This window comes from Rattus rattus, chromosome 14 (genome assembly GCF_011064425.1).
Source record: "Rattus rattus isolate New Zealand chromosome 14, Rrattus_CSIRO_v1, whole genome shotgun sequence".
NCBI classification, from domain to species: domain Eukaryota; kingdom Metazoa; phylum Chordata; class Mammalia; order Rodentia; family Muridae; genus Rattus; species Rattus rattus.
In genome coordinates, this window is record NC_046167.1 from 1,676,706 (window position 1) to 1,820,884 (window position 144,179).

Below are 144,179 nucleotides of genomic sequence, written 5' to 3' on the forward strand. Positions count from 1 at the left end.
GTTGTCTAAAACACTGACATCATGAAATTTGCAGGCAAATGGATAGAACTAGAAAAAAAAATCATTCCGAGTGAGGTAACCCAGACCCAGAACAAGCATTGTATGTACTCACTTATAAGTGGATATTAGTTGTAAAGTAAAAGACAGTCATTCTGCAGTCTACAGACAGAGAGAGTCTAAGTAATAAGGGTTGCTTAAGAGGGAACTCAAAGATTTCAGGGAAAGGGAAATAGATTTCAAAGGTGGGTTGGGGGGGGTCAGAAGCAGGTGGGACCAAATGGGGGAGTGAGGGAAGGAGAAGATAGTGGGAGAAAAGTCTGGAATTGGGGGTATTTCAGTGTTCAGGTGGAAACCTAGTCAATGGAAAACCTCTATGGAATCTACGAGAGTAATGGGGGACTTAGGACCCTAACTGTACATCTTCTGTAACCAGGCAAGGCCTCAAGTGGGTGTTGGGACACCAACACAGACCCCAAACCTTTGACCTGCAGATTGTTCTTGTCTGCAAAGAATGCTGGGACAGGAGCCCAGCAGAATCATCATCAAAGAGACCGGAGAGACTGATGGGAGCAGATGCAGAATCCCTCAGATATTAAGTGGAATCATGCAGAGGAAGGGGAGGAGGGATTGGAGGAACCAGATGAGTACAGGAACGCGCCCAGATGACGTCCCCCAGAATCAACTGACTGGGACTCATGGGAACTTGTGGAGATCAGGGAGCCTGTAGGGGTCTAGCCTAGGTCCTCTGCATATATATTATGGCTGAGTAACTTGGTGTTCTTATGGGAATCCTAAAAGTGAGAACAGGGCTGTCCCTGACTCTTTTGCTTACTTGCGAGATCCTTTTCCCCCTACTGGGTTGCTTTGTTCAGCCTTGAAGTGATGGTGTGTGCCTAGTCTTATTGTAGCTTGTTATGCTCAGTTTGTCCCTAGGAGGCCTGCTCTTCTGGGAGGGGAGGAGGGAATGGATCTGGGGGAGGGGGAGGGATGCTGGGTATGGGTTGGTGGTAGGTGGTGGTGGTGGGGGGGATGGTGGTGGGGAGTGAGGTTTGGGGGATGAAGGGGAAAAGGGGTTAGGATATAATAAATGAGAGAAGAAAAATTAATAAAAAATGTGAGACAAAATAGGACTTTACTTTTTCTACTTCTTTACAGAATATATACTAGAAAAATCTTATTTTACCATATGTTATAACAAAATTCAAGGTTTTAGGACCATTTATTAAAATGATTTCCCCCAAAGGTCATAATTCTAGAAAAGTATGATACTGTAGGACATGTGGGACCATGCTACCAGACAGGCATAAGATTTGGGAAGGTTGGTTGAGCTGGAACCCCAGGAATCTCAGGGATTCGATGGCAGGTGTGGAGCCATTACCTATCTGTCTCTTTCCCTGCTCTAGAACAGAGAGACACCCCACCGAGAGGACCACCTCAGTCCTTCTCCGTGCTAATGAGGCATCTAGATAGCCTTGATCCTTCAATGAGCTTCTCTTCCTAGGTATTTCTTACCCCAAAAGGTATGTAATCCCTGACTCAACCCAAATAAAGTGTACACATTCACATACACTTTATTCATCAAATAAAACAGTTCTCTGGGATGATTCTTGCTGGAAATGCAGCAAATCAGGATTCACTGGGCTGGTGGGTAGTGAGCGATGAGGTAGCCAGTAAGTTGTTAAGGCACATTGTTGGTTTTTGTTTTTGTTTTTGTTTTTTGTTTGTTTGTTTGTTTGTTTGTTTTTTAGGTTATTTCATTAGGTTCTATATCTACTACCCTTCCAACTCCTATTCCACCCCAATCCCTTCCAACCCCAAAACACTAGGTCGGTAAGAAGGAAGGTTAGAGGGGAAAGGTGGTGCAGACCTCTTTAGACTACTTGCTGACTAGGGACATTGGGTTCCTTGGGGCAAGTCCAATCTACCTTGACAGGATATCTCCAACCAGCAACCCAGCAAAAGAACAAAACAGCAGTCTAGCAATAACAAACGCAGTAGAGGCCTGATGGGGGGGGCCCTCTCACACTTATACCCGTTCCAGACGCAAGCTATCAGCAGAAATCATCCCCTGTTAGACCACAAGGAATCATAGTTATTGGCTGTGGACAAACTGAAGCAGCTCCCTACCCCACACCTGGCATTAAAACAAAAACATATTCGCATAATGGAATTGGGTCTTTAAAGAAACCAAAATTCTCATTACAGTACATTGTAGAAAGGAAACAAGGTCTTGGTAAGTTCAAGATGTAGCATCTGAACTAGAGAAAATAAGAACCTCTAAGTAGTCTGATTATTGGATTTTATTATTATTTTTTGTCACTCCCCTATAAGGCCATGTTTGTTCTGGGGGCTGTGTTTGTGTTGTGTTGCCAACATGCTTGTGTTGGCAATGCTGGCTGGGATTGTGTTCTAGGACCAGCAGCAAAGTTTAAAAGGGTTGGTGTAAGAATTAAACTAGGGAGTGTGTGCACAGTGCTTCTGCCAGGTATTGCAATAGTTATTACACCAGGCTGTGGCTTGTCGGGTTAGCCTATTCCTTCCTTCTTCAAAGTCCAGTAGGCTAAGAAGCAAAGTAATTCAAGCCATGGCTATTGGAAAGAAAAGGACCAGGCATGGTGTCACAAATGCCTGACCTTTTAAAATTGAATTTCACATATGTTTTATTTATTGAATTAATTTTCATCATTATCCATTATTGCTACTGTTCTAAATAATAATACATATCTAATCAATATTATAATAGTCTCAATTTTGATAAAATAACTCCAGGTATAAAAGTGCTATCAAAGTTTTAAAAACTAAGACCAAATCAACATAACTTTCCTTTTTCTGCTTTAGTTTGGGATATGTGCAGATCAGCTTAGGGATGGGAGAGTCCACCTTAGAATTTATGTAAACAGGTACCACATGTTCTCTCATATAATAGCTTTTCTTTATACATCACCTTGAACCCTCTTACAGATAAATATTTTTCGAAGATAGGGTGAAAGCAAGAGCTTGATCTGGGTATAATATGGCAATGTCTTTATATTCTAAATGATAGTTGATGTAGCTTTAGTTACAAATGAAATCTTACACATTTCTGCATTCCACTTATGTTCTTTGTTATGTGCACATGTGTGGGGAGTGTGCCCGTGGCAGTCAGAGGACAACTAGGGAGAGCTGTTTCTCTCCTTCCGTGTGGGACGTGGCATCAAACTCCCACTGTTGGTTTGGCAGCAAGAGGCTTTACTTGCATCCGACCCATCTCTTTGGTTCACAAATGGAAATCTTTAAACTTGTATTTCCTGTAGAAATGGTGATGGCATGGCAGAGCTGCGCTCCCTTCCTCCGTGTGAGAATGCCTGTGCGGTCAGGCCCTCATGCACCACCTTGAGATTCTGGCAAGCAGGGCTTCAAGATAATCTCACTGATTTCAGGGAAAAATCACCCAGAAATGGACCAGTATATTGAGAGGCAAATCTCTGATAACATGTTAGGGATATAAATATTTATAAACAAGTAGTTTAATGGTAAATACACACGATAGGGAAACAGAATTTTTCTCTAGTCTCATGGAAAGGTTTTGATGTTCATAATCTTTTCTCTTCCATTTAACCCTGAGAGAGAGAGAGAGAGAGAGAGAGAGAGAGAGAGAGAGAGAGAGAGAGAGAGAGAGAGAGAGAGAGATAAGAACTTACTTGGCTTTGACTCTCCCATGAATTCTATTTCTTTCACTTCTTTAATTGGACATGAGGAATGTCCATCATAAAAGTATACCTGAGTCTTTCATACTTTGTTTTAGGTTGAATAATTTTACTCTTCCCATTTTTCTTACATGTACTTATTTATGTTTCTTTAATCATCTTTTGATCTTCCATGCCCAGAGAAGTCAGGAGAGGGCATTAGGTCTCCTGGTGCTAGAGTTAGAAGTGGTTATGAGCCACCTGATGAGGATGCTGGGAACTGAACTTGGGTCCTCTGGAAGGGCAGGCAGCAAGGTGGCTTAACTGCTTAGCCATCTCTCCAAGCACGTCACTCACCCTTTTGAATTATTCCTATATTCTTAGAAGTTACACTATACAGTATTAGAATCCTACTGTTTATACTGCTGAAAACCTGACAATTTTCTAATTTAAAAAAGTAGCATTTTTTTTTTTCAGCTGTAGCCTCTGGTAAGGCAGGGCCTACTACTTCAAAACCACATGGTTTTGCCTGTGGTAAGGTTTCTGTAATTCACTCTTCTGATGAGAAGGAAAAGTTAATTTGTCTTTGTGTATTCCAAGAAATGCTTCCCAGGTATGGTGGCGCATACCTAGATTATCAGCGCTCAGGAGGCCGAGGCACTAACGTTGTAAGGTAAAGGGTCGCCTGGGTTCCACAGCTGAGATCCTGTCTCAAAAAAAACCCTCAACAACAACATGAAGTCCTGTAGATGATCTTCTCAACATTCTTACAAATTCTTTAGGACTTTGTTTTAAGCTCGAAGAAGAGAAGGATTTCTCTTCTAGTGTTTAAAATGAATAGAATTGTAATCGAAAATATGACCAACTCATCTGTATTGTTACACGGAGGGGTACATATTATGCTCAGAACTTACTAGAGCTACTCAAAAGTCTTAAATTATAAAAACATGATGTGATAAATAGAGTAGAGAAGTTAATTCATTCTGCAAGGTTTTCCGTCATAATGGCCTTATAACAGTTCCTTCAGACATTTTCCTATGACATACAGATTTGCCAGGCACTACCCCCAGATTCCCCAAAACACAACTGAAAGAAGGGTAAGGCTTTCCACACTGCTATGACAAGCAGACATATCCAGCACCCTTCCAACACCTCGAAACAATGAGCGAGGGCGGGGTCCCCACAGTGCTGGCATCCCACAGCTAGTGACTACTCTGGGGCTGCAGGTGTGTGCTTTACCTTTGGTCTTGTTCTAACAACATATGCTTTCTTTTTATCTTTTTATCCTTTGAAAATTGTATACATGCATACATCATAAACAGATCCTCCCTCCAACCGCCCTGCCTTCCCAACATACACCTCCCTTGTTTTAAAATGACCCACTGCATCCAGTTAGTAATGTCTGTTTGTACACAGGTGTTGGGTCATCCACATGGGCAGCCTGGCAGAGGTCATCAACCCTTAAGGAAAAGTGACTCTGTCTCCTTCAACAACTATTAACTTCAACTGCCATTAACTCCTTTGCTAGGGTTGAAGCATCCGGAGCCCCTCTTCCTTCCTTGTTGGGAATTTTAAAATAGAATATCTTCCACTTATTCTTTGATAATTTCATATGTTCAAAAAGCACATCTTAATCATATACTCCCCAACTCTTTCTTTGTGCTTCTCCAGGGCACCCCAACACGAGCCCTTCCAGGCCCTTTCTGTCTTTTTTTTTCCTTCTGGTAAGTGTTCACTGAATCCAGTTAATGCTTCCCTTTGGAATGTTAATGATCTTGACTTGAACACATGCTGGTACCTATAGCTGCAGTGAGTTTGTGGGAACATTGATCACCACGAGTGCCCAAGACAGTAGTTCACGGCACTCCCTCACATCCTCTAACTCTTACAGTCTTTCCAAATTACTTGACAAAATTAGGCTGGGTGTAGTGGTGCATGCCTTTAATCCCAGCACTTGGGAGGCAGAGGCAGATGGATCTCTGTGAGTTTGAGGCCAGCCTGGTCTACAAAGCAAGTCCAGGAAAATCAACCTAAGGGAAGAAAAATTAACTTTAGCTCATGGTTTCCAAGGTATCAGCTCTCATGGAAGGGATGATATGGCAGAACAGAGCAGGCAGAGCCTCCAGGAAGCAGGAGGAAGGATTCACGGAAAAGTTACTTCCAAGGGCCTACCTCCAGTAACCTACTTCTTTTATTTTCTTTTATTGGATATTTTTAAATTTACATTTTAAATGTTATTCTCTTTCCTACATTCTGGGACAGAAACCCCCTATCCTATTCCTCCTCCCCTTCTTCTGTAAGAGTGTTCTCTTTCTCACCCTCCCTTCCTGCCACCCCCCCCAATTCCCCTACACTGGGGGGGGGGTCCTTGGCAGAACCAAGGGCTCCTCCTTCCATTGGTGCCCAAGAAGGCCATCTTCTGCTACATATGCAGCTGGAGCCATGGGTCAGTCCATGTATAGTCTTTGGGTAGTGGTTTAGTTCCTATGAGCTCTGGTTGGTTGGCATTGTTGTTCTTATGGAGTTGCAAGACCTTTCAGCTCTTTCAATACTTTCTCTAATTCCTCCAACAGGGATCCCATTCTCAGTTCAATGGTTTGCTGCTAACATTCACCTCTGTATTTGACATGCCTCTCAAGAGAGATCTATATTCAGCTCTTGTCTTAGCTTCATCAGTCTTATCTAGTTTTGGAGGCTGTATATATATGGGCCACATGTGGGGCAGGCTCTGAATGGCCATTCCTTCAGTCTGTGCTCCAAACTTTGCCTCCATATCCCCTCCTATGAATATATTTGTTCCTCCTTTTAAGAAGGAGTGAAGCATCCACACTTTGGTCATCCTTCTTCTTGAGCTTCTTGTGGTCTGTGGATTGTATCTTGGGTAATTCAACCTTTTGGGCTAATATCCACTTATCAGTGAGTACACACCATGTGTGTTTTTCTGTGGTTGGGTTACCTCACTCAGGATATTATTTTCTAGTTCAATCCATTTGCCTATGAATTTCATGAAGTCATTGTTTTGGATAGCTAAGTAGTACTCTATTGTGTAGATGTACCACATTTTCTATATCTATTCCAGGTTCTTTCCAGCTTCTGGCTATTATAAATAAGGCTGCTATGTATGAACACAGTGAAGCGTGTGTCTTTGTTGTATGTTGGAGCATCTTTTGGGTATATGCCCAGGAGAGATATAGCTGGGTCCTCAGGTAGTACAATGTCCAACTTTCTGAGGAATGCAAGACTGATTTCCAGAGTGGTTGTACCAGTTTGCAATCCCACCAACAATGGAGGAGTGTTCCTCTTTCTCCACATCCTTGCCAGCATCTGTTGTCACCTGAGTTTTTTTTTTATCTTGGCCATTCTGACTGGTGTGAGGCGGAATCTTAGAGTTGTTTTGATTTGTATTTCCTTGATGACTAAGGATGTTGAGCATTTCTTTAGGTACTTCTCAGTCTTTTGATATTCTTCAGCTGAGAATTCTTTGTTTAGCTCCGTACCCCATTTTTTAATAGAGTTATTTGGCTCTCTGGAGTTTAACTTCTTGAGTTCTTTGTATATTTTGGATATTAGCCCTCTATCAGATTTAGGGTTGGTAAAGATCTTTTTCCAATCTGTTGGTTGCTGCTTTGTTCTAATGACAGTGTCCTTTGTCTTACAGAAGCTTTGCAGTTTTATGAGGTCCCATTTGTTGATTCTTGATCTTAGAGCATAAGCCATAGGTATTTTGTTCAGAATATTTTCCCCATTGCCTATGTGATTGAGACTCTTACCTACTTTTTCTTCTATTAGTTTGAGTGTATCTGGTTTGATGTGGAGGTCCTTGATCCACTTGGACTTGAGCTTTGTACAGGGTGATAAGAATGGATCCATCTGCATTCTTCTACATGCTGACCTCCAGTTGAACCAGTAGCATTTGTTGAAAATGCTATCTTTTTTCCCCCTCATTGGATAGTTTTAGCTCCTTTGTCAAAGACCAGGTGACCATAGGTGTGTGTGTTCATTTCTGGGCCTTCAATTCTATTTCACTGATTTACTTACCTGTCTCTGTACCAGTACCATACAATTTTTTTTTCTTTCTTTCTTTCGGAGCTGGGACCGAACCCAGGGCCTTGCGCTTGCTAGGCAAGCGCTCTACCACTGAGCTAAATCCCCAACCCCCAGTTTTTTTTTTTTTTTTAAATCACTATTGCTTTGCAATACTGCCTGAGGTCAGGGACGGTGATTCTGCCAGAAGTTCTTTTATTGTTGAAGATAGTTTTCTCTATCCTGGATTTTTGGTTATTCCAAATGAATTTGCAAATTGTTCTTTCTAACTCTATGAAGAATTGAGTTAGAATTTTGATGGGGACTGCATTGAATCTCTAGATTGCTTTTGGCAAAATTACTGTTTTAATCCTGCCAATCCATGAGCATGGGAGATCTTTCCATCTTCTGAGACCTTCAATTTCTTCAGAGACTTGAAGTTCTTGTCATATATATTTTTCACTTGCTTTCACAGAGGTATTTTATGTTATTTGTGACTATTGTGAAAGGTGTCGTTTCCCTGACTTCTTTCTCAGCCTGTTTATCCTTTGAATAGAAGAAGGCTACTGATTTGTATGATTTAATTTTATACCCAGTCACTTTGCTGAAGTTGTTTATCAAGCTTAGTAGTTATTTGGTGGGACTTTGGGGGTCATGTAAGTATTCTATCATATCATCTGCAAATAGTGATATTTTGACTTCTTCCTTTCCAATTTGTATCCCTTTGACCTCCTATCATTGTCTGATTGCTCTGGCTAGGACTTCGAGTACTATATTGAATAAATAGGGAGAGAGGGGGCAGCCTTGTCTAGTCCCTGATTTTAGTGGGATTGCTTCAAGTTTCTCTCCATTTAGTTTAATGTCAGCTACTGGTTTGCTGTATACTGCTTTTACTATGTTTAGATATGGGCCTGCTTTTAAAATTCTTTCTTTGTTTTGTGCACTTGGTGTTTTGACTATTATATGATGGGTGGAATTCCTTTTCTGGTCCAATCTATTTGGAGTTCTGTGGGATTCTTGTATGTTTATGGGCATCTCTTTCTTTAGGTTAAGGAAATTTTCTTCTATAATTTTGTTGAAGATATTTACTGGCCCTTTAAGTTGTGAGTCTTTACTCTCTTCTATACCTATTATCCTTTTGTATATGTTTTGGGATAGAAGATTTTTGCATTTTACATTATCTTTGATGGTTGTGTTGATGTTTTCTATGGTATCTTCGGCCCCTGTGATTCTCTCTTCTATCTCTTGTGTTCCATTGATGATGCTTGCATATATGACCCTTGATCTCTTCCCTAGATTTTCTATGTCCAGGGTTGTCTCTTTTTCTGCTTTCTTTATTGTTTTGATTTCCATTTTTAAATCCTTGGTGGTTTTGTTCAATTCCTTCACCCGTTTGGCTGTGTTTTCCTGTAATTCTTTAAGGGATTTTTGTGTTTTCTCTTTAAGGGCTTCTACTTGTTTACTTGTGTTGTCCTGTATTTCTTTAAGGGAGTTATTTATGTCCTTCCTAAAGTACTCCATCATCATCATCATCATCATCATCATCATCATCATCATCATAAAATGTGATTTTAAATCTAAATCTTGCTTTTCTAGTGTGTTTGGGTATCCAGTATTTGCTTTGGTGGGAGAACTGGGCTCTGATGATGCCAAGTAGTCTTGGTTTCTGTTGCTTAGGTTCCTTTGCTTGCCTCTCACCATCAGGTTATCTCTGGTGTTAGCTTGTCTTGCTGTCTCTGACAGTGTCTTGACCTTCCTGTAGACCTGAGTGTCAGCACACCTCTAGATCTGTTTTCTTTCAGCTGGATCTGGGGACAGAGAGCTGTTCCTGGGTTTTTGTGACCTGAAGCCTCCAGGCGGGTTGCTTGGCTAGAAGAGTTGGTCTTACCTCAGCTCTCAGGTGCGTAGGAGCTCCTGGCAACTGGCTTACAGCTCTCAGTGCGGGCAGAAACCCAAAGGGTCCTGCCTCTTACTACTCCTAGGTCCCTGTACCCAGAGGGCATAGATGGCACAGATGGCACTAGGCGATTTCCTCTTGGGTCAGGAATGTGGGCAGAAAATAGTTGTTTCCTCTGATTTTCAGGAGTGTCTGCACTTCTGAAGGTCCAGCCCTCTCCCCTACAGGATTTGGGGGCAGGGAGCTATGGGACTGGTTCAGTTCAGTTCAGGGCGCAGGCAGAAACCAGCAGGTTCCTCCTGCTGACTGCTCCTATATTCCTGTATCGAGAGGCATTATGCAGTTTCCTCTTAGGGCCAGGAATGTGAGGAGAAGTGGGCAGATGTGGCAGTCTCCCCTGAGGTCTCAGGATTGCTCTCACTTCTGGAAGTACAGCTCTCTCCAGTAACCTACTTCTTACAACTACCTAGATCCCGTCTCCTCAGGTTTCCAGAACCTACCAAAAATAACCACACAAGCTGGGGACCATATATTTAAAACATGAATCTGCGAGAACATTTCTTATTTAGACCATGACAGAGATCATACTTTCTTCTTAGTAACTGATGCACTAAACATGGTATATATTAAGTTTTAGAAGATTTGTCCTAAAGAAGGAATATATAGCAATCACTATCCAAGGTACATGTGAACTGCATATAAAAAATGACCAAATATAAAGCCATAAAATTTCTTAATACATTTCAGTGGCTCAATTATTGAATTTGATAATGTTAATATCATAGCATCCATAATATCTACAATGAAATCAAATAATGGAACTTGTAGCAGAGGCTTAAATGTGTATTTCTACCTTTGAAGACTTTCTGTAAAGTTCTTATTTTAGGGGCTGAACAGATAAATGTTTAGTAGTTAAGAGCAGTAGCTATTCTTGCAAAAAGATTTGGTTCCCAGCACTCACATTGCGTGGCTCATGATTGTCACAGTTGCCTGTATGTCTGGCTCGTGGGGGTCCAATACCCTCTTCTGACTTCTATGAGTACCCACATGTGCACTCATATAAGGTGGGGGTGGTGGTGGAAGGCGATAAAAAACGAAAACAATTGTTTCAGATTTTATCATGTGTCAGATTAAACCATGTGTCTTACAAACTTTCAAATGCTGTTTTTGTTTTTTTGCCTCTTTTTTTTTTTTTTGGACACAAGGTCTCTATGCAGACTTGACTCTTGACTGTCCTAGAACTCACTGTGTAGAGCAGGCAGGCCTAGAACTGAAAGAGATCCATCTGCTTCTGCCTCCCAAGGGCTGGGAATAAAGACATTCACCACTGTACCTGGCTCAGATGCTGTCTTCTAATTTGCAGCTGGCCTAGTATACAGGTATTGGGGCTGATGCCATCATTTTACAAGATTACAGATTTTATAAGTCAAAATGTGTACCATTGTTCCAAACCTTTCCTTTAAAACTTTTACACACCCCAAACATTTCTCTCAATGTCATTGAACAAAGAATACATTTAGCTTTAACTGTCAGGGTGTGTCTAGATAACCCCATTCAGGTCTAGGGAATGCCTAGACCTGAGACAACTTCTGAGTCAGATAAAGATTCTGCATCACTGAGTAGAAATTGCAGCATTGACTGCCTGGTGGTGCTTATGCCTATAAAAGGCAAATGTCTGCTTGATGTTCACAGAAAGCATCCTAGGTTTTTAGAATTCTGATCTTGAGACTTCAACATTAAACTTACACTCACACAAGAAGTCAAAATAGAGAAGGACAGAGAAGAGGTGAAGAGACCTAGTGTACCACTCTTGTTTGTCTAATCTAACCATCTCAATATGTTTTTCAGTGGTTTTCCAACAATGCATTTAGTTGCAGTAGTGATTTTGTTAGTATAAAGTCAGAACCTTAATTCACAGAATGGGCTGGATCATTTCCTGATTGCCTTCATTCTCAAGACTGCATGGCTGTCAAGCAGGAACCTGTACTTCCTTCTGTAGCTTTGACTATGAATCTCTACCTCAGTTTGTATGTAGGTGACCAGAATTCTAGGTTATACAAATACTCCTGATCTGCTATCATGGTAGTCGTTTTATTTATTACTCTGTTTTTATTTTGAGACAAGGTCTTGCTACACAGCCAAGACTGGCTTTCCAACTTGATTACAAGCATGCACTACCCCACCAGGTTCTGGGTGCTTATTCTGTTCTACATTTGCAAATCCAGATTACAGTCCTTATAAAAGATTATTCGATTTGAGCTCTTTGTAATAGCTTCATTAATCTATATCAGATTTAAGCAATGTGAACCTCCGTGTGGCCATGTTCATCATCGCCTACCAAGTTCTAAGTCTCTGAACCAATCTCTAATAAAACTATGCCACCAGGCCTGTCTGCATTGTTCCAGGGATCGGCATAACAGCCAGGATCAGAAAATTATGATTTTACTATACTGTTATAAAATCATAAAACTGAAACATGAATCATCTAATGTATATGGGGTGAGATTTGAAGTAAAGTGTTTACCTTTAATTTTAAGTTCTTGCTCAAGAACATTTGAGATCACCTTTGTTGAGGTACCCCCTCTTTCTTCATTCTTTTTTTTTTTTTTTTTTTTCGAGCTGGGGACCTAACTCAGGGCCTTGCGCTTTGCATAGGCAAGCGCTCTACCACTGAGCTAAATCCCCAACCCCTCTTTCTTCATTCTTTGCTTTTCTAATTTTAATTACTAAATGTTAGTTTTAGAACTGAATTTGTTTAAAATATTAATTTAGAGCTTACTTCTTTCCAAATATTGAAAACTAAGATTAATTTTCTTTAGTTTAAAAAACCAATACATGGTTTTTTATCTCTTATCTACTTTGAGGGAACTAAAGATTTTAAAGGAAAAAATATATAATTAAGAACAAAAGCAGAATTATAAGCCAACTTTACAGTTCTACAAGGCCACCAAAGAGCCAATTAGAGAAGGCAGAGTTGGCTCACTGAGCACAGAATATGTTGGGCCTTAAACTTCTGCAGTTCATTTTTTTTTTTCTCTGCCGTTCATTTTTGAGGGACATGGTCAAGCTGTAGGATGCACATGAGTCTGTCTTTCCCAGTTGCTTCTTCTGAAGGATATTTGTACCACTGTGTCTAGAGATTCACAAAACAAAGTGCACAGTTATGTATAGTTTTGTCTATCCATTTTAAAAAGCAAAGACTGGTCCAGTGTGATGGCCAGTAGGTAAGCCAGTATGAGGACCCAAGCCTCAGATCCACATACAGGAGGAGCGAGTGGACTCTCTCTATAAAATATCCACACATACATTCACACAGATACATCACATACAAATACTAATGTGGTGTGTGTGTGTGTGTGTGTGTGTGTGTGTGTGTGTGTGTGTGTGTGTGTGTGTGTGTGTGTGTGTGTGCCTGGCCATGGTTCAAACTTAAAAAAACAAAACCCAAAAAAGGGAAAAGTAGGGTAGGTGTTTATAGCTCAGTGTTGCACACTTGCCTAGGTAGGCACTCATGGGTTCATCTCCAGCCCTTCAGAACTAACCAACCAACCAACCAACTGACCAACCAACCAGCCAACCAAACAACCAGCCAGCCAACCAACCAACCAACCAACCAACCAACCAACCAACCAACCAACCAACCAGTCAACCAACCAACCAACCAACCAACCAACCAACCAACCAACCAACCAACCAACCAGCCAACCAACCAGCCAACCAACCAACCAACCAACCAACCAACCAACCAACCAACCAACCAACCAACCAACCAACCAACCAACCAGCCAGCCAACCAACCAACCAACCAACCAACCAACCAACCAACCAACCAACCAACCAACCAACCAACCAACCAACCAACAACCAACCAACCAACCAACCAACCAACCAACCAACCAACCAACCAACCAACCAACACCCAACCAACCAACCAACCAACCAACCAACCAACAACCAACCAACCCAACCAACAACCAACCAACCACAACCAACCAACCAGCCAACCAAACAACCAGCCAGCCAACCAACCAAGCAACCCACCCACACATAAAAGCAGTATTAGGGCTAGAGATAGAATCAACCAAGAAGTATAAAAGAAATGGAACATCTGCTTTCTTTCTTTTTCCTTTTCCCTGTTTTGCTATATCTGTAGGTTACAGACACCAAGAAGGAAATAGAACAAGACTTAAGGAGGCATAGGAATTTGAAACTTTTGAGAGTCAAATATAAAGTAGTGTTGACACCATACAAAATTTAAACACTATTTCTACAAATACCATTTTCAGACAAACTTTAATTTTAAAAATTTGTGCCTTCTGAGCACACAGAAACATATTCAGAATATCATTTCAGTTAACTTGTACTGCAAGATAAAAATCCATCCAGGTGAAAACATACAGGATGTGCATGTGTGTGTGCTTGGATGTATACAGTTAGAAACTCCAAATACAGCTAGTCTAATGGCTATGAACACAGTATGCACAACAGTGAAGAGTTTTTACATTATTTCTAGTGGCAAAAAATTTTACTAAAATGAACAAGATGCATGACAGCAGAGTACCAAAATATGGATCTAGCTAGAGAGCGTCCCAGATGCTGACATGTCTCTAGGGTACGTTGCCTCTTTTCTTTTGCAATGCTTTCATGAGGTCTGACATAAAATCTTGCTCCGTGTTCCTTGGGGCACCAGGGAGTCCTTGGTTCTCTTGCCTCTTGGGGGGCACTGGGAGCTTTTTGGCGGGCAATGGAGATGACTTGGTTATCTCCTGGGAGAGACAGGGTGGGGGTGGCGGCGGGGGTGGCAATGAAGAGTCTTCAATAGTTGCAGGCGGTGGGGGTGGTGGCACGAAATCCGGTGGCTCATCGAGGTAGGCTGGGGGTGGGGGTGGCGGGAGTAGCATGCTGTTGTCGTCCTCCTGGGGCGGCGGCGGTGGTGGTGGTGGCAGGAAGTTCTCGGGCTGGGCGGTGAAGGTGCAGCTGCCAGGGCCCTTGGCCTTGGGTGGCAAGGCAGGGCTGCCACAGGTGTCCGAAGATCGTCTTACTGGAGGGGGTGGTGGAAGCAGGCTGCTCTTAGGGCGGTGGTTCTCCCTGCTTGCTCCTGGGGAGTGGTTAGCCAAGCCTTGCTTTTCATCCTTCAACAAAGTGACAACAGAGCTCTTACAGTTCTTGACAGTAAATCCATCATGTGGCGTTCATTGTTACTGATGGGATTGCCCCATTCCCTCCTATCTGGGTCTAAGGGTGCTCATGAGCTGACCTTTCTCCAGGCACAGGAATGATTCCAAATGACGGTCACATCGTTAGATGTGAGCACTAAGACAGCACTTTCTGTAACTGGGCATTTAAACCACATTTACTCTAGTAAGTGTTTACTGTCTTTAGGTCAAGCACAGACCTTCCCTAGCAAGTCTTACACAGAAGTTAAATATTTCTCTAAAGTATTAACAACTCCTCACTCAGCTCAAACTGGAAGCCTGTTGATTCTCTAAGACTCCCTACTCCTGACCTAAGGCAAGCTATCAGTGTCCTGGGCATATGCAGGAACACAATTTTAGGTGTGTGTGGTGGGTGTCTATGTGTGTGTGTGTGTGTGTGGTATGGTATGTGGTGTGTCTATGTGTGTGTGTGTGTGTCTGTGTGCGTGTGTGTGCGTGTGTGTCTGTGTACTATGCCTCTGTGCCACACCTTTGGTGGCATAGAGATAATTAAGGGGCATCTCCGAGAGTTCACCAAAATATTGTAGCTTAAAATCTGGCCAAGAACTTGGCTACAGAGCTCACAGACTCTAGGGGTGAATGCACTATTATTTTTGCTAAATGAACATAGTATTAAATTGTCTTCTAAACATATCTCTATATCTTTAGGTTAGTGCAGCTCAGTTCTCACCAGAGAAAAGTCTTTGCGCAGTGGACAGCAGTTACTACAGAGACTCGCACTGGTCCAGGTGCAGAGAACAAGTGGCAGTGGAGTGCTCAGTCATACGTGGGCCATCTATGTCACACACCCTGCCCCCAAGGCTCAGTTCCCTGGAGCATGAAGGGGCAGAAAGACTATAAGAACCAGAGGTTGGGGAAGATGAGGGGGAAGTCCTGGACCTGACAGGCTAGGACCCACAGCTGGTCAACATTCCAGCACAGCTGGGAAAGCCAAGGAGCTCTCACCCCTAGCTGAGGATCTACTGACAGCCCATGACTACCGGGGAGGGAGAGTAAGTTTTCCTTAGGGAGGTGGTCCTTGGCAGGTTGACTGTGACCCAGTGATTGGCCCTACACCCATAAGTAGATAGGCAACATTGGACACATTGGGTAATAAGAAAACAGAGAACAGGAGCTGGGAGGGAAGAGTGTGTGGGAGTGAGGGGTATTTGAGAGGAGCTGGAATTGGGGAATGGGGGGATAAATGCACTTGAGATAAATTGTGAATGCTCAAAGAATATTATGCTAAAAAAACCCTCTTTGCTTATATATCCTGCTTGGTTGGGATGAAGGATGTGCAAGTGAAGAAGCTAAGAGAAACAGTCCTGTCTGGGTGACAGGTAACTGTTTTACAAATCCAGCCACAAAGGATCTCTTCCTGGGGCAGAGCATGTTTAATCTTTCCCTTGATTGTGGATGAAATTTCTATGCAATATTGTTCTCCGAACGAAGGTTCAGGTTCCCAGACTGTGCACTTCAAAGGAGGAGTTAATCATAAGCTTTGCCCTTGTACCTTAGACGGTTTCAGAAGGGAGTGGCAGGGAGCAGGACACCTGGAGAAAAACCGCACGTGTGTGTGTGTGTGTGTGTGTGTGTGTATGTGTGTGTGTGTATGTGTGCGCGCGCGCGAGCTTCTGTGTTATGAAAGTCAGGTATACACTGAACATGATCTGCTTCGTGTTATAGTGAGATAAGCCCTAGAGTCAGAACACTTGACCTGGCTTAAGTCTCTGTAGACTCTAAAATCTACAGCATTCTATAGAGGACTTCACGGCAGCGATAGCAATGGTGTATTTTAGTAACAGTGTATTTATATAAATACAGTGTTCCTAGCAATTTCAGGCAGCTGAATTGAATGTCTATGTTTGGGTGAAAACCATTATCATTTTAATTTATAATTTATCAGCTTGTTTTATTTTTTCTTTGCTTAACAGCCTGAACTACTGAATATTAAATTTAGATTTTTTTCTAACAAAGTACTTTTCAATGAGTTTCAATTTTGTTTCATTTATTTACTTAGCATGCAAAGCTAATAAAACTTGTGATATATTTCTTAAACTTTTTGGATCAGGCAGCTTGGGTATTGGCAGTCACAAAAAATTATTTCTATCCTGGGGTTCTTTTAATCTTTTGGCTTTAAAAAATACTTCTTTTGGACTAATGTTACAGAAATAATAAAAATATAACAGAAAGAACACTGCATGGTGAGACTCTCAGGCTTGGATAGATTAGAGAAACAGGTTTTAAAAATCTGAAATGGCTTTTAAAAACAAAGATTTCAGTAAACACCAATATGCACTTTTACCGCTGAAGGGGTGGATGAAGAAAATTATTGAAGCTGTGCACATGGACGTTATACGTGGGTGATAGGATAGGACCACGATTAGTCCAAGATGTTCTGAACCACAAGAAACAGTGGAAATTAAAGAGTCAGCTGAATTGGATTAATAACTAAATTACAATCAACTACAGGTTTTATGTGAATTTAAATTAATCTTCATTAGTCTCTTTTATAGAAAAAGTTATGGAGGATATTATATTATATTACAGTCTTCCTCCCTCCTCCCTCCCTCCCTCTCCTCCATCTTCCCTCCCTCCCTCCCTCTCCTTCCTGTCTATGCTGGCCATGGAGCCCAGGGCCTCATTCCCTCACGAACACCAGGCACATGCTGTTTAACTAATCTTCACCCCTGGATCTTGGTTATTTTCTTAAATGTGCTTTCTTTTCTGTCACCCTGAGCATGCATTCAAGTCACTAACTGGAAAGTATTGAATGCACATTTTATAAGTGGACCCCTTTTAGGAGTCTCTGATCTGTTTTGGGAATCACTTGGCACTGGAATAACTGACTAATTCATCAACTGCTCTAATTCATTAAAACAGAACAAAACTGAAAGTCTCAAGGGCTGACTAAGAGAATATGATGAAAAGCCTTCTGTCATAATAAACGCAGCTAACAAACACTTAGGATATCACAAAGCAGTCATCGACAGCTGATTTTAACTTTCACTTCTGGCCTAGGAAGCTTTTTGTTAAAATATGAAGCCATTTCCTAAATGAAGTTATAGTAGTGGTTTCCTAGTTGTTAGAATTGGGTTTTTAAAAGAGAAGGTACCAGGACCTGCTCACATCCAGAGGGTAGGCTTTTAGGTGCTAGCTTGACAAGCTTTGAGTGGATCTGTGATTTACCTTAGTTGTTTCAGTTTGTGTCAGGGTCTCTCGGAGAGGAGGACCAGGAGAAGGCGCGGCCTGGGGCATTGGACCATTGGGCTGGCTGGTGCCTGTTTTAAGTCCTGAGGGAGCTAAAGAGAGCAGAGAAAGAAAAGACAATTTTAGTGTTCTCAAAGGAGAATCTGAGAATACGAAGCATTGCGAAAGGAAACACAAGTATTTCACAAAGCCGCATGAGAAATCTGTGTCTCTGTGGTTAAGAAAGGGCTTTGCAGAGGGATCAAGGACACCACGAAGAATCCAGAGGGTCAACTAACCTGGGCCCATGGGGGCTCAGGAAGACTGAAACCACCAACCAGAGAGCATCCCTGGGACAGACCTAGGCCCACTGATCAAAAGCCTTGGAAAATAAGTGGCTTTCATCAAACACGTGCAATTGTTTTTCTTTGTTGTTTGTACTGAACAGTACAGTCTAACAGCCATGTGCTTGTTGGAGCACTTAAGGGCTTCCTAGAATTGGTTACAGATACTAAAGGACAGCTCTCTGTGTGGAGCAGAAAGCATTAGGCAGGCACCCAATCTTAGTGGCTGCTCTTCTTAAAAATACAAACAAGTCAAGGTTGTATTACCTTAGGATGCCATGCCTGGTACTGGGCAAGAGACTCTACCCATCACGTCACTGTGGGAAAATAGTAGGGCACGACCCCATATATTCTCTGAGTGTCCTGCTAGGTAGGCACTAAGGTGCCTTGCGTTATACAATATTTGTATTTTTGATGAGACACATCTCCTTGTAGCCCACCCTAAAGTCATGACCAACACTTTATTTACGGGTTTATTGTAAACCTCAGCACACCACCATCACATGGGATGGTTTGGTGGAGAAGGAGCACCTAATATCTACCAGGCAAGGCTTTATAGAAGGCTTCAAGTTTGGGGTGAGTGTGCAAGCGTCTAATTGGAAAGTCACTGTGGACTTTAACATAACTGGCTGGTGCTTCGAGTCAGATCATGAACTTAATTTCTGCTCCCCTCTGCATTGGAGGTTGTTAGGCAGGGGGCGGGCTTGTAACCTGGGGGTGCAGGTTTGTTGTGGGAATAACCTGGAGATGCTGGTCTTGTTGGGGGTGTAACCTAGAGACTGGAGCTAGGCTCGGGTTTTGTGGGTGTGTGAATGTGCATGTCTTCTCTGCTTTTACCTGCAGCAGGCTGAGCTGGTGTACTGGCAGTCCCCAGGTTCGTCCACCGAGAGGCGAGTCCAGCTCTTGCCACAGCCCGCTGATAGTTATCATAGAGAGTCTTCCCGTACTAAGGAGGGAACACAGGGGAAAGAAAGGAATCCATTTATTTTAAGTTTTGCACTCAACTGCAAAAGCCATATCAAAAGAGAAAAAGGTGCCATTATTCTCCATGTATTTTGGGGGTTTATTTCATTGATTGCTCTTTCAAATGTTAAAAAGTTCTCTAGATTTTCAAAATTAGTGAATTCTCCCACCTACACACCAGAGGTCAGGGCTAGCCACCAAATTCCAATCACAAGATTCTGACCATGTAACCGTTTAATCGAATTAATTTGCTTCTTTCCCTTTCTATGGTAGGATCAAACTCAGGACCCCACACCTGCTAGGCAAGCGCTTCCCCACGAAGGCACACACACCTTTGGCCCAGTCTTGAGTTTCTTAATTGCATACTGTGTTTGTTTGAAAGTCAACTCTGACTCTCACGTCACTGGACAGGTGTGTGCTTGTGTAGTAGTAAGTTTATGACTCCACTTACTGAGGGGGAGAAAGGAACCAAGAACAAACAGATAACATCTGCACCCAGGAATGGTGAAATGCTGGCCCTAGGAAACAGGCTTGTTGGCTGACCTAAGGACACAGGAAGCTGAGCGCACACTCACCTTGGCAATCCTTATTCCCATAACCCACTGGCTGAGAGTTCTTGCATCATCACAGCAAAGATACTTGATGTACTGGGACTCCTTCTGAATTTGAGGATGCTACAGAGAAGCAGTTTTGAAGGCAATTAATAGATGCAGTTTATTAAGTGGAAAAAAACTTAAAGTAAAACGTTAACAATGTGTATGATTTCCTGAGATGGTGGTAAATATACCTGGTAGCAGGTTTAGGATCAGGAACAGGCAGAGGTGTCGTTCTGAAGCCCAGGCTGGCTTTGAACTCATGATCCTTCCACCTCAGTGTTCTTGGTAGCCAAGAATACAGGTTACCATACCCAGGTTTTTTTTTTTTTTTTTTAAGAACTGTTTTAAGAACTGTTAAACTGTCAGCACCACAGCACAAGCCTGCAACTTTGGCTACCAAAAAGACTGAGAAAAGAGGATCACCAGGTTGAGATCTACTTGAGAATCTTAAAGCGACCCTGTCTCAAAAGTAAAAGGCACTAAAAGGGCTGAGGGTATAGTTAAGTGGCCACACTTGCCTTGCATCTGTGAGGCCCTGGGTTCATCCCCTAGCAGTATTAAGAAAAAGGCCAAACTTGGAACAGATTTATGAAGCCTGTTATATGCTCTAACCCAAGCACTTCTAATATGCTGGTAATAATTGTATTTCCCCCTTTTAAATGCTGAAGCCCTTTATATCTGTTAGGTTTCTGTCCCTCATTGGAAATCAGGTTGCTTCTCTATTATACAAAGGGGATTACCTAATATGCATTTTATGTTACAAAGCCAGTGCTAATAAAATTAGAGTTTTATTTATGCCAAAATTTAGTCCAGGTGTCATTTCTTTCACCAAGAATACAGAGTTTTGCAACGATCTCTCTTTCCTAATGATGGTTTCACATCCACACGGGCACATACTCTGCAGGGGAGGATGTCATTTGAAGAGCTTCCATCTGTCGATAAGTGGCCATGAACAATGTTGTACAGGGGTTATGTAGGCCCCCAGGAGTTCTCAAGAGAACAGTGATGTGGCAGACAGAAAGGAGAGATTGCAACTCCGTTTCTCGTTTCTTGAGTCTCCTGTACTTGTAGCTTTTGTTTCTGTTTGGCTCTGACATACTGAGCTCTCTATTGATGGGAACTTTGCCTGTCTTTTTTTTCTTTTTTCTTTTTGGAAGACCCGGGGAGCATAACATGCCTGTCGTGTAATAGAACTGCAGTCTGGGTGTCAAAATAATTGTTTAAATAAAGAAATAAGCAAGGCATTTACTCTTGCATCAGAAATGTCGAAGCTATTGGGCCAGAGGCTGGTAACCAAACCTAAGATCTGAAATATGTGTGATGTCAATTTTCATGGGTCATTGTAACTTCCATTACATTTTATTGTATATAAAAAGTAGCAACTAAAACGTGTGTGTGCGTGTGTGTGTGTGTGTGTGTGTGTGTGTGTGTGTGTGTTTCCGTAGAGCAGCTTGCTAGTCTTGCTAGCATGAGCATAAATTAGTGCTACTACACAACCAGGAGATCTGGGACCATCTACTTCAGGCTTCCACAGGCAGAAAATGAGTGAAGCAGCGATCCCTCTCTATGGCGCTGCATAGACCTTTCCACTTGCATTCGGCAAACTCACTGACCTTCAGGAAAGTAGGTTATCATCAAAGGAGATCTGAGCATTTGAACTGCGCCTTTAATATGCTGGGATACGAAGAAAAGCATGTGGACTGTTTCTCTGCAAGCTTTGTGCCTGACTTGCCACCCCCACCCTCTGCAAGATACACAGACTGCAAGGACTTTAGATATTCCAAAATTTATTATTTCTGCTTTTAAAAACGATAAAAATTGATGTTTGGAGAGCTCCCTGTATGTTTCTTGACACACTAGAATTTCTGAGTTTATATTGAGCCACCGAAGACAAGCACCATATTTTTAAGGTATTACAGGAATAAAACAACAGAAAATGTAAAGAATTCCTGTGTGTGGTCTTTCCTGGCACCTGAGAAAAGCTGACTCTTTTAATTGGATTGCTTCCTTTACTGACTCCAAATTTGCATCAACTTGGCCTGGAAGTCAGTTCGTATGATCGTCCCTATCAGATTCCTCTTCCCTGCCAACTCCAACCAGTACTCAGACTGTTGCTGTAGTTCTCCAGTTCGGCCAGGAGATGGCGGCATACACTTTTGGATGGCTGCAGCACACTGTGTTCTAGTGTTCAAAGCTTCCTCAGAAATTCTCAGTGATCAGTAATGCAATCAGTAATTGCTCCAATAATCACGTTCTAAAGAGGACCTTGACGTCGGGAACATCAATCAAATCAAGTAGAGTGGTCCAATAGCAAAAAGGATTTGTTGCATTCATTAACCTAAAGGTCAGATTGTTAAAATGTGAATCAGGCACTTGGTGGCTAGAATGCGACATTCTGTGGATGCCTGTGCCATTCTCAACAAAGAAATCTGCAAAACCAAATTGAAGAGCTTGTCATTCAGTATCACAACCACAGATGCCTGGGTTACAACAGAATTTGTGTTGTGACTAACATGCGATCAGGACATTGGTCAGCAATTAACACTTAAATTCTTCTTAAGAAAGCACAGGGCGAGTGAGAGGGATGGCTGGACAATGAATAGGCCTTGCTGCACAGTTGTGAAGACCACCAGTGTTTGGATCCCAGCACCCCCAAAACAAGCTGGGCATTCCTGCTCCAAGTAGGGTGGAGACAGGGTGATAGCTGGGGTTTACTGGCTTCCAGGCTAACTGAGAATTAAGGTTCAAGTTTAGAAACAGACCCTGTCTCAGTGCAATAGGCATAGTCTTAGAAGAAGGTGTCAGATGCCCTATTCTGACATCCGTCTGATGTTTTTGCCGTATCAGATCAGAACATGAGCAATGGGTACAGATGCACAAAATCCAGAAGGAGGCAGGGTGCTGTCTGGCTATCCTCCTCTGACCTCAGTAGGGAGGGACCTCAAGACCTTTACCCTTATGGGTCTTGTTCTGGAGTGTTTTCCCTTCGGTTACAATTCCCTTCTCACTTCATTTATGTCTTTTACCAAATGTCACCCTCCCACCCCCACCCCTAGCTGAGAGGATCCTGGCCTGGCTCTGCTTTGATTCGCAGCTGTATTTGTCACCTGTCGTCCCATCACAAGCTTTTCTTCACTGCCAGTCCCTCACACTGACCATAAACTCCAAAACCAGGGATCAAAGTACATTTGGTTTACTCCTGTTTTCTCGGCACCTGGAATGTGCTCAGAACACAGCTGTCATTCAGTAAGTGCTGAACGGATGAGCACGTGAATGCATTTAGCCCTCTCCCTTTGCAGCCACAGTACTGGGCTTCATCGTACGAGCACGGGATCTCTCAACAGCAGCAATGTCAGTCCTGGGGGCCTGGTCCTGGGGGTGTGGGTCGTTCTGTGCATTAGTCATATCTAACGGCTCTGGCTTCTGTTAGATGCCAGTAGGTAGTGCCTGGTTCCTGTCCCAAGTTATGAATATCAGAATGTCTCTAGGCATAACCAAATGTCTCCCAGGAACCAAAAGGCTCTGGATGAGAACCTTTGGAGAAGTGTCATGCTAACTAGGCTGGTATGGTGTTCATTTATTGTTAAAACTATTGATAAATTACTAGAAGTGGGTACACACTAATGGAAAGACTAGCATGTCTAAATGAAAGCCACATAATATTGAGTCCTTAACAAAGCCAGGAACTCCAGGCGATTATTTGATTACAATAAGCAATGCTAATTGTGGATGAAGACACATTGTTGAATATTTGACTTGGCTGAATTATTAAAACTAAGAACAAATGCAAACGAACTTACCTTAGTCTTAAGTCCAGTGCTCTGTAGGTCAAAAGACACACTATAGTTCAAGTGTAGTTATAAAAATAACTCACCTGCTGATCTGACTGGTCTGAGAGTCTAACTTTAAGATGTCTAAGCTGCCTCAAATCTCTGCTAACACACATTTCCTGCAGACAGTATGCACCTTTAAACGTCTCACAACCTAAACCTGCCTGTTGATCCAGCACTTGGAAGGTGAAAGGAAATGGATTAGGGGAACCAGGAGAGCTTCAGCTGCACAACCAGCTTGAGGCCAGCCGGACATACATGAGACTTTAAAAAAAAAAAAAGGTTTACAACCTGGGTAATTTCTTAAAAGTCTTTTCTGTATTATTTTTCTAGAAAACATCGGCAAGATCATGATTTCAAAAACACAGTGGAATAAAAATATAAGTGAAGAGTTGAAAACCAGTCTATTTTATTAGTGGAATTTTAAATTAGTTTGACCAAGAGATGAAACCTTTATTTCCAGAATTCATGAATTTAAATAAATTTATGTAAGTTAAATAAATTTAGACAGATTTAAAATTTTAGGATCAGATGAAAGCTTTGGGGGACGTAAGTTGATAGAGATCACGGTACTTTGTTATTTTGGGTTAAAACTCCACATTTTATAATATCATATTAAAATTTATGAAATAACAGTTAACATTGGTTCTTAAGTGCAACTAACAATTGAAATGGCTTAGAAGTCTAAGTCGGCAAGTCATGACATACCTTTAAAACAAAGCAGTGGTCAGTGGGCGCTTTGTATTTCATTTTGCACTGAATCCCATAGTAAATGTTAACATTTTCGAACTGTATGAAACACGCCAGGTCTCGGGATGTCTAAAAGACAGGGAAACACATAATCTCTCTGAGATGGCCATTGCTAATTTCCCCAGGTAGTTCTTGATGCTGCAACGGAGGTACTTTTAGTAGGTAGAATACTGAATTTCTAGATAATTTATGCAAACACCTGAACACAGTTTTCTCTAAGTTAAGCCCACTCGAAGATAACAGTCAGTGCTGGTCCTGCGATGGAATGACAGGTGACATGGTTGGTTGTCGTAGTTTCTGTTGTGGACTCATGGTTGGTTGTGCCAGCATCTGGTGTGAATTCTAGGGGTCAGAACCAACCGATCATGCACTGTTGCTACTGATGCAATCACAACAGGCTGACCATTGTTGGAAACTTCCCTGTGATTTTTGCTATTTGAAGTCAGTAGCAGAGACTCTGATTGAGCATTAAAAAAATAAAAAGCGAGTCCCCTCAGGATGAAGAAAGAAAGGTAAATGCGATTCTCAGTCAATTAGCACCGGCTCCATGCTCTTTAATGCTTTCTCCTTTGCCTGTTAGAGTTGCCATGGAAACAGAGACCTCTCCTCTGTGAGTAAAATGTGCTGTGAAAATGGCAACCTCTAATCTACATATTTGGTTTCACTTTGACTATACATTTGTTCCACTCCCTGGGTTGTCTTTTCTTGCATGTTTTAGAGTCCCTTCTTAGTTACTGAATAAAGAATACAGGTTAGGAATATTACACATATTATATAGGATACTGTTTATGTATGGCAGGGCATATATGTAGTATGTACTATTTTTAATGTTTTAATTACAAAACATGGTTAAAATCATAACCTACACATTTTCTTTTATCGGCTCCTCCCTCCTCCTGTTTTTTATTCTCCCTTAGAGGTACCACAGGTAAAATAGACTGATAGAGTCCTACGTGTGTTAGAGGATAGGTTTTCACTCATCCTATTTATCTATTAATATCTGTCTACCTATCTGTCTATCTATCATCTTCTATTTATCTATAGGTTTAGGTATAGATAGACCCTCTTACTCATATATTACACATGTGCACACACATACTTGTATACATATTATACATATATATATACACATATATATACACACATGTATATATATATACACATATATAACTACACGCATATTTATGTATATAATTGTTTTCTCAATGGGGATGGAACACAAGCTGTTGTGCATGCCAGGGCTGTCCTCTACTCAAGGATCAATATAAAGATTGTAAGAGCCAGAGGTAGCAGATGACTAAACAGTGTTTTCTGGACTCAGCAGGGCAATTGCACATATGATTCACAGAAGTTGTGACCGCATGCACAAGATTGACACATATGCTCAGGTCAGACAAAATCCCAGCGTGGGATGGGGATGGGCATGAGGCTACTGAGGGAGGAGGAGTCAGTTTTCTCTAAGGGTATGACTACTGGTAGGTCAGTCATGCTCCAGAGGACTGCCAGGCACTCAAGAAGATCTGGACAACAGAAATTGGACTCAATGAGTTAAGACAAACAAACAAAAAGACAGAAAGTTGGGTAGGTAGGGAAGGGAGGTAGATATAAGTGGAGAGAAAAGATATAAGTGTGATCAAATACATTGTATGAAATTCTCAAATAATTAATACATTTAAATCAAGAATGAGATTTCACTCCAAACACTGTTTCCTGACTGGTTCCCAGTCCTTGTGAGAACACAGTTACTGATTTCCCCAGGACACGTAAGTGGAAATCTGATACTTGATGTCTGTCCAGAATCCCACTAAGTAGAACTGTTGAATAATTGTACTTACTGTTGCCATTATAAAAACATTGTGTATGCGAGTAAATACTTCTGTGGATAGAGCACCAAAGGGGTAACTTTCGGAAAGGGCTTCATCTGCTTCCCTTTACATTGCGAATGACTTGTTAAATATTCTCAACGTGACTGTACCATTTTACAGTCCAGCTCTTCATCCCCAAGAATGGGTTTTTTTTTTACCCTCTCCCTCCAACATTGTCAATATTTCTGATTACATCAATCTGTTAACATATTTACTGTTAAGGTGGAACAGTTTCTCTAAGCTAATTTTTATATTTTTCCTGGCTATTCTCATTGAATAATCTTTGCCATTTGTCTGTGCACATATTATCTTTTTTGATTTGTTGATTTGTTGAAGTCTTTACATATGATGGATATTTATACTTGATAATATATGTTGCAAATGTCTGACTATGTAGCTAGTCCTTAAAGTCTTGTTTGGTATTGTCATCCATGAGGAATTCAAAACAACCTTATGTAGTCAAAGCTTTCTCCTTTATGATTTTGAGTTTTATTCTTGATTAACAAATATCTTTTTACCCCAGAATTATGAAAATATCAACTCAAATTTTCTTTTTATAGTAGTTTTCTAAAGACATTTTAATTAATCTAGGATTTGATTTCATTCATGTGCTGAAGTGAAAAACTCTAAAAATGGGTGTACAATTATTTCAAAACTATTTATTATTTTGAACTCTACATTGTTTTTCTACTTTTATAGAATCCTAGCTCTAAATTCCCAACATTAATTGGCTCTTTGTTGATCTGTTCATTTATAACTGCTTTCCTTTCATTGAAATCTAATGTTTAACCTCTGAGAGATGCAATTTTAGATCGCTGTTTTTCACAGTTTTAGGGAGTCTATTTGGAGACAGCATTTCTTTCTGATTAATTTTGCAATCAATCTTTGAATTTAAAGTAAAAAGAACTCAACCAGAATTTTCATAGATTTATAGAACTACTTTTTTGTAAACATTGTCTGTTTTATGTAATACACGTCTTGAACGTTTGTGTTTATTCCATACATTTGTTTATTCTACATGTGTTACTCCTGCTCTGCAAAGAATCTTGAATTATGTTTTATTTGCATTTTGCTTGTATAAAGCAAGATAATTTCTTACTTGGCCAGTTTGTTTGATCACAATCATTTTCCAGGCAAGCATCCTCCAGTGTGGAAACAAGCATGCCAGCTGTGAACCGTGTGGGTTTGTGTCTTTTCCCAATGACTGTACTTCTGACTTTCCCTCCTGACCTCCATCTTAATGTTTGTGGCAACAATTGTTCAACCTTAAGGTGAGCTCAGGCTGTTTCACATAGTGACCTGTTTGTTCCAAGCTTTCTTATATGTCTTATATCCAACTGCTTAGGACATCTCTGTTGTCAAATAAAACAAACCATTTGCTTGACAATGTTGCGTGTCCAGTGTTGGACTGGAGTAAGTGTGGCAGAGGTAGGAAGTACCAGGTCTAAGATTCACACCAGAGTAAAAAGGCAAAGTTGGACAATATGTGCCTTGCAACAAGAATGACCTCCAATGACCTCCAATGACACAGAGACTGGGGAGTGTGTGGGGTGTGCTGCCTCACTGGTGACTTCATTTGTTTGGGAATGTAGGATAAGACTAGAGGAAATCTGCAATCCACAAGCATGTCACTTGGTGAAGCCCTATGTTTTGCATGCTATCGACAGAGGTAAACGTCTCATGAGAACGAGACACAAAATTCCCTTTTTATAGGTGAACAAAAACAGACTGTCCCAACTCTGTAGGAGATGCCTCAGTAGGGTTAATGATCTGAACCAGGGTGAAAATTAGATTTAGAACAGCAATTTACTTTATACTTGTAGATTCTTGTCAATGATCACAGCTTGACAAGCAAAACATAAATTGACATCTAAAATACTCATAAATTAAAGAATAATGAATTAAGTATGCCTCTGAAAACAATTTGACTGCTCAGAATATACAATTTAAATCCAATGAAGGCCTTAAGACTTCTAACACAAGAACAGTGTCAGGCTGGAGAGATGGCTCAGTGGTTAAGAGCAGTGATTGCCCTTCCAGAGGTCCTGAGTTCAATTCCCAGCAACCACACGGTGGCTCACAGCCATCTGTAACGGGATCTGACGCCCTCTTCTGGTGTGTCTAAAGATAGGGGCAGTGTACTCACATACATAAAATAAATAAATCTTAAAAAAAAAAGACTTCTAACGTGACTGAGACTTTAGATAAAATAAGTTCAATCATAATGATTATAGGACAAGGGGATTAATATGAGGAAAAGAGTTTTCAGACTAGAGTAGGTCAGGCTTGGTAGGAAGTATCTTTATCTGCTGAGCCATCTTGATGGCCCATGAATTTATTTTCATATTTGAGAAAGCTATAGAAAACTCAGGTGTAATGCAATGGTTTTGTATTGTAGTACATATATTTGTATAGACTTTGTAGTAGCACAAGTCCCATGTTACCAAGATGGCTGATCATGGGAGCTAAAGCTAAGCTTACGGCCCTCTGATGCATTTCCATGTCTCACCCTCATGAGATGTTTCCGCACACAGGTGCCATTTTGATTTTTCACTTTGTTATGTTTCTTTGTGATTGTGGTAGAATGACCCCTAAGGGCCATATGCTAAGGCATGTGGCACTGCTAGGAAATGGCAGAAACATCAGAAGATGGGGCTGCTGGGGTGTTTCCAGGAGGAGTTGTGGGACTCTGGCTTCTCTCTTTTGCTTCTGGTCCCAACGTAATGCCTTCCTCTGCTATGCTTCCTCCTATGAGGAGTTGTCTTGCCACAGACTCAAATCAGTAGGCTGATCTCCAAAATTGAGCCAAAATAAATTTGTCTTCAAAACATTTAATTTGATTTTTGAGATTTATAATTACCTCATTTCCTCATTCCCAAGGCTTTCTATATACCCATCCTTCCTCTTTCTCATATTTATAGCCTCTTTTTCACTAATTGTGACTACACATATATTTCTAAATACATTATTATAGGTTTTCAGGGTTGACCATTTGCTTTGGATAACCAGTTGGTATGCTCTTCCCTGGAGAAGACTATCTCCCTATCAGCATTGCTAGTTGCTTGTAAGTTCTCTGTATAGGGGCGAAGCCTCAGGGGCTTTCCCATGTCCACATCAGCTCATCCCTTGTCCTGTTCAGCTCCTGTGCTGGTGAGACTTTACAGATGTAGCGTTTGATATTGCTAGGAGGCAACCTCACAGCAAACTCCCCATTCCTCTGGCTCTCACAGTCTTTCTACCCCATCTTCTGCAATAACCTGAGACTTAGCTGTGGGGCAGACCTGTGACTTAAACAAATATTGATTGTCTCAGATATGTTGTTGTAGGGCAAACCGACAGACAGACAGACCTTTGTCTTTCCTTTGGGTACATAATAGATTCCAGAAGCTCTCAGAAGGAAGTAGCGCCGTTTCCAGGACTTCTTCCCGTCTTCTTTCAAATAAAGAGCTCCTTCGAGTTCCGGCACTATGATGGATGTGCCACAGAAACTTTCCTGAAAGCAGAATCCAGAGGCGTGAAACACACATTCTGTTCACATTTTAAGACTGGTCCCAGGTTTAGTCAGTTCTGTTGGACAGATTGAACACGTGCTTTCCATGTTGTCTGTCAGTGGGGAGGACAGAAGGACAGAGTAGCAAAGGTTTAGGATGCTGGGCTCTATGCTGACGCTTCTTGCAACTGAGCTATGTACCCGTGGGTCTCTGAACCTCAGTTTCTGTTTTTGTAAAAATGGAGTAATAGTTTGATTTTGGCTGTGAGTATAATCTTACATTATAAAAGTAAGTATCCACTAAAGTCTTTTAATAACGTTACAAATTGGAACATGAAAATTTCTTTCCATATTCATAAGGTGACCACTAGCCTGGCATGGGTGGCTCCTGCTCATCATTTAAGCACTTGAGGAGGCTGAAGCAGGACAATTGCCACAAGGATGAGGCCAGATCGGGTTAGTAAGTTCCAGGCAAGAGTGGTATATAGAATGAAACCCTATCCCCAAACCAAAACCAAAACCAAAATCAACCACAACCCCCCAAAAGCAAAACAAAACAGAGAATTAATATTTTATCACCATTAAATAGTAAGATTATTATATAATTCTACCCATAAAATAAATAACTATTGTATTATATCGAGTTTTCAAACACAAGAAAGGCCATTACTAATACTATAATACACAGGGGAAAGCACATTTTCTGGGTATAGATGTTCAAATCTTGCATAGAAATTGATAATTCTCAATAATTTTTTAAAAGCAGTGGGATAAATTTCATATTATTCTTATCTTTTTTTTGCTTGGATACTCAAAGTTATTTCCTTTTAATATTATAATTATCAGTATAGTTTCATAAATGCAAAATAATTTAATTTTGCATCCTCCAAAGTAAACCTCTGTGCAGGAGAGCTGGAGAACAGGTCTGTTCACATTTCTCCCAGTGACTCTCCAGTTCAGGTAGCTGTTGGCTTGTCATCTATTAAGTATTTGGATTTTTGGCCCAAAGCTGACAGCAGAACGATGCTTTTGTATTTTCGTTCACATTCAGCTGTACACATTTTTGAAATAGGATTCCAAGGGCTATTCATGCAACTGTATCAATCCACACAAAGCAGTTATTCTCTTATAGACAACTAATTTTTAATTATCAGTTAAAGTAAATGACTGTGGCAGGAAAATATTTATTTTCTATGACAGTCAGTCTCTGTCATCACCAGACATGTCAGAATTCTTCCTATCCTTGCTTTTGGGAACAGTGATGTTTCATCAGTTTATACTAGGGCAATGGTTCTCAACCTTCCTAATGTGTGGCACTTTAATACAGGTCCTCATGTCGGGGTGACCACCAACCATAAAATTATTTTTGTTGCTACTTCATAACTGTAATTTTGCTATTTTTGTGATTTTTAAAGTACTATGCAGGATGTAGTTTCATTATTACAAATTGAACATAGTTAAAGCATAGTGTTTAATCACAAAACAACATGTAATTATACATTATGAAATATCTAGCATTAGCTTTAATATCACGAAAGATGATACATTGCATAGTTCAGTCAATACAGTTCATTAAAGTTTCCTGTACTTTACCAGGTTCTTGTATGTGGGCAGATCCACCTAGTGATGGAAAACCATCAGAAATGTTTTCTAATGGTCTTAGGTGGCCCCTGTGAAAGCGTTGTTCAACCCCCAGGTTGAGAACCACTGTTCTAGAGTCTAGTGGGTAGAGTGGAAGGGATGTCTCATTTTCATTGTTGGGCCTCTGTTGATATGCATTACAGTTCAGAACTAGACCAGGACCTTGGGGGTGGCAGCAAGGTTCTAGAACCTGCTCCAGTTTTGGCCTAGGGATTCTAGATCATGGCAAGGAAAATAAACACAGTAGGAGGTAAGCCCACTGGGGAATAGAATATGGCACTGTTTAGAGTCAATAAACTGACTCCATAGGTGCTGTGTTCCTCACCAGATCTGAACTTCTGAGAGAAAAGTCTATCAATTCAAGACAGATCAACACTACATTGGGAGTTAATAATGCCAACTTGCCTGGGACTCTAAGATCCCATGTGTGACCTGAGACCTGCTAGAGAGCTGTGATTTTATCCCAGTTGCCTTAATAGCTTCCAACAATAGGAACTTGTGGAGTGTACCCCAGTGGTGACCATCAAAGGTGCTGGGCATTCATCTCTCTGAATCTGTGTGATGATCCCATATGATTTGCTACTGAGGCTCACAGAAGTGTGTTCTAGCCATTAGCACATGAACAACTCACAGAGTCACATCCTAAGTCATGTCTCTATCTCAAGACTCCACACTTCTATTTGGGCTGCTAGAAGAGCTACACCAAAGAAAAAGACTTGGAAATCCTTACATCTGATTCCATAGAGTCCTTCTGAGATGAAACATACATGACACAATGAATGTTATGAAGTAGAACATATATGTCACTGTGAGTGTCATGAAGTGGAACATACATATCACTGTGAGTGTCATAAAGTAAAACATACATGTCACAGCCATGTGTCATGAAGTGGAACATACCTGTCACAGAAAGTGTCATAAAGTGGAACATACATGTCACTGTGAGAGTCATGAAGCAGAACATACATATCACTGTGAGTGTCATAAAGTAAAACATACATGTCACAGCCATGTGTCATGAAGTGGAACATACCTGTCACAGAAAGTGTCATGAAGTAGCACATACATGTCACAGCAAGTGTCATAAAGTAGAACATACATGTCACTGTGAGAGTCATGAAGCAGAACATACATATCACTGTGAGTGTCATAAAGTAAAACATACATGTCACATCCAAGTGTCATGAAGTGGAACATATCTATCACAGAAAGTGTCATGAAGTGGAACATACATGCCACTGTGAGTGTCTTGAACTGGAATATACATGTCTCAGTGAGTGTCATGAGGTGGAACATACATGTCACTGAGAGTGTCATGAAGTACAATAAATGTCACAGCAAGTGTCATAAAGTGGAACATATATGTCACTGTGAATGTCATGAAATAGAATATACATGTCACAGTGAGTGTCATGAAGTAGAACATATATGTCATAGCAATCTTCCTGAAGTGAAACATACATGTCACAGTGAGTGTTGTAAAGTAGAACGTACACGTCATATTGAGCTTTATGAAGTAGAACATACATGTCACAGTGTCATGAAATAGAATATACATGTCACAGTGAGTGTCATGAAGTAGAACATACATGTCATGCAACCTTTATGAAGTGAAACATACATGTCACAGTGAGTTTCATGAAGTAGAACATACATCTTATATTGAGCTTCATGAGTGGAACATACATGTCACAGTAAGTGTCATGAAATAGAACATACATGTCAGAATGAGTCATGAAGTGGAACATCCATGTCATATTGAGTTTCATGAAGTGGGACATACATGTCATATTGAGTTTCATGAGGATTCATGTCTTTTTAGTGAAAGAATACTACTAATTCAATTTCTTAAAAGTGAACTATTTTGTCTAAAGTCATACTTTATTATAACTGACTCAAAAAAACCCATTGAACTGTCTATATTGTTATCATTTGATAACAACTAGCATCTGCAAGTTAAAATTTTATAGTTTATTTCAGAAGTTTCCATTATTGTGTGAGCAAATAATTTAATAGTTCCAGCAAATGTTCTTTGTGGATTTTTTTGCATTGTGCAAAGTGAAGCTTACCTCAAGTAAGTATTCTTTGTTTTTAGCATTCATTTTCTCATTGCTTTCCTTTTCTTTTTTCCCCTTATTATCCAGGTAGAAATTCTAGATAAAACATTAAGAAATCAGATCAGCAAGTATTCATTACTACACTGGATACGCAAGGAACTTGAGATTTTGTTGGAGGGTGTTCCCATGTAAGAATAAAAAAAGAACTATTGTTACTCTGTTAAACAAGCAATAGGAATGATTGCTGCACCACCCAGGCTCAAGCAGGATCTTAACAGAAAATATGTGTGACACCATTTAATTGTTAAATTCCATAGGCCAAGAACCTCAGTGTTGAGCACTGAAAGCTAGGGGCTTATGTGGGAGGAAAGTCAAGAGTGTACCTATAAGGTCTGGAAAACCACCTACTGTTGATCTCAGTATTCCACTGCCTAGCCTAGTGGAACGAGAGCAGTCTGGCTGCTGGTATTCCAAATGATATATACACATATCCAAAATTTAAAGGCTAACATTCACATATGACAGAAAACATCAAGTGTTTGCCTAGACAGACCATAACACACTACAGAAATACTTCTTGCTCATTCATGTTCATGGCAGCTCTATTCATAATAGCCAATAATTGGAAACAGTTTAGAAGTGCATCATCTGATGAAGGGATAATAATACATGGTACATTTGCACAATGAACTACTATTCAGCTGTTAAAAAGTATAATTTCCAGGGAAATGAATGGAACTGAAAATAGTCATCCTAAGTGAGGTAACCCAGAACCAGAAAGACAAACAATTTATGTTTTCTGTCATATATGAATGTTAGCCTTTGAACTTTGGATATGTGTATATATTGGTCAGAATACCAACAGAGGTTAGAGAACTAGTAAGAAACCATGGAGTAGAGGGACTCTTTCAAGAAAGGGGAAATAGAAACAGTATTATAGAAAAATGGTGTGTATGTGTTGGGGGGAGGGGGGTGGAGAGATGGCTCAGAGGTTAAGAGCACTGGACTGCTCTTCCAAAGGTCCTGAGTTCAATTCCCAGCAACCACATGGTGGCTTCACGCAACCATCTGTAATGGGGATCCAAAGCTCTCTTCTGGTGTGTCTGAAGACAGCAACAGGTGTAGACAGTGTATTCACATACATAAAATAAATAAATAAATCTTTTTAAAAAAGAAAAAGAAAAATGGAGTGGAGGATGTGAGGATAGGCTGGAGGAGGAATATAAGGAGGATAACTAACATTAAGTCCTTTTGAAAAAAAACATGCACACATACTATTGTAGAAGCTTACTAAAATATATATGTATATAAAATGAGCTTAAATGGAGTTACTCTATACTGGGGGAGGCAACGATACCCCTAACCAGACCAAATAAAACATCCAGTACCCAGAATGAGTTATATCTTTTTGAGTCATTGGCCAAAGGCATCCCGTAAACTCCCTACAATTATGGATGGTTGCTAATGACATTTTTTTACCCTCTAGAATCTAATAGTAAAGTCTATTATAGATGAAGACATCCTATATTTGAGTCATAGAACATGGAGAAATCTATCTCAACTGAAAGTTTTGTCCCTACTAATTAGAATTCACAGTGCAGGAAGGCCTTAGACATACAATTGGAAGATGTTAGACACATCACTGGGAGAGAAAAGTGACCATCAATCCATCTCAACCATGAATGCTGTGAGCAATAGTAATTATCTGACTGGCAAGATATGTCCAACAGTGGCATGAACGTTATGGGAGCAACCAACCACTTTTGCTTGGACTTAAGGCCTGCTTCACAAGATGAAACCCATACCTGATACTGCCAATAAGGCCAAGAACTTGAGGTGAGACATGCATTAGGCCTCTATGGGAAAAACTACTACTATTATTTTGCGGAATGGACATGAAAATAAAGTGACTTATCACTATACCCAGAGATCAATGTAGCACTCAAACCTCATCAGAGAATCGTCTTCTTGCAGTAGATGATAACACAGTGATGCACAAACTGGTCAACGTGAGAATAAGAAACTTTGGAATGTTCATTTCTAAAAGGGATGTCTATATTCTGTCTTTACCTCCTTTAAAGACTCAAGGATCTATGTGGCAGAGAGGATAGAAAGATTGTAAGAGCCAGAGGTGGTGGATAACTTCAAGGAAACAGCGTTTTCCAGACACAGCAGGACAGATACACACATGAGCTCACAGACATTGTGTCAGCATACACAAGCATGCACAAGCTCAAGGCAGACAAAATCTCAGCATGGAAGAGGGAAAAGGATTGCAGGAAAAGTCAATTTTCTTCAGTAGAGTGACAGCTGGTTTGTCAACCACCCTCCAAGAATAGTCAGTCAACACAACTGGACATTTTTTTTTTTTTTGTGAGAGAAAGTAGTGGGTAGTGGGAAAAGAGAGGACATGAAGTTGGGTGGGTAGAGAGTTGAGGTAAGAGCGGGAAGGAGTTGGGAAAAGGGTGAATGAATATTGTTTATCAATACTATATGTATGATATACACATGAAATATGTATGAAACTATCAAAAAACCAAAACATTTTTAAAAGGCTACCAAAGAGAAATAGACACTGCCTCACTGCAAGCAAAAACATCTCATGGCTCTCATGGGTACTGTTGGGAGTCAAGCCAATCTGAGGCTTCCTCAGAGGCCTGATGAAAGAATAAAGGGAAGCCAGCTCAGCATTCCTGTACAGGGACAGACATGGCAAGGTCCAGTCAAGAGGTAAAGGTTCCTGGCAAACAAGGTTTTCCCCAGGAGGGACTAAAGCTATCCGTTTCAAGGCTACTGTGAGGTAGATCTGTGATGCACTTGATCCCAAGTGCACCTTCTGTTCCTTTTGTGCAACACTCATTGCTTCATTAGTCTTTGTATCATCTTATGACATCTTCCCACAAACTGTGTGCTGTTTTCCCCCTTACAAGCTGTAGATAAGTTGCTGTACTTCTTAATAAGTTTGCTTGGCATGAAACTGAAACATAGCTTGTGCAAGACCTCCTGACCCAGAACTTTCCTATCTTTCTTTATCTTCCGATTCCCTGGATACTCCTATCAATAATCTATCACTGAAGAAGTACTTGTTGACTGAGGTCAGTGTACAATAGTCAAATTCATACACCAGGACTCCCATTGTGAATGGCTATCAGAACATTTTTGTTCGACAACTCTTATTTAAGCAAAACTGGCTTGTAGTGAAGTCAATACAATCATTTTCAAAAATAATAATTCCAGGTCACCGCTTTCCATTTTAAAAGACATTATTGGTTGTAACTAGTAAACTTCAACGTTTCACAAAGTTAAGACCTCAAGAACTATTGGAGATTATTAGGTCTTCTATTTGGTTTAAACACTGGTAAAATTATTGTCATTGTCAGAACAGAGCAAGATTTATCTCAGAAACCTGGAAGTAGCCAACTAGTTAAACCATGTTCAAAGAACGCATCAAGAGTTTATGCTCTTGTTTTTTTTTAAATATATATATAAACCATTTTCTTGGCTCCAACTTTGCTATAACCTGCTCTGTAGGGGATGCTGCTAGTGGAACAGGACAAATAACTTTCGGTCTAGAGTGGTCTGACTTTAAGATCATAAGCAAGATCCGCCGACACCAGATTTGTTACAATGTTGTCTTTAGCACTTCACTGGTTATTACTTGCTAAGCCCCTTCATTGCAGGACAGGGATTTTAATAGCACCCTCTTTCATGGAACTGCCTGTTGAAGGATCTAGGAGATACTAGTATCTCATAACAGATGCAATACCTTTACAAAGCTAAGGATGATTAACGGTGGGGAAGCCTGAGCCACTCTTAGTTAGCCACGTCTAAGGTTTTGATATATGTGGGAAGCCTCTTCAAGGATATACCCACATCAATTTCTGCATTGTTCACCTCTGTTTCTAAATCTGATCCAGTAGATAATGGATAGCTTCTTTTACAATTGCTTTCCCACCCCTTAAAAGAGAAGGCACCCTGCACACCTACAAAAACCCTACTTCTCTGGGTTTGCAAAGTTCACAGGCCCCAACAAAGGATTCACTTGAAACACAGGCATGAGAAAGTGGAAGACTAGTAACAAGTCCCCTTGAAAGTCAAGTGCTTTCTAATGCTTTGCTTCCCTCACAATGGAACACACTAATTATCTTGTCAGTGATAAAAAGAACCATCACTGAACCATTGGTGACTTTTAGCAGACAACCTGGAAGGAGTTCAAAGGCCTGAATGGTGTTTTTCTATTCCCATCCACTTATTAACTGGAACCTGTTTTCTCAATGCTTTTCATTTGTAAGAAGTAGTTAATAACTGTCCTGGTTAGTTTTTCGTTAGTTTGACACAAGCTAAGGTTATCTGGGAAGAGGATCTTCAATTGAGAACATGTCTCCATCAGATAGATTGCCTGTCAGCAAGTCTGGAGGGCATTTTCTGGATAATGACTGATGTGGTAGGGCCCAGCCCACCGTGGGGAGTGCCACCCCTTGGCAGGTGGTTCCTGGTGGTATAAGAAAGCAAACTGAGGGGTTGGGGATTTAGCTCAGTGGTAGAGCTTGCCTAGCAAACCCTGGGTTGGTCCCCCAGCTCCGAAAAAAAAGCAAAAAAAAAAAAAAAAAAAAGAAACTGAGCAAACCATAAAGAGCAAGTCAGTAAGCACCAGTTCTCCATGATCTCTGCTTCAGTGCCTGCCTCCAGGTTCTCAACTTGAGTTCCTGCCCTGACTTCCTTCAGTGGTAGACTATGGTCAGATAAGACCTTTCCTACCATTTCCCCCATTTTCAAATGTCGTGATCGGTTATCATTTCCCAGTCAAGACAAGACATCTTTTTAGAATTCTCCCCACTCCCCAATTAAGCATCTTTTGTCCTACAAATTTGCAGATTCTGGTTTCTCTCCACAAACCTAAATCTTACTGTGGCTAACTTTATTGGAAAGGCGTGCTATGCTTTGGTTGAGCTCAAACCACCCCCTTTCATATGTCACATTAACAGTGTACCTAATGGATTTCCTGCTGCAGTGGACAGGGACAGCAGCAATGGTATCATTACAAATTGAGGAGTGGAATGTAACCTCGATCAGAGAACACACTGAAGTAACAAAGTCAGCACTGGATTCCAGATCCAGCCATGTGAAGTCACTATTCTGGCCCTTGGTGGGTGCCCAGGAGTTACACCTGCGTGCACACCATAGTTCGGTAGAATCCTTCCTGGCTGTTGTTCCTAGGAATTGAGCTCAAATCTTCCCTTTATTTTAAAGTCTAATCTCAGATAAGCAATTGATAATAGATTCCATCAAATATTGAAGATTTCAGCTTTGGGATTCTAATGATCCACTTTTATAGTTTTGTATAGTTTAATAATTTTTCAGAACTGATATGCACTGTTTTTTATTAAGTTTTAAATCCACTCTCTCTCTCTCTCTCTCTCTCTCTCTCTCTCTCTCTCTCTCTGTGTGTGTGTGTGTGTGTGTGTGTGTGCACAGGTCACACCGTGCAGTTCTGTGATATTAGCGGGGGCGGGTGGGGGGAGAATCAGGAGTCAGTCCTCCCCTGCCACTTTGTGGAAAGCAGGGATCAAATCACATTGTCAGGCTATGCATGCCCACTGTGTTTCTTGCTAGTCTTCTCTTCCATTCCCTCCCCTCCCCTTCCCTTCCTTCCCCTATTCTTCCCTTCTCTCCCCTTCCCTTCCCTCCCCTCCTCTCCTCTTCCTTCCCTCCCCTCCCTTTCCTTCCCTCTTCTTCCCTCCTCCCCTTTCCCCTTCTCTCCTTCTTCTTCCTTCCTTCCCTCCCCCTGTAATTAAAATGTTCCACATATTAATGGGCTCTCCTCCCTTTCCCTCCCTTCATTGTCTTTTGTTATTTCCCCATTCCACTGCCACCCCACTGTCCCTATCTTCCTCTTCTTCTTTCCTCCCACAAGTTGTTTTTCCTTCTGTTTCCATGTCACCTGTATTATATGATGGTTAGTCTTCGTTGTTAAAACTAGACTCAGAAAGAAAGTGAATGGAGTGCCAGTTTTCATCTTTCTCTGCTTCCTAGATATAGACATTAAAAAAAACCCAGGTTATAAAAATAGCTGCAATCTTAAGTTATTTCCTGTCTTCCAAGCCTGGACCCTGGAGTACTTCTGTACTGAAAACAGCAAAAGTAGAGGTTCAAAGTAACCATTTGTTGTGACTTTAACCAAGCAAGTGAAAGATCGTATGACAAGAACTTCAAGTCTCTGAAGAAAGAAATTGAGGAAGATCTCAGAAGATGGAAAGAACTTTCATGGATTAGGATTATTCAAAGATGGCCATTTGCACAAGTAATAATCCCACTGTCCCTATCTTCCTCTTGTTCTTTATAGAGATAGAAAAAGCAATTGTTTTCATTTGGAATAACAAAAACCCAGGATAGTGAGAACTATACCTAAAAGAAGTTATAAATGACCATCCCTGACTTTAAGTATTACAGAGCAATGTTAAAACTATGACTCAGAGACAGGCAGATATATCAATGGAACAGAGTTGAAGACCCAGAAATTTCCCACACCTTGGTCATTTGATCTTTGACATATAGACCAAAACCACCCAATGGATGGATAAAAAATGTGGTACATCTACACAATGGAATATTCCTCAGCTTCAAAAACAATGACCTTATGAAATTCGTAGGCAAATGGTTGGAACTGGAAAATATCATCCTGAGTGAGCTAACCCAATCACAGAAAGACATACATGGTATGCACTCATTGATAAGTGGCTATTAGTCCAAATGCTTGAATTACCCTAGATGCCTAGAACAAATGAAACTCAAGATGGATGATCAAAATGTGAGGGAAGATCTCTCCTTCTTTAAAGGGAAAAGAATACCCTTGGCATGGAGGCAAAGATTAAAACAGAGGCAGAAGGAACCATTTTGGCCCATACATACAGCCACCCATTAATCAAGATGGATCAAGCAAAAGAAGTGCAGGCAATGACAGGAACCCATCAAAATTCTCTGAGAGACACAGCCAGAATACAGCAAAACAGAGGCAATTCCACAAACTGAGAACATTTGTAATGAAGGAATCAAAAAGGACCCAAGGGTTGAGTGAGACCCCATATGTACAACAATGCAATAACCAGAGCTTCCAGGGAAAGCCACTCCCTAAAGACTATACATGGACTGACCCTGGACTCTGACCTCATAGGCAGCAATGAATATCCTAGTAAGAGCACCAGTGTATGGGAAGCCCTGGGTCCTGCTAAGACCCCAGGAACTAGACTGTTGGGGGAACAATGGGGGGAGGGTTGGGAGGGGAACACCCAGAAAAGGAACTCACACAACCTAAAGGGAATAACACTTGCTCTTTAAGAAAATTCAAGTTAAAAAAAAACAACAACATCCAATGGAAGAAAAATAGCATTTTCAACAAATGGTGCTGGTTCAACTGGAGGTCAGCATGTAGAAGAATGCAAATTGATTCATTCTTATCACCATGTACAAAGCTTAAGTCCAAGTGGATCAAGGACCTCCACATCAAACCAGATACACTCAAACTAATAGAAGAAAAAGTGGGGAAGAGTGTCGAACACATGGGCACTGGAGAAAATTTCCTGAACAAAACACCAATGGCTTATGCTATAAGATCAGGAATTGACAAATGGGACCTCAGAAAACTGCAAAGCTTCTGTAAGGCAAAATACACTGTCATTAGCACAAAACAGAAACCAATAGATTGGGAAAAGATCTTTACCAATCTTACATCTGATCGATGGCTAATATCTAAAATATACAAAGAACTCAAGAAGTTAGCCTCCAGAGAGCCAAATAACCCTATTAAAAATGGGGTACAGAGCTAAACAAAACATTCTCAGCTGAGGATTATCAAATGCTCAAAAAGCACCTAAAGAAATGTTCAACATCCTTAGTCATCAGGGAAATGCAAATCAAAACAACCCTGAGATTCCACCTCACACCAGTGAGAATGGCTAAGATAAAAAACTCAGGTAACAGCAGATGCTGGCAAGGATGTGGAGAAAGAGGAACACTCCTCCATTATTGGTGGGATTGAAAACTGGGACAACCACTCTGGAAATCAGTCTGGAGGTTCCTCAAAGAATTGGACATAGTACTACCTGAGGACCCAGCTATACCTCTCCTGGACATATACCCAAAACATGTTCCAACATATAACAAAGATACATACTCCACCATGTTCATAGCAGCCTTATTTATAATATTCAGAAGCTGGAAAGAACCCAGATGCCCTTCAACAGAGGAATGGATTAAAAAAATGTGGTACATCTACACAATGGAGTACTACTCAGCTATCAAAAACAATGACTTCATGACATTCCTAGGCAAATGGAATGAACTAGAAAATATCATTCTGAATGAGGTAACTCAATCACAGAAAAATACACTTGGTATTCACTCATTGATGAGTGGATATTAGCCTAAAAGCTCCAATTACCCAAGATGCAATCCACAGACTACAGGAAGCTCAAGAAGAAGGATGACCAAAATGCGGATGCTCCCACTCCTTCTTAAAAGGAGAAAAAATATCCACAGGAGAGGATATGGAATCATAGTTTAGAGCAGTGACTCAAGGAAAGGCCACTCAGAGCCTGCCTCACCTGTGGCCCATATATGTACAGGCACCAGAACTAGATAAGATTGATGAAGCTAAAAATTGTGTGCTGAAAGGGACCGGATATAGATCTCTCCTGAGAGACACATCCAGAGCACATCCAATACAGAGGTCAATGCTAGCAGCAAACCACTGAACTGGGAATAGGACCCCCTTGGGGAGAATTAGAGGAAGGATTGAAAGAGTTGAAGGAGCTTGCAATCTCATAAAGCAACAATGCCAACCAACAAGAGCTTCCAGGGACTAAACCACTACTGAAAGACTATACATGGACTGACCCAGGGCTCCAACTGCATATGTAGCAGAGAATAGCCTTGTTGGGGCACCAGTGGAAGGGGAAGCCCTCAGTCCTGCCAAGGTTGGACCCCAGTGCAGGGGAATATGGGGGGCAGTAAGGGGGATATATGGGGGGAGTACCCTTATTGGGGAGTGGGAGGGGAGGGGATGGAGGAAACAGGGAAGGGGAATAACATTTGAAATGTAAGTAAAGAAATATATCTAATAGAAAATTAAAAAAAAGAAAAATGGAGCAGAAAATTACATAACAGGAAACATGGGTGTGGAAAAAAATGATACAATGATAAAGGGAAGGACAAGCTAAAGAAAATTCAGATAATTCTTCATCAGGATTTGCCATAGCTAAATAGAAACACAATCTATGTCCGTGTAATTTCATTCATAGATATATGTGCAAGAGAAATGTTCACATTTGTTCAGCTGAAAACATACACGAGAAGTTCCTATCATCACTACCACTTAACTGCCAAGCTAGAAACAAACCACATGGCTGCCAACCATGGATTCATATATTTTTGTTTAGTTTTCAAAGGGAGAATGGGAAACGGATGCTATAGTCACCTATGTGAATGAAAGTTAAGTGGGAATGAAATCCAAACATAAATGTGAATTAGAACATGATGCTGTTTCACGCAGAGAGTCCAAAGTAAGGGAAAATGAAGGCAGGAAATATCTGAATACAGATTGCCACTATACTGGGAAGTAAAGACTGGGAAAAGACACCAAGAGCCCCATTTATGCATCCTGGAGACGTCAGTTGATGGGAAGTATTCACTTTGTAAAGTCCGTAGACTGGACTGCTTGCTAGGGTTTGACTGTATGCTTGGCATGCTAGTGCTTCATCAGACACCACAGCAGGCTGTACGCCTCCTTCCTCCTCCTAACAGTGGGCACGCGGCACAGTCCCTGCACAGGATTCTCATGGAGTCAGTATAAAAGGTGTTTTGTGAAGGTGTTTGGCAAAACGATGGCCCTGAATACAGTGTACATGGTTGTTATATAGACATCACATCTTCAGTCTCTTTTGTAGTTCAGTGTCAGCACAGCTCATTTATGGCTAATGGTGTCGAACAGAAAGAAGCATTCCCTTGGCCCTTACCTCTTTCCCTCAGATTACATGAGCTTTTAGGAAATGGCTACCCAGGAAGAGCTGTTAGAAAAAAGCTGCCTCGGACATGGAGATAGAAGTCAAATGTTGAGGATGGCAGAGACATTCTACTAAATCTGTCGACCATGTCATGAAAGCTCCATCTTATCCTCCTTACCACAATGGATGGAAACCCATCTCTCCTGTAAGTGGTTATAGCCTGGTATTTGGCCACAGCAATAGCAAAACGCACAAAGGGAAAGAACATTTTCCTGTAAGCGGCCTGCCTCCAGCTCTCCAAATTGTGCTCCCACTGATTCGAGTCAGTCTCCTCTTCTGTAAAATGGAAATGTGTCTGGACGACTTTGGAGATCTCTTCCATCAGTAACAGTCTTAGAATTGAAAAAAAAAATGTAATGGGACAGGAAGGACAGATAGAGGCCCTTTATGTAGAGAGTCGTGGGTACCTGACATTGTAAACTAGAGCTTAGCATGCACACTGCTGAGTCAGCTTTTGGTCTAGATGTGGCCTGGGAGGAATAGGAGACTAAACAGCCTTGTGTGGTGACGAACTCTGCTACACAGGGCACTGTGGTAGCACAGGAAGGGTGCAGAGAGGCCCAGTAAGGTGAATGAGTCAGTGGCCCCTGACTAGAGGGACAGGGCCACACTTTTGAATGCTTAACTGCCTTTTTAGCATTCCCTACAAAGTATATTAGATGGGGTGAAGAGGGCAGACCTTTTGGGATGTTGGCTGTCTACCTCACCAGACTGCTATCTTTCTGAGTAACTCAGTGTAAACTAAAAATTCAATCCTTGTCTCTGTTCACTATGTCTGTAGTAACAGGCAGCACAGACTGGTACTCTGGTTATGTGGTGTCTCTCATGTGATTCCAGTTGCTTGAGGCTGTTCCTAGAAAGGCTTAGATTTTTCAGGGGCATCCTGAAATATAAGTTGAGGGATGTACTTTGAAATATAAGAACAATGTTTGTTTTGTTTGTTTGTGTCAATTGCCTAAGGAAATCTCAATAAATTTTATATTCCCCAGGTGCTCCTGAAACAGTGCGGTTGGGACCCTGTGAGAGACAGGATGCGTGGGGTTTATGTAAGCTCCCCATGGGGAGAGAAGGAATGGGCTGAGGCTGCATCAGCAGAGTGGGTAGGTATCTCAGTCAGAGTTCACACCTTTCTGACTAAATCTATCCATGTATATTTCCTGACCTTTACTTTACCTTTTCCATAAAATATAGCTCTGCCATAGAAAAGGTAAAGAGAAACGAAGTACTTTTTCTTTCACGAACTCTGGCCCAAACTGTAAATATATCTTCCTCTCTTCATCATAACTTTTAAAAATATGGTGGCTGGTTATGAATCTCATACCTCCTTGTACTGCTCACTTTCATTATTACAGTGTCAATAGGCAACACATATGCACTAAAACACCTGGTACTTTTCAATAGAAAAAAATTAACAGTCTATAGTACATCAAGGCACACTGGGCTAATGGAGTCTAATAAAAATTCAGACTCAAGAGGAGGGTTAGACAATAGCAAACAGATATGCTTTGAATTTTGAATGGAAAAAATAGAGAAAAAAGAGTTTTCTTTTTAAATCTTTTAAGTATTTCTAAGTTTGTATTTATTTGAAAGCAACACCCTTGTGAGATTTCCTGAGATTATGGTTTGGTCAGTACACAGGTGACAAAAAACTTCTTCCTTCATAATATCATTTAATGAAATGCAGGCCATCTTACCTGAGGGTTTTTAAACACAGCATATTTTTCCTCTTTCTCTAAAAACAGTACTCTGTTCTCTGTGTCTCTTGTCCAGTCTGATAAGACTTCAACAACATTTTCATGGTCTTCGAAAATTCTCTCTGATGAAATAAAAGATATTTCAGATGAGAGTCTATTACTGAGGTAAGCACACAAGCTCACAAGGTTTCTAAGGACTGGCAGCCCTTACTTACTGGGGTTTGAATTTATTCAGCCAAAGGCATATGCTCTGAAAAAGGGGTAGGTATCTGAAGTTGAGGGAGCTGGGTGCTATGTTAATGACCCATAAAGGTTACTGGGGCTCTCCTCAGCTCCTATCTTCCTTCTCGAACGGCACAGTTCCAGGCCCCTGTGCATGTTGTCCCCAATCTACTATTTCCTTTCCAGACCTGGCCCCATGTCTCCGCACTGCCTGCTGTACAGAGGCAGGAGAACTGGGGAACTTCAGTGCCTGCCCTGTGAACTAACACCCCCGCCTGTAACAACAGCGTGCCATTCCCACTATTTTTACTCTGTCAGGTTTTAAATTTATTTCACATAAAAGTATGATAAATGTTGAAGTTTCAGTATTTTGGGCCATAGTTAGTTATCCTACTTTTTAATTGTTAGCGTTTGTCTTTCCTTTGAAAACATTCTTAGCAGAGGTAAATACTGTGGGATGACAGACGAGGATGTAGTCTCTGACTGTGAAACTCCTAAGCTATGGCTCTAAGACTCTAAGGACAATCGGTGAGCACCTGAGCCAAGCTGGACAGGAAAGGAAGCCATTCCTTCTCTGCTTTCTCACTCAGAATTGCAGGGAACACCAAGGCTTCTGCTTGTTCTGTTGTCTCTTGGTTTTTGACTTAGTTTTGAGATAGAGTATCCCTATGTAGCCCAGATTAGCCTGCGACTCATCCTCCTCCTGCCTCAGCCTCTCCAGGGTGGGGTTACCAGCATGTGCCACCATGCCTGGTTAAGGAACAGTTTTAATGTGGACTATTTCCTATAGAAAAGATTGCCCTAAAGCCTCAAAAGCAGGTAATCCTGAATTTCATACAGCCCTCTTAGGAGACAGTGTTGCCCTGAGGATGAGTGGAACAGAGCAGAAAATTTATTAAATGGCTGAAAGGACAAAAAGAAAGAAGGAAGAAAGAAAAGCCATCAACTTATTTCACTGCCCTTTGCTCCCTTGGGCTGAGAAATTGTTGATCAGTCAAGTTTGGACAGGGGAGGGAGAAGTTAGCATAGCTTTAAGGTCTGGCAGTCACATTATGCTTCAAGGAAGCAATCTTTAAAGGAATATTAGCTACAGACCCAGGATCTGATGAGCTTCCTAAGCATGTAGCAGGATGAACCACATTGCCCCTTTCTTTCCCTTTTGGAGCCACTAGCAAGATGATAGTAATGAACTCTATATCACCCAAAGCCTGGCTACCCTCTACCCACCGAGGGTCTGCCACAAACAAACAAGGATTTATTTCAGATGAGGGCAGAGACACATGTCATGCCTTGAGATATTGATACAAAGGATTGAAACAGTCTAAAACCCATATAAAATGGGCTTTTGAAGTGCAACCCGGATGTGGGGAGGAGACTTACCAATTTGCAATTCGGGATATATTTCATAAAGGCACCAGTCCACATTGCAGTCGCAGTGGGTTTTTTCAAAAAGATTGTCGAGAACATCCCGAGCCAACTGTCGCTCATCCACCATCAGTGACTTGGTACTGTTGTCACCCATGTGCACCTTAACTACAAGCTGAAGAGGAAGCCACAGAACAGTCAGTCAGTTTGGGCAACTGGGGCAGTCTGTGAAGCTGAAGGTGTCAGCATTGCTATTGCTATTGTTCCATCGCTGAACACTAGGAATCCATCCTGTGGTTATCTCGATAGGCTGTGGTTACTGTAGCTCAAGGGGTTCACAGTCGGGTGACACTGCTGACTTTTCTTCACCAGTAGTAGTGGCATGATTGTTATGGGTGGTAACCAATCACTTTCCGATTGGATTGAAAAATCAGCTCCACAGGACAGAACCCATGCCTAGTACTGTAAACTGGACCAAGACCCCAAGCCTGAAGGGATGGTGGGCCCCAGGAAAACCTACTTCTATTATTTTAATAAATGGATGTAGCATTAAACTGCTTTCTAAAATTGTATCTTTTTATCCATAGATTAATGCAGCTCTTGACTCTCAATTGGTCAAAGTACATTGAATATGTGACTCTGAGTGCTTAGCATTATATATATTGTACATGTACATTTACAATATTTATAGACATCTATATAACACCCAGCCCTGTGAAGCTTGAGGAAGGGGAGGTGAAAAGGTTGTGAGAGCCAAGTATTGAGGACAACTGCTGTAAAAGATCTTTTGGACATGACAGGGTTGCTGTACTTGTGAACTCCTGACAGCTGCAGTTGCTTGCAAAACACTTGTTCAGGATCAGGACAAAGTTCCAGCATGGGACAGGCATTCATGAAGTCCTACCCTTACCTAAGAAGCTATTATCAGCTGATGATACTCGGGAGGGGAAGAGTCGGTTTCTTCAGGGATATGGTCCCTGGTAGGTTGTCCATTCTTCAATGGATGGGCCTGTGTATACATGCATACTGGCAGCACTGACTGGATTCAGTGAGTTGTGAAAAAGGGGACATGAAGTTGGGATGGGATATGGTAGAGGACCTTGGAAGGGATGTAGATGGGATTATGGGGGTTAATATGACCAAATTACTTTGTATATTTGCCTGAAACTCTCAAAGATCAAATAGAAATATGGTTAAAAAGTAGAATGCATCCTCGAACCTCACTGTGAGCTCTTTATATATCAGAAAAACGCAGGAGGACAAACAGATTCGCAAAACACAAACCAGACAATAAACAAAGCCCTTGGCCCAGTTTCAAGGTGCTGATTTCTGGTGGGGAGACAGTAAACAAACAGAACCGAAGAAGCACTCACTTCTCATTTTCCCAACATCCTTCCGTTTTTTGTTCTCATTTTATTTTTAGGGCTAGCAGCATTTCTCAATGAAAAGATCTTCTTGTAGCTTTACAATTGAAGTCCTATTGTTAAGGGAAATTTTAGGCTATGGCAGCCTCTATAAGCTAGGCTTTGCCATTGTCCCCAGTGTACCAATTAAAGCGAAGAGCAGCAAAAAAAAGATTTATTAAGTAAGGCCATACTGGGAAGAAAAAGAAATAAAGGGGTTCAGAGGCCCCCAAATCATTGTTTAGGGTGTTGGCAAGAGGTTTGCATAATTAAACAGTCCTGGCTAAGACATAGCCTTGCCCATCATTGACTTGTTATTGCTTTGACTCCTGTCCAACCTATAAGGTTTCTCATAAAGTGTCATAAATGTATAAAGTCTCTACCTGAGGAAGGTTCTCTTTGTAACCATTTACTGACAACTTGAGACAGGCTAAAATTACCTGAAAAAGATTCTTAATTGAGTAATTGTCATTATCAGGTTGACTTATCTGTAAGGGACTTTCTTAATTGTTAATTGATACAGGTCAGCCCAGCCCACGGTGGGTGGCATCATTCTTTAGGGAGACAGTACTAGACTGTGTAAAATACTAACTGAACATGAATACACTGGTGGGTTAGCCAATGAGTGAGCTAGCAAGCAGCATTTTTTCCCCATAGTTCCTTGCTCCAGGTTCCTGCCTTCAATTCTAACCTGACTTCTCTCAAAGATCTTTCCTGATCTTGATGTACAAGTCAAATAAACCCTTTCCTTCCCAAGTTGCTTTTGGTCAGAGTTTTAAACTCTTCTGCATGGGGTTACTGGTGAAATTTTAATTCTTTAAGATTAATTATATTTCAATAGTCTGATGGTATAGGGAGGGGGGGCAAATGTCACTTTAGACTGGTCTGCCATGATGACTACATTCTCTCTAGCTTGACTAGAGTTGGGACTTTTTTTTTTGTTTGTTTTTGTTTGTTTTTTTTTGTGGTGGGCATACATTCTGTTCTTTGCTGAGAATTATGGAAGTAGAATAGTTACATTCCTGGGAAACACTTTGAAAGCATTATTTATGATAAAAAAAAATCATGACATTTGACCACATTTCATTTATGCTTAGAGGCGCTTTAGAAAGGAAAGCATGTTATGTTTTCCTTTCATTTTTACACAGAGGGAGACGTTGTTAAACCACATAGTTTCATAATGATGGAAGAGGCTTCCTTTTGGCACAAACAGTAAACTAAGTTTAATCCGTATGTATTTATGAATGTCCATAATTGTAGAGTTTAGAAACATTAAGTGAATGAATAGGAAGAAATCACACTCATGGTTCTTCACAGTTTCTATCACATTTGCAAGCTGCAGAGGGGTTCTGTGCCAACGTGGAATAGCACCACCTCACCGTGATGCTATGTAATTCATCACGTGATTTTCTATGGGACCACATGCCTTGGTAATGAAACCTCATTTTTATTTGCAAGTTATTAAATGGGAAGTATTTTAGCCTTAAATCATGCAAATTACATTTTTGGACTTCTATAATAAGATTTACAAATGGAATTGTTCTTTGGTAACGGAGCTTTAGAATAAATTAAACTAACAAATTAGTCAGAGTGTGTTTCTGGCTTCCAAAGCTTGCCGCCAAAGCTTTGTACATCATTTGTAGTTCAAAATAATGTCAGCATTCTGCCAGATCCTTAAGAGCTAATACTTCTAATCAGGGGGAAACCCTTGTGTTTTTATGAGACTGGGTCTCTTAGTGTAACTCAAGCTGCCCTTGAACTTGGGTTTAAGTTTGGGTTAAGAGTGATCTTCCATGCCCCACATGTGGCCCATACATATACAGCCACCCAATTAGACAAGATGGATGAAGCAAAGAAGTGCAGACCGACAGGAGCCGGATGTAGATCGATCCTGAGAGACACAGCCAGAATACAGCAAATACAGAGGCGAATGCCAGCAGCAAACCACTGAACTGAGAACGGGACCCCGTTGAAGGAATCAGAGAAAGAACTGGAAGAGCTTGAAGGGGCTTGAGACCCCATATGTACAACAATGCCAAGCAACCAAAGCTTCCAGGGACTAAGCCACTACCTAAAGACTATACATGGACTGACCCTGGACTCTGACCTCATAGGTAGCAATGAATATCCTAGTAAGAGCACCAGTGGAAGGGTAAGCCCTGGGTCCTGCTAAGACTGAACCCCAGTGAACTAGACTGTCGGGGAGGGCGGCAATGGGGGGGTGGGGAGGAACACCCATAAGGAAGGGGGGGGGAAGGATGTTTGCCCGGAAACCGGAAAGGGAATAACACTCAAATGTATATAAGAAATACTCAAGTTAATAAAAAAAAAAATTCAGAAAAAAAAAGAGTGATCTTCCTACTTAGCCTTCTTCCTCTAACTCATTTTCATGGTTTAGAACACTCAAAGTCATTAGAAATGTAAGTAAAGAAATATATCTAAAAAAAAAAAAAACACTCGAAGTTCTGCATCTCCCATGGATCCGAGCAGATCGTACCCCCGTATTTACTGCCATAAGTCACTGTAACTAAAAGGAGTAAAGCTTTCTTGTTTCTGGTAGATGGCTGGGAGATGCTGAAAGGCCCCATGGTCTCCACAGGCCAGCCACATCAAGCCTACTTCGTCTGCTCCTTGTCCCACTGTCTCCTGAAAGAGACACGCCTCTTTTAATTTCTTTTCTAAAATCACACAATTGTGGTCCTCAGTTATAAATAGTCTGGTGATTTAAAAGTGTGTAATTATGACTTTTTAAAACTTACTCCTTCTCCTTCCATCCCTTCTTCCCTCTCTTGAGGGGAGAAGGATCAAGCTCAGGCCCTTGCGCATGATTGAAAAACATCCGACCACTGAGGATGTCCCAAGTCCTTGGGGTTTTATGGGATAGGGTTTCCTAGTGTGATCAGGCTTCTCTTGATCCTCCTGTTGCAGCCTCTCAGTATATCCACACGTGTCGCTCATTTGTACCTTAAGCCAACACATGCTCATCTGTGCTAGAACAATCTAGAACAAGTCCTCCCACTGTCATTCTCTACTATAATTTATTTTCCTTGGGAGCATGTATGGTGGTTCTATCATGGAAGCATAGCCACTTGTATGCTCTTGATAGAGCAACTGTCCTTATTTATAAGGAACATAGTCTCTCTGACCCAACATGCAGCCACCTGGGAGAGTCACACATGGGACACTTAAGAAGGAACAGGACACCCACCTAGTCCAGGTCAGCCAACACTGTCACAGATCACTTGCACATCCCTACAATTCATTTTCCATGAATCTGCCAGTACGGATTTTTAAAACCATTCATTAGTCTCCTATTTTCCAAATTAGAGCTCCCCAAAAGCTTAAGACATAGTCCAAACTCACTCTGCTACCTATGAGCTCATATGGCTCCCACAGGCCACTATAACATCAATTCCTTCCTTTCCTTTTACTCAGTAGCTCAATGAACTGTGGTCAACAGTCATTTATTCTGTTCCATCTCGTCAAGCTAAGGGTTACTTGAGCATAAGATGTGCATTGCTTCATCAACGCTCACTTCTGTTTGGGGATCCCCTTTACCACTGCCTTGTGTATCTAGCTGCTTCCTGCTGCTGAGGACTTTGCTCAAGAACTACCTTCCCAGGGAGTCTTCATTATTGCCAATGCGAGCAGTGGCTCCGGCACTACCTAGCAATACTTTTGGTTCCCTTTTTTTTCCTTTTCTGGCTCATGCATCTGGATTTTAAAAGATAATGATGGTGGTGGTGGTGGTAGTGGTGGTGTTGGTGTTGGTGATGGTGACAGTGATATTAATAATGATGATGATGATGATGATGATAATGATAATGATGATAATAATAATAATAATAATAATAATAATAATAGAAGGTCTTGCTGTGTAGTCCTAGCTGGGTCTGGACTTGGGGTTGTAGTCTAGGGTAGCTTTGAATCTGGATTCTAAGTGCCAGGATAAGAGGCTTGAGACACCATACTGGACCTGGTTTAATTTTCTTCCCTGTATTTGGCTGGAATTTAGCTCAATATGAGAAATGATCTCACTGGACTTGCTTGCCATTGTGCAAACCTGGTAACTCCTCTATAGCATTGAAAGGAAAAAGTTTAAAGTTGCCCCCTAGACAAAAGTTGAAGCCAAAAGTGGGCCCTGGAACTGCCTGTTCCAGAAACTAGCTGATCACAGAAAGAGTAATTGCACCAGCTGGTTCAGCCACTTTGTTCCAGAAACTAGCTAACCATAACAGCAGCTGACCATAATAGCAGCTGATCATAGTAGCAGGAACTGGTTAACCATAAAGTTAGATTAAAATCTTAAAGAACAATCATGAGAAACAGGAGGTTCTTCCTTGTGATTCGGTATGGTTTTTCGTTTAAATACCCCTTCTTCCAACCATTCAAGGTCGAACTCCTCTACCCCTGCGTGGGATACGAGTCTTGACCCCAGTGCACTGGTTTCTGTCGTCCCTATCAATAAGCTTGTTGATAGCATCAAGATTGGTCTCTCATGAGTTCTTGGGGGGTCAGGTCATCCTGAGACTTGAGTGAGGGTCTCCCCACTTTGGGGGTCTTTCAGCATCAGGCTGCATTGTTAAAGAGATAAAGCCTCCAGAGGGTTTCCATGGAGACTCAGAGTGAATATAGGTAATGAATTAGTGGCTAGTGCATTAGGTGATGATAAATCACTGAGGAGAATTTTAGGGAGTAATGTGTACAGTTATGGGGACACTCTCACTTAAAAGGTGACTGAATACATAAAGGAAAGACAGGGAAAAGTCCAGTGAGAATCTGGGCAAGAGTGGAAGGGACAGGTAGGTACAAAGGTGCCATAACAAGGACTTATTTGAAGGACAGTTACAAGGACAGGTAGTTACAGTAAGGTAAATGTAGAAATACAGCAGGGAGGGAGGGAGGGAGAAAGGAATGGAGAGAGGGAGGGATGGAGGGATGGAGAGAGGGAGGGATGGAGGGATGGAGGGATGGAGAGAACTGAGGCAAGGGAGATAATGGCAGCCAGATCACACAGAGACAGGAAGGAGGGCACTGCAAGGGGTCTGGGTTCACTGTACAAGATGGGCAGCCCCTGGGGGGCGCTCTTAGATAATGGAGACATGAGCAGAGAAGGCAAACTGGGATTCCAGTGGAAAGGGTGATCTCAGACAACAGCATGGCAATTCTTCCCTCCTGACCTGAGTGGTGCAGGATATATGTAGTTATGGCTGGAGCTGGTCATGATAGGCTCACGTGTTTCAGCATTCATCTCTCTCTGCTTCCAGACAGCAGGCACCCCTTGACCACAGAACCTTATGCTCCTGCTCTTACAGTCTCTGACTATCTTGCTTCCATGTCTTTCCTGCTATCCTGGACTACAAGCTCAAATGGAGAGCCAAAGTCAACTCTTCCTCTCTAGGACTCCTACTGCTGGGCATTTGTCACAGCAACGAGGAAAGTAACTAGTCCAGGTCATTATCTGAGGTGCTTGTCATGGTGAGGAAGAGCTAACACATGCATGCAGAGAACAAGAAGTTGATTGACACTTGCAATGAATGGAGCCAGCTCTATCTGGAAAACAGCTTCACATATGAGCCTTGAAAGTCTGGATGTGGGGATAGCCAGGGGATATTTACTGAATTGTTCACCATATATACAACTTCTTCATTCAAGAATTGATGTGACAAAGACAATTCACCTTAGTGAGAGAGGACGGATGCTTCAGTTGAAATCAGATGCAGACTGAATACTTGTCTCATTAACTAAACAAATTAACTAACATCTTAATAGTAGATATAGTGTTCTATCAGGTTAGATACGGGTAGAATACAACACATACGTTCCTAAAACACCCTATGCTCTACAAAAATGTTCAAGAAAATTATAGGCTAACTGATAAAGAAGGGTTTGGAACAGATCACTCAAAGCTTACACAAATTAAAAACCAGATTAAACAACAGAGCCAATGTTTGATTCATGGGGAGACAACTAGATAAGCTTAAGGTCTAGAGGCTGCCCAAGGGGCATAAAATTCACACACACAAAAACCTGTGTACAAGTGAGGCCAAGGGATGCTGAGGTCTGACCCAATTAAAGCATGCCCAGAGAGTGTACCACCTGCTATAAGCAGACAGCTATGGAAGACCCCAGAGAGCATCCCTCAGGGAATGGAGTCCAGGATGAACTATTTTTTAATTCTCAAAATGGAAATGAGAAGGCCCTTGCCTAGGTAGTAGCAAAACCAAAGATCTTTTTCTTTCTTGTTAAAGGGAATTTCTACTCCCACTCTCCTGGTTCATGGGGAAAAGTATGTGTAAATCAACAAAAAGTCACATGTGAGGTAATCAAATGCCTTCCCTTTTGGACACTCTTGCTCTTACTGTGGGGAGCTCTTTGCCATGGAGCAGCGAAAGCCCTTACAAGAAATGGATGGAGGCAGGTTCCTTACCTAGAAATCACAAATTAGCTAAATGATGTTAAAATGGTGTCATTTCACTGTGTGGAGAATTTTTTAAAAAATATTATTTGGAAAGTTGCTACTTGAGTTTTCTTTCAATGACAGTGTTAAAGCTAAGGTCTTGTACATGCTAAGCAGATAACCTACTACGGACCTGTATTCCCAGAGGCACGTGAACATGTTATTTTACTGTTTACCAGTAACTATAATATGACATCATTAATTTAACTACTCTATGCAGATGTGTTTGATAGCTTACCTTCTTAACCTTGGCTTCCTTCAGCTTTTCCAGTGCTAACTTAATCTTATCAGCCTTTGCTTGGGCTTCTTCTTCTTCCTGTAAAACGGCAAGACAGCATCCAATAAATTACACCAGTATGAAACGGTGTGTTGGTGCTAGGACCTAGTCCATTTAGAGTAACAAAATAACCAAATTTCACATCCTTCATTTTCAGAATGTAAGTAACACCTCTGGTTAAAATAGTCCACTTGAATATGTAGAGAGCAACTGCTGTGTATAGCCTTGAGGATTCAAAAAGATGAGACTATGACTTCAACAACTGTCTCATAGTCTTAGAACATGCTATTCTGCGCTCAGCTCATAGAACAGGGCGCTGTGTTAATGTGAATGAAGCAATATCCCTCAAAAATTGAACTTTGTCCCTAGCTGGTGGTGCTGTTTGGGGAAGTAATAGATTTTCGGATGTGGAACCTTGCTGGAGGAAGTACATTGGTCGAAGTGGGCTTTGTATGACCTTGTCCCACTCCCAGTTGGCTTTCTGCTTCTATCCTGTGACTAGAATGTGATCAGTTAGCTTCCTGCTCTGGTAGCCTTCTGTTGGGTCTCCCCCAACATGATAGGATTTCTCTATAGGACTAGAAGCTAAAATAAACCTGTAAACTGCTTTGGTTGTAGTATTTTATCAACGCAGCAGAGAAGTAAGTAATGTGGACACTGACCTACAGACTCTGTTAAGGCATCCACCCTACGGGAGGTGAGCACTTCCTAAGACTGTACCAATCCTCGGACTATGGGATCTACTTAGAGGACAGGCTTTTATTAGAAGCTTCACAGGGTCCTTAACAGCCTACATTTTAGTTTGGAAAGCCCAAGCTTAACCTTATAAATCACAAAACCTTTAAAGCAAAACAAAATAAACAAACAAAATAAAATAAATGAAATGCCCCACCAGTGAACACATAGGAGCATCAGCAAAGAGTGTGAGATATTCTTATGCACCTAAATACCATTGACTTTTAATGGCTCTTCTACCAATCTGTCTATTTGTCTGTCTGTCTGTCTATCCACCTACCTACGTATGTATGTATGTATGTATGTATGTATGTATGTATGTATGTTTGTATCTATCTATGTATCTATGTATCTATCTGTACATATGTATGTATGTATCTATCTATCTATCTATGTACATATGTATGTATGTATGTATGTATGTATGTATCTATCTATCTATCTATCTTCTGTTTATTTATACTGATAAGGATTTGAATTGTTTATTTATACTGATAAGGAAACAAAGTGTTCCAGGTACATCTCCACCGTTTAAAAGTAGAATTATCTCTTTACAAATCACTGGTTTCTGAAGTAATTTTGAGGGCCAAGATGCTTTAGGAACCTTGAAAGTGAGGAACTTAGTAAGTCTCTACCTGCACATTCAACTTTGTCTTTACTTTCAAGGAATTCATGATGCCTCCACCCCTGAGGGGCCTCTGCTTTGTCTTAATCAAGGTAGCAATGAGTGTGGTAATGTGTGGATTTAACATGTGATTTACATTTACAATTGTAGGCATTCCCAGGACCATTACGATGATTTGAATGATACCAACCACCATCTTTCAGCACAATGGGAACCCACAGGACACTGAGCTGGGTTCTCACTTGGAAATATTTTTAAAGGGCCCATTTAAGAAAAAGTCTTCAAAGTGTTTTTACTCTTTTTTTTGAAAGACATGTAATTAATATGCCAAATGATGACAGTGTAGTTATTTTACAAAGCTTAGCAATTTATAAATACCAAACATTTATTATCTGTTTTTGCCCTCCCCAATGAAGGAATTCCAAAGATACATGGTCTCTGCCCTATTGAAAAGAGTGGCCAGAGGCCATAATTCAATTTAGCTCAAATTAAAACTGTTATTTTCTATATTCTGGACTAAGAACAGGGACAATGAAACACATAAATCAGTTTCTTAATTCATGCAAAGTTAATGAAACATGTCCTCTGAAGTTTGAATATTATTAAGGAATATGCACATGAAAATATTACTTTTACCCAAGCTATGATAAATACTATATTTAGTCTTAATGTGTTCTTCATACGCATTTGCTACACTTTAGATATCCTCATCAAAACACATGTTGAAGTTTAATTCCCTTGTGGAGGATTAAAAAGTGAGACCCAGTGGTACTTTTAAAAAGCAAGAGGGCTATCTATGAGCAGAAAGCCCTCTCTAAAAACTGGGAAGCTGCCAGAACCATTCTTTCATATTCCCCAACCTTCAGAACTCTGAGCTAAATAGACCTTTTTTCTTTTATACATTACATGCCTGTGGAATTCAGTTACAGCAACGGAAAACAGATTAAGACAACACTGCTCCTGAAGCCTCTCTGGATTTGAAATAAACACACACTCCTCTTTTTTTTTTTTTCTTCCTCAGTACCTCAGAGGTCTAGGCATACAAATGTAATTGTCCCTTCAAGGAAAGTCCAAGGTGATGGGTAGTAAGTGAATAGCAATGGTGCTGCCATCTTGGCTCCTGTGGACTTACTTTAGAGAGAGGTTTAGGAGGAGGAGGAGGTGGAGGGGGTGGAAGGTCTAGCATGGGATCTGCTGGTGGAGGTGGTAAAGCTTCCTCGTAGTCGCTAACATCAAAAGCAGCAGCATTTGCTCCATAACCTCTTGGGGCTGTACCCTGGCCATCTGAGGCCTCCAGAAGTGCTGAGTGACCTTGATTCTGAGAGGACTCTTTCTGAGCCTGGATGGTTCTCTGTTCGGCTTCACTTATATCTGCTACCAGATCTGCCATGAGGGCATCTAAATCTTGGTCTTCCAGTGCATTTAAGGACTCTAAAAGGAAAAATAGCATCAATATTTGAAAACCAACCAACTATTTGTACCGGGTGTTTTGAAAAAGAGCGATATGTACATAGGTCGGATTCATTATTTAAATTTTTATAATACAGTAATAAAGGTGAAAGTGTTTTTATGCAGTGGCACACATGCACATATCAGGACTCCTGGAATGATACACTCAGTGCTTAGTGCGAGTAAGTTCCTAACAAGAAGAAAAGGGGAAATGTATTCTACCCTGGAGTGTCTCCAGCTACAGAGGCACATGAACAGATGCCTACGTAGGGACTCTTGAATATTTTGGTGGAAGAGCCTTGGCCTTTGGAAGAGTAGAGGAGGAGGAAAGTGGAAATGGGTGGGAGGGGAGTTCTCCCACTGGTGGTAGCTGGGTTTCACCCACCTTTAGGAAGTACAGAGCAAACCTCTGTAAGCCCTCCAGATAACCACAGGGGACCTTAACATTCTTCAGTGCAGAATTAATGCAGCAAAAGTATAAGAGAAAATAACACAGCAAAGGTATAAGAGAAAATAAAAAGGAGACTAAGTAGTAAAGATTTTATGAAGGCAGGGAGCTGGGAGAGCTTTCATAAGAAAGAGTGAACACGGCTTTTTAGGGCAATGGAAAAGGAGGAGAGCTCTTTCAGGTCTTGGCCAACTATGAGGTGAGGTCACATGCAGACTCAGCAAGCTGACTAGAGTGCAGGAGGCAGAGGGGGTGGTGTTGGTGGGTAGCATCAGCAGAGTTGTGCTGGAAATCAGGCATTTACCTCATGATGATGCAGTGAAGAAGAATAGACCCTGTGAATGATGACCCCGAATGAGGAAGTGGGATTGTCAGAAATGGAGTCTGGTAAACAGCAGAGAGCACTGTGAGTCGGCTCCTTGCTGGACAACATCGGTGCCATGTAGCACAGAGCTTCGGAATAACAGTTCTGGCATAGGATTCATTCCAAGGTTTGACCATCAAATGCGTGAAGCAGTTTGTTTTTTTTTAAATCATTTTTTGCATAAAAATATTATTTTAAAATTTTTTAGAGATATGACCAAAAACTGAAACTTGTTCATAATTTCCTAACATGGCCAGTCACAACTGTTAACAAAAAACCTTTTAATAAGCATTAATATAAATTATTATAGCTATTTATACATAGTTATAAGCACTTTCGTGATAAAATTCCTATAATGATACTCCCATTATTGTCTAAAGAAAAGTTCATTTTACATTAAAATGTTCTTTAGTATTTTATTAATCTGTCAAAGAGCCAAAATTTATTGCTATAGGTTAAATGTGTCAATATTGATTAATTTTATTAATCAATGTAAAATTACATACTGAAGAATTGGGAATGAGAAATGGATTCTATTCTTAAGTCTGTCACTCTATGAATTTTTCGACGAAAGTCTTGGCTACTCTTTTAAAGAGTTCTAGCAAGGCTGCCCTTGTGACTCAATGACGGACACCAAGAGTTCCAGTGAATTCTCACTAACATGGAAGTGATTATTATTATTTCAAGATTTATCATGATTTCAATGACATCAGATTGAACAGTTAGTTCCCAGCAATAAATAGAAAAAAGGATCTTGCTATAAAGCATTGATCTCCAGAGGATCGAAAGCTTCAAACAGTAAATTGTATACAAGCACATGTACGTAATTCAAAATACTATATTTAGAATAAAACACATTTGGAATCAGCCCCCATTCATATACTATCAATTGTTATTAAACACTTAAATTTTGTTCTTGAAGAGTCACTCCTTACTGACCCATTAATATTAAGAAATGTTCCTTTCTTTTTCAAAAGATGAGACTTTTCATAAATGGAAATCTTCTTTTTCATTATAGGTGAAGATATCTAATTGACTTCATTAATTTAATGTAGACACAGTAAACGACAATGCACTATCCAAGACTTATGCACTATTTCCCATGATGCCCACATTCCCTTAGTTTCGTGGTCATGGTATAGTGCCATGGAGACCTTGGTCACTGTTATGGCTTAAGAAACAAGTTTCTGTGCTTACCATTTAAATCCTTAAACCCCACACTGAAGTTAAACTCTTCTCGGGGTGGCTTGGGTTCTGCAGGAGGAAGAGTGTCCACTCCTAAACTCTGTGAAAACAGATCCCACAATTTATGTGAGTGATTCACAAAACCAACATTTCTGAAGCCCAAACCACTCATTATTCATACATTCTCTCTCCAAATATGCTCTTTAAAAAACGTGTTTTTACTTGAAAAATGTTTCATCATATTTCTTTTCCAGTATAGAAAATTTCAGCTTAAAAAACCTATTCTATAAAACATGTTTTGAAACAGACCATGTTAATTGAGAATAACGAGAAGAGAATAGTCAATTTTTCTAAACAACAGAAAAACTTTGCTGACCTGGTGAAGGTGCTTACTATATACAATTTTATAAGGATCTACACAGTGACATCAAAGGAGAAAGATGTCCAGTTATCTGGAGAAGAAATTCTTCTACAAAAACCTTTCAATTATTTGTTTACTCCCAATTACTTGTGTAGCCCAAGGGAGTTAATGTTCTGGTGGTTCCAACAGTGGCGGAGAAACAAGCGCTCCCAGAAGGGCTGTTCATGCCAAGCTATTGTTTTAGCACCGAGCTGCATTCTGAGACTGCTTGTTTTGCTTTTGTTGGTTTTTGATATTATATTCTCATTGTTTATCTTCTTGCCATGCAGAAATGTTTCCATTTTAAAGTATTTCATTTTATGTTTTGTACTTCCTGTGTGCTATCTTATTTTAGATGTGGTTGTATTTTAAGATTATAAGCACTTTTCCCCCCTCTGTATTTTCTCTCCCTTATATATTTATGTCTTTGATCCATGGAACTCTTTAAGTTATAAAGCACGAGCTTGAGCTATGGCTCTTAACAGCTGTGTTACTCCAACACCATTTATTACATTATAATTTTCATATTTACTTAGAAGGTGACCTTTATCAGAATATGTGGGAGAGACCGGGGAACACAAATGGAACAATGTGTTAAGCATTCAGAAATCTGGGAAAAAATTAAATTGGGATTCTTCCGATAACTATTTCAACTTTTCTGTAAGCTTGAAATTGTTTTTCAGTATTACAATCACATTGTTGTATTTCAACCCATTTTAATTTTTCCTTATTTTAGGAAACTGCAGATAGCAAGGTTTACCCATACTCTTAATCATACCTCTGATTTCAAGGAACAAAATTCAGGCATAGAGATCAAAACAGCAGCTCTTTGACTGGGGAAATACCCAGTCATCTCAGAAGGAAGTTGAGAATGTTCAAATTACAGAACAGGTTGTAGACAAGCACAGGATAGGGCCTTCCTTCTCCAGACTCAAACCTTGGGACCCACCTGGGAGACTCCCATGAATCACTTGAACCCAGAACCCCATCAGCTTGGGCATAACAAAGACCAAAACTCAAATGATTGTAGCAGACCCAGGAGATGAGGTGAGGCTCCTTTCTTACTCTGACCAGTCAGGATGGTCATTTCTTCCATTAGTCAAAGATGTGAGTAAATGTACGGAAAAAGACTTTGGCCTACTGAAATGTGATTACGTTATAAATTCCACCATCAAACAATGTGATTTCCTCAAAAACGCATATTTTTCTGTTCTTTTAAAAATTAAAAAAAAAATCTATTGATCTATTGGTGTATGTGTGTGTGAGTGAGTGTGTGTGTGTGTGTGTGTGTGTGTGTGTGTGTGTGTGTGCATGTGTCATGCATGGTACTCATGCGAAGGTCAGAAACCGACTTGCAGAGATCAGTTCTTTCCTACGCTGAGAGTCCTGGAGATTGCACTCAAGTCATCAGGTTTGATAGCAAGTGCCTCTCCTCTTTTAGAGAATCCAAACTTCTATGAATTTTATTGGGAACAGAAAATAGATGCTAACTAAAAATGATTAATTTCCCTTAAGCAAACTGTCTTCAAAGCAGACTGTACATCTGTTTTGAGGAGACCTAAACACTCTCATCCTTTTTAGATTATGTGTTATCTGTATTACAACATTGTGTGTGGAAGTGATGAGTTTAGTGACCTCAGAAACTAAGAAACATTTGTAAGAATATTAAAGACAGAGAAAAGCTCACAGAACATTGTGACCTGAGTCAGTGGTTGTTCAGCCTCTGACTCCTGGGTTCTAGATGAACTGCCACAGTGAGGTCACTCTAGTCTTGATTGGCTGCTTTTCTCAGATATGTAGCCTGCGGCTGAGTGGTTTTCATGCTTCCTAGAAGGGACTGAGTTCTTACAGTCCACCGAGAACGTCATAGGAGTACTTTGAAATAGAATATTTCCTTCAAGGATGACACAAAAGCATGCTACTCAGTGCCATGTTGTCAGCTAGACTCTACGAAGATAAATGCTAGTGTTGTTGCTTAGAGGTCGTTGTTGAAGGAAGTATGGGAGTTCCTCCACTGAATATGATAAACATGGACACTGACCTAACCATGTATGTGTGATCGTTACATTAAACCATGTGCACTGAGGTGCAGAACCAATGAGAAGCCTTATTATTTTCTCCCTTCACTGTCATAGTTACATCAGAGCACATGATGCTGCTAATCTCTGACATTTTTTAAGGGAAGCACTCGTATCAAATTCTGCAATCCCCACCCACCACTGTCCCCCTCTTACCTGGGTCAAGAGATCCATCTCCCCCAGCAAAGTGCTGAACATCTGGTCTATGTCTTCATTTGATTCACCCATCTGAAACAGAAAGAAATGGAGACATTAGAGGTCTCTAAAAGCTTATCAGGGAATACATGTGTTTTCATTCTTTCCTTCAGAATCAAGCAATCCACAAAGAGAACAGCTTGGAGAAGAAGGTCCTGAATGCCTTGAAACTCCATGTTTGTCTGGCATTTAATTTGATGTCTGAGGTTGAGCTAAGTTTTGGGACCTGCTGCAGAGCAAATCCTAAACTTGTTTTTCCAGTCTAAAGTACTGTCCTTGGGGCCAAGTGGACAAAGTGTTCTGGTATTCACTTCACCATAGGATTCTTCTATCAGGAAGAGAGAAAGCCTCATGCCACTCCTGATGGTTTGATTGTTGACTTGTTCCAGTGGAATATCAACAAGCTTAGTGAAGCATACTTCTACGAAGTTTCCAGAGAAGAACAGATTAGTCCCTAGACTTATTTATGACAAGATAATACTTTTGGGAAGTGGCGAAAAGTAGGAAGTGGGCCTAGCTGAAAGAAGTAAGTCGTGGGTGTGTCCATGCTGGGTGCAGCTACAGCTTGCTCTGACCTCTCCCTGTATCTCCTTTCTCTGCTTCCTGTCCATCAAAGAATGATCAGCCTAGTCCATGTTTCTGCCATTGTGACAATCTGCCTGGATGAAGAAACTGGATTAATGTTTCTGAAATCAAGAGTCAAAATAATATCTTCCCTCCTTTTGAATTTGTTTTTGTTACGTCGTTGGTCCCTGTGATGACAGAGCTACTAAGATACCATACAATAAGGTCAGAGGAATGTAAAGATTTACATCCATTTAAAAACACACTAAAATGTGACTGCATTTCAAAATACCTGTGATTAAATGTATTTACCAAATGGTCCTCTAATTATAAATATATCTGTGAAATAACAACAGCTTTGGTACATTTGTCTGTAAGTACGCGGAAGTCCCAGGGTAAAGCAAAAAGAGCAGAAATGAAGGATATTTTTCATCATAAACTTCTTTAGTCCCCTAAACCAAATGAAACAATTGTCCAAGAAAGGGAAGTGTTAGGTTATGACAAAATGTAGGAAGGTGCTTTGGAAGGGACAAGCAGCTGCTCTCCTTCCTAACAGTTTTTGGCAAGGCCGAATGGAGAAATGAGGAGATAAGAATATTCATTCTTCAAGGACTGCTTGGTAGCCTGTAGTATGTGGCAAAGGGAATAAAGTGTGTTACATGTGAAATGGAGGATTCCCCCAAGACCATTCCTAAGGGTTCTAAACACTATGTGACATTCCAAGACCAATGTCAATCGCACAGCAACAGTCTGGTGTGCGTAGAGGATCAGTGTGTATTCGATCAGGACTGTGAATCCAGTCTTGTTCCCACTAAGCAAAAACACTTAGAAAAAACCCTGCACTCAACACGTCAAGACTTTCTCTTGGTAAAATTCCCTTACAGCATCCATAATCATGCACTGTTCAACAACTCGCCATTATTTTGTCAAGGACAGACTGCGCTAACCACTATGGTCTTTGGGGCATATTTCTGGGTGGTGGTGCAGCCATTTTAGTTTGTGTAGGTCTACTCTATGAGCTCCCAACAACCAAACATACCTAAACACGCATTGCTCAAAGCGTATCTCCGCTGCTGGCTGACAGGTGGCTGTGGTATTATCAGTGACCTACATAACTAAGAATACAGGAAGATGGGTATATGAAGTTCAAAGTACTTGAGTATCCTTGGATTTGGGAATTCATATGCATTTCTGGAACCATCCCGCAGGCATTGAAGGATGACTGTGCTTGAGCCAACAATATTTGAGCACAGGTACATATGTGCTTCTGTTTTCATATGGACACATGAATATATGCAGAGAAATGATGTTATATGAGTACACAATGATTGCTATGCACTTATTATTTGGCTTTCACAATGATCAATATGACCAATATTTAAATTTAAATATATATAATTATTTCAATTGATTTTTTTAAACAATACTCTTTTTTTTTCCACATGTACGTTAATATGCAGGTCAGGTTTAAAAGAGTAGGATTTTTAAATTCTTTCAGTAGAATATATGAATTATACACAATAGTAGGTCTCATTATTTTTATACATGAACTTCTCACTGTATTTTGATCATATCCTGTCCCTGTTATCCACTCAAGTCCCCCTCTCAATCTTGCTAATCTCTTTCCTCTCCATAAATAGCTCTCTTTTACTTTTTAAAATCATTTCTTGGTATATATATGTGTGACCCAGTGAATTTCATTAATGCTGCTTATAGGAACATACCCATGTATGTATGGTATTGCTCCTGGTAACCTCCTTATTAACAACTAACTGTGTGCAAGTCATCTTGGGAAAATGGGTCCCATGAAGCCTTCCCACTTCTACTGCAATATATCGACAGGTTCAATTTTGTGAAGTTCATCTGCAGTTAATCACAGCTACTAAGAGTTCAAGGGTGTATGAGCCACTAAATGCTTGGTCAGTGTTCCCACCAATCCCACACTTCCTTCCAGCTTTTACACTTTTTCTGCTCCTTACTGCACTAGTTTCCAGAGTCTTGGAGAAGGCAATATAAATGTCTCATTTATGGCTGGGCACTCAACAGCCATTTATTCTCAGTATCTTGACCTGTTGTTAATCTTCTGAGTAACTGCTGACCACCGAATAAAGAAACACATTTGACCAAAGCTGACACAAAATTAATTTGAAGGCAATTTGATGGGCATGTCCTGTCTATTTGGCAAAACAACCACAGTGGGTTTATGATCTTCCCAGCCATGAAATTTTGCTCAGGTTGGTGTTAGCAGAATTTCCTCCTATAGAGCAGGCATCAAGTCCAGTCAGAAAGCAGTTGTGTGGTGGTTGGAAGGAGAATGGCCCCCATAGGCTTATATGTTTGAATGTTTGAACGCTTGGTCCCCAACCGGAACTGTTTGGGAAGGATTAGGAGCAAAGCTCCTGTTACTCTATCACTCTAGTTAGTGTTCTCTCTCTCTCTCTCTCTCTCTCTCTCTCTCTCTCTCTCTCTCTCTCTCTCTCTCTCTCTCTCTCTCCTTCCTTGTGCATACATGCGTGGTGGCACACATGTTTTTCTGTCTCTCTCTGTCTTGTGGTTGTCACCTGAACATGTAAGCTCTCAGCTACCACTGCATTGCTATGCCTGCCTACTGCCATGCTCCCTTCCCTGATGGCCGCAGACTCCCCCTCTGAAGCTGTAAGCAAGCTCCCAATTAAATACTTTCTTTTAAAAGTTGCCTTAGTTATGGGATTCCCAGCAATAGAAAGTAACAGTTGGTTATCCCATAGCAGACTTGTCATTATTGCATGAATGGGCTCATCTTGCCTGGCCAAGCAGGATTGCTACACACAGGGTCCACAGCTGAGCAGGCCTGTCAATGACCACCCTTTCTCAGTAGTCTGTATGACACTTCTGGTGCTATGACAATTAGTCAGCAGCTAGGAAACATCTAGTCGAGTTCTAGCTGGAGTTCTCTATACACAGCGACTATAATATGTGAAGTATTCAGTACTGCGATCTTTCCATCAAGATTTCTGGGCAGCTAAGAGCAGTAGCAATTGCTTGTATTATTTGGCCTCAGGAGCTTCCCTGACCAACAACTCCTAAGAATGTAGTCCACCTGGACACTGACATTTTTTTCTTTAGTAATCTATGGCTTCAGGGTGGAGTATGGCTAAGTAGTTAAGAGTAGTACTCTTGCAAAGGACCTGGGTTCTCTTCTAAGCACTCCTGCCTATCTCTGGCTCTGGAAGGCCTAATAGCTCTAACCTCCCTGGGTACCTATACTCAGATGACATATCTCTCCCCTGCATACACACATGTGTACACACGCAAATGCACACACACACACACACACACACACACACACACACACACACACACACAAAAGAAATCTTTAAGGCTTTTTGGAATAGCTTTATCTATTGGCACAGGATACCTGCATTCAAACTCTTCTAAAAGATTTTTTTCTTACTCTTTTGATTAGCTTATAGCATATCAAATTTTCTTTTGGCTTTCTCATACACAGTTTCTACCATGCAGGTCTAAAACGCCAAGACTTAAAAAACAAAACAAAACAAAACAACAACATCAAAAACATTTGACACAAAGTCTTACTTATGTATCCCTGGCTGGCTTGGTACTCATTATATAGACCAGGGTAACTTCAAACTCAGATCTGTCTGCCTCTCCTGAAAGCTGGGCCTAGAGACATATACCACCGTGCCCAGCAACAGTGAGAGTCTTAAAACCATAATTACAATCCTATTATCTATGGTTTGTTTAATAATAAATCATTTGCTGAAATTGCCAGGCCAAGGCAGAACAATTTATTTTGAAAACTTACAGTTTACCTTATAAACGATTTCAATTTAATATTTAAGTAGTAACAGCTTTGTTTTTCTTGGCTTTAATCAATTTCTGCCTCTTTATAATAATTACGTATAAAGTGTACTTCTGCTCTACCCGTGGATTGTTTTCTGAAAAACAACTCAAGTGACTTTTAAAAGCCACCCCAGTTTACGGAAGAAGACTGTAACAGCACTATGCATCCGGCACTAACCACATTGCAAAAACTCTCTGTAAGCCAACATTTGCCTCCCAGGACAGGATTAGAAGATATAATACTACACAAACCTTCTTTATTCTGGTGTGTGTGAATCTGTGAATACTCTCCAAATATCCACCCTGCAGTGTCTAATCTCTTCAAATTATTCTCAGCAGTAATCTCGGGCTTTAGCATCCTTGCTACAGACAGTCAGCTAAGGTATGTCCTTTCTTTCTGAAGTACTCAGACTCGGATATTTTGTTACAGCAACAAAAATTATACTAATACACTCTGCTTTTCAAATTTCTTACAAAATGGAGGAAAATATGTAGGTGAGTAAAATATTTATGTTTTTACACATTGTCTGTAAAATAAAATGCTATTCAAAAATCTTAGAATGAATTTTTCATTCATTACTTTAATGAGGAAAAATTAGCAGAATAAATAATAAAATTATGCAATTGCTCGTGTAAAGTTATTTTATTAGAGTCTTTTTTTTAATGGTGGAAATAAAAGTATATATTTAGAATTAACCATCTGGACTCACTTTGGATGATCCCAATCTTGTTGGCAGCATCTAGAGCGTCATAGTCAGGAGCCAAGCGAACATACCCTTCTCCCAGTCAGGCCGTATCAGGGTATTGACTTTGGCCACATCCATGTCATAGAGTTTCTTCACGGCCTGTTTGATCCGGTGCTTGTTGGCCTTGACATCCGCAATGAACACACGCGTGCTGTTGTCCTCTATTTTCTTCATGGCCGACTCGGTGGTCAGTGGGAATTGGATGGTAGCAGAGTGGTCAAGCTTGTTTCTCCTGGGTGCACTCTCTCGAGGACATTTGTCTGCCTCCGGAGCCGCAGGGTCTTGGGCCGCCGGAAAGTGGGTGACAATCGGATCTTCCTCTTTTTGTGGCTGTGGACGCCTTTCAGCACCGCCTTCTTAGCTTTCAAGACTTTGGCTTCGGCTTTGAGAGGGGCAGGGGCTTCCTTCTTCGCTTTCGGCGCCATCTTGGCGAAAAGCTATTTTGTTAGAGTCTTATGCGGTATAGCAATGTGAGAAATAAAGGAATCCTTCTGACAAAGTATTACCAACCTCAAAATATTGCTTTAATGAGACAACGCAATCTATTCGGAGAGTATAAAGTATATTTATTGGCTGTCAGTATAAGCCACCAATATACATTACAGTGAACTCATAGGAAACAAAAGTGGTATAGGTAGTAAGGATCCACCACCCGTGTGCTCTCTTAAATCAGTGGCTGGGAAAAGCAGTAAACTGAAGCAATGTGACATCTGTGACTCAGCAATTCCCCTCCCCTCCCCCTCCCCTCCCCTGAGCCTGAGACTCTGAGGTCTCAGTCAGCGTACATTACTGATGCACACTGGGTAATGGATGAGACAGAGCGAGTTACTCAGCCAAGATGGAAATAACTCAGACCAACAGCACATTCCTGTGACCCCCCCCCATTCCTGACCTTCCCTTGCTCTCCCCCTGCCCCCACCACCGTCTCTATGTGGCTTCTCTGAAGATGTCCTCATGAAAATTCTTCTGGAAATATACAGTTGTAAATACAATGTCTGACAAGTTACATTTAAAACCTCTTGCATTTTAAATGTAAAAATGCAATTTTCAGACACCGGATTCAAGAGTACAAGAGTATTACTGTGTTGTCTGCCTAGTCTTGAACTTGGGATCTTTCTGCCTCAGTCGGCTAAGTGCTAACATTTTAGTCTAGTAGAGCCTTCGTGGCTTTAAGAGCTTTTTTTTTTTTTCTCTTTTAAGCATAAGGTTTTGTTAGTCTGTAAATTCAGTCACCTTACACGATTTGTTTTTCCTTCAAGAAAGCCTTTTCTAGAATGGATGGATAAGAGCCACAGATAGTTCACATATTACACATGCACACAAGTATGAGGACACGAGGCTGTGTATGGTACTTTCCAAAGGTCAAAAGAGAGAACGCCCATCCATGAGGCTGAACGTGTTATTGGGGTTCGCAGCCAACAGCTGGGGTGGAGGAGCTGTTGAAATGAGGCACAGCGTTGCAAAACAAGCCATGTTCACACCATGACTGGGTGGAGTCAAAAAATCTTTTCATGAGTATGTCACTTCTGGGTTCTTTTTGTGCCTTGGGAAGAATATCACATTGTTGGTTAAAGGAAAATTGGAATGGTACTTTATCAGAGATATTATACTGTTCTCTCCTGGAGAAAGTAGGGTTCCCAGTGCCAACGGAATTGCCCTAATCCTCAAATACCTCCTCAGGTTCAAATTCAGGCTTTAGGTATTGACACCAAAACTTCCTTTTTTCTACATAAATAAACTTGAGTCATGTATATTTGAAGATCCAAGCACTATGTTATATGTCTAACAGGACATATACTTAGATTAACCTCACACTTTTAACTCCATTTGAATGTAGTCTTCACTGTTTTTTACTTAGTAAATAGAGCCATGGTTTTGAATCAACTCAGGGCAGCCATTATCCTACCCGCCCATCAAAGCCAGTTTAAAGGCCCTCAGGCATTCCCATGCAAATGGCTTCCACTCACCATTTCTTCTTCTGCAACCCTCAACACCCCAGGTTTGGTGAGTGACCATTTGTCACTCACTAGTCTGAGTTAGACGTCCGTATGGCCCTTTCCTCTTCTGTTTCCCACCCGGTGAGTCAGAAAATCCTGTTGGGTTTTCCGGTAAGGTAAATGGTTTCTCCTCTCATTCTTACTGCTTGGCCATAGCTGAAAGCTTCATCTATCTGCTCCTCCAGCGTCCAGTCACCCTGACTTTCTGTTCGCACTGACAGCATAGGCACTGAATTCAAACACAGTCGTGAACTTGTTACTTTCCTGCTTAAATACCTTCCATGGCTGAGCATAATGGAGTGGAGGAGTTCTGTGCCCGCCGTGTCTTCAGAACCTTTCAGGAACTTCTACCCACTTTTAAGGCTCAGGTCTTGCTATGCAGGACCCTTGATGCCCCATGAGTAGACTTTGTACCACTCTTTTTGTCTCTGTGTATACATTCCCTATAAATAATATCCTCTGTCTTATGCTTCATAAGGTTCTATTTATTCAAAATCTAGCTTTCATGTTAACTGTTCAATGGTGTCAATACAACCACTGGACATTATCCATTGTCCTCAGTATACAGTCAATTCCGGTCTCAGCGACCCCTTGAGAAGGTACTAACCTCCCGGTGCCTCGGTTCCCTTGTCTGCAAACTGAGGAGTAATAGTGTATGTCTCACAGAGTTGCTGTGGCATTTCTATAAGATTCCATATAGTCCTGCCATAAGCCCGCAGTCACAGCCTTTGACATAACAGCACCAGGCTCGCTTGGTTACCATCTTGGAAGTGTTCAGATTACTGGGAACTAAAAATGCTAGGGAGTGGTTACTAAGGATCAGAGCTTACGACTGATGTCTCCCAAAATGCCCTGCTGATTAACCACCAGACCGGAAGACGTAGGCTAGCATCCAGTTCATAAGCTACACCAAAGCTCCCTGTCGCTTGACTACCTACATGGTTCCTGTGGTGCCACATCATACATGTAACATGGCAGGGCTGGATGATCCTTAGAGCTTGACAAATCTCATCTTTCCTCTGACTGTCAGGTCAATTGAACAGAAAGTTGGCTTTAAGCAGTTAAAAAAAAAAAGTGCATTTTTTTTTAAAATGATGTGTTTGTGTAGATGTTTGTCACATGTGTGCATGTACCAGAAGAGGATGATAGATCCTCTGTTGCAGTTATGAACGAGTTCTCATAAAGAGCAGGAAGCACTCTCAACCACCGAGCCAGGCCCAGAAATGCCTGCTTTTAGCTGCTGTCACAGCTGAAGGCTTGCTTTAAAGGCAAGGGCTTAGTTGCTTTGAGAGGAGCTCCGTCAGTCACCAGGCAACTTGACTGGCACTGCCAAGGGGTTTAACTATTTTTTAAGCCACCCCCCAGCCAATCAGCTTTACAAGTAATAGATTACTCAACTGTCGTTTAATAAATAAAACAGGCTACTGTCACAGCATTCAGGCAGGCAATTGTAGACCAGCTTGAGCTCTGTGGTTATACCTTGCCTCCACTGCCATGAAAGAACAAGCACACAGGCTTTGTACAGAGGTTTGTACTTCTAATTCCAGTATTCAGGAGGCAGAAAGAAAACGTCAAAGCCAGTCTGAGTCTACTTAGCGAGACCTTGTCTGAAAAGTACAAAGCAGCAACAAAAGCAAACAACACAAACAACAAAGAAGAGAAAAGGAGAGAGGAAAAAAAGCATACCTTAATTGTTCACATACTATATCTAACTCATTTTTACTCCATGGACATACATATCTTACTTTGAAAAGAATGAAGCAGCTTTGAGTTGAAAAGATTCTTCAGTGGTTTGGAGCACCTGTTGCTAGATTCGAGTCCCAGCACCTCCACGGTTGCTCACAACCATCTGTAACTCCAGTTCCTGGGGACCTGGTGCCTTCTTCTGATTTTCTTGGGCACCAAGCACACGTATGGTACAAAATTATACATATAGGCAAAGCATTCATAACATAAAGTGCAAGAAATAAATCTTCACTTTACAAAAGAGCAAACTGAGGTACCCAGTGTTTAAGCAAGGCCGAACAGTCAACGAATACACATTACACGGTTAGAGGCTTAACCCTCGTAAGACTTCCTGTGTGGGTTTCTGTAACGGCAATTATCCTGGGCCTACAGCAAAGGTTAAGTATTTAGAACAAATTTACAGGCCACCTTTGCATTTCGAAGATGGTAAAAAAGATGAACATAGTTAGATTGTTTTTTTTACATTACAGGTGAGCAGTGTTTGGAGTCTATAATCAGCTTGTCAGAGATGAAATATAATTAAATTAATGAGAAACAAAATTTAAAATTCTGAGGCTCTCTTAGCAGCAATTTTCTTTCTTTTTTTTATTATTTCTAAGTCTTAAAAATAGACAGCTGATAATAGCTTTTCAAGGAACGTCTAAACACGCCAAGGGCGGATGACAGGAAGAAAACATTTTTTGAAACTAACTCCATGAAATTCAGTATGGTGCAGAGGAAATGGGTGCAAAGGATTTACACGCCTGAGGGCAGCCTGAGCTACTTAGCCAGTTCCAGTCAGTCTCAGCCACATAGTGAAACCTATTCTCAAAAAGAAAAAAAAAAAAATCAGTCCCTGTCACACTTAGCTGGTGTTGCACTTGGCTGGTGTCACACTTGGTGGGAAGTACAAGGCACAGAATCCAGCCAAGCACACAATCTGCAGAAGCCGTGAAATTGTTGCTTTATAATGCGCTTGGAAAACAACTTACACTGTTGAGCTTGACCTAATTCTTTTCAGCATAATTTTTTTTTTCCTAAACGTAATGAAAGCTCCTCCCGAAGAGGAAGTGGTTCACAGAATAGCACAGCACGTGGTTTAAGGTTGCTGCAATGTTTAGGGGCAGGGGAGGAAGCCAAGGTAACAGGAAACAGGAAGCAGAGGTTCTCTAACGTAACAGAGAAGACAAACTAATACCGCTTGACAAAGAACTAAGACAAAGGAACTCAGGGGAGTTGTTTGGCCTGCTTTCGCACAGTGTGCTTGAGATTAGTGAAAACCAGCTCTGAGATTGCTGGACAGCCACTGTGGTCATCAGACGACATAGACTAAGCACATTTGTCACAGGGGAAACTCATGTGGACACTGCATTTGTACTTCTGTGTGTGGTCATGTACCAATGTCCAACACAACACAATTATGTCATGAGACAGTGAGATGACAGAACAATTGTAAAAGAAAGTCACTCGAGAATGGCACGACTTCGTTCAGTAACTGTAACACTGACAGGCTGCTTTTAAGCCCAAGAAGTTGGTATGTACGTGTATCTGCATGCGTGCGTGCGCGCGCGTGCGCACACACATACAGACGCACACACATACACAGAGACACACACACACACCCCAAACAATGAGATGGGCTACCACAGTTTTACGAGGATATGTACACATGATTGCACACACCCATTCATTCATTCATTCATTCATTCATTCATTCATTCATTCATTCATTCTTCAGCTGGTCTGGTTATGTAACTCAGGCTGACCTCAAATCCAAACTCCTCCTGTCAATCAACCTCAGTGTTAGACTACAGCTCTGAACCATCAGGTCCAGGAGCTTGACTTCCAAGTGTCTTCTGTGTGAATGTGAGAGGAGGAGTGAACAGAGTTAGGCACTCAGCGGGATCAAGCTCCCCAGTGGCAAAAAGAAAGATGGCTCAATCAGACTCTAAGTACTTGAACACAACTCAGAAGGGAAGCATCAAGGAGCACAGGGAGAACAGGCCAGGTCATAGGAGTACCACACTCTGCCATCCTCCCATCCAAAGGGCATTTCTAGATCTCTGGGAGACAAGTAGCGGAGTCATTTCAGTCGGACATACAAGGTGTGAAAAGAGCTTTCAAAATCTTGGGATTTAAAAAAAATTATTTATTTATTTATTAGATATAAGTACACTATAGCTGTCTTCAGACACTACAAAAGAGGGCATCATATCTCATTACAGATGGTTGTGAGCCACCATGTGGTTGGTGGGATTTGAACTCAGGACCTCTGGAAGAGCAGACAGTGCTCTTAGCCATCTCTCCAGCCCACTTGGGATGTTTTGTAAATTCTCCCTTTATTTCATTTTGAATGTCTATATAAGGAATGGGGAACTGTTCTAAATCAGAATCTCTTGTGACATAAAACAAAATTGTAACATAGTTCAGAATTTTTTGAAGAACAAACCCAGCAAATATTTATTGCTTGTCTTTGTAGATAAACTAGACATATTGGTGTTCAATAAACAAAACCCCTGGGGCTAGTCAAGTTCATTCACTGGTTCACACTGTGTCTGTTGCCCTCTGAATGTACCCCAGCTTTGACTTTTGTTCCTGTTATGCCACCTACTCTTTGGGTCAGGATTACCAATGATCCTCACACGGCTACGTGTGACAGTTCCATCATCTGACACAGCACTTAACGTTGTGGGTCATCCCTCTGTATCTGAGGGTTCAAGATCTATAAAGTCAACCCATCATGAAGAAAAAGTAGTTTTCAAAGAAACATGTGCCCTCTTCTGAAGGTGCAAAGAACAGTGTGGATCACTGTTCTCTCTCTGGGAGATTAGCCTGATCTTCTTCCTTAAGCTTGGAGTGAGGCTTAGGGCTGCTTTCCTATCTCCATGTTACCAAGATTTCAGCAGTAGCTTCCCTATGATGAATGTCATGGGCTTTTGACTCCATCTTCTGTGCTAGGGAGGAGAGCTGGGGACAACGCTTTGTGGAGTCATCTTGATTCAGGCTTCATCACTCATTTTGTTCCCAGAGTTGGGAGGACTGGGAACTGAAGCCTTTGTGGTTCCAGCCCAACTGCCCTGGCCCTGTGAGTGGTGTGTACTCGGCCATGTGTAGTGAGAACGAGGGCTGTGGTTCTCTCACGGCTTACCCCTCGGTAAGAAGGGTTGGCAGAATAAGAAACCACACAGGAAGTTAAAAGTGGGGCCTCTCTGTGGAGCACAGTGGGGTTAAAACATCCTTTTACTGAACTATCCTTAAAATTAGTATGGCACCAGGCATGTGACATATACTATTAATCTTAAACCTTACAAGGGTGAGGCAAGTGGATGACTGAGTTTGAAATCAGCCTTCGGGAGCATAAGGAGTTTGAGACCAGTTTGTACTACAATAAATGGTCTCATCTCAAAAACCAACCAAACAAACAAATTAAAAAACAAACCAGAAAATCCAAAACCAAACCAAGCCAAGCCAACAACAGCAACAAAACCCCAAACAAAAGAACTGAGCATCTAAATTAGAGGAACAGTTAAATCACCCATTACCTTTACTAAACCTGTAGTTCAAACCCATCCTCCTCCAAAGAGGCCATGCAGCTAAGAAGGCTGTAAACACGTGTCAAGGAGCTGATTAGTAATAAAAATTAAAAATTATTTGATACTGTGTTTTTCATGCAAAATGGTGTTATGAGTTCCTTCTTGATCAAAAATAAATATTTACATGTGTGGTTTGTGTGTGTGTGTATATGTGTTTGTGTGTGTGGAGTGTATGCATCTTTGTGTGTGTGTGTGGTATGCATATGTGTTTCTGTGTGTGGTGTGTGTCTGTGTGGTGTGTGTGTGTTTCTGTGTGTATGTATGTGTGGTGTCTTCATGTGTGTATGTATGTGTGTCTGTGTCTGTATGGTATGTGTGTGTTTTTGTTTGTATGTGTGTGTATGTTTGTGTGTGTGTGTAGTGTGTGTGTATATGTTTGTGTGGTGTCTTCATGTGTGTGTGTATGTATCTTTTTGTGTGTGTGCCTGTGTTGTGTGTATGTATGTATTTGTGTGTATTGCCGTGTCTATGTCTTTGTACATATGTATATGTCTCTGTATGTATGGTATGTATGTGTCTCTGTGTAGTGTGTGTGTGTGTATGTGTGTGTGTGGTGTGTCTGTGTATGTGTGGTGTGTGTGTGTCTGTATGAGTGTCAGTATGTGTGTGGTGTCTGTGTGTCTGTATGTGTGTGCGTGCTGGAGATGGGATGCAGGACCCTGCATATGTTAAGTATCACTGAAATACAACACAGATTCTATTTATTTTGGTTCTTTATTTCTCATCCATAATTTTTGCTTTATGTTTTTCAGAAGACAGCCTCTAACATTGTATAGGTTTCACATTGCAGGGATCCCAACTTCATTCTGGCTAAGCTGAGCAGCCTCTCTTTCCAGCCTCCTCCAATGCTCACCCCTCAATCCTTCCTGGCCTCTTAGTGTCTCTGGCCTCAGGGTACACTCACCTCCCTCCCCAAACCCCAGGCTCTCCTGCTGACTCCTTGGGTGGTAACAGCTGTCAGCTCCAGAGTGGTGTTAGGTTATACTAGTCTCTTCCACAGCTCTAAGGATCTAGTCAGCACCACCCTGCCCCTTTACCTCACAGATTTTTATCTCGGCTGCCCAGCTGTTCTGGAACATTGTAAACATGTGCTGTTCTCGAGCTTTGCTGTGTATCTAGAACATCTGTTCCACACTCATCTAAACAATCTTCTCATTGCCTTTAGGCCATTGTTAAACCACCAAGCCATCTTTCATTACACAGACCTTCCCAGACCTGGCTCGAATCAGCTCTTTTCTAATATCCCTCCACCCTTCCCACCCCTCACTCCTGTGTACAGTCCCCCCTACCTCCAGAATGTAAGCCCAGTGTGGGTTTCACTGCTTTTGTTTACTGTTATCACCGTCGCAGTAAATACAACAATATGGATTACGGCATCAGCCGAGTAAATAGCTGTTAAATGACGAGCTATTCAAATGACTGTCACTTCGCCAGGTCACGCTCTAAGAGAGGTGAGAATTGAAATGTTTGAATGAGACCCTTCAAAGTTCAGCGGATTGAGAAAGCCATGTCACATGTATTACTCGACGCCTACAAAGCAGGTATTTTAAAATGAGGAAAACCCCAAAGAGGCTTCTCTTGGATTAACCAGATGTCCAATTTCTCATCACCAGTGATGGGACAATGCGATGTGTATTCGCTACCAGTTGACATGAGGATGCAGCATTTCCCCTACAGAACTCTTTGGAATCAGAGCAATCACACAGATAAATCCAATTTGAGGGACATTCTGCCAAATAAACTTCTGGTCTGCACGTTTAATATTCCTTTTTAGACATTATGTAGCCTGGGCTGGTTTTGATCCTCTCGCTTCAGTTTCCTGAGTGTTGGGGGAAAATGTCTCAACTTTTCAAATAACAAAAAAGTTATTAAGATAATGGAAAGTGAATATAGATTATATATTAGAAAAGGAGTATGATTATTGTACTGTGGTGTTTGTACGTGGCTACTGCAGTGTGGTGTTGCGTCATGTAAGAGAACGCTTCTGTTCTTCAGCGACAGACGGTGGAAATAGAGAAGAGTAAGCAATGAATGATGTTAGGTGAAGGACGTATGGGCCTTTCATTGTTCATATTTGTTGCAAGTTTAGATTTTCAAAATAAAATTTTTTAGAGAAAAAAGAACCAAGTCAAGTAAAAGCAACCAGAGAGGAAGAGGGATAGACGGATAACTAGAGGCAGGTAGATGTAAAGAAAAAAAAAATCTCGCTTGGGCACTGTAAATTATTTTATCTAGTTCTTGTTAAAACCAGGTGAGATTCAGAAATTCTCATTTTCATATAGGAAGAACGTGTGGTCAGAAGTCTGAGTGATATGTCTAAGATCAACCAGCTTACATGTGGTTGGATGAGCTGTCATTCAATCACTCCTACAGTCTCCGGAAGATAAGTGTGTAGATGATGACTCATGGCAGGTGTGTGTGTGTGTGTGTGTGTGTGTGTGTGTGTGTGTGTGTGTGTGTATGGGAATATTCCATACAGATTTGAGTTTTGGGGCCAAAGGACAACTTCATGGCATCATTTCTCTCCTTCCACCTTTATGTGGGCTTCAGGGATGAAACTCAGATTGTCAGGCTGGTGTGGCAAGAGCCTTTTCCACTGAGCTATCTCTCCTACCCATTGTCATATTATAGTACTGCTGAAAATCAGGAAGACTCATGTGAATATGAACAGTTAGTCACCAGTAGGAGTTACCTACAATGAAATTTTCCCCAAGTGGATCAGAATAGATATGTACCATCTAACCTATTTATCAGATTTGCATTAGTAATGTGTGAATCAGCTTTTTGTTGCTGTGAAAAAGCATACCAGAGACAATCAACTTAATGAAGACCCGGGATCATTTGGCACACAGTGTCAGGTATGTCAATCCATGAATGCCTGGTCCTGTGGTTGCATAGTACACCATAACAGAAGCACATGATTGAGGAAGCTCAATCTGTATCTGATATCCAGGAAGTAGACAAAGCTCAAAATGCAGGGTTCCAGAATCCACTTTCAGGACATACCCGAGTACCCTAACTTATTCCCACAAGACTGTGCCTCCTATAGAGTCTATGCTTTCACAGTAGTGCCACAGGCTGACAACCCAGCCATTAGGAGAGCCATTGAGAGAAACTTACAAAACCCCAGCTACAGTACGATAATACACGGTTTAAATGTGGATTCAAAACCATCACTTCAAAAGCTCTTCATTAAGACTCACAAGGATGTGCTGCTAAAATGCAAAGATATCATTCAGGAAAGACTGCTGTTTACAGACCAGCCCATCAAAGCAGCAGACATTCCCAAAACACTCAGAAAGTAATTTTCATTCTCAACAGAGGTTGGCAGGTTTATCCATGATGGAATGATGCCTGCATAGCCAATGCTTCTGATTGATGTTAAGAAAAAGCAGACGTCTAGCAATATGTAATTCAACAGTGAAACAAACCTTTCTGGTTAGTCAAATAAGAAACATAGGAAGTATAAGACATTCTTTAACAAGTCTACAAATCACATGGCAGACACTAAAGAAGAAGACCCTGGCTCAGCTTGGGTAATGAACATCCAGCTGGTATCCTGGTGTGCTCTGGCCTCAGGCTTGTGGTCTGGCTGTGGTGGCATAGTGTATCATGTGAGAAGACATGAGGGGGCAGAGGGGACTGGGGAGAACACAAGCAAGCAGAAGTAGAAGCTTCCCGATATTGAGAATCTTTAGATTCCCAACGAGAAGAAGCTCATGAATGCTTCATCTTTACTATACCGTTAACTGTGTCAAGTGGTTCCTAATATTTCCTGCAAACTCCCTGTCTCTGGAAAAAAATAATGTACATCAAGGAATCATATCTGATAACAATGCTAAGCGTTCTCCATATGACTCTTCTGTCATTCTAAGTGCTCAGACAACCTTCCTTGAAGGTGGTAAGAGAACATCTGCCAGAGTGAATCACGTGGGAGATGTCATAGGTTTCTAGTGCTATGATAAAACATTATGACTAAAAGCAACTTAGAGAAGAAAGGGTTAATGTGGCTGCTCTATTACGGGTCATAGTCTATTGAGGAAAGCCAAGGCAGGAACTCAAGGAAGCAGAAGCTATGGAGGAATGCTGCTTACTGGCTTGCTCCCCAGGCTCTCATTAAGTGACCTTACTTACGCCTCCTAAAACCAAGTGCCCAGGGCTAGCACTACCCACAGTGGGCTGGGTCCTCCTACATCAATTATCCATTTTAAAAAGTCCCACGAACTAGCCCACAGGCAATCTGATGGAGGCATCTTCTCAGTTCTAACTCTTCGTAAATAACTCTAGCTTGGGTCAAGTTGACCAAAACCAAACAACCAAAACAGCAAATCAACCAACCAACCAACCAGACCTAAAACCCTAACTGGAATAGAGATACGGCTCAGCTGCAGAGTAGAGTGTGTGCTCAGCATGTGTCAAACCCTGGCCAGTTTTAAAAAGTGAATGAGGAGATAGAACTAACCCAGGTGCCTTTCTGAGGAAGCCGCAACTGTAAAATGTTATCTTCCCTGTCATTCAGATTTTTTTTCCCAGTTATTTTACGGCTCCAAGCATCTTTCACACGAGTACACTGTCCATTCGTTCTATTGCTGGGAATGTGCAGCTTGTCTTTCCTTTCAAGATGCTGTGAAGACCGACAGATGTTTTCCTCTTCAGAAAGATGTGAAACGTGGTTTAAGGATAAAACAGAAACCATCAGCCACTTCTTGTCTTTGTGTGAGAAGAGGGATTTTCTGCTTGTCTCACTTGGCATCCTGTAGCTGGCGCTAGAGTCTCCCTGAGTGCGGCTGTTGGTAAAGATCACTGCCAGGTGCTATGACCATGCAGTCACCAGTTGTAGTGGTTACTTCTTTGTATTTCTTGTAAAGGCCTTTTCTATCTCAGTTGGTGGCTTAGCCTACTGCTGTCAAGAGACACCATGACCAAGGCAACTCATTAAAAATGAAAAAAACAAAAAATAAAGCAGCATTTAGTTGGGGACTCTTCCTTAAAGTTTGAGAGATTTGGTCCATTGTTATCATGGTGGGGAGCATGGCACTGGAGCAGCAGCTGAGAGCTTCATCCAGATTCACAGGCAGAGGTGGGGGTGTGAAGCCATGGCCTTTTGAAACCTTAAAGCCCACCCCCAGTGACACACTACTTCCAACAGGGCCACACCCCCCAACCCTTGTAATCCTTTCAAAGAGTTCCACTCCCCCGTGACTAAGCATTCAAACATATGAGCTGGTGGAGGCCATTCTCACTCATACCACCATAGCCAGTTTATCTAAAATATTCTTCTGAGATACAAGCCATGGGAAAAGGCAACCCAGCTGGGGGCTTTTGTTTTGTTTGTTTGTTTTTTTCCTTGTTCCCATTCTGTATATTGAGCCCAGGCCGGGGGCACACTAAACACATGGTGTTCTACCGCTGGTTGCATCACTGCCTCTCAGTGAGAAAGGGCTTTAGTTCTTTTTCTTGAGTTTCTCAGTAAATACCATTTTTCTCTCTGTGAAGATACTGCTGACAACACTGTTATTTTGGAGCAGGAAAGGAATTGAATTGCTACCTGCCCACACACATTCTAATTACAATTTAAAAATTGAATAATATATTTTCCCAAAATAGTCTTGTCAGCTTTTTCAGGGTACATTGTGGTAGCCCCTATTTTATGTACATTTTTATTGTCATATGTGGATCCATCAGAGGATCACAACTTAGGGGATCATTGAGTGGCGCGAGGCAGACCAGACCCTTCGACCGAGACGAGGAGAGCATCCTTAGCACTGCAGCATGGTCACCACTATAAAGAACTGAAAGGTCCTGAGACTGAGCCAAGATAAACCTCTCCCCCCTTGAACTGTACTGTCAGGTATTAGGTCACAGCAACGTAAAAGCCACTGATGTACTAGCAGAGAGGAAGGATTGGCAGTGCTCTTGGAGTAAGGAGCTGAGACCAGCAGCCTGGGGGTATATGTAGATTATACAGCTGTTCAGTCATCGATATGCTTTACATCCTGAAACAACCATGTTTATCTGGGTTTTACTATGCATTGCTGAGAAACCACCTCAACACAACTCCAGGTTCTTCATCCATGGGAAGGAACCGTTTCAGTGAGTTTCACAATAGCTAAATAAAAGACTATGTCTACAGTCACATTTCTTACTAAATGCTGGTTGTATCGATTCTTATCTAGTGGTGATAGTGGGTTTCATTATTGGCATTGCTTTTATACTTATGGCACAGAAATCTCATGAGGGCTGCACCAGAAAGCATCTGTAGTCCATGTGGGTGAGCGAGATGAAGAGGCCAGAGCTAATCTTTGGGCTGGGTTCTGTATTTTCTCTACAGTCGTGGTTTTCAAAATGCGGGTTCTCCAACTGCCAGGAGCAAAATCATACAGACCTGTTAGAAATGCAAATCTTGGACTTTATCTAAAAAAAAACTAAACCAGAAACTCTGGGCTAGGAGGTTGAATAGCCTGCATTTTAATAATCCCAAGCGACTCTCTTGCACACAAAATTAGGAACTGCTGTTCTGTGTAGATGGCAAAATTTCAGACAGAAATTTGAATACAGAATGTAGAGACTGAGAACCAAAAACTATACCCCAAACCAAACTTGCTTCTGTTTTATGTTGATGGCAAGGAAAAGGCACCCTTAGACTCTTTGTTGTCTCAATGGCATAAGATGCGTTAGAAACCATCACACACATATTACTTAGAGGTACACAGGTTGTAACTTATGTTCTTGGGATTTGGGCTTGTTCTTACCTCTTATGTTCCTGTGCCAGGGAACTGCGTGAACTTTTTTCCTTTGAGACAGAGTCTCCCTGTGTTGTTCTAGTTAACCTGGCAGTCACTATGTGAATCAGGTGTCCTTGAACTCAGAGATTCCCCCTGTCTCTGCCTCCTGAGTGCTGGGACCAAAGGCATGATAATCACCACAAGCTGTATAGTTTTGAAGCTACAACTTGCTGGTCTTCTACAGGATGATGGAGTGTCTCCTTCCTTTACTCTTACAGAGTCCTATTCACAGTATAACTGTGACAATAACAGTTCAGGGCTTTGAACTTGGTTTCCTTTTCTTTGACATTTCTCTCATTAAGAAATTTTGTGTGGGCAGGTCTATGTTCCATCCTTTGGAAACTGATCAGGTCATAGACTCCTGGGGCAGAATGCAGTATGACACAGTGACAGGATATGACTCTGTGAAGGTCACCCAGCTGGGTTCTGACCAGGAACCTGACTAGGAAGTTCAAATCACCTGGAGGGACCATAGAAAGGGTTGATGCTGTTGTTCAAGTTTTTCTGAAGAGGACTTTACAGTCACCGGGGAGCTAAGACAAGCCAGCTCTGCTGTGTGTGCAGTGTTCAGCGACCGTCACAGTCATAATTTATTAAAACTGTACATTAAATGGCTGGTTTATGTAAAAATTTAGTACATTAAAAATAGCAACTTTAGGTACCTGATGATAAAACTAACAAATGGTAAACATCAAAAAATTAATAATAACATACTGTTTTATTCTCTGAATTGTTTTGTTTTGTTGTTGTTATGATCAACTTAATTCCATATAAATTGTTTTTATACTATCTCACAATATTATCTTTTAGAAGCCTCATAAATTCATATCTATACTCGAGGTGGATTATGAATAGCATTTATATATGTAACCATATCAGAGAACTACAAAAATAAACAAAATTTCTTATAACATAAATGTTAATTTTAAATTTGTCATATGGAGAATGCATCAGGATGTTCAGGAAGTATTGTTATTAATCATATAGTTAATAATCATATCATCACAATATAGAATACATGCCAGAATTCACAATTATGAGATATTTGCCATGGAGCATGTAGAAGTCTGTATCCTTGAGTAAGCCAACTACTTAAGAATGAGCTTGTGTTTGAGCACCACAGTAACGTTATTGCACAGTGGTTAAATTAACCTGTGTATGAAGTCTAACAGCCAATCAGTCAGAGCATGAGCCAATCTATGAAACAGAGAAACTTATTTATTTGTCTCCACAGTGAGGTTCTTCAGTTGTTTTGAGAAGGATACTTACACATCTTAAAGGGGAATTTTGATAAGTGGACAAGGAAACCATTTTCCCCTTGACTATGTTTTTTTCTCTCCACAGTCTATGATGCAGCATTTTCATTTTTCGTTTTTCAGCTGCAAGGAAAGCCAGGTTTAAGTGGAAACCAGTTGTTCAACAACCAGAGTTTCAGTCCACTAAATCTAACCATATATTTAAGTATGTGTCAACAAAGCAAAAGCAATGAATTGAGAACTTGGAAGTATTCTTGATAACGATTCAAATGGTACCTAGGAGCTGCTCTATCATCAGAAACATATTGTCTGAATATGGTAACTGAATGAATCCGATTTGTGTTCATTGCCAACTATTCTATGATCTCGATTAACTTACTTATGTTACTGGGAAAAAAACACATCATTTTTCACTTGTAAAATGGTGACAGGAAAACTCGATGCATGAATTATGATAATTGCATAAGCACAGTAACTATTTATTGCATACTAGTGACTGCATAGAGGCACAGGCAATAGTGATGCTTGTATAGAGGGATGTGGTGTCTGAACTATACCCCAAACTTCTGCTCTCAGACAGTTGGATGAGCATGTGATTGCGCCACACTCTCCACTGGAATAACAAAATAACATAAATTCAACGGATACTAATAGTAGTTCATCCACAGAAGGTTCATTTTTCTTTCTTTCTTTTTTTCCCCATCTTTATTAAATTGGGCATTTCTTATTTACATTTCAAATGTTTTTCCCTTTCCCGGTTTCCAGGCCAACATCCCCCCAACCCCTCCTATATGGCTGCTCCCCTCCCCATCCTCCCCCCATTACTGCTCTCCCCCCAACAATCACGTCCACTCGGGGTCCAGCCTTGGCAGGACCAAGGGCTTCCCCTTTCACTGGTGCCCTTACTAGGCTATTCATTGCTACCTATGAAGTTGGAGCCCAGGGTCAGTCCATGTATAGTCTTTGGGTAGTGGCTTAGTCCCTGGAAGCTCTGATTGCTTGGCATTGTTGTTCATATGGGGTCTCAAGCCCCTTCAGCCCTTCCAGTCCTTTCTCTGATTCCTTCAACGGGGGTCCTGTTCTAAGTTGAGTGGTTTGCTGCTGGCATTCGCCTATATATTTGCCATATTCTGCTTATAGTACAGAGAAGTTCCTCTTTGGTTCCTGACAGTGGTTTCAAGACCCTCAAAACAAGTAACTAGTGCCCAGAAAGCTTGGGACCTCATAACAGATACTACTCTGCTGACCGTCCAATCAATCAACTTGTCAATCGATCACAATCAAAGAAAAGCAGGAAGAGAAATGTCTACATCCCAGGGAGATGTGCTTAGCACCTTAATGTTCATTTCTGCCAGATGGGTTGTTGGCTTCACCAGAGAGCACTCAATGAGAGTTGAGGCTTAGGGTCTGACACCATCTAACCTGAAGGGAAGAGCTGCCTGTCTACACATTTGCATGATCATCTGGAGAGCCCTGTGGCTGTACTCCTAGCCAAGAAGAAGACTAGCTAAATCCAAAGCAGACTAGAAAATCCAAGCAGCTTCCTATATTACCTTAATCCTTCCATTGAAACGAAGTAACAACCAAAGATCCTCAAATATTTGAGAAAAAAGTAAGAAGCTGGGAAGGAAACCTAGAAACCAAAGTACTGATCCCCAAGTGAACAGAGGGGATGGAAAAGACTGTTAAAAATCCTCATTCCTAGCTGAGGGACTATTGGTAATCGGTTGTGCTGAGAATCAGTTTTCTTCAGGGGTGTGGCCCCTGCTTGGTTACCCATGTCCAGTGGTTGGTTCTACATCTTTGCATATCAGGGCAAAACATGCTGAATTCTGAGAAGAGGAAGAGAAGGAGGAAGAGGAGAGGAAGGAGAAAGAGGAAGAGGAGGAGGAAGAGGAAAGGGAAGAGGAGAAAGAAGAGGAGGGAGGGGAAGAGGAGGTGGGGGAGGAAAAGTCGGGAGGGGAATAGGAGCAGAGGAAATAGGAAGGGCAAATATGGTCAAAATATATCATATGAAATTCTTAAAGAATAAATCCTTAAAATCTAACTCTAAAAACATTCCAACGTTCCTTTAAGAGAGACTGAACATGGCATGACAAGAGTTGTTATTTTGAAAAGCAGTTTGAAAATAACAGGCAGCATCTCGATATTGCTTTTGAGCACCATGAATAACATAGGAGCTTTGAAGATGGCTCATCTGCTCAAGTGCTCTCTAGATAAGCATAAGTCCTAAGTTCAGATGTCCACAGCCCATGTTAAAGCTGGTGGTGACACTGCCTGCAACTCCAGTGCTGGAGAGGCAGACAAAAGAGGGTTCTGGACAGTAGCTGGCCTGCCAATCTAGCTAAATAAATCGGTTCCTGGTTCAGAAACTCTGTCTCAAAACATAAGGTGGAGAGCAGTTGAGTAAGATACCAGACATTGGTTTCTGGTTTCTATACACATGTACACCTGCACACACACATATGACCATGAACACACACTCATATGTATATGATGCACACACATGTGCACACCATACATAGTTACACCATACAAGTTACAGAAGTCAAAAAAATCAGTTAGTCGTATCATAACAAGCAGGTGGTCATGGCTGTACATTTCTCGGTGATTGTCACTGAGTCAGGGTCACTGGGAACTACGTTCCAGGGACCAGATTCAGAGACAAATGGATAGTTGGTACCAACATGGATGTCTAGCATAAGATGGAGTTTCTTTAGCTGATACGATAGTATATGCTATTGATGAATATAAGAACAGCTGATTGGTATGAAATATATTACAATAATCCACTAAATTAGAATATTAAAACTCTGAGAGCAGCAGTGCAACATTAATTTGAGAATGTAAGAAGCAAAGGTGGGAGGATCAGGAGTTCAAGGTCAATCTTGACTATGTATGGATCTTGAAGGCAGTTTGGATACATGAGACTCTGTCTTAAAAACCCAAACCTAATCAAACAGCATACAGTGACTCAATATATGATCACCTCGATGTTTAAGCGACTGGCTGATGGATTAATCAATATCTATGGCTGATTTAAAATATCCTCTTAGTAAGGTTGAAATGGTTAGTAATTTTTTTTTAACTCAGTAAAGGGTATTTACCAGAAACCAATGGCAATCACCTCCCCACCCCCGTGTATGTATGTCTATTTTCTAGATTGAAATTGTCATAATATTATATTTGAAAGAATGCTCACACACACACACACACACACACACACACACACACACACACACACACACACCGGAGTTGGGGAGGATATTAAAATTTAGTCATAGTGCAATTCAAAGGAAGTTTTGGAGGGGAATAAAAGATAACGAAATTTGAACAGTAACAGTTTAGGAACAAAATAGGGAGTGGGATACAAGAGAACCCAGAAGCTTAGTCAAGGACATCAGAGAAGTCAGAGCTTTATACCTCATCAGGATCTGAAACCTAAGAAGGAAGACAACTTTAATTTTTAGGGTATGGCATATTGCAGATTTTATTTCTAATTTTATTCCTAACACTTCGTTTTAGTATAACAACTTCCAATGACATCTTGATTTAATTGAGACAGTTAATATAAGTTATACTAACCTATATTACAATAACATACAACCTATATAATAATAAAACCTATGGAAACTGAGGGAAAATGAACTGGGAGAAATGCATGATTAATTGTTTTTAATCAAGTCTTCATGGACCATTCCAGATAAAAATCTCAGTAAAATGTCGGATGACAATCCACTAAATCCTCGAACCTTTGGTTCTGTTAGTCTTCCTTCTTGCCCGGGGGGGCTGTCTTAACAAGGGCTTAGTAAAAACATTTATGTTTCACAAATATTAATAACGATGCAGCCTTAACTGCATTCTGAAGTAAATGTGCCACCAAGTTTGCTCTTTCAAAATACAGTTAACTTAGCTGTGATCTGGAGGGTGTTTGAGGTAAGCCCTCCTTGACCTTTGCTTTCTGGTACAGTTATTTCTGTTCTCTGGTATTGTTGCAGTGTAAGGGTGCAATATCTTATTTGTCTAAGGTTCCTTCTCCAGATGCACTTTTAAGCCTGCCATTACATTTCCTACATACTGGGCACTTCCAGGAGGGTATCCCAGCAGGGCTTCAGATGTAACAGGACTACCTATCAGCCTCTTCACCAGTCCACACAGAATTCCCCTTGCGGTAGTCTAATGAGATACAGACCTGCGGTTATCTTGGGAGCTGAAGAGAAAGTCAGAAAGAGGATCTGAGACAGAAGGTTATACTGGGATGCAGGAAGCAGATGAGACAAAGGGAAGAGAGGGTTCTGAGAAGAAACACTAACAGGCTTCCTGTACTGGTCTGTCTGTCTACAACCATCAGGAGGATTGATTGGCAGCTCAAGTACCAGCATCAAGTAGCCCAGAATCAAGGCCAGAACCACTTACCCAGGAGCATACCTTTCCCAGATAATCTCTCAACCCACAAAATAAAACAGACCAGTTATCTTTATTTATTTTGACTCATAGACCTAAGCACTTCTTATAAGAATTTTTACCTATTCCTGAGAGAGCTAATTTGTCTTATCAATCTAGCCTTTCCAATCTTGTCCCACTCCTTCCCTTCTTGGTCCAGGTCCTCTTCATGATTCATCATGACTCCTCCATCAGTATATTATCTGTCCCCCTAAATATAGACTCCCCTCTTAAATCAGCTAGATGGACAGTACAGAGTTCTTCCTAAGCCCAGTTTATCTTAGCAAAGCTTTGTGGTAACATGTCTTTATTGACCTCTTCAAACACCTATCCTGACCTCTCCATAAACTCTACCATTAATAACCATCATTAAAAACAATCACCCCCCAGCTCTTCTAATGTACTGAATCTGGGCACAGACTGCTTCTAAAGCCTTCCATCTTTTGAGTGGTTCCTTGAATACAGATGAAAAAAGAGAATTCATCTATGAAAAGCATACATTTCAATGGAATTATGCACAGTTGCAGGATGTGCAACTACCCCCCACAGTCTAATTTTGAGACGCTTTCTTCTCCTTTAAGAGACTCAGTGCCCATTCACACCCCTCTGCTGCAGTCCTCAGCAACAACCAGCTTTCTGGATCAGTGTGTGTGCTCTGGACTTTCACACAAATGGAATCCCACACGGTGTGCCCTCTTGTATCTGGCTTGCACTCAGCATCAGACTTCATCCAAATTACGATACGCATCAAACCATGTTTCTTTTACATCAATTAGTGGCTATTTATGTTGATCCTTATTTCTCCAGGGCCTATCAGCATCTACCATTGTCTTCTGTCTTTTGAGTACAGTTGTCCTCATGGGTGTGATGTCTCTCATTGTTTTTGAGCTGCATTTCTCTTAGGATGCTGAACATATTTCCACACACTTATATTGCCATCCTTATATTTTCTTTGGAGAAATATCGATGAACGCCCTTTGACCAGTTTTAGAGTAGATTATCTTTTTACTTTTACATTTCAAGAATTCTTTAAATATTCTGTGCAGCTGTCCCTTCTTAGAACTCTGACCTGTGTTTTCTTTGATTCTCTACATGGTCTTTCTGCTTTTTTGAAGACATTGTAGCACAAACGACTTTAACTAAGTTGGAGACCAAATTGTGTATTTCTCTTTTGTTGTTTATGGTCTTGGTATTTTATTTTAAGTAATTATTGTTTCATTTGATGTCATGAAAATCTAAGCCCATGCTTTTAAGAGGATTTTTTGTAATTAAAATTACAAAATTAAAATGGAGCTAAAATTCCTTTGCTTAGTCAAATGACCCATTTGAGTTGTTTTTTAATAGAAAATATGAATTTTTGTTTTTTTAATGAATGCTACTGAAAGCAGGGGTGTAGTTTTTAAAGATAAGGTCTTTGTGTGGCCCCAGTTTTTTTTTTTTTTTAAAAAAGACAAGGTTTTTGTGTGGCCCAGGCAGGCCTGGGAATCACTAAGCAATTCAGGCGGATCCTCCTCTATCTCTTACCCCAATGTGACAACTTAATGATCCCTATACACATTCAATAAAAATACTTATCGAATGGTTTGTGCAAATATTCGTATTGCCAAACTCGTATATCTGATCAATAGAACCAATAGCAATAGGTTATGACAGAATTACAATCTACATATGCACAAGCATGCAGACACAGGAACACACACACACACACACACACACACACACACACATCTCTAAGATGCACAGGGCCCTAAGTTTCACTCCTAGCACTGAAAACAGCAGCAGCAGCAGCAACAACAACAACAATGACAAAATCCCTAAGTTCCCAAAATGCTGAATCAGCAGATACAGAAAGGAAAACAATTAAATTCTAGAAATATATTCTACATGTTTCACAAAACTTAATATGCAACTTTCCTCCTTTAAGTAGAAAATACCAACACAGGTATTTCTTTTGGATAATATGCTCATAGTGATTAAGTGTATGGCCTATGTTTTCATTTCAATTAGCCAAATAAGCAGTAACTGGTTTTCTCCGCACCTCCTTATTTGGCTATTAGTAAAACTTTTTAAACCATCACTCTATCACTCAGCTCACTGTATCAGCAGATTCCTAAGTAACATCAATAAACTCTGCAGCAGAGATGCTGGCCAAAAAGGAAGTAATTCTCCTGTGGTATCCAATTGTGGAGAGATTCCTTGGTTCTCCAATGTCAGCATTCACCGGGGACAAACTGTCCCTTGAGGCCTTTCTCTGGGACAATCAGAATCTATACTGTATCCTGGTCCCAAAGGCTAGGTCAGTAAGCAATCTGAACATTGAAGGTCAGAAGGAGGAGGCAAGCATTAGATCCTTCAAATATACATCAGCCTCAGAAAGGCAAACAGATGGTGAAGGATCAAGGAGGGGAGAAACTAGTGTTTCCAGTCCCAACATAGGGGTATAGTAGGGCAGTCCTGTCTCAATCCAAATAGGCCAACTTCACATCTCCCCAGCTGGCTAAAAGAGATGCTCACAGAAACTCGTCCATTATCTATCCCAAGTGCATTGCTCAAAATTCATCTCCCTCCTCCACTAAACACCTGCTAACAGGAAAGTGCCCAGAATGTACCTCACATTCTAAGATCTGCACTGGGTATGAGGTTGTGGCTAGCAGATCCCTCTTCTGATACTCTACCTCATTGGCCCCATTGTGCTGTTTTGTTTTGACATCCTGCAATGAAAATGCACCATTGATATATCTGACTCCCCGTCGGACCTCATGTGTGTCCCAAATCCTTCATTCTGTGGGCAATCCTGACTTCATATACTTACTGGCAAAGAGTAAGAGCTGGCAGAATGTGCACAGTTTAACTTTGTCTGAGCCTTTTCACTTCATAATTGGAAGTCAAGTCAGGAAGATTAATGACTTAGAATTTTCATTACTTATTTACTCCATAGGTCTTGGCAAAAAAGATTTCAACATACATAACAAGAGAATAGAAAATAGAATATGATTTACACAGTAGCTAAGCTTACCCACAGATCTTGTGGATGTCAAAGTTGCAAAATGGAAGAAAATGATTACAATGATCAAAGTAGCCTCTGAGCAATTAGTTTAAGAAAATCGTTGAATTCCCAATTGTTGGTAGAGAACAACTCTTCAATTCACTAAATTCTGAGGAAGAAGCAATAGGTTCCCAGCCTGATTTTTTTCCTCTGTGCCTTCCAAAGTAGTTTAACACTGCATGTGGGAAAGATCATTTAAAATAAACCCCATTTTCATTTCTAAACAAAGCTCTTTAGAATCAGCTGTACCTTATGACGCTCTTGTTTAGCTTCTTAAGACTTTAATACATCCAGTCTCCTTACTTCAACCAGGCTTTGCACCAAGAGAGCAGGAAATTAACTTTGCACCTATAGGTGACTGTCCTTATCGGGTTGGTTTACCAGTTGAAGATTTCACCAACTTTGGAAAATGCTTATTAAAATATTGTGTTTGCAATGAAATCAACTGGAATTGAACTGGAGGCTTCCTACTCTTGGTGAGTATATGTAGTGTTGGAGGGTGCTAGGCAAGGTGTTGGGAGAGGAGAGTCATCAACAGTTCCTCCCTTTCTCTCTCTCTCTCTCTCTCTCTCTCTCTCTCTCTCTCTCTCCCCCTCCCTCCTCCCTCCCTCCCTCCCCCCCTCCCCCCTCTCTCCTTCTTTCTCTCTTATCTAGTGATGAGGGGGGACTGAGGAGATAAATGGTGGGAAAAAGAACTCACAGAGTAACAAATTCTAGCTGTAAGTGGATAGATATAATAATATACAGTAGACAGGTCAGACACTGCACAAAATGAAAATCTAATAAAAAATTAACATGTACAGGCTCCCCTCCCCCACTCTCCCATCTCTTGTTGAGATAGGGTCTTGCTAATATACATATATACATATATATATGTATATATATATCTGTCACTATTATTTCTTTAACAGTTATGCTTTAGTAGAGATGTTAAATAACCACGAGATGATCCAAAATATATGAAAAAATGTGTGTATATGTTCTGTGCAAAGGCTACATCACTTTATGTAGAGGACTTGAATGTCTATGAATTTTGATGTTCAGTGGGATCCTGAAACTTGTCTCCCATAGGCCATGAAAGACGACTATTCTAGTTTTCACTGCCATTGCTACACAAGGAGAGTGAAGTCAAAGAACTGACAGGTTCTTATCTTCTGCCTTGTGCCCTTTGACTGAAAGATGTGTTTCATGACTTACGGGAATCTGAATAATACAGGGTTATTTCAAACATGGACATGTATGGGAAAAATACTTGATTTATCCTTAAGGATTTCTAGGGGAATGCATTTTCATTTTGTTTTATTCCAAAGGTTTCAAACAAATCAGATGCTATTCCAAGTATTTCTGCCAAATATTCATAGGGCTTCCTTTAATGCTCTGGTCTGGTCTGCACTTAAACAGGTTTAAATAACCCCATATTAACTACTCTTTGTACCTCAGCCTGCACCATTTCCAACAGGATGCTGCCAGGTTTTAGGCACCTGAGTGAATCAGGATGAGGATATCTGACAACCGGCTTGGGATCAGGGTGGCAAGCCTTCTAAGGCCAATGCTGGACTTTCTTTCCTCTAGCTAGGCTTCACTTCCTAACTGCACCACAGGTCTCCAGAGAGCACCACAGGCTGGGACTAAGCATTCAAGACAGGAGCCTGGAGGGACACCTCAGATTCAAATGCCAAGACTTCTTTTAGGAGAGGCAATTAACATGGCAACTGAAACTTAGTTGCGTGCGTGCACACACACACACACACACACACACACACACACACACACACACAGCTTCATACCATACAGTGTTTAGTACCAGATAATATATCCCTGTTTTACTTTTTGTTATTAAGCTCTCCTTTCAACTAACAGGCAACATTCCCCTGCCCCAAGGCCATAATAATTTACCTGCATTCCATATGTCCACACTTTCTGAGCATTTATAAATATGTTCCTAGGACAGAGACTCCATTATCTGAACAGGAGAGAACCATGCTGTCCACACTCCAAGGCTTTTAAAGCTATACCCTAGGTGTCTCCAGTTCTGTGCCCCAACTCTTCTGTCTCTGCCCTTGACTGAGAGGGTAGTGGATTTGTCGGGTGGAGAGCCACTGTAAGTGACTAGCTGCTGCTGCTGCTGCTGCTGCTGCTGCTGCTGCTGTTGTGTTACGCTTGTAAGTAGCAGGTGGACCCAAATGAAAACAAAATAAAAGTTGACAACCAGTGTTGCCAAGGGCAACAGATCAAACTGGGCCTGATGTGGGTTTTAGCGCAGCATGCTCTGCTGTTAATTTCTAGTTATTTTTCTGTTCCTGTCACTTTTAGGCAGAATAGATAGAATAAAGCAGGCAGAGGAGAGGAAGCACAAAAGGAAATAAACGTGGGGCCGTTTTTGTTGCTAGTGTACTAATGGACTCCTGGGATTTAAAGCCTGGCACGGTGATGCTTGCATTCAATCCCAGCACTGGAGAGGCAGAGGTTTGAGTTTGAGTCTGGCTTGATCTACAGAGTGAGTTCCTGGACAGGGCTACAGACATAAACCTTACAAAGTAAAGCAAAGAGAACAACAAACAATACAGCCACTTGAGACTTAAATATGAATTCAAATCAGGTGCTAGGGATAGAACAAAAGCGAACACTGCTTCCTTCCCTTTCCTCAGCCGACTTCAGAATTCACCTAACACCCCACACCTCCACTCATCTGCTTTTATCTCAAGCCGCTCTGTCCAGTTTCGCAGATACCAGCACCACACAGATGCTTGGCACTTGAGCTGTGCCTGGACTGACATGCGCTGTACACGCAAACTCCCAAAGGTTCTTGGAAACTGAAAACGAAATAATTTCCTCTCATCTTAAAGTTGCTACTCTTTAAAACTCTTTTAACATCCATCAGATGATAGTTTCAGATATTTCATCAAATATGTGATTGGAGTCAATGCAAAATTGTGTCTGTTAGCGTTTGTATGTGGCTTCCAGGAAATTCCAAGTTCCACATGTGGTCTGCATTGTGCTTTATGGCTAGGTCTGGTCTGGCATTCAAGGATTGCCTCTGCCTTTGGCTCAAACGTGGCAGGGCATGGAGACCACATCACATGAGAACAGTCTGAATGTTACTCATGGCTGCTCCCTTTCCTTTCCATGAACTTTATGCTCCAGCCCTGCCACACTGTCCCATGTGTCTGAGGCAACCGTCTTCCACTGACCCACCTGGACATTCCTTTATCCTTCAAAGCACACTGCAGCTACCCCCACACACTGCCCCTTCTATCGTTACTGTCTTTACTTCAGAAGTTTTGAATCTATCAGTGTACACTATACATTGTCATGCGTTTATCTGTAGGCCACATCTTCCACTTGGGCTGCAATCTTTTGGGCATGAGGAACCATATCTTAGTTATACCTTGTCACACTGGTACCTGGTTGGCCCTCAAAATATAAAAATACATGAAATGGGGAGGAAAATGAAGTTCCTACTATATTACATTGAGAAATTTCATCTAACTGAAACGTATGTTAGGTATCAGCCCCAACTCCATAAAGGAACCATGAGGATATGACCTCTTGGGGTTTCCTTTCTGTCCAGTATTCACTGTGCTGCACTTCCTTTACTCACAGCCCACAGGACTGTTGTTTACAAAAAAGGAAATATATAAGCCACAAAATTCTAAATACACTAAGAACGAAATCTTGGCTGGCTGACGCCAAGCATTTATGGAGCTGAATCGGAGGAAGAACAGTAAGATGGGGCTGGGATGATGGCCCCACCCCCCTCCCCCAGGTCTCACCCCACCCCCCAAGGAAGCCACTATACCCAAATGAAAACAGTGCTGCGTCCCAAATTTACATGGCTCCTTGCTGTAACTGCCAGTTGTGAATGCTAACAGCAGAGATAAGGCACCTGGAACAGCAAAAACACAGCAGTCCTAGATAAACTCACTCAGAATAGCAATTATGAAACACGATATGAAGTAGAAGAATATTTCTTGGGACCTCCTTCATCCTGTCACATGTGCAAAATGTGTTCTTTTGAGATGAAAGTCTAAGGGTTAAGGACTGTACCTTTGCTCTGGAGAACTGCCTACGTTGGCGGTCCTCAACCTTCCTAACGCTGTAACCCTCTAATTCAGTTCCTTGTGTTGGCCCTCAACCATCAAATTATTTTCATTGCTACTTCATAACTGTAATTTTGCTACTGTTAGGAATCGTAATGTAAATAATTTTGGAGACAGAGGTTTGCCAAAGGGGTCACGACCCACGGCTTGAGAACCACTGCTCTACGTCATCGTGGCCAATGGCTTTTAGCAGCATTCTGCCAGCTCTATCACTTCAGAATGACACACCCTGATACCTGCTACCGAGCTAAGGGAAATGTTAGTTATTGCAAACTCCACTAGAACTGCTTCCCAACTTCCAGCTTTTCAAATGCCTCACCATCGTCCCTGATATTCTCAGTAGCTTCTAGGGGAGCCTCATTTGAAATCTAGCTGCACAGTGAGAAAGCCTCTTTTTATTTCAAATCTAGCCTTGGGTTTTGAAAACAGAAACTCTTTCACCTCTGGGCACAACAAGCTTTTGTGCTGGGGAAGGGCCTCATGCTGCCTCCCTGAGGATCTTGTTTCTATGATGCATCTGTAGAAGTCCCTCACTGCAGTGTATCACTGACCAACACTATACCCGTGAAGACAGGGCTCCTCTATGTTCACTTCTTCCTTTCACACACATTAAAGATGATTGGAGTCGTCTTGACTATCCAGAAGTGGGAGAGTGCTGATTAGCTGACTGTGTTCTTAAAGTTAGCTAGATTAGGATGGTTTGTGTTAGCATTCTGTCTAAGTTCTATCCCCACAGATACCTGGCAACAGCCAGGCATACCTGACACTATAAAAGGGGCTGCTTGCCCCCTCCTCACTCTCTTGCTCTCTCTTGCTTCCCCTCTTCCCATTTGTCCCTTGTCTTCCCATTCCCTTCCCCCTTTCTCTCCATGTGCTCATGGCTAGCCTCTACTCTTCTATTTCCCTACCCGCTTCTCTCCCTCCCTCTTAACTCCCTTCCCCATGCCCTTAATAAACTCTATTCTATACTATACTGTCCTGTGGCTGGTCCCTCAGGGGGAAGGGATGTCTCAGCACGGGTGCGCAGAGGCACCCCCTTCCCCACATCTCACCACACCTCCATAGAACATAATCCCCCCTCTCTTTATCTTTTTATAAATTCAACATTGGTGCAGAAACTCGGGACATATCCTCTCTTTATCTTTTTATAAACACACAAGTTTAAGTCTTTGGGATTCCCAAAGGTCTTGTCTAATGTCCTATTTCTTAGATGGTATGATCCTATATTACGATGGGAACAATGGGAACAATAGCTGTGTTTTCACTTACTTAGTCTTTCACAGCACTGTTACTACTTGATTCTTTAGATTCATACCCGGATATGAACTTGGGTCACTTCTAACCTCCCCACAGTTGATCTCACACTCCAGTCATTTACACCAAAGCAACCTTGGCTCTTTCTGCTCTTATACTTCATATCCAGTCCAGAATGATGGACAGGAGCAGAGGTATTGACCACATGTTCTATCTCCATATTAGAAGGAGTGATGTGGAAGAAGTAAAGAATTGCTAGAATGCTTCCAAAGTTCTGTCCTGAGGAAAGGAAGGACACTGATAGGAAAGACAGGAGCAATGAGGTATTAGGGGAGAGCGTGGGGTGGGTGAGTCATTGCTTACATGAGTTCAAAGGGACTGGCTATTTGTGGAAGTTTGTTTGTCTTGTTTAGGTAAGGCTCTCAATTTGAGCAATGCCAGGGACAGGAGTTTAGCCCAACCCTATTTTAATTCTAGGGTGAGTTTTATGAGGCTTTTTTTTTTAATATTATGGTTTGTCCTTTCAACCTCGACAGAAGACTGGAGTAATAGGAAATGTGAAACTTCTAGAAGACTTTTAAGTAATTTGAAACATTTTGGGAAATCGAAGATGTGAATTCTGGATGGTTATCTGACTGTACTGAGGATGACTAGTCTAAGCAGGGAGTAGGTATGTGGTAGTCGGAAATGCTTGGGCCCATTCGGAGAAGGTATCAATGATAAACACACACACACACACACACACACACACACACACACACACACACAATACATGGCTGTCAGGAGGCCTTGAATTTGGTGAGATGAAAACTTTGATATTGAGGTTTGATATAGAGCTATGCTTTTTGGTAAGTATCATAGGTGTCTGTCAAGGCTCTATGGATCTGTCGGTCTCTGAAATGGATAATACTTTTTTATCCATAATTTTGTAGGATGGAAAATTAGAGTCTGATAAGATAGATGAAACAAAGGTTATATGAGTGAGAAAACTTGGGTGAGGGGGTGTTAGCATTCTGTTTAAGCTCCACCCCCCACAGATACCTGGCAACAGCCAGGTATGCCTGACAGTATAAAAGAGGCTTCTTGCCCCCTCCTCACTCTCTAGTTCTCTTCCTCTCTTATTTTCTCTTTCTCTCTTATCCTTTCCTCCTTTTGTCCCTTCTCTCCTCCTTCCCCTCCCCCCTCCATGTGCTTAGGGCTGGCTTCTACTCCTCTACTTCTCTACTCCCCCTCACCTCTGCCTTTCTCTGCCCCTACTACCTTCTTAACTCCCCTTTCCATGCCCTGAGTAAACTCTATTCTATACTACAGGGTCGCGTGGCTGGTCCCTCAGGGGGAGGGAATGCCTCAGCATGGGTGCACAGAGGAGCCTGCTTCCCCCACACCTCCCAAGAACATATTCCCACTCTCCTTATGTTTTTATAAATACATCAGGGGGTAAGAGGGGGACTGTGATAGGCAAGAAGAGAGAGAGAGGGCAGATGAAGGTCTGAGCATGGGGGAGTTATTTCTTATGCTAGTTCATCAGTGTGTTCTGTTTTGAGAGAGATGTATTTTTTGGTCTTTTTCATGGATCATGGCTGCAATGGACAGAAAAAGGATCCAAAAGGTCCTGGACAAGGGAGATGGTGATTGGGGTTTCCTTTGGGTGAGGAAGGCTCTTTCCCCCCACATTAGAATATTTAAATGAATTATTTTATATGCATATTTTGAGTATGGATATATATGAACAGAAAGATCCTTAGCTAGCATTAGGGCTTGTTTAAAGGTGGTGAGTTTGGCTTGTTGGGAAATGGTACCTAGGGCTAGAAGGTTGGCTTTGATGAGGGTGTATGTTGTGGGAGTTAGGGTGGCCCTGGATGATGACATAATCAGAGGCATAAGGGGGTGCTTTTAGGGAGCCCCTGTCTATAAACCAATCTGGGACTTGTGGGTCTGTAAGTGAGGTGACTGAATTGTGCATGAAGGGATTGAGAGAACGGCTTACTATCTGTGCATGAATGCCAAGGTACTTGGGGCATGGGAGTCATGCGGGCTGGAAGGACAATGGCAGGATGAAGCTATTGCATGGTTCCAAGGAGATATTAGAGTCAAGGAGAGAGGCATGGAAGGTTTGGACCTGGGAGGCTCGGTGACTGAGATCTTTGAGAGAATTGCAGGAGTCAATAGTTATTAGATATGTGAGGAAATTTTGTTGGCTTCTGAGAAGATCAAGGCAGCATCGGTGTAGGCTGGACGGCCATTCATTTGTAACAAGAGCTAACTGTCTAGAACAGTGGTTCTCAACTTGTGGGTCTCGACCTCTTTGGGGCTGGACCAACTCTTTCCTAGGGGTTGTATATCAAACATCACAAATATCAGATATTTACATTATGATTCTGAACAGTAGCAAAATAACAGCTAGGAAGTAGCAACAAAAATGATTTTATGGTTGGGGGGTCACCACAACATGAAGAACTGCAATAAAAAGTCATAGCATCAGGAAGGGTTTAGACTGGTTGAGACTGATATGGGACAGGATTGTACGTATCTCCCACTCATGAGTAAATGAAGGCTAGGGTCTGGCCCTGGTTAGCATGGAGGGACAGAAAGAAGGATTTGGAAGGACTGGGTAGTGATAAGGTGCATGCTTTAGCTAAGGCCTGGTTCAGTGCTTGAATGGGATTTGAGGAGGGAGCAAGGGGAGGCTCTTCTGAAGAGCCCTTAGTAGCCTCAAATAGGAGTTGGGCAATGAGAAAGAAATTGGAGATCCAGTATGAAAAGACCTAACAGGGATCACAGCAACCTCTCTGTGGCTGCAGTGAGAGAGTTCGGGGGTCAGTGTCCTTATTCAGTGTGCTGGACAGTTTTATGTCAATCTGACACAGTTATAGCCAGTCATTTGAGAGGCAGGAACTTTGAGTGAGAAAATGCCTCCATAAGATTGGTTTGTGGGCAAGCATGTAAGGCATTTTCTTAACTAGTGATTGATGGGAGAGGGCCCAGTACATTGTGGGTGGGGCAACCCTTGGGCTGGTGGTCCTGGGTTCTAATAAAGCAGGCTGAGCAAGCCATGAGGAGCAAGTCAGTAAGCTTTCTGTATGACAGTGGTTCTCAACACACACACACACACATAAACACACATGCACAAATATATGGATAAGATATGAATATATGGATATATGAATATATAGTTATTCACATACATGAAAATTTCATAGTAAAAACGAAGAGAAAATTGCCATTCACAGCTTTGTTGTTCTAGTATCACTTCTGATTTCTCTACAGTCTGACAGGATGTAGTTACCTGGACCTAAATCTTCCAGCCACTGTGTGGGAGCAGACTTTCTCTGTACTTAAGCATTTATCTCCCTCCTAGCACACAGGCTCATCTCTGATGAGTCTGTTATGTAAGTTCAAACCAGAAAGACTTCCAGTAGAGTTAGAGAAAGGATTAGACTTACTATGTTGTTGATTTAATCAAGCCGGAAGGCCACCTGGAGGAATTTGGATGTAATAATGAAAACAGGTTTGGGGCAAAGGAGACTACTTTTCCAAAGACAAAGGCAGTAACTGTAGAGTTGAGGAGGACATCTGTCTTCCATCGATCACAAGGCAAGTTTGCTTGCTTTGCTTGATTCTCTCATCCGTTCATCCCCCTTCCCCCCTCTGGCCTGCTATGTGGTCACACAGAACACAGCTTGAGTCCCATGTAGAATGATCACTGTCTGCTTTTCTCTCCATTGCTAGGCTCTAAGATCACTGAAGTTCGGTCCTTATCTTTTGCCTCATCTGAGCACTTGTGCTTGATGTAGGGTGCTGTTATCAAACTTCTCCAGGTCATATCAGCTCTCCTCCATGTTACTGTCGATGTGTATTTCTTAACCTGTCTGTGCTTTCATTTCAGTGACAGAGAGAAGCTACAGTAGTACAAGTCTAGATGTGAAGATTAGCTAGCTAGTCACATGGTAATTAAGCCATGTCAGTGTCTGGTTAAGCATCTCTACCTCTGAAAACTCCAAATCTTAGATCTTCCAAAATCTGACGTATTTCGGAGCACCAGCATGATGTCACAAACAGAAAATTCCACAGGGACCACAGATGACAGTTCAAAGTCAAAAAAGTGTAGGCACAGAACACAGAATTTATTTAGCTTTCCCAAGGGGGTAAATGTTCTTTGTCCCCCTTAGCTGAAATACATAAGCTTTTTTCATGTACAAAATTACTTACAGCATTGCATAAAGTACCATCCAACTATGTGTATAAAGTGCATATGGAGCAAATGAATTTCATGTTCACAATGAATCATCACGATATCTCTTGTATATGCAAACATTCTACCCCCAAAAATCCAAAATATGAAATTTCTGGTCTCAAGAACTTGGATAAGGGGTTTATGCTGTTAGCTGCTAAAAAACAAACAAACAAACAAATAAACACCCAGTAAGTATTATGTACTACTGCCACACGGTGAGCCAAAGGGAACCCAGGTTGCAAGAGAAAGAAGGAAATAAACAGGTTTCATAACATGGTTCTTAGTGATCTATAGTCAGTCACAGGAAATGTAGCCTGGAACTGAAGCTTCTGGGTCTGAACTGAGAAGGAGGGTGGCTTGGTGTGATACTTTATCTTTCCTACTGCCTCAAAATTGGGACCAATGAGCAAACTGGGTCCTGGGGCTTGAGACATTTCGAACCTCAACTGTGGTGATAGAATTTGGCTGTGAAGTAGTGACACAAGGGTGGCAGTCCCTACCGCTAGTCCCTACCTGTCCCCAAGCCCTGCCTTTCCATCTCTTGAACTGGTAGAAGTGGCATCATGTCTTAGTGTCGCTCTCCTCTTCTCCCTAGAGTAGTACTATTTTTCAGATATATTAAGTTGCCACTGAAAGTTAATTCTCTAATATCACTATAAAGCACATATACATCACTGTACAACCAGTGTCCTTGCCAAATACCCTTAAATCTTACAATGTATATTTACAATGTATACACAATGCAATTCACTTGCAGTGAATTAATATAATATTTGAACTTTTAAAGATAGTTATTTTTTGGGATGAGAGAATTGCTACAAAACACAAACTTTCATACTGAAAGGATCAACCATGTTAATTAAAAAATGTTCAGTCTTGAGGCTTAATATAACTACAGGAGCCATGTCAGAGTCTAGACACAGATCTACCACAGAATTTATTCGGCATCTCTAAGGGGCAGAAAAGGCACCCAGACACTTAGCTGCAATATACAATTTTTCCACATGCATAATTATCCAAAGCATTGCATAAAATTACCTTCCAATTATGTGTATAATGTCCATGTTTGTCTTATTTATTTCTAGATAATTTTGTAAGTTCCTAAGATGACTTATGAGGTACAATAATGTTGTAAATGTTATAGTTTGATAGATTACAGAGCAGGAATTGAATTTATTCTAAAAAAAAACGAAAGACTCCTTAAAAGGCTTACTTATCAAAATAGGTAAAAATGAAATAGAAAAGGACTAGAAATAAATAAAAATAAAAATCAACAATGCCTCTTGAGAAATCAAAGTAGCATAACTCAAACATTCATGGCAATGAACTTGATAAATTGCTCACTATATAATATGGAAATATCTACATTTTTTTTTATCTATCTGTGACATACGGTGGAACGGGTAATTATTCTCAGAATATAAAACTTCCAAGAAAATGCAGTGGGTGTTACAGAGCCTACTGAATATGTGTAATTAACTACACATTTCAAAGTTACATTTCTCAAAATATAGTAACTCAGGACTGTTGAAATGCAATACAATGGGATGTTGGCAACTTATATAGAGACCAGAAATTACGTTTTTAAGAGCAATTTCTCAGAAACAAAAATCAAAGTGTTTATATTTCAGTGGATAACAAACGTCTGTTGGCATATCCTCCTTATCCTCCTGTTCCCTCTGGTATTGGATACAAGACTGAAGTAGCATGTGATCTCCTGACCCCTTCCCAGAACTGTTACTGTCTCCATTCTTCTAAGGTATAATCTCATTTACTACTTGAGTTCCAGTGTGGTTAAAACAATGTAATGAAGTTCACCCCTGTCTAGCTAGTATTGGGTAGATGTAGCAACCACCGGAATCTACCAAGTACCAGAAAGGTCACAAGTGTTTGTAAGAATGTAAAGGTTAAGTGCTAATAGTTTGAGCATGACATTACATTTGTCAGATTCTGAGCTCACTGAACAGACAGGAAGGACAAGGGACTCTTTTCCTATCTTCTGCTATCTTGCTAGCCAATATTCCTTTCCAGGCCCACATGCTTGTGTTTTAGGGAGGCCCAGAAGGCAAAACTCCTGGTTTAGTCTGAAAGCCAAGGTTTCCTGAAGTTTCAGTTTCGAGACCCAGATTTTAAAAAGCCAGCAGTGGTGTGCTTGCTTGCGTTTGTTCACACCACATCACTTGTGTGGAGGATAAACCCATAGCCTCTTGTCTGTTCTATTTTCCCCTTTTACTCAGCGTTCCTATCACAAAAATACTCTTTGAACAGAGATGCTGACAGTCTCTAGGAGAGCACATGTCCCTGGGCAGCACGTTATGAGAGCCGAGAAAGGGGAATGAAGAGGTACACTAAGGTCTGAGTGAGGGGCCTGCACTGGGGGTTCTGGGGGTGTGTGTGATGGTATATAAGACCGTCCTCATCTTTCATGATTTAAAGCATTTTCTGCATCTTTACTCCAAACTGAATTAGGAAACCCATGTCTGGTATTCAAACTCATCTTTAACACATTTTTACAAAGAAAAAGAGATGGAAGAGGGAAAGACGGTCTTCAAAAAGTAGAATCGCAGTTACTTAAAGTTTTAAATGAAGGGCAACACTTTGAGCTATGTGTCCTCTGACTCCCAGAAGTCTCCCCAGGCTACCACTTAACAGCATGGTACCCTAAAATGCTTCAGTGAATGTTTTGTTTCAAGATTAGATCAGTTTAAGGTGAGGTACCAGATCTGAGAGCCGGTAGCATCTCTTAAGCAGAAAATTGTTAAAACTGAACTTAGGAGGGAGAAGAGGGAGTCCCAGGCTTGACACAGGTCAAGTGCCCAAGGGGTGCGCAGGGGATCCGAAGCTAGGTCGCGCGGGTTTACATGGTGCGTGGACCTAGGTCGCGCGGTCCCGTCCCCCCACCCACAGTACACACACAGGACGCGCAGAGAGGCAGCCCGAGGGCACCGAGTCGGCGAGCAGGGCTAGGGTGCTGCTTACCGTGACAGCTGAGGGGTGGTTGTGCAGAGAAGCGGGGAGGCTGTGCTGAGATGCGCGGGGCTGAGCGGAGACGCCAGGAGGGGTTGGGGGGAGAGCCAAGAAGTGCGGGGCTGAGTGTAGATGAGCCGGGCTGAGCCGAAGCGCTCAGGAATGAGGAATGAGCAGAGATCTGCGGTTGGCGCCTCTGGGCTGGGCCGGCCTCGAGGCGAGGACGTGGGCTAAAGGAGGAAGTGCTGTGAGCCCTGCCCACCACGCGTCGACTCTCTGGGCCTTACACCGAAGTGCTAGCTAGCAGAGCCTTGGAGGAGAGGAGACAGACACCAAGCCCTGCCTAAGACTCAGCAAGTTTGGCGAGCTTGGACTGTTTTTTTTCCAACAACAGAGTTTACCAGTTGCTAACACCTGCAGGCAGTTAGGGGCTGGGACGTTGTTCCCAACAAGTTCAAAATATCAACCTCTGTTGGTTACAACTTTGAGACTTGAGCGGAACAGATGTGCGGATGGAATCGTCCACCCCAACAGTTCCCTTTTCTGCCCCACGAAACCCTCCACTTCCCCCAAGACTGCTGCTCTTCACTGTTCTAAGAAAAGGACCCTCTGCTTCTGTTGAGGTCTGTCTTCTGTTTATTTTCATATCGCGTGGATCAATCCTGATCTATTAAGTTCCACAAAAGGAAAAGAGGCCAGCTTATTTTGCGACAGCCTTCTATGTCTTTACTTCAATCCTCGCTGCACTTCCTCTGTCCTGCCATTGTGCAAGACTTCCTGGGTCAGCCCAGTAGGGGACGCTCCAGTGAGGGTGGACAGAGAGGTGGCCCAGTGTGATAGCCTTTGCCCCAGAGTCTACTCCCTTCAGTGGAGATTCATCTGATGATGGACTGTGGTCCCCTGTTTTTTGTTTGTTTTGTTTTTTGTTTTTTTTAAAGACAGGGTGTAACTGTGTCACACTGGCTGTCGTAGAATTTACAATGTAGATCAGGCTGGCTTCAAACACTCAGAGTTCCTCCTGCTTTTGCCTCTTGAATATCATGTGCCAACAAGACTGTTTTTTGTTTTTGTTTTCACGTTTTTGTTTGTTCATAGTTTGTATAACACAGGACTGGGACTCACTTCTAAGCGGATGTGTTTGGGGAGATCTGAAAATACAGACACTTAAATCAATAACGATTTAAAACGATGATTGGATTAATCTCTCTTCCCTTACACAGCTGTATCTTTAAAGGTTTGCTGTAGGGCAAAGCGGTGGAGACATGAAGACATAAATTAGACACATAAATTAATTTCAGAAAGCGCCAGTACTCAGTGGGAGACTCTGTATAGTTTGTCTAAGAAGCACGTAAAAGGCGGCGATGGGAATGATTGCTGATTTGCTGTTTGGCAGACCCTACTCCACAGAAAATAGCCAATGTGCATGGTTAACGTGTGAGTGAGTGATGGGCTTTGAGAAAGAATAAAAGGTGAAGGTAGAGAGTGATGGTTATGCTGATAGGGTTTCTATATTAACTGGGGTTGTGGAAAAAGATCTACCTTGAGTTGGACCTAAATGACAGGAGTGATCAAGTGATGTGAGGAGTTTCACACCAGAATATCCTAGAAAGAAAGGTTGATAGCTCTAAAGTCTTGAGTTAGGACAGCCCTTAGGAGCCCGGAAAAGCGTCAAGGAAACTAGTAATGGTATAGCCAGAGAAATGAGATTATGGAGGACAAGATGGCCAGATGGTGTGTCGTCCTGCAAGCTGTTTGTTTTGGAGACTGAGGTAAGTGAGGTGGAATGCCCTTGAGAGGAGCAGAAAGCAAAAACAAGCAACAGGTTGGACAGCCATTCTCCCGAAGAGGAAAGCAGTCAGAAGGGGCAGGCAGTAGTCGAGGTTGAGGGCTAGTGTGTGAGCAGGAACAGGATCAAGCAGAACCTGTGGTCAGTCAGAGGACTTTGGGTTGTATTGTAATCATAATGGACAGATAATATAAGGGATATAACAATCAGGTGCATGCTTTTTTCTATTTATTCTAGAAAGCCATCATACAGGTTAAGGAATACTTAGAAAAACAGTTGAATTAGAGGAAGAGAGAGAGATAGAAGAGAGGGAGGGAGGGAAGAGGGAAGAAGAAGAAAATGAATGAATTTAAATTAATTTCCCCCTTACTGGTTTGTGGCAACAGCTCAGATGAGATGGTTGAAAATGGCGGTAGCTGAACCCAGTGTGTGGCTCAAGTCCCTAATCCAGGCACTTGGTTGAGTTACAGAGGTGGTAGGGGGTTACAGGGGTGGTGGGGGTGGGGTTAAGGGGGAGTTCTACATTTAAGTGTAGCCTGGAGTACTTAAGGAGATTTTTTTTGTCTTAAAGAGAAAAATAAATATTAACATTACAATAATGGTAGCTTCCAATAGTATCCTAACAGTAAGAATTGGGATTCGCTGATGGGCTCTGGGTAGAGAAGGGAGACCTCCAGAAGGATTAGAAACAGTGTGACAGGAGTCACTAGCAGCTCTGGTAACTGACCCAGAGGTCAGGCTCCATAGAAAAGTCAGCAGGAACCACTCAAGGTAATTGAGCCAAAGATTTGTCCTCAAATCCCAAGGATAACAAAACTATGTTAAATAAGACTTGGAGCTGCAATTGGAGGGGTTGTGTTTTAGAAAGAAATCGCCCTGGCTGTCCCATGGGGATTGCTAAAATGAGGAAAAGAATGGCCACAGGAAGATTTCCAAGAAAGTTGGGAAAGAAATCACAATGGTTTTGTTTGTTTGGTAGCCATGGAAATAAAAGCAATGAATGTATGAGGAAGATACTTGCGGGATTTGCTGGCAGAAGTCTGTGATAACTGGATGTGAATAGAGGCAGGGGGATGGTATGGCTGCATCTTGACGAGATGCTCTGTTAAGGTGGCTGACAGTCACCAGGCAAGTTAAGTGTGCTCAGCCTTGGCACATCTGTGTAGAGTCATGGCTATACCGAAGAGAAAGAACTACTGATAACACAGAATATATACAAATCTCAACTATGCTGAAAGGCACCGTACTATAAAATAGAACACACTGTGTGATATTATGTGATCATATGAAATATTTAAAACTCAACCTCATTGTGTGAAGAAGTAGAGAAACAGGAAGGACTGTGGTGGGGGTAGGGAGAGATAGAAGTGGTGAACTCTGTTCAGTGATGGATCCTGTGGACAGGTGTGTCAGAACTGAGCAAAACACGCATTTGGAATGTGTGCGCCTTCCTGGATGTCATCTGCACCTCAGAAACAGTTGTGAAAAAGTATTTTCTTTATTTTTTGTTTCCTCCGCTTCTTCCTCACCTCTTCTCTTCCTCTTCTTTCTCATCTTTCTCTTTCACTTTCTCTTTTCTCACTTTTCTTCTTTTCTTTCTCTCTTTTTTCTCTTTCTTCTTCCTTTTTCTTTTCTTTCTTTCTTTTTTTTCTCTCACTTTCTCTCTCTCTTTTCTTCTTCTCTCACTTTTTCTTTCTAATCTCTCTCTCTCTCTCTCTCTCTCTCTCTCTCTCTCTCTCTCTGTTTTGTGCAGGGACTAAATGCAGGGCCTCCCACTGTGTATACCTCCCACTAAGCTACACTCCTGCCATAAGAGTTAGGGTGTACCCAGGACCTCCTCTCTAGCTTGTTTTAGTCCAAGTTTCCATTGACCTCTATTCCTTCTTTCCCTTTGTTGTCCTCTCTTTCTCACTCTATCACCTTCCCTATCTTTTCCTCCCAATTTTTGCTTACATTGAAAAAGCAATCTGTTCAAAATGGAAAATTCTGAATGAACAATTTCAGGAAAACTTGTGATGGCATTTTAAAATTTTTTATCAGTGGTATAATTGGGTCCTAGTGTAGTCATTGGACTAAGCAGAGTTGCTAAGACAACAAATGAAAGTTTACTTGGCTCGCTTTTACAAGCCAGGGCTTCCGGTAAAAGGATAAAATAATTCATTACCGAGTTTAAATTTTTAATTAAAACCATATTGAAATATTTTTCTTCTTTCAAATTGTAATTTGGTTTTCCCCTAAGATAAATGATACATTATTATTCTTTCCTGGCACCATGCTTATGTTGGTCAATGAAATATGTATTTGATAAAACCATTTCCACTAACACTTTTCCACTATTTCAGTTTTCTTCTTATCTCAATTCTAAGGTGTGTTTCATCATTATTTTAAAGGGAATCTTATTTGATTCTTTCCAAGGCCCTATTTCATACTGATATAATAGTCTCCTATTTGGCTCTCAGTGGGCAGGACTACAAAGTCCCCTGCCCCTTTTCCTAGTCTCTGTTGGGGACCTGACATTTGGGGAAACATCTATCTCCCTCCTGTAATAATGCTGTGCCTTGGAGACTATGAGCATCATTTTGTGGTCCATTTGTTCAGCTTGCCAGGGAGGTGACTGTAGCATCCAGCTATGGGAGCCTGTAGGACATTGCTTCCTCTAAGGAAGCCAGATGGGAATCAAGGTACTTGTCTCATCCTTGTAGACTCAGCCAACAAGAGAGGAGAACTCAACTCCTCTGTTTTCTGGGTTTCCCTCATTACAAATGCTTACAAATAATTTCTACCTGACAGTCCTAACTTCTGCAGCTTACAAAAAAAAGACAAGGGAATGACACTGGGGCCCTAGCTGTGCAACCACTAATACTCACACCAAGCTGTCTGCACTGAGCAGTGGAATAAATCAGGAAAAGGTCTCTAGACATGAGGAAATACATGTGGAGGAAGAGAGGTTTAGGTTATTTCCGGCAACTACTAATTTGATGTCCTCCTCAAGTGTCAGGTCCCCAACAGAAGTGTCTGTCAGGACCCCAGCACTGCTGCCACAGCCTAGTCTCCCTACTTACATGTTGCTTTAGGTATATTCTAACTAGTATGTGTTAATCAGTGTTTCCTTGCTGGGGCAAATGACCTGGGAAAACCCATTTAAAGGAGGAAAAGTTCATTGTCACTCATGGTTTCAGAGATCTGAGGTTGTGCTGTGACTCATGGTTTCAGAGGTTGTGTTCTCTTGGATTTGCTGTCTCTGGCTTGCAGTGAAGTAGTTCATCCCGGCAGAGTGCTTGGGAAAAGTGCTTGTCCTTTAGTGTCTAGGAAGGAGAAGGAGGGGGGAAGGGAAAGGAGGAGGAGAGAGGGCAGAGGGGGTTGGGGAGAGGGAAAGGAGGGAGAGAGGATCCAGACTGGAGACAGGTGGGGGAAGGGTTGGGAGAGGGGAGAAGGTGACAAAAGGGGTGGAGGACAGTGACCTCAATTCCTCTAGGCCCTGCCGCAGATGGAGAGCCAAGCCCTTAACGAATGGGTGGAGAAGAGACAGTTATCCAAATTATAGTACACGGCAAAGCTAGATAGAGTCTCACTCATTTGGCTTTTTTTTTTTATTACAGACTTTATATGCTGTATAAAAATATAATCTATCATCTGTGTATTAATCTATAATGTGTGTGTGTGTGTGTGTGTGTGTGTGTGGTGTGTATGTGTGTGTGTATGTGCGCGTGAGTCAGAGCACAGCCTGTGTGACTTGAATGTACATTGTAGTGATCAAACTCAAGCCAATAGGCTTGGCTTCAGGAACCTTTATCTGCTGAGCCATCTCACTATCTCATAACTGTAGGTTTATAAATGTACTGAAGAATTTTGATTAAATCTCCAAACTAAGCTTTCTTTCTTTTTATATAATTGATATTAGTGTTGCTGTGTAACAAAAAAAACAAAAACAAAAACAAAACAACAACAACAACAACAAAAAAAACCCACATCGCTTTTCAATGATTTTTTTTATTGGATAGTTTTTTATTTACCTTTCAAATGTTATCCCCTTTCCAGGTTTCCTGTCCATGAACCCCCTACCCCATCCTCCCTCTCCCTTCTTCTGTGAAGGTGTTCTCCCACCCATCCGCCCACCCCTTCACACCTCCCCACCCTGACATTCTCCTACACTGAGAGGAAAAGACATCATTTTTAATAAGTCTTTTTTGTGTCAAAGTTTTCTTCTCATATGAATAAATGACAAAATAAATGTAATACTATAGCTCCTGAACTGAAAACCATTTTTAAACATTGGAATGATTTATTTTAAAAACTAAAAGGAAACTCATTGGGTAGAAATCAGGCAAAGCCATGTTAGAACATTGAATATTCACATATGTGGCTACATGGTTTCTTAGCTAAGGAAATCTGAATAAGTAACTTAGTAGTCATCCAAATTGTTGCTAAAGAGTAGTGTCCTCACATACAGTCAAGTCTTTTCTAGAAAGATGTGTGACACTATTCTTGAACAAATGTCTCTTCATCCCAGAGAGGAAACTGACAACAGACCAAAGTATGCATACTACTCAAGTCCAGGTTGGTGAACCAAAGAGTTTTATTGGGGTTACTTATAGGAATATGTGAGCAGTTATTTATAGCAGCATAAATTACTCAAAGACAGCTGCACCACCAAAGACCACCCAGCACACATACCAGTTGATTATGGATGAAAACTGGAACAATGGAGCTTGCTGCAAAATTTTCCAGCAAGCTCAACAGTTTGGGAATATCTTTTCCAGGCAGTTCAGCTGATCCACTGGACTGGTCTGAGCCTCTTCTAGGCAGGTTGGCTTGATTGAGAGTCTCTTAGCAGTCCTTACTACTACATGTTTGGGGAAGGAGGAGCCTAGTGAATCCTGTCAATTTCTGGGATTTCCTGAAGCCCTTGAGTGGTTTGCTTCCTGACCTTAAGGTGCTCCCTGTAGGATGGAATACTCCATCTCCCCTTTAACATTCTATATCTTAAAGATCTTCCCTTCAAGTTGGGTGTTTGCCTTGGAGGATATTGGTATATAACAAAGGAAGACTTATTTACTTACTAAGTAAACCTTTCTGCACTTTCTTTAGAACTATGTGTCTTCCAAGCTTTCTGTCTAACCTAGGAATCTCCGGATGTTCTTTCTTAGTGGCAGGGTAGAGACTAGAAATAGAAGCTGACAAGGGTGCACAGAGGGGGTTCAGCTGCTCTTTCTGCGGTGACACACCTGCAGCAAAGTCTACTGAGGTACAGGTTGGAGCAGTTCAGTTGACCTTGACCAACTCTAACACTATTCTTAAAATTAAAAATGTTTGCAGGACTTTTGTTCAATGTTTTATTGAAGCAACAAATGATTTCTAGCCCATAGATGCCAGTTTCCTTCTTTATTTAAAACTTTTGGTAGATAAAATTATGTTTATGATGTACTTGGTGCTAATTGCTAGTTGCAACAATACAAAATTGCTAGAAAATGAAATATACACATGGGCTCAGATACTCATTTGTGTGTGTGTGTGTGTGTGTGTGTGTGTGTGTGTGTGTGTATGTGTGAAAGGTAGAAGACTTAAAATATCTCCTGGAAGATTTTTAAGTTCACCATATATTATTACTAATTATAGTCACCATGCTATACAATAGATATTTTTAGTTACTCTTCTTGTCCACTTGACATTTTATATCCCTAGATAATCTCTTTCCATTATTCCTTTCTACTTTATAACTTTCACTCTTGTCTTTCTAGTGATGCCTGTGTCAAATGAATGCTGCTGTCTGTTTGCCAAAGGGCCACCATGGCTGTCGTTTTGTTCATGCTTCTCTGTATTTTTTAGCTCCTTTGTCTGCATTCTGAGGTAATCTTCCTTGTGACAGCTGGTGGTGTTTGTGATAGGCTGTGCTTAATGGTAGCCCACTTCTTAGTAGATCTGTCTCAATTGAGTCAATCTGAAGTCTTTCCTAGTTAACAGCCAGTTAGAGCTACCAAATTTATAGTTGATTTCTGTCTTGGGAAAAGCAAGTAAAACTCAATGGAGAGAAACTCAAAGCTCACGTAGACCAACACGAGGATGTCTTTGGGTTTTAACATGACAAGATTGACAAAGGCCTTCTGACTTTTGTACGGTTGTGACATTCAGACATATACTAATTAAAATCTTTAAAAAAGAGTGCAGGCCTAGACTAAGAACCAACGTGTCAGACTGCACTTGTTTTGAAATCAAAGGAATCATTGTCCAGATCTTTGGTCAACAAACTTCTGAGGTTTTCAGAGCTAATAAATGACCCATTTCTTTTTCCTTCTTGGACTCAACTCCAGAAAAAGGGAATAAGGAGTCAACAGCTGCTGACTAACAGCAGCTGTGGTTGCTAAGTGTAGAATTTGGGGGGCAATGCTAGGCTTCTAGTTCTTTTCAGAGCTGAGCTCACCTAGTGCAAATGGAGTTGCTGTGCATGGCTCTCACCAATGTTACAGCCTTCATAGGAGCTTTTCAAAACTAGCAGACACTTTGCTCCCCATGTCCAGCTCAGCTAAACCAGGTCAGGGAGCAGAGGAGGACTTTGAGATTTGTAAAAATCTCTCTACATAATTCTCAGGGAGTGCATACCCTCTAAGGGTGAGGACCACTGGGCCTGATAATTACTGAGGCAGGAGTGAGAGAGATCACAGAGGCCTGAAAATGAAAGCCTACATGGGATGAACTGCTCCTCAGCTCAGTGAGAAATGACTGAAATGTGTGTGAAGTTTGGCTTTTCTTTTTCTTTCTTTTTTTCTTTTTCTTCTTCTCTTTCTTTCTTTCTTTTCTTTTGTTGCCAATTTTGTAAAAGTCTCAGCTTTTATCTCATTAGAAAAGGTGTTTGCCACATTCTTCTTCTGAGATCTTAATTGTGCTGTGTTCAATGTGCTTTACTGTGTGCTAGCTATGTCTCAGGCTTTTTAAAAAATGATTTTAATCATTTTTTTCTCCTTGTGCTTTGATCTTTTATTCTGTTTCCCACTTCATTATGTTGAACTGTGCAATCTTCTGCTAAGCTTGATTGGTTTATTCCATAATTTCTATTCTAGAATTTTTATTTGACTATTAAAACTATTTAGTATGTCTTTAAGGCTACAGTTTTGAAATAGAAAAATGGCCTCTTAGGTGGAGCAGGGACTGAAGGAAAGGTCATCTAGAGACTGCCTCATCTGGGGATCCAACCCATATGCAGCCACCAAACCTAGACACTTGCTGATGCCAAGAAGTGCTTGCTGGCAGGAGCCTGATATGGATGTCTCCTGAGAGGCTCTGTCAGAGCCTTACTGATATAGATGGGGATGCTTGCAGCTAACCTCAGACTGAGCACAGGGACCCCAATGGAGGAGTTAGAGTAAGGACTGAAGGAGCTGAAGGGGTTTGAACCTCAAAAGAAGAACAACAATATCAACCAACCAGATGCCTCAGAGCTCCCAGGGACTGAACCACCAACCAAAAAGTACACATTGGGGGACCCATGGCTCTAGCCGAATATGTACAGGGGATGGCCTTGTCTGGCATCAATAGGAGGAGAAGCCCTTGGTCCTGTGAAGGCTCCTTTCCTCAGTTTAGGGGAATGGCAGGACAGTGAGGTGGGAGTGGGTGGGTGGGAGTGGGAACATCTTCATAGAAGCAGGGGGAGGGAAGAGGGGGTATGGGAAAGGGGAGAAAGGGTATAACATTTGAAATGTAAATACATAAAATATCCAATAAAGATAAATAAATTTTAAAAAATGGCCTCTTACTATTCTAAAAAGAAAAAATACAAATATCCAATTATATTTTTTAAAAATGTTTTATCACCCTTAGCCATCAGGCAAATGTCAATTAAAACTACATTGACTTTCTATCTTGCCCCATCCAGAATGGCTGCCATCAAGAAGACAAATGGCGTCAGATGCTTGGGAGGATGTGGGGGAGGCAGTACCCCTGCTAACTGCTGGGAATGTACATGGTAAAGCTGCTGTAGACCGTTTAATGGTTCATCAAAACCGAGGAGGTAACCCACATGTTCCAACTGTACCACCACTTAGAATATCATGTCAATGAACTCATGTCAACAATCTCTTACTCCAGATTACCTTCTTTCTACTCCTTACTGTCTCGGGGGAGTTCTGCCATCTGCCTGAGAATTCTTAAATGAGTACACTGTAGCTGTCTTCAGACACACCAGAAGAGGGCATCCGATCCCATTACAGATGGTTGTGAGCCACCATGTGAGCTGGGAATTGAACTCAGGACCTCTGGAAGAGCAGTCAGTGCTCTTAACCACTGAGCCATCTCTCCAGCCTGCCTGAGAATTCTTAACAAAATCAAAGGTATTCAAAGGTTTCAAAGGCAAAAGATAATTCCAAAGGGAAGCTGGGTGCATAGCAAAGACCTGAGTTTAGTAGAGTTAAAAATCAATAATCGATGGTAGAAAAAGGTGAATAGCAATTCATTTGAAAGTCAAAGGCCTGAGTTGTCTCGTCGTCGTCGGATTTCTTTGATTAATGCAGGTGACTGACCCAACTGGAAGAAAGGTAGTAAAGATGAAATGAGTTCTTGGAATGTGCAGGGACTCCCCCTCAGGGGGTGGTAGACACACCAACGTGGTACTGGCTTCTCTGTGGGTCGAAGTCCATTTCCCAGTGACAGACATGTGGAATGACAGGGGACAGTCCCTGAGTGCTTCCCGTTGTGCGGTGAGCTCACTGGCCTGATGGATGAGCCTCTGTTTTCCTATTACTTCAAGGCCAAGAGCAGAGCCTCTCTCTGTCACCACTCCTCACCCCCATGCATAGTATCAGCTGAGAGGGAAGGAGATGATTCAGGGTAGAACTTTGCAAACATGTGGGACAAATGTATTTGCATGGGGAATGACAAAGCTGATAAAGGTTTTGACCAATGGCTTCAGGCCTGAAATCAGGGCCTTTCATCCATTTTGAACTGACTTCATGTATGTGTGCATGCACAGCATGAGAGATAAGGATCTAGTTTGTTTTCATGTATTTGTCCTGGTTTCTCTTTGTCAGAGTTCTGGTGGCTGCACCTGTGTGGTTTCTGTTCCCTTTCACTGGCCTACAAGCTGCTTCTGTGACGGTGTTCTGGGTCTGTTCCTATGGCTCTGTGGTGTAGCTTAAGGTCAGGTGTTGGGATTCCTCCTGCATTGTTCTTTTGGTTCAGGATTGCTTTAGCGTCTTGAAATCTTTTTACTTCATTTATTTATTTTTTGCTTCCACATTAATTTTGTTTTAACTAGTTCTGTCATTGAAATTTAACGTGAATCCTATTGGGTCTGTAGATAACTTTCAGTAGTATGCTCATTTTCAAAGCAAGTTTTCCAATCCATAAGCAGGGTGGGGTGGGGGGGCAGGTCTTCCTATCTTGTAGTGCTGTTTTCAATTTCCTCCTTCTTTTAAAGTTTCCTTGTAGGAGTCTTTAAGCTCCTTGGCCAGGTTTATTCCTAGGTATACAGTTTGGAAGCTATTGTAAATGGGGCCCCATTTCCTTCTCAGCGAGTTCACTGTTGGTAGGTACGATCGGCTTACTGTGCATTGCTCCCATCCTATCATATTTAAGACGTGTCTGGTGGCTATTTAAGATCTTTAGTGAATAGGATCGTGGCATTTACGAATAATGATTTTAGCTCTTCCTTTTTGTGACCTTCCTATTTCTTTCTCTGGTCTTGTTGCTCGAGCTAAGTCTTTGAGCACTGTATTGGATAAAAGCAGAAACAAAGAACACCACCCCAAATGAAAAATCAAAACAAGAAAATGAATCATCTCCACTGCTTCTTGATTTTAAAGGGAACACTCTCGCTTCTCCTCATGTCGGACAATGTTATCTATATGTTTGTTGTAGATAACTTTTATGTTTCCATCTTAAAGTAGGTTTTAAAGTTAACATAGTAATGGGTTCATTATGGCCTGTGTGTGCGTGCGTGTGTGTGTTTGTGTGTGTGTGTGTGTGTGTGTGTGTGTGTGTGTGTGTGTGTGTGAGAGAGAGAGAGAGAGAGAGAGAGAGAGAGAGAAAGAGAGATTATACTATATTTAATTCCCTCCCTCACTGCTATCTTCCCACTGCCCTCTGTTGCTGGCCCTCTCCCTCCCCTGAGATAGTCTCTTTCTGCTTTCACGTCATATGTATCCTAAGTACCCTCCCGCTTAGGCCTTCTTCTCGTAAGAGCTCTTCCAAGTTCCATGTTCTCTCTCTCTCTCTCTCTCTCTCTCTCTCTCTCAAACACACATACACATACATATCTGCACATACAGACATACATGACCACGCATACACACAGCACACACAGGAACACATGAGAACACACAGGTACACATGTACACACATGCATATATGCATACACCACATATATATGCATATAGATCTGCATAGGAGAGGAAACCTGCAGTTTGTCTTTCTGAGTCTGGCTTATTGTGTTTAACATAGTGATGATCATTTATTTTTCTGCAAATTTTTTTACAGCTAAATAAACTTTCATTTTGTATTTATAACATACTTCTCCATCCATGGATCAGCAAATGGGTATCTAGGCTTGTTCCGTTCCTTAGTTATTGTGAATAGATGTAGCCCTGAAATAAATGCACAATGTCTCTGCAGTATATTGATTTATAGTTCTCTGGGGATATATTCCCGGGTTATATGATAGTTCTGGCTTCAGGTTTTAGTTTTGAAACTCTGTCCTGATTTCCATAGGAGCTGCATTTCCTGACAGTTTAAAAGATTCCTTTCCCCCCACCCACACCAGGGTTTGTTGTCTGCTATTTCTTGATGATATTTTATTCTGACTGGAATGAGCTAGAATCTCAAAGTAGTTCTGATTTACATTTCCCTGATGGCTAGGCAAGCAGACAGCTTTCCCCTCCACCTGCCCTTCCCTCCCTCCCTCCCTCCCTCCTTCCTTCTTTTTATCAGACAGAAGCTTTAATAAGGACTTCTTTATTTGCAATTTCTTTTGAATGAGATGTTTTGTTTCCTGGCCCAATTTTTATAACACGTACTTACTGAGCATTTAAGGTTAAGAACTCTTGGGCTGGAGAGATGGCTAAGCCGTTAAAGGCTAGGCTCACAACCAAAAATATAAGGCCAAGAACTCTTTTTTTTTTAAATGAAAACCATTTTTATTTATTTGAGAATTTTATACATTAGTACAGTAGTCACGCCTCCTCCAACTCATCCGGTATCCCCACCCCACTCTCTCTTAAGTTCATGGCCTCTGCTTCTTTAATTATTTCCTGCTGAGTCTGTTTAGTGTTGCTTGTATGCACACGTGTTTAGGGCTGGCCACTTGGAATTGGGTAACCTATTCATCCCCGGAGAAGACTGATTCTTACTCCCTTAACCGTCATTAAATGCCTGTAGCTTTTCACTTACAGGGAGTGAGATTCTCCCATCTGTGTTGGCGTGTCCTAGGTACTGTCCCTGGGCAGGTCTTGATTAGGTAAACATTTTCTCGATTTGTAAACACATACTTCCTGAGTGCAGCTTCCCTTCGTGATGTGAGACACCATCTCTCAGCAGATATCCTGTCCTGCCTTTACTGCCTTTCCCCACCTGCTTATGCGATGGCCCCAGGCCTTAGGACTTGTGTAGAAGTCTCTGTCTATTGTAGGAAAAATAAAAACTTTTTTTTTTTTTGGATGAGGGACAAGGGATAATATCTACGTTTCTCCATGGATATAAGGAGGATCAGGTTTTGGAATGGAGTTAGAAATTATACTGGTTTAGGGAAGTGGCAGTAGTGGGTTTTAATGGAAAATTTCTCTTCATTTGTTGGTCAAGGGAGTGCAATTCAACTCCAAACAATAAAGGCTATTGCTTATGTCCTTGGATCCTCCTAGAACCAGAAGGAAGATCCTATTATTGAAGACACCACATGCTTCAAATATAGGATTTAGAGCAATCGATCTGGCACAGATTGTTGCAAGCGTTTTCAAATATTCATTGGCCATTTGCATTTCCTTCTTTTCTTTGATACTGCCTAGTCAGTTCATCTTTCCATGTGCTGATTGGATGGTTTGTCTTTTGGTTTTTAAGTTTTGCAACCCCAAAGGTAGTCTAGATTTCAATCCTCGATTTGATGTGCATGTAGTTAGTAAATATTCTCCTACCGACCCCTATCCGGGCTGGCTTCACTTTGGTGATGGTTTCCTTTGTGGGGCAGAAGCTTTGTAATTCCAAGTGTTCTTGTTTGTCAATTCGTGGGTTATTATTTCCTTTGTTATTGGGGCCCTTTTCATAATGGCCTCGCCTGTGCCGAAATTTTGAAGTGTTTCCATACGTGTTAGAATCTCACGTGTAATGTTGTAAAGAAGAGGCTGTCTTCTCTTCCAGTGTATGTTTTTCAAACACTGTTGTCAAAGACTAGGCGGCTACTGCTCTGTGGGTTTATTTATGGGTCCTCTATTCTATTTCCCCAGTTAGTCACCAGAGCTGCGCGCCCTTTAGTAGCATCCCTTCTTTGCATAACAGCGACCTCTGCTGGTCCCATTTAGTTTTGCAGTTTGGGGTTAGCCAGGTCCTTCTATGCCTCCTGGGATAGTTTATATCTCAGTTCTAACTTGGGAAGTAGGGGTATCTCTTAATGCATTGGGAGTTGGCCAAGCAACTGGATCTGTACAGGCAGACTTTTCTTAATACTTTCAAAATCCCCTAAACATTAGTCATCCTGCGAATGGAGGGTGAATAGATATGTCTGTGGAGGAAAAGTATCTCACGGTAGCTTCCCTGTGCTTATACTGTATTGCAGGGAACCTCGCAGCAGATAGGTGGCTTCAATAGGCTCCAGATTTCTTCCCAGTTGAGGAGGTCTGCTTCCATCACCAGGAGAGGTGCATTGCCTTACATATAGTTCACATCCTGAACTTGGGCCTCTGGCCATCTGTCTCTGCCTTTCCAAATGCATCCCGGGGCTGTGCAGACCTCTTTACTGAGGGGCATGGCAGATTGAATTCAGGGCTTCTTGACTTGGGATTGCTCCGTAGTGTAGGTCCTCAGGTTAGTTCAGTTTCAAACATATGTTACCCCCTAAGATGGCACTCCCACACTGCACTCTGCATCATAGCCGGTGGCAAGATGGAATCCATCACCACAGTTGACCCTGCTGGAACCACCATCCTCCCAAAACCTACAGCATTTGGAGGTTTGTGTGAGCTACAAGCTTGGCCCAAGGATGGGACTGCCAGCCTCTTTACTCAGGCCACCTGGCTTGTCATTTGAATGGGACCTCACTTCTTTTTAAAAAAAGGATTTATTTACCTTATATATGAGTGCACTGTAGCTGTCTTCAGACGCACCAGAAGAGAGCATCGGATCCCATTACAGATGGTTGTGAGCCACCATGTGGTTGCTGGGGATTGAACTCAGGACCTCTGGAAGAGCAATCAGTGCTTTTAACCACTGAGCCTGAGACATAGGCATTCCCAGCCCTGAGACCCTACCTTTTAAGTCTCTGGGTGAGAGCCCATGAGTGGAGCTATATTTATCTTGGCTTCTCCCACCCCCTCCCCATCTCTCTCAAATGACCTTTATGTCCAGCTGACCTGTCACTCCCTTTGAACATTAACCGGGCGTTTCCTCTGCTTCCCTCTTGGGAGTAGAGTCTTCGTTCAGTGCAGCCACGAACAATGGATGGACAAGGGGCAGGTGTACACCACCAGCCCATTCCGCACTGAGCAGCCATGTTGGTTAGTAGATCGACTGTTGCTATATCATTGTGCTTGTGTTCAGGTAACCTTCATTTTTATTAACAATGACCTTAAGACAAATGAGTGGTGATTTTGTTATAGAACACTGTTACAATTATTCTATGTTTAGTGATTATTAATATTTTATGGTGCCTGACATATAAGTTGAATTTTGTCAGAGATGTGAATTCACAGGTAGTCTATACCCATGGGACCTGCATACCAGCTGCAGGGTTAGACATCCACTGAAGGGCTTAGAATCGGGTATGGGTTAATCCTAAAGCATCTAGAGAAGTTTCCTCTACCTCTCTTTCAAGTGCAGCAGCAGTGAGGAGGAGTCTGAGCTCAGTGGGGGCCCCACTGAGTAATCTGAGGAGAGGGTCTTTGGAAATACCTATGTCAGCAACTTGTCCAAGCAGAGCCCAGTCAGAGCTTCAAGTCCCTCTCCCGAGTCCCTACCAGTTCTGCAGACCAAGTGTGGGTCTGGTTTGAACAGTCTGCACATGCTACTTGGTTTGTTTTAGGCGTCTCGTGACACAGAGGCGGCGCGCTTGAGCTCAGATTCAGCAGTGAGACCCCACCTTGTAAACAGTGTTTAAGACGTACACTGGTTCATGCTTGACCACCCTGTCCTGTGCTGGAGGGCTCAGAGGCTCCCGGAAGCAGGCGCATCGCCCTCATATTTATTCCTCGTGGCTCAGTGCTGTCCGAGAGGTTTTTCATAGACTTCTCAGTCAACAGCAGGAATGAGTGTGGAGTTGATGCAGGTATTTGGTCAGGTGTTAACTACTGAGCACCATTAGTCTCTGTCTTTGCGGCAGCTGTGGGTCCAGGTTGAAGATGCCAGCTAATCTCCCGCTTAGTACCAAGTGAACTGGTGTAGGAAGAGCGCGTCTTTGTTTTGTTTTGTTTTTTAGCCTTTGGTCTTTTCTGCGGGATACTCCTGCATTAAAGGTGGTTTCCTATATCAAACCACTCTACATTTTTTTAAAAGTACAAACATCCCACAATTATAATGGGTGGAACTGTGGAGAGAATGCAGCCTCCAGCTATGTTGGGGAGGATGGTGGTCATGTGTAACTGGTGTATGTTGCCCGGGAGATTTCTTGTTTGCACCTCCAAAGTCTGTTAACTGTTATACTGAGGACATCAGCAAAAGTACCTAGTCCTCTGTTCTCTGCATCAGCCAATGAACAAAGAAAGAAAGAGGAAACTTTGTGTCCAGAAGATAGTCAACTTCGACTTTATATATCAAATTGAATTTTATATATCAAATTGGAATGTTCAGTCCCAAAGCCAAGTGAAAATTTCTTCTTGGTTTCAGTCATGAATAAGCAAAATCTCAGCAGTCACTGACCAAACAGGACTCAAAAGAGAGAGCCTGTGTGTGGCTGCAAAGTGCAGCCTGGAGGTGGAGTTGAGGGGCAGATAGATGGGGGTTCTGATCTGGGAGACTGATTTTTTTTAACTTCTTATTGATTCTCTGTGGGCTGCACATCATGCATCCCAGTCCTGCTCATCTCCCCATCCCCTCATCTCTGCCCTTCCCCCTTACATCCACTCCCCAATACACACACACACACACACACACACACACACACACACACACACACACACACACACACGCACACCAGCCACAAAGCATAGAGAACATCTCATCACAAATGCCGTGGTGTGTCACAGTGTGTCCCACACTGTACGCCCCTCACCCCATGCATCTTCACTTGCACATGTTCATTGCAGTGACTCGTTGGTCTGGTTTGAGAACTCTGGCCTCTGTGACACCATCGATATTGGGTCATCATTGAGGCTCCCCAGTTATTCTTTCTTTGCCCTGTGTCATGGAGATCCTGCAGCTTTGGGTCTGGAAGCCCTTTCACATGTCCCAACCATTCTCAGATGATAATGGATTTGGGGTGAGCCAACTCAGAGCCCTGGATCTGGGCCTGGGTCATAGCTGAGATGGTCAGTTTGTCGTTTCTGTACCAGCGAAGCTTCCAACAGCAGGAGGCACGGTCAAAGTCAGCTCTCTCACTCTCAAGCTCTTGGATCCACACCTCCAGAGCCAGCTCCACTGTGCTGCCCAGTCAGGACACTGGCGCACTCTTCCAAGTGCTGCAGCTGTAAAGGACTGGCTCACCTGTGCCTTCACCATTAGGGCCAACTCCACTGTGTTTGTTACCCAGGGGAGGTGCAGGGTTTGCACCTGGGCCCAGCTCTCCCAACTACCACAGAAGACTACAGGAGTGAGGGGGTGGTCAACCCCCCTTGCACCCATATCACCGCCCGGGCAGAATGGTGGGGCTAGTCCTTCAACTTTCTAATACCCACCCCCAGTCTCCCCACCCCCATCCCCACCCTCCTCAACACTCCCACACCCTTTCAAACCTCTGTCTTCTCCACCTTTCACCTTGTCCACCAGGGCCAGCACAGTTCCTGAATGCTGCAGACATTAAGGGGCAGGGCTAGCTCACCCCATCTCATGACCCCGGGGACCAGCTCTCCAGACCAGAAGATGGCAAGGGTCAAGGGGGAGCGTCACCGCCACACCCATGACACTGTGAGGCTGATTCTTAAGCACATTGCAGCTGATGCCTTTGGTCTGTATGGGACTTACACTAAGAGGCAGTGTCTGCCATGGTTCCCATTGGCAAGAAAATAAGAGCAAACTCATTCTATGAACGTTAAAGTCACCAAAACTGTAAAGTTCTAAAATAGGAATATAGGATGTGTTTGCAGTAGGGTTCCTTCAGAGAATTTTTATTTATAAGTCATGATTACTAATTACTAAGTCATAATTACTATTTCTTTTGGTAGGTTTTCTTACATAACCCTGGCTGGTTTGGACCTTCCTTATGTAGACTAGGGTAACTTTGAACTGGGAACTTTGAAGAGAGATTCACCTGCTTATGCCTCTTGAATTCTGAGATAAAGGTTTTCACGACTATACCTAGCTTCTTAGTGGCTTTAATACAATGTCTTCATTTCATATATCTAATCCCGTGGGCGCTAGCTTATTATGAAGTAGCTTCTAACAGAGTATATATTTCAATATTCCCAGACTCTTAGAACTGTGAGTCTTTTATTGGGGATGCAGACTATTACTGATTATGTAGCAAATTACCTGTTGAAACATTGGGGATGCCAAGTTATGCATGTGATATATTTACAGGCACTCAACCCCTATACATAAGAATTAAAAGGATTCAGTGAGACAGTTAACCCTCGATGCCCTAGGTTGCTAGCTAGTTCTTTCACGTACATTTTAGTGGTTGACTAACATTCCAGTTAGCTCAGGCTATCATATCATATATCATATCATATCATATCATATCATATCATGGGTAACTTGAGGGTATACATTTCTTTCATAGTTTTTTCTTCAAGTGGAGAGGTTTATTGGGATGACAGAGACCAGGAGGAGAGGGAAAGGAAGAGAGAAAAAGAGGAGAGAGAGAGAGAGAGAGAGAGAGAGAGAGAGAGAGAGAGAGAGAAGAAGAAGAAGAAGAAGAAGAAGAAGAAGAAGAAGAAGAAGAAGAAGAAGAAGAAGAAGAAGAAGAAGAAGAAAAAGAAGAAGAAGAAAAAGAAGAAAATGAGGAAGAGGAGGAGAGGAGGAGGAGGAGGCAGAGGAGGAGAAGGAGGAGGAGGAGGAGCTCTCTCATAGTTCTTAAGCCCAGGAACCCATGGTAAGGGTCCTGGATCACCGGGGCTCTGATGACAGCACTCTTCCTGGCTTGCCAATGGCCGCTTTCCATCCATGTCCTCATGTGGTAGGGGAAATGATCAGAGTGATAAAACTCAGTTCAACCTGATTTAGCCCAGAACCAGGACTTTTAGAATCTGGCCCAGATCAATTTTATGTTAGCCATATTTAAACACAGCACAATTTGGGGGAAAGAAGTTTTCTGATAACAATTACCTCAGCCCCGAGTGTACAACATTTAAGACGGGCTTACACTGATTTTTCTTTTAAACAGAGTATGTCTGCCTTCTTGCACAAAATGGGTAGTATTGGCTCAAAGGTAGAGCCCAAGATCTAGGGTCTAGGGAGCTTGACTGATGCAACCATAGTTACTCTGAGTGTGAGGGTGGGCCTGACCCTAAGGTAACATAGAAGACACCTTTAGACCATAAAACTCATTCCTATGAACAATGCATTTTATGGTTTAAAGGCAATGATCACGATTTAGGGAGGGAGGGCCTGAGATAAGTAAATTGTAGGAGATATGGGCAGAGCCTGTCTCATCAGATAGCCAAGGACCACCAGACTGTAAAACTGCATCATTCCTGCTTTCCAGGAAAAGCAGCTGCACACCTCATTCTACTGAAGAGGCAAGCTATGTGTTTAACTTTACTGGCTTCTCCAGTACTTATCCGTGTGTACAAGGCCTTTTGCCCTCTACATGTATGGGCACAGATCTAGTCTTCCAATATGGTTTGACTTGAGGCTTCCCAAGCGAACCGTATTTTAAAACGTAAGCTCTTTCTTTCTGGTATCTCTTGGTGCTTCAGGTCCACAGCACCATAGCATCACAAACAGAAATTTGCTTGTGTTACCTGTCAAATAGAAGTGTCCGATGACCCCATGAAATGATGATGTCGGCAGATACCCGTGTGCGTACTGGCCTCTGAGCAGAGATGTGACTTTGAATATGATTTAGGGAAGCTTTAGGGAAGTGCGAGATAAAAATAACTTAGGGAAGCACTGAGTTCCATCCAGTTTCCGAGTCTTCTGTAGACTGTGAACTTGGTAGGATTGACAGATGAGTCTATCGCCACTTCCTTGGTTTCTGTTAATATCAACTTGGTCTGGGAAAAGTCTCCAGCTCCCTTGATTTTGGGTTATGATCTATTATTCTTATTTCCTTTATTTTCTGAAGATGGATCATCATCCCAAGACTAAACATGGTGGGAAGTCCCTATCCAGGGGACACATACGTTGACAAAGCCTCTAATTCTAACTTTGTTTTCATGCTGAACTGGAAGTGTGCTCACTTCAAGTGACAGCTGATTTAAAATGGAAAGGAAAGTGCCCCATACAGAGTTTCTCCCTGAAGTGACAGGAGCCCAGCAGTCTTCAAATCAGTTTACAGTCCTCCCTTTTAAGTGCTTATTAGAGAATTTTTGCATTATAATATGGTGGACAACTTGAAAAAGTGAGCTTAGTTATCACCCCACTTTCAACGCACTTAAGTCTTTTAAAGTTGATTGTTTGATTTTGACCTGTGTGTGTGTGTGTGTGTGTGTGTGTGAAGTGATATCCCACTTCCCAGTTACTCCTCCACGAGCCCCCCATCCCACAACCTCCTTCTCCTCCCTCCCCTTTGCCTCTAAGAGGGTGCTCCATCACTCACCCACCCTCTCCCGACCCCCTCCAGCTTCTCCCGATGCTGGGACATCAAACTTACACAGGACCTTTCCTCCCATGGATGTCAGACAAGGCCATCCTCTGCTACCTATGTATCTGGACCCATGGATCCCTCCCTGTACGCTGCTTGGTTGGTGGTCTAGTCCCTGGGAGCACTGGGTGGTCCAGCCAGTTGATGTTGTTCTTCCTATGGGGTTGCAATCACCCTCAGTTCCTCCAGTCCTTCTACCAGCTCTCCCGTGAGGGTCCCTGAGCTCTTTCTGACAGTTGGCTCCAAGCATCCACAACCTCATTGGTCAATTGCTGGCTGAGCCTCCAAGGAACAGCCACACCAGGTTCCTGTCAGCAAGCGCCTCTTGGCAACAGCAGGATGGATGCCCAGGTGGGGCAGTCCCCGGATGGCCCTTCCTTCAGGCTCTGCTCCATGTTTTGTTCTTGGTCTCTCATGTACAGGAACATTTCTGAGTTAAAAACTTTGAGATGGGTATGTGGTTCCATTCCTCCATCTGGGGCCATGCCTATCTGCTGGAGGTGGTCTCTAAAGGTTCTACCTCCCTTTGTTGGGTATTTTGGCTAAAATCCTCTCTGTTGGATCCTGGGAGCCTCTTACTTCCCTGGTATCTGGGACCCTCCAGTGTCTGTCCCCGGTTCCTCACCCCCATCCCCACCCACTGTTACATATTTTTATTTGATTTCCTGACTCTCTGTACCTCTCTCCTGTCCCCTCCCGTATCTGACATTGTCCCCTCTATTTCCTCCCCCTTCCTCTCTCCCACCCAGGACCCTATCTCCCTCAATCTCCTGCTATCATCCTGTTCCCTCCTCAATGCAGGACCGAAGCATCTACACCCTGGTCTTCCTTCCTCCCAAGCTCCATGTGGTCTGTGGGTTGTATCATGGGTAATCCTAGCTTTGGGGCTAATATCCATTCATCAGTGAGTACATACATGTGTGTTCTTTTGTGTCTAGGTTACCTCACTCAGGATGATATTTTCTAGTTCTGTCCATTTGCCTATAGATTTCAATAAGTCATTGTTTTTAATAGCTGAGTAGTACTCCATTGTGTAGATGTACCACATTTTCTGTATCCATTCCTCTGTTGAAGGGTTTCTGGGTTCTTTCCAGCTTCTGGCTATTATAAATAAGGCTGCTATGAACTTAGTGGAGCATTGTTGTATGTTGGAGCATCTTTTGGGTATATGCCCAGGAGTGATATAGCTGGGTCCTCAGGTAGAACTATGTGCAATTTTCTGAGGAACCTACAGACTCATTTCCAGAGTGGTTGTACCAGCTTGCAATCCCACCAACAATGGAGGAGTGTTCCTCTTTCTCCATATCCTCACCAGCATCTGTTGTCACCTGAGTTTTTGATCTTAGCCATTCTGACTAGTGTGAGGTGGAATCTCAGGGTTGTTTTGATTTGTATTTCCCTTATGACTAAAGATGTTGAACATTTCTTTAGGTGCTTCTCAGCCATTCAGTATTCCCCTGTTAAGAATTCTTTGTTTAGCTCTGTACCCCATTTTTAATAGGATTATTTGGTTCTCTAGAGTTTAACTTCTTGAGTTCTTTGCATATTTTGGACATTAGCCCTCTGTCTGATGTAGAGTTGGTAAAGATCTTTTCCCAATCTGTTGGTTGCCATTTTGTCCTAATGACAGTGTCCTTTACCTTACTGGAGCTTTTCAGTTTTATGAGGTTCCATTTGTTGACTGTTGATCTCAGAGCATAAACCATTGGTGTTCTGTTCAGGAAAATTTCCCCTGTACCCATGTGTTCAAGGCTCTTCTCCACTTTCTCTTCTATTGGTTTGAGTGTATCTGGTTTTATGTGGAGGTCATTGATCCACTTGGACTTGAGCTTTGTACAGGGTGATAAGAATGGATCAATTTGCATTCTTCTACATGCTGACCACCAGTTGAACCAGCACCATTTGTTTCGATCACATTCACCCCTGCTCACCCCCACCCTCTCTGCCCCTCCCAATATGTGAATCCCTTTCTTCCTTCCAAGTAGTCATCCTCCTCTGAAGTTCTTCTGTCTTTTCTTTCTCCTTTCTGTCTCTCCCTGTGTCTCTGTCTCTCTGTGTTTCTGTCTCTGTGTCTCTGTGTCTCTGTCTCTCTCTACCTCATGCAAACAGTCACAGCTACTGTGCATATGTGACTACAATGGTCACGCCATAACCAGAAGACAGTGCCCGCTGCCTCCTTTCCTATCCTTTGGCTCCTTCTGTCCCCCCATCCTCTTCTTGATATCTCCTGGGCCTTAGAGGGGGGTGACACTTTTCTTTTTCAATGACCTGTATATTGGTAAGAATGAGGTATTGGAGTCATACAGTATTATTTCGTTAAGTTAATATTTGTTCTATGAAACAGAGTATACTGATTTTCTGTGCATTCAGGGCACTGGACATGATGCATAGTAATACACTGAGTGGGAGAATCCATCAACCAGAACCTATGAATAGACCCACTACCAAAATACAGAGACTGTCAATTAAAAAACAATCCCCTTTGATACTTACAGTCATAGTTTTAGAAAGTCAAGGATGTGGATAGTACAATGTTTTTGTTGTTGTTTGATTTATTTATTTATTTGTTTGTTTGTTTTGAGATAGGGTCTTGCTATATAGACCAGGCTAGCCTTGAACACACAGAGATCTTCCTGACTCTGCCTCCTAAGTACTGGGGGTCACTGGATGGTGTTTTTTTTTCTGGTTAGGTTTAAAAAGAGGAGGGTTTCCTTAGGTTGGAATGCATTTGAGGGAGCCTGGGTCTGTGTTCCACTCCACACTGCTGCTCAGAAAAATTACATTCCTTGCTAAGTATTTCAGTTCTGACTCAGGCTTTCCTCCTGTGGACTAGAGGAAGAGATGGCAGGCCAGGTTTCCAGGCACCATCCCATGATGCTTTTCTGTTCTTTCATGATGCTTTTCTTGCCTGTTCAAGCTGAGAAGAAGTCTTTTTCATGCTATCTCCCTTTTCTGTGTCAGTGCGTGCGTGGCTCTGTCTCTCACGTCTCCCTCTCACACTTTTAGAAATGTCTGTTACTGAAAGTGCAGTGCAAAGTTGTTCGTTTCGTTTTTGAACCTGTCTTCAGTGGCTCCAGCCATTTCCAGTTACCCAATCCTTCCCTCTTAGAACAGACTAAGCTTTCTGGAATGGAGTGAACCGGAAAGTCCTCAGGACTTCCTCTCAGCTTCTGCCTTGCAGTTTCCTGTTTTGCTTTGCTTCTGAAGCTGGAGACCGCTGTCACCACCCCTACCCCACCCTGCCCCCACTCCCACCTTACAATGACTGTTCTCCAGCTATCTCTGGTTTATTCTCTGTGTCTGTGTGCCATTCACCATGTCCTGAAATTACAAATGCCTCTTTAAAAATGTACCAGAATATGTTAAATGGATATTCATTGAGATAAAAAAAACCCAACATCATCGGCAATAGAGAAGATAAACACATGCTGGTGTATTCATCAAACAGAATGCTTCACAGCGAGGAAAGTCATCGGCTGCAACCATAAATATCAATGTGAGTGAGCCCCATAAAAATAATATCAAGCCTCCAAAGCAAATTTCACACGCTGCAAATGCATGGTGTCATCTATGAAGGGGTGAGCTGGGCAAAATGAAACTATGCAGTGCACAAGAATAGGACACAGCACCATTAATGTTATAGCTAAAAGCAAGGAAATGATACACAAAGATTAAATGGTGAAGTTCCCAATGGGAACGGAGTGAGTGGAGAAGAAAGTGTAGTAAGATGTGCGGCCTCTGAAGGAACGGGTGAGGCGCATGCTTTGCATTACGTGCAGGAAGCTTGAGGTTTCTGTCTATTGACTCATGAGCTCTTTTAGCTCATAAGTATGTGTGCACACATCTATATAGCACCTGCTTCTGCGAGATGAACAAAATAATAATCACAGTACACTTTGACTGGTTGTTCATGGCCTGGAATAAAGACACGAGACAGCATTGAACAGGAATTCAACAACAGTGAGGCTTTAAAGACAGTGCCCAGTGCCTCCAAAGTGACTCTGTGACGTCACAGATGCTGATGTCAGTGGTGCATGTGAGCAATTTAGACCCATATTCTTGGCTGTATGGAAAGCAGATGCTGCAGGACTTGCTTGTAATGGCTTTGAGACGCAACTATCTAGAATGCTAAAAGAGGACATCCGGAGATTTTTTTTTTTTTTTGACTGCTCTGTTAATTATCCAAGTCCTTTAGTCCTTAGTTTCATGCTCCCGAACTAGTGACTGCCTCTTCACATCGGTGCAGAGAATTTTTAGAAGAAATATTTTTAAATAGTTGCACATTCTCAGCCCCCTTTTACTTCCTCTTCTGTTTCAACATTTCCATGTTCAGTTCCGCTTAAATGTCTTCTATTTACTGGTATCTTATACTTTACACAGTCATCACTTTCTCCTTCCTCATTAGCACTTGTCATGAGCATTCAATTTAATTTTTTATAGCATCAGATGTTAGGGTGAAGCTTCTTGTTAATCAGCTTTCTGATGCTGTAAAAAAATAAATACTGGAGGCAAGAAACTTACAATGAGAAAAGTTCATTCTGTCCCATAGTCTGAGTGTCCCACTGCCCACTGTTTAACCCCAGTTTTCCAATCTATGCTGAAGCAGTAAGTCAAGAGGAACCACATGTTAGAGATAAAAACACGTAACTCCTGACCGGAGTAAAAAGAGAGGCTTAGATCATGTGACTCTATATCATTTGAAGGACTCCACCATCCAAATTATTGCAGCCTCTAAATGACCTCAGATCAGTGCTCACAATGATCAGATATATATTTTTTTTAAAACAAATACTGATAAATACTTGTTGGGAGAAAAGAATGCTCCCAACATTCATGGAAAAAGACCCCACTGACATCAATGTTGGCTTCCAAGTAGATGGTTAGGGTTAGGGTTTGGGTTAGGGTTAGGGTTAGGGTTAGGGTTAGGGTTAGGGTTAGGGTTAGGGTTAGGGTTAGGGTTAGGGTTAGGGTTAGGGTTAGGGTTAGGGTTAGGGTTAGGGTTAGGGTTAGGGTTAGGGTTAGGGTTAGGGTTAGGGTTAGGGTTAGGGTTAGGGTTAGGGTTAGGGTTAGTGTTAGGGTTAGGGTTAAGGTTGGTTAGGGTTATATTCAGAATCTGAATTGATCCTTGTAATATCCACCTTCCCTAGGGCATTCCACATCTTTAGCTCTACTGACATTTTTTCCTTTTACATATTTACTGTTGGTGATTGGGCTACCAATAGTATATTAGCCAAAGCTTCAGTTACTTCTTCAAAACTAGTGCATTACTAGTAGACCTTAGTAATGGAAACCCCATGCCCAGTCTCGAAGAGAAGAGGCAGCATTCTAATGACTGATGTAAGGATTCATGGTATGGTTCCTAAGTGTGACAGAGTTGCCCTATAACAGGGCCACTTCCAGTCACATAACCACACATCACCATGTTTAGATATGTAGAGAAAGGATTAAATAGTTTTTACATCAAGCTTAGCCAAACATAGGAGTTGGCCTGATGAATTTAGGAAGCAATGACTGGGTATGACCTTCACTTTCTCTGAGGTGACAGCAGATGTTTAACAGGAGCGGAGTTTCAACCTCAGAACCATCTGCCCCTCAATATGTTCAAACCATATTGTTATTTTTTTGTTGTTGTTTAAATGCAGTTTAGAGAGAACTTAAACCATTGTAGACAAATGTGATAAAATACTTAGGGCTGGTGAGATGGGTCAGTGGGTAAGGACCCTTGTCAACAAGCCTGATGACGAGAGTTAATTTGCTGGGATCCACACAGCAGAAGGAGAGAGCTGACTTCTGCAAGTTGTTCTGTGACCTGCACACAGGTCCCTCCACCCCAACCCCCAGAGCCTATAATAACCAGGAGGATATCTAGTGCCATGAGTGATAGGTACTGATTGGTCAGAATGGAAGCCAGCCTGTCAGAACAGGTATCGTCTTGCTTCACAAATGCAAATATCAGCTCTGGCTTTGGAAATAATGAAACAACAAATCCAAGAAATTAGGAATATCAGTATTGTAGGGCTGGAGGTAGCTATAACTTAATGGTACAGTATGTGGGTTAGCACTCAGATACTCTGGGGTTTGTCTGGGGTTACCGAAAAAGAAAAAGAATTCCCCTATTTTGATTTTGTTACATGTGATTTGAGTGTCTTTTGCATACATGAGAGAAGAAAAGCGATTGAGTAAGTAAAAGTGAGCCAGCCTTGTTAGTTGATTTGTGAATGAAATTATCAAGAGTTTCCTACTAAGTAGAAGGAGCTTGGGGCAATGCCAAACATATTAGGTGATTAAAATATATTATCTAATATATATATATATATGATACATATATATATGTATGTATACACACACACGCACACACACACACACACACACACACATTAGATCTCTCTGTAATTTTTACTCTCCGCTGGCATGAATTAAGAGAAAAACCTTGGTTCTGGGAGACAGGAATTGAACAGCAAAGAGGAAAACATCTGCAAGACTGTAAGAGAGGAGGAGACAGAGAGCAGAGCAGGGAAACAGGGATCCTAAACCCAGAGTGATGGTGAAATGCAGAAAGAACGATGTAGCAAGTACAAACTTTTCTTTCAGTAACAAGGAAGCAGTGGGTTAGAAAGATAGCAAGAGAAGAAATGGGATTGCTGACAACTGAAGTCAGTGAAGCAACTGAGCAGAGGTGAGGGGGATGGGATGAGGAATGTGAACCGGGAGGCGGTTTCTGAGGGAGCGCACAGCGGGATCCAGGGAGAATTGTGTTAAAGCTGCAGGAAGTGACTTAATCTCAGAAAATTACTCGGAGACAGTGATCACAGGGAGGGCTATGGCCTGAGTAAAGTGCTGGGAATAAAGAGAAGCAAGCGCTCTGCCACAGTCAAGAGTCTCTCTCCACACTTCTCTGGAGTCAAGATGGAACCCCAGACCTGGCTGCAGAGCCGGATGGGAAAGCACCAGTGGGGGAGGGGGGCTCTGCTGTCAGAACAACTTCTGCTAGTGCTGTTCTTCCTGGGGAAGAACACCGAAGTGAGTTAATAGGAGACTTTTCAACTCTAAAACAGGATCAAAAATAGTTGTCCAAGTGTAAATTAATATAGCCACTGTGGAAAACATTTTGGAGATGCCCAATAAATGAAAACAGAGCTACCAAGTGATCCAGCAGTTCCACTATGGGTACACATGATGGAAAGAAAGCCTTGCTACTAGAGACAGAGCTGCAATCCTATTCACAACACCGATACACACGAAATCAACCAAGGCATCCACAGTGAGTTTTATGCAACACTTTTCAGTCTGAAAAAGAATGAAATACTGTCCTTTGCAGTTATATGAGTAGAACTGGGGAATATCATGTTAAGTAAAACAAACCAGGCAGGTTTCTTCCTCACCCTTCTGACCTGAGTTTAAGACAAAGGCCTTGCAGACTTTCTCTCCCACCAGCATCCCCTGCCCCATGCTGATGGGCTGATCAACAAGTTCAAGGCCTGATCAGCACACGCTACATGAGAGTTGTGGGTCAATCAGTCATCCTGTGGTTCTTCAAACCAACTGACCTCTGACTAGGCAAGGAAGACCATCCAGAGACTTTAAAATACCCAAGCTCTCTGGGCTGGCAAGATGACTCATCAGTTAAGAGCACTGACTGCCCTTCCAGAGGTCCGGAGTTCAATTCCCAGCAATCACGTGGTGGGTCATAACCATCTGTAATGGGATCTGATGCTCTTTTTGGTGTGTCTGAAGACAGCAACAGTGTATTGATATAAATAAAATAAATAAATCTAAAACAAACAAACCCTAGCTCTCAAGGAGAAGCTGGGCTCCAGCAGAGCCCTATTCTGCTGTTCAAAGACCTTTCTGTGTGCTTGCTGTGTTTGTGTTTCCTGATCTCAATGAAAACCTTATCTGATACCAAATGGTCTGCCCTGCAAACAAATGTAAATCCCCTTACATCAAGGGATCAGGTTATACTGTATGTATCTGGAAATATATACATATATATTCCTCAACAACATATATATGTAATAACAATTTATGAAATGAGATGTTTTGAATTTGAAGGAGAGCAAGGAGGGGTATAAGGGATGGCTTAGAGGGGGGAAGGGGAGGAGAAAATGATGGAATTATATTATAATCTCAAAAAGAAAAGAAAAATTTTAAACATTTTTCACTGGCCACGTTAGGCACAGAAAGTCTAAGAGCATAGGTTCTCATTCATGTGAACCATTATCTCCCAGAAGTAGAGAAATCAGTGTGATCACAAAAGGGTGGGGCAGAGGGAGGGGAGAACAGAGGCTAGATAAAAGGATATCAAATACAGTTAGACGAAAGTAGCTTTAGTAGACCATGGAATGGTAGGGTGACTACAGCCTCTAACGATGTGTTGCACAGAAATGATGTTGGAAGAGATGCAAATGTTATTTCATCATATGATATTGCGTAGGCATATCAAGTGATCTTTCTCTGTCCCATTAAAAGAGCCCCAGGCCTATAATTCTAATTACTTGGGAAACGGAGGACCAGATGATCACCATGAATTTCGATAGCCTAAGCTAGTGACTGCCAGGTCACCTGGTTCTGTGCGGAAGATTGTGATGGCTATTCCAAATGAACGCACTATTAAGCATGTTACCACTTAAAGTAGAAGTACTTAAAGACAAGTATCAGATGGAAAGTATCATCAAGTTGGGCACTTACACACCCAGCAGAAACTGGCTGGGGAAGTAGAGTTGAAACAGTAACGCTGGAGGTGGAGAGTCCAGGCAGAGCCCTGTCTATAGAAGAACTTTCAGCTTCTTCCTCCTCCTCTAAGGCATTTGTGTATCACAGGAGAAAAAGCAGTAGTCTCTGTCAGAAAAGATTTATCTTCTAGTTGTTCCCAAGGAGCACTGTTTTGAGACTCCTTAGACGTTTATTGTTTTCATTTCTTCCTGGTAAGAGAGCCAGGGAGTCAGGATGACCCAGGACAGAGTCTTGGAGGACACTGAAAATGAGAGATGCCCAAGTTAGCTCTCAACAGGTGCCAACTGCACGTGACAATTTACTAACATAATTCAGTGGGCTACAGAGTGAGACCCTGTCTCAAAAAAAATCTTAGCATAATAAAATAATTAATAAATAATAATTGATAATGCAAACTTATTTATTAATTTGGTTAGGACTGTAAAAGTTTCACTGTAAGAATATCACGACTAAAGAAGTAAAGTACATTAAAGATGAATATGTGAGATTTGGTAGTTTTTTTCCAGGGCTTACACCCCATTGACTCACGTCTTAAGGAAGATTAGGTTGTGTTTATGATTCAGGCTGCCAGCAGACAGAACACAAGCTTGAGGGAGCAAGCTTTAAATCAGACCATAGGGTATGTCAGGAGCAGCTGTGTTCCTGTAATTGGGAGATTTACAGGAAGAACTGATGACTGTTTGACCGTCCTCAGAAACCTTGGTTACGAACTGGAGGGCTGGAGCCTTCTGAAAACCCACACAGATGTTTACAAGAGCTTCTGTGGAAGAGTCTTACAAACTTTTCACCTATAAATCATCTGTGAAATATTTCCCGTGGATAAGTCTGTCTGACAGGCGCTCGTAAAAATATAGAATGGCAGGGATGTTTATTGTTTCTCCCATTTTCCATATTGATTGTGGTGACATTGGCCATCAATTTTCTTTTGTCAGTCTTTGGAGTATTTCCTGCTCCATGACATAAATTAGCTCAAAATGTATTTAAGAAACCATTAGCAAAAGTCTTTTTAAAAGCTAGAATTGATCTATATCACTATTTCATTCATTTGTTTATTTATGCTTTTTCTTTTGAGACAAGGCCTGGCTGTGTAGTACAGACTGATCCTCCTGCCTCTGCTTCTCCAGTGGAAGGATGTGCATCAGATACTCAGAAGGTGAGTATCAGAAAGACTGGAGTAATTCTCATCATCATACCTTTTCCCCACAAGCACCTTGCTGAAAGACACATGGGACTTACTCTCTCAAAGCTCTTGTGCTTGGCAGTTACTTGACAATTTCTTTTTTCTTCCATGTCCACCTTCCTAAACATAGATCCCAGACATTCTCTCAGCCAGTTCCCCACTTCTTGAGAGTGATTTGCACAGAACAGAACTTTACAAAGGTCTTCCCTCCCTAAACCACAACACTGTTTCTTAGAGGGAACAATGATAACCCCCATAAAAAGGAATGACCCTGCCCAAACCAATTATGCATCTCTCCATTTGTGGGACTCAGGTATAGGATTCTAGCAGTTATTTCTCACCCTTATGGACTCCATGATTCCCCCCTAAGTGTAGACCCCTCCCTCCCTCCCTCCCTCCCTCCCCCTCCCTCCCTCTCCTTTCCTTTCTTTTATTCTCTTCCCCTCTCTCTCCTTCCTTGTTTTATCCACCCTCCCCTCCCCACATCTCTTTTTTCTCTACCCCTTCCTTTTCTTTCTTTCTTTTTTCTTTCTTTTTTTCTTTTCTTTTTTTTTTTAGACAGAGACTTGTTATATGGCTTGGGGTCTCCATTGTTCTTGCATACACCAGTGCACTAAAACTCGGAGACAACATTTTAGCATAGCTAACAAAGCCTGCTGGATTCCCGCTATGCCTATCATCTAGGATACAAAGCTCACAGTAGGTACTCAGAAACCATCTGTTGAACAGATGACTGGTGTGTAGGATGTCATACAGGTGAAGGCAGGTACAAGATAGAACGAGGCCTGTCACTGGATGAGAAGGATGGGGGGGAAAAGTTTAGAGAGAGGAGGAGACTGGAGGAGGCATGAGAAGCGGCAGAGAGAACATAGGGGCTGATGCTAAGATTCCTCTCTGCACTTTTACAGGTTGTTATGAATATTAATAAGAGATAGATGTGTACAGATTTTGTGTGTCTGGATGGACCAATCTTATGTTATCTAGGCAGGCAATTATATCTTATTAATTGGATCAGAGGTTATTGTGTTGTATGTTCTTTCATGTGGCGATTTAAGTTCAAGAGAATATGTGGTGGCTGGAGACACTAGGCTGTCTCAGAACTGGGATGTATATTTCTGGCCTGGTTACAACCTGCCTTGGAACTAGATGGGTAGAGATATTGTTGCTGGGCTCAGAGAGAAGCCATCAGCAGTGTGATATGGGATGGAGCAGAGCAGGTGACATGCTTTGCTGACTGAGATGAAGACATCTTAGGGCACTACAGTGCCAGACCTAGTGTGGGGTAAAATAAACCTTTTTTATAATTTTACACCAACACTGGTGAAAGCCTCAGAGCTGTTGTCTGGAAGTCGCTGGTTTGCATCTTGCCCTTCATGGTTCAACATTATGCTCTGAGCTTCAACAGCGAATAGAGTAAGTCCGTTCTTTTCAGCACCATATGTACTGTGCCCCACACATAAGTCAAAATGTTAACAATTCTTGGCTGTCTATGTTTAGTTGTTCCTACTTTTTCCAAAGTAGAAATAATCATGCTACAAATAAATTTATACCAATTTTGTTGTGTCTATGTGGAAGAATTATTTGAGGGTATATATTTAGAAGCAGAGATTATGAGTTATAACAGAGGTAATATCCAACAGTAGCAGTCATATTCTAAGGTGATCCTATGACCTCTAATTCCCTGTTTTGTTACTGAGGAAAAGCAATGAATGCCACCTCTGTGATACTGCTCTGTGATAAAACTGAAGGGGCTCTGAAGAAGTAATTATGATCTATCATCAGTATAGTTCAGATAGTGCAGTTATTCCTTTGTATGTTTGGGCTTCATTTGAGAACAATTCCACAGATCCATGGAAGCTCAAATCCCTTATCTAAAGTGATACGGCTTTAGATGTAGCCTCTATACATTTTCTATATCCTTATTTGTTCTATTCATCCAGTTATTTCTAGAGGCTACCACTATGTAGCTGAAGTTGAACTCAAGATCATGACCCTCGTTTCTTCTTGTAACTGTTGAGATTACAGGTGTACACCCACACACCTGATTCCCATATACTTAAAATAATATCTAGATTATTTATAATACCTAATCTAATAAAGTGCTGTGTAAATAGTTATTATATTGAATTATTTAAGTAATAATAGCAAAATTGGGCAGTATTGGCTCATGTCTTTAATCCCAGCATTCAGGAGGCAGAGGCAGGAGATCTCTGTAGGTTTAAGGCCAATCTGCTCTACAGAGTGAGCTCCAGGACAGCCAGGGCTACTTAAAGAAACCCTGTCATTCAAAAAAAAATACTAACAAGAAAACAATCTTCATGTTCAGTAGAGATACAATTCTTTTTCTGAATATTTCCATATTTGGTTGAATCTGTTGATGCAGAACTCATAAAACGAAAGTCTGGCTACATAGTCTGAATGCTTATGGTGGTATAACTCATTTCCTCAGGGGGATTCTTGGGACGCCAGTCTAGCACTGAGAGGGGAAGCAGTAGACTCACTCTCTTGACCATCTCTAAAAGGCAAACATGCCCCACTCCCCACCCCCCAACTCCGGTGGCCTGTGGAGAAAGCCAAGCTTTGGTTTTTCATGAGTGTGAGGATTTGGATTCGCCAACTATGCCAAGCTTAGAAGAGGATTTGGTCCCCAGATTTGGCTTATCCTGATAAGAACCCTTTGACTTCAGCCTTTGGAGCACCAGCCAAGCCAGGGAAGCAGCTACAAAATGACATTTATTGCTTTAAAATGTCACTAAGCTTGTGGTAGTTTGCGCCTCACAATTTTAAAGTGGTTGTGTTGACTTAAACCCATGATAGCAGAAGACAGGGGTGGTTGTTTTCAGACCTTGTAAATTTTATGAACCTTACAGCTGTGGAGTTACATTATCCTATGTAACTTCATAGGGTTTGCATTTTCCAAATTATTAGTGTGTGACTTCCCTATGTCCTTCTCATGTCTCATCTTGCTGGTGTACGTTTTCTTTATTTTGTCCGGTCAGTGATCTGTGCATGTACGTATCACAGGTTCCATCTAGAATGTCCTCCCCAGGATCATGTGGGAGGACTTGGTCCCAGCATGTGGCACCGTTTTGAAATGTGCAGAGACTTTAGCAGATGGGACATGGTTGGCTGTAGTAGGGACACTCAGGGAGGGACTTTAAGGTTTATACCTACCCCTGGCTTGGCTTGCTTCTTATTTTGGAGATGACACCATGTAAAGCATGGCCTCTATTACATGCTCTTGCCACCATGAATAGAGATGCTCTGCCTCCCTTCCTCCTCATGATGGACTAAAATTCTTCTAAAGCCACAAGTCAGAGTGGATACTTCCTCCTTTGTGGTCTGTCCGATATTCTGGTATCTTACTATAGCAATGTTTTATGCAAAGTAATAGGACCCATTTTAGTATTGGATGATGTTATTAATTTGGTTCTCCTATGGCTGTTCTCATACTTTCTACTGGTTTCTTCTACACTCTCCAAAAGTCCCCACCCTTCTGCCCTGTTGTGTCATATATGCCCATCAGTCCCTCTCATCCTCCCGTTTAGACCTCCTCCACCCCATTGTCCTAATTGGACTTTCAAGTCACACACACACTCACTCACTCACACACAGACACACACAGACACACACACACACACACACACACACACAAATCTGGATTTCAATATGAGAGACAATATTTGTCTTTGTGAGTTTGACTTATTTCACTTAATATAAAGATTTCCTGTTCTCATTTTTATGTAAAAATCATTCTGTCATTCTTTACAGCTGAATAAAATTCCATTGTGCACATAAATTACCTTTTCTTTATTCACTCATCTGTTGATTGACCTCTAGGATGGTTCCATACCTGGTCAACAGTTAATAGTGCCACAAAAACATGAATGATCAAGTGACTCTGTAATATGCTGGCTTTGATACATATATATATATTACATATATATATATCAAATGTATATATATATCAAAAATATATATATTATATATATAATGTGTGTATGTACACAATCTATTAAGTCCATTTAGTGTTATTGAAGTTACCAATCCATGTTATATTATAATTTTAGAAATCCCCATATTAATTTCTATAGTGGCTACCTGGTTTTAGGTTATTCATTTGATGCATATTTGGATTCTCTCCTATTCCATAGTTTGTCTCTTTATTCAGTTGTTTCCTTTGCTTTGCAGAAGCTCCTTAGTTTCATGATGTCTTAGTTTGGGTTTTACTGCTGTGAACAGACACCATGACCAAGGCAAGTCTTATGAAGGACAACATTTAATTGGGACTGGCTTACAGGTTCAGAAGTTCAGTTCATTATTATCAAGACAGGAACATGGCAGCATCCAGGCAGGCATGGTGCAGGAGGAGCTGAGAGTTCTACATCTTCATCTGAAGGCTGCTAGCAGAATACTAACTTCCAGGCAGCTAGGATGAGGGTCTTAAAGCCCACATCCACAGTGACACACCTACTCCAACAGGGCCACACCTTCTAATAGTACCACTCCCTGCGCCAAGCATATTCAAACCATGACACACACAGTCAATCTTCTTTGTCCATTTTCAGGAAAGCATTTGTGCTTTTGAAGTAACTTTCCAAAGTCCTTGCCTATGTTAAAGATTTGGTGGCTGCAGCTTTGAGTTTATTTCTGGGTCCTTTGTTCTTCCCTCCTGGTCTATGGGTGGGTGTGCTCTGTGCTAGTATCATGCTGTTTTGTTTTGTTTCTGGGGTTCTGTGATATAATTTGGCTTCACTTATTTCAATGCCTCTGGCATTATTCTTTCTGCTTAGGATTTCATTACCTGTCCAGGGTCTTCAGACTTCCATATAAACTCCAGGGTTGATTTTTTTAAAATTAATTTTGTAAAGAAATTTTGATGAGGAGTCAGTTGAGTCTGTAAATCAGTTTCAACACTGTTGTTATTTCTACAATATTAATTCTGCAAACTCGCGAGCATGTGAGGTCTTTCTATTTTCTAGTTTTTGTTGTAAAGTTCTTCACTTCTCTGGCTCGGTGTATCCCTTGGTATAACGTTTTATTTTCAAAGCTGTTGTGAATGGGATGATATCCCTGATTATTTTTCCCCCCTCAGGAAGCTAGTTCTTTGTATATAGAAAGACTACTGTACACACACACACACACACACACACACACACACACACACACACACACACACACACGAAAGCTGTAAGGTAAAAAAATAAAAAGAAACAAAAGAATGTGGAGACAAATCACTCTTAAAGGCGGGCCCCATGCTCAGTAGTAGACGGCTGACACCAAACAAACCCAAGAGCATTTGGAGGTTCTTTGTCTCATCGTGTTACTCTCATTTGCAAGAGGCTATCAATTGGAGATAGCTTCGGGTTGGGGATAGGGGCATGGTCCACTTCTTTCAGCTTCAGACCCCAGTAGGTGCAGACCAGTGCAGGTCCTGTGCATGCTGCCTCAGTCTGTGTAGGTTCATATGTGCACCAGCCCAGTTACGTCTAGAAGGCCTTGATTCCTTGGTGTACTCTCCCTTCTCCCATTTTCACATTCTTTCAGCTTCCGAAAGAATGATCTTAATGTGCTCTTGAATTTAGTTTGTGAAAATTTCAGTGTTTTTTGTTTATCAAGGATATTGGTTTATTTTCTACTGTTGTGTTCTTATCTTATTTTGGTATCAGCATAATGCTGTCTTACAGAATAAGCTTGATGGTGTGCTCCTTCCTTTTTGGTTTTATGAGACACTTGGTATTTGCTCTTCATTCACTATAGTTTTGCTTGTTTGTTTTGACTATTTTGATTTTTTGGTGTTTGTGTGTGGGAGGTTGCTTCATTTTGGCTTTTTAAAAATCTCAACGTTTGTTTGTTTTAATTTTTGTCTTTGTTTCCATTTAGAGAGAGAGAGAAACATGAAGTTTTAATTTTTATTGCTTTTACTGACCCATTTTAGTTTATATTCTCTTGGTTTAATTTTGACATGTCATATGTACCCAGAAATGTGTCAGTTTCTTCTAGTTTCCGGTGCTTTTTAATTACTCATATATAGATTACATAGACTGCTAGATTGTATGGAACACCGGAAGTGACTCAGCATCATTGGTTGGAGAGAGGGCTGGAGAAACAGGAGGCTGAGGAATGGAAGAGTCTAAAAACATACAAGTTCAGTTCAAGTTTTCATTGCCCTGTTACCTCCTGTTAATCCCAGTAGTGATTCAGTTCAACATTGCTGCAAAAATTCTCTCTCTTTTTTTTTTACATGTATTAATCTTTCAGAAATGTCATATCAGAAGATATAATGGAGTGTGTGCTTTAGTGGAAGCTAAAAGAATGTGAAAATGGGAGAAGGGAGAGTACCCAAGAAATCAAGGCCACTCCACTCCATCCTGTGTGTATGTCACTATGTGACAGTTCAATCTGATGCAGATAAATTATGCTGATGATACAAATGACATCATTAGTAATGTTACTAGCATATGCTTTCCTGAACTGATGAAAAATTTGAATTAGCCTTTAATTTCCAGGAATTATATCCAAATGTTTTGCATCCATCTTTATATGAGAGGCAGTGTAGCCAGCTTTCATGAGGAGGGCAGCATGCAATTGAGAATGCTTAGACACACCATTGTCCTCTTTAAGAACCGTAGTCTAATCATGACTGGATGTGGTATGATGTTAGAACACCTGTGTTTCCTTGAAACATGCAAAGGAAGGGTCTCTGTGTCATGTGGTGGTGGCTGCAGCATTTGGATATATACTTCTACTGTTTTCCAGATGTTCCGGGGACAGCTGAGATGCAAAGAACACCTCTCCCTGAAGTTTATGATCACAATGCTGCCAGGGTATTAGCTGCCATAGAAGTCTCCTGATATAAGACTGAGTCAACCTTAACTCCCTGAGCTAAGGCGTTAAAAGGAATCTTCTTTAATACTCCTGTCAATCACATCAATCACAAGGAGTCCCACCCCCTTTCTATGATAAGAAAGAGATAAGCTTCTTGGTCTTCCTCTTGTTCTTCTTCTTGTTTTTCATGTTCTTCTTGTTCTTGTTCTTCTTATTCTTGTTCTTGTTCTTGGTCTTTCTTGTTCTTGTTCTTGTTCTTGTTCTTGTTCTTGTTCTTGGTCTTGGTCTTGGTCTTGGTCTTGGTCTTTTCTTGTTCTTGTTCTTGTTCTTGTTCTTGTTCTTGTTCTTGTTCTTGTTCTTGGTCTTGGTCTTGGTCTTGGTCTTGGTCTTGGTCTTCTTCTTCTTCTTCTTCTTCTTCTTCTTCTTCTTCTCTTCTTCTTCTTCTTCTTCTCCTTCTTCTTCTTCTTCTCCTCCTCCTCCTCCTCCTTCTCCTCCTCCCCCTTGCTCCTCCTCCTCCTCCTCCTCTTCTTCTTGGACTCACTCTGTAGACCAGGCTAGCTCAAGGATCTCAAACTCAGAGATCCACCTGCCTCTCAGATCCCCAAGTACTGGGATTAAAGGTTTATCCCACCACCATCTGGCAAGATAAGCAACTTTAGAAGAATAGAGGAAAAATCTACTGTTAATGAAAGTTTTGAGGGTAGAAATTATTTACACTTTTCTAAACTTCCAGGGTCAACTTTACTTCCCAGTTCCTGATAAACATGGCTCCTCTTTAGATGTTAACATATTCAATATAGTCAGTTATATTACAAATATTTTATGTAGGAATCATACCTACTTTAAAATTTTAATTTATGAATATGTGTATATGTCCTGTATGTAGGTATCAGCAGAGGGCATAAGAGGAGCATCAGATCCCCTGAACTTTGATGGATAGACTATTGTAAGCTACCTGTCATGGGTACTGGGATCCAAACGCAGGTCCTCTTGAAGAGCAATAAGTGCTCTTAGCTGCTGGGCTATCTATCTCTTCTGACCCATACTTCTTTTTTATACATGATTTTTTTTTACACAACCCTTAGACCTTGCATTGCTGTGACAACACGTGATATAAACAACTTATATGAGGAATAATTTATTTAGTTTTGCTCATGCTGTAAGAGATTTCAGTCTGCTATGATAGGAAGGGTGTGGTAGGGCATAGCAGCTCACATCATGGCCCCAAGGGAAGAGGGAGGAGGGGGAGAGAAAGGGAAGGGAAAGGGAGTGCCTTATTGTTTGGGCTCCTTTTCCCATTATAGTCCATTGGGGCCCTCAGCTCATGGGATGATGCTGTCCACATTTAGGGTAGGTCTTCCCTCTTTAGTTAATCATCTCTGGAAACCACTCAGAAGCACAATTTGACACACATTTTCTTAATTTCCGCAGACACTTTTCAGTTCCATCAAATGACCAGCAAGATTAGTGTAGTGTGCATCTGCCTGGTTCTACCAAGAGGTGACTTTATGCTTTGTGTCTTCAGACTGATTTTCATGCTGTTAGTTCGCTGATGATAGACTTTAACCCTGAAAGGTGCAATCAGCTTCTCAGTATACCCAGTGACCTGCAAGACATGACTTTTCTGAACTTTGCCTCAATTCTTAATCAAAACAAGATAGCCTTTGCTGGAAGCCTTATCTGAAAATGTTCTCTGTCACACTGTGGTTTATAGATGCTAAGAACTATGGCAGTTTTAGCTCAGTTAAGCAACATAATTTAGTTCATGTTGGCTAAGTGCAAAAATAAGATAGGATGTGGGCACAAGTTGTTCCACGGACTCTAAAGGAAGAATGTAGTTGAGGTGCAATAATCAAGGGGAGCTGGGCATGTGTGGCTGCTAAGCTCTGCTTGCGTATTGCTTCCTACTTTCTTTAGTTTCTTGGTTTCACAGAGAATAGGGGACATCACATCCTCCAACTACATGTCCCTGATTCCGCTCATTCACTCATGCCCGTGCCCCGACCCCCACACCATTTCTTACACTGCCTCCATAGATTCATATTTTTGTAATCCTGGGGATAGGAATTTGATGGGCTCAGCTTCACACACAGTCTTTAAACAATGAGCCCAAGCGTCTGACTCAGCATCCGCACACTTCCAAGTTAGATCTGTGTTCACATGGGAAATGAACATGCTAGTTTATTTTTGATTTTCAGCTGTGTCTGAGAATGATCCAGCTGGCTTAGGGAGAGAAATATGTGTTATCCTCCAGTCCTCCAACTATTACTAAAAATCTCCTAAATGCACCACAGGAGCCTATGAGTTGTGAGTCTTCTGAGGTATAAGAACGTCTCGTCTCAGTGATTCGCAAAGCCACTTTGGCGGTTCTGTCTCAGAGTAACTGGTTGAATGCTGACTTTAAAATGCTTAGAAAGAGCATCTTATTCACACTCGGATAAACCATTTTGTATGACTTTTGCTAAGTTGTCCTATTTCTGGTATCTTCTGAGAACTTCTTGCTCCTTTTCACAAGGCATTAATTTTATCACACACTTTTGTATGTTTTTAAGAATCACACATGGCTAAGCCAAGGAGGTGGGTGCGGAGATGGAATCTTACAATCTTCATACCTTCATAATCACGGGTTGCCCTTGAGAAAGTGAAAACCAATGTGTGACGTCTGACTAGCAATTAGTATCGTTACCACCATTCCTTGCTACAGATGTAGTCAATTGCTCTGTGTTTTTGGTGTCTTGATTTTGAAACTCTCAGTCCCAATTCTTTGAAGAGCCCTGAGGGTTTTTTTTTTGTTTTTTTGTTTTTTTTTTGTGATAAAACAAGAGGCCAAATTTTTATCCGACGTGTGTCTATTAAGTAAAATTTAAAGTAATATGATGACAGCTGCACCACCGCAGTACTGAGAACTGGATGCAGGCCTTCGAGGTTTAAGAAAAAAAGCACAGACTCCGGTCTGTGTCAAGAAAATGAATGCCAAAGCTTTTACTAAGGTTCACGGAACATATACCCCAACCACCGCGTGGAAGCACAATGGAGAAACAGGTTTACCTTCTCAGCAAGAAAACAAACCAAAACTAAAAGCTGAGATCCAAGTGCCCAGGTGTTACCTACTGCTATGGCCAAACTGGAAAAGGCAGGACGTTCCTTCAAAAGAACAAAGGATTTCACGTGCATCAGCAAGGCTCAGCAGGGAGTAAACTCTGTCGAACCTAGGAGGGTCTGACAGTAATAGAAGAATGTTTGTCATATTCCAATTCGATGCCAGACTGGTTGAAATGGAAAGATGGCTTTTATCAACTGCTTTGGTGCTTTCTAATACTAGGATAAAATTTAAATGGGAACTAAAAAGTTTGAAATAAAGTAACCTGCCTTCCAAGAAATAGAAGTTGGAATATCATTTCCTTGATGTTTACACATCTGTCACTGAAAGCCTGACTGTCCCCATAACCCTGAATGGGTGCTGCCCCTTTCTCTGGGACACTGACCCTTGGCCCCAGCAGATTAGAATAAAAGTGGTCATCTGAGCATCTTAATGAGTTTCCAAGGGATCTG

General features: G+C 41.6%; 1 protein-coding gene and 1 pseudogene across 1 annotated transcript; both read right to left on the reverse strand.

Annotated features, from left to right (window-relative positions):
* Positions 1-13,859: 13,859 nt before the first annotated feature.
* On the reverse strand, positions 13,860-103,162 carry Apbb1ip (amyloid beta precursor protein binding family B member 1 interacting protein). The gene is made up of 14 exons (XM_032885099.1): positions 103,029-103,162; positions 62,425-62,496; positions 59,803-59,890; positions 57,477-57,775; positions 54,946-55,023; positions 46,860-47,019; positions 45,258-45,379; positions 33,518-33,601; positions 29,667-29,810; positions 24,411-24,521; positions 19,852-19,950; positions 19,151-19,259; positions 17,970-18,073; positions 13,860-14,717 (listed from the first exon to the last, which is right to left on the reverse strand). Exons 2-14 carry the CDS (start codon positions 62,494-62,496, stop codon positions 14,193-14,195), a joined length of 1,995 nt encoding a protein of 664 aa, XP_032740990.1. The 5' UTR covers positions 103,029-103,162; the 3' UTR covers positions 13,860-14,192.
* Positions 67,531-68,041, reverse strand: LOC116883913 (annotated as a pseudogene).
* Positions 103,163-144,179: the final 41,017 nt, after the last annotated feature.

Bases quoted from the DNA above. Each gene is read 5' to 3' on its own strand.
- Apbb1ip (XM_032885099.1), bottom strand. From the start codon at position 62,496: ATGGGTGAATCAAATGAAGACATAGACCAGATGTTCAGCACTTTGCTG. The intron at 45,380-46,859 runs GTAAGTCTCCTC...TTATTTCATCAG, and splicing joins ATATCCCGAATTGCAAATTG to AGAGAATTTTCGAAGACCAT. The intron at 18,074-19,150 runs GTAAAAGCAGAG...TAGCTCCCTCAG, and splicing joins ACCAGCTCAGCCTGCTGCAG to GACTTAAAACAGGCACCAGC.